We start from the raw sequence: 142,707 nt of genomic DNA, 5'->3' as shown, positions 1-142,707 counted from the left end.
CCGTCAGAATTTTAAACGTTTCTATGAGGTCCCCTCTCATTCTTCTGAACTCCAGTGAATACAAGCCCAGTTGATGCAGTCTTTCTTGATAGGTCAGTCCCGCCATCCCGGGAATCAGTCTGGTGAATCTTCGCTGCACTCCCTCAATAGCAAGAATGTCCTTCCTCAAGTTAGGAGACCAAAACTGAACACAATACTCCAGGTGTGGCCTCACCAAGGCCCTGTACAACTGTAGCAACACCTCCCTGCCCCTGTATTCAAAGCCTCTCGCTATGAAGGCCAACATGCCATTTGCTTTCTTAACCGCCTGCTGTACTTGCATGCTAACCTTCAATGACTGATGTACCATGACATCCAGGTCGAGTTGCACCTTCTCTTTTCCAAATCTGTCACCATTCAGATAATAGTCTGTCTCTCTGTTTTTAACTACCAAAGTGGATAACCTCACATTTACCCACATTATACTTCATCTGCCATGCATTTGCCCACTCACCTAACCTATCCAAGTTACTCTGCAGCCTAATAGCATCCTCCTCGCAGCTCACACTGCCACCCAACTTCGTGTCATCCGCAAATTTGGAGATACTGCATTTAATCCCCTCGTCTAAATCATTAATGTACAATGTAAACAGCTGGGGCCCCAACACAGAATCTTGCGGTACCCCACTAGTCACTGCCTGCCATTCTGAAAAGTACCCGTTTACTCCTACTCTTTGCTTCCTGTCTGACAACCAGTCTCAATCCACGTCAGCACACTACCCCCAATCCCATGTGCTTTAAATTTTCACATTAATCTCTTGTGTGGGACCTTGTCGAAAGCCTTCTGAAAGTCCAAATATACCACATCAACTGGTTCTCCTTTGTCCACGTTACTGGAAACATCCTCAAAAAATTCCAGAAGATTTGTCAAGCATGATTTCACTTTCACAAATCCATGCTGACTTGGACTTATCATGTCACCATTTTCAAGATGCACTGCTATGACATCCTTAATAATTGATTCCATCATTTAACCCACTACTGAGGTCAGGCTGACCGGTCTATAATTCCCTGTTTTCTCTCTCACTCCTTTTTTAAAAAGTGGGGTTACATTGGCTAACCTCCACTCCTAAGGAACTGATCCAGAGTCAATGGAATGTTGGAAAATGACTGTCAATGCATCCGCTATTTCCAAGGCCATCTCCTTAAGTACTCTGTGATGCAGTCCATCAGGCCCTGTGGATTTATCGGCCTTCAATCCCATCAATTTCCCCAACACAATTTCCCGACTAATAAAGATTTCCCTCAGTTCCCTCTCCTTACTAGACCCTCTAACCACTTTTATATCCGGAAGGTTGTTTGTATCCTCCTTAGTGAATACCGAATCAAAGTACTTGTGCAATTGGTCTGCCATTTCTTTGTTCCCTGTTATGACTTCCCCTGATTCTGACTGCAGGGGACCTACGTTTGTCTTTACTAACCTTTTTCTCTTTACATACCTATAGAAACTTTTGCAATCCGCCTTAATGTTCCCTGCAAGCTTCTTCTCGTATTCCATTTTCCCTGCCCTAATCAAACCGTTTGTCCTCCTCTGCTGAGTTCTAAATTTCTCCCAGTCCCCGGGTTCGCTGCTATTTCTGGTCAATTTGTATGCCACTTCCTTGGCTTTAATACTATCCCTGATTTCCCTAGATAGCCACGGTTGAGCCACCTGCCTTTTTTTATTTTTACGCCAGACAGGAATGTACAATTGTTGTAATTCATCCATGCGGTCTCTAAATGTCTGCAATTGCCCATCCACAGTCAACCCCCTGAGTATTATTCGCCAATCGATCCTAGCCAATTCATGCCTCATACCTTCAAAGTTACCCTTCTTTAAGTTCTGGACCATGGTCTTTAAATTTACTGTTTCATTCTCCATCCTAATGCAGAATTCCACCATATTATGGTCACTCTTCCCCAAGGGGCCTCGCACAATGAGATTGCTAATTAATCCTCTCTCATTACACAACACCCAGTTTAAGATGGCCTCCCCCCTAGTTGGTTCCTCAACATATTGGTATAGAAAACCATCCCTTATGCACTCCAGGAAATCCTCCTCCACCGTATTGCTTCCAGTTTGGCTAGCCCAATCTATGTGCATATTAAAGTCACCCATTATAACTGCTACACCTTTATTGCATGCACCCCTAATTTCCTGTTTCCTGCCCTCTCCAACATCCCTATTACTGTTTGGAGGTCTGTACACAACTCCTACTAACGTTTTTTGCCTTTTGGTGTTCTGCAGCTCTACCCATATAGATTCCACATCATCCAAGCTTATGTCTTTCCTAACTATTGCATTAATCTCCTCTTTAACCAACAATGCTACCCCACCTCCTTTTCCTTTTATTCTATCCTTCCTGAATGTTGAATACCCCTGAATGTTGAGTTCCCAGCCCTGATCATCCTGGAGCCACGTCTCCGTAATCCCAATCACATCATATTTGTTAACATCTATTTGCACAATTAATTCATCCACTTAATTGCGGATACTCCTTGATTAAGACACAAAGCGTTCAGGCTTGTGTTTTTTAACACCCTTTGTCCTTTTAGAATTTTACTGTACAGTGGCCCTTTTTATTTTTTGCCTTGGGTTTCTCTGCCCTCCACTTTTCCTCATCTCCTTTCTGTCTTTTGCCTTTGTCTCCTTTTTGTTTCTCTCTGTCTCCCTGCATTGGTTCCCATTCCCCTGCCATATTAGTTTAACTCCTCACCAACAGCACTATCAAACACTCCCCCGAGGACATTGGCTCCGGTCCTGCCCAGGTGCAGACCGTCTGGTTTGTACTGGTCCCACCTCCCCCAGAACCAGTTCCAATGCCCCAGGAATTTGAATCCCTCCCTGCTGCACCACTGCTCAAGCCACGTATTCATCTGCGCTATACTGCGATTCCTACTCTGACTAGCACTTGGCACTGGTAGCAATCCCGAGATTACTACTTTTGAGGTCCTACTTTTTAATTTAGCTCCTAGCTCCTTAAATTCGTTTCGTAGGACCTCATCCCTTTTTTTACCTATGTCGTTGGAACCAATGTGCACCACGACAACTGGCTGTTCTCACTCCCTTTTTAGAATGTCTTGATTGTTTTGGAGTATCCAATAAATCACAATTCTCCACGTTTTGTTCGCTCCACATTCAGTCAGTTAGTGTAGTTTCTTTTTCCAGCCACTTATACCATTTTGGCCAGTGAAGCAAGTTTAGACAGCGAAAAGTTACTCCAAACTAACTAAGGCCTGAGTCAGTTCCCACTTTTGTGCGCCCAGAAAAACCTTGTGGACACTTTAGAAATCAGGCGCCGGTAGCCAGAGATGGCGGGTGGGGGATGGGTTGTGGAGGGAAGGAAAGTTAGAGGATTTTCCAAAACATTAAACAGTGCGCTTTTAAAAAATAAAGAACCATCATCAATAATAAATGATCAATAACTCAATCAATAAATAAAATTTAAAAAGTTATTAAAAATCAATCAATAAATAAAAAAATAAATATTGCTACCTCACCTACTGCAACACCTATCCGTTCCGGAGCACTGCGAGTCCTCCAGCAGCACACAAAGCCCTGCCTGCCTCATTACATTTTCAAGGTTGAAGAGGCGAGGCGAGTCCCGAGTTTAGGCTGCGGCGAGGCGAGGCAGGCCGGCCTCTCGGCCCGGGCTTGTGGCAGTGAACATCGCGTCGTTCCTTCGGCCAGCGATAGGGTCGCCCAGAGCCACGACACGCTGGGAGGGCCAGGAGCTACTGTGTACACACGCAGACTCCACTGCACACACGGGCAGCTGCCGAAACTCTTTTTGGCGCATGGCTGTAGCTCCGACCCCCGCTGCTTCTCTTGTGCTCAGTCCAAAACACACCAGATCACCGTGGAGAATCCCGAGGTAAGTACAAGGCTCACTTTTCTTCTAGAAAGTCGGCGGACCTCTCGGAGGTGCACCGTTCTTTGGGTCAGTCGAAACGTGGCCTCCTAGTTTCCATGGAACATTCTTTCCTCTCTCGTTCTTCCAAAGCTGTAAATCCCTGTCCCACACATTGTCCCTCCTGTTGTGCTGAAATCCAAATCGACACACAATTCTAAACTGTTTCTCCTCCACTCCCAGTTTTCACCACCAATTCTGACTGGATTCAGAAATCCACTTACTGGTATACTTCCTTCTCCAATAGGAGTGGACTCTGGCTGGGTTCACTTGTACACTCACTGGTTCCCCTCCGCTGAAGGTACTGACTCTGGCTGGGTTCAGTTCTAGACTCACTGGTTCCCCTCCCCTGAAGGTACTGACTCTGGCTGGGTTCAGTTCTACACTCACTGGTTCCCCTCCACTGAAGGTATTGACTCTGGCTGGGTTCAGTTCTACACTCACTGCTTCCCCTCCCCTGAAGGTACTGACTCTGGCTGGGTTCAGTTCTACACTCACTGCTTCCCGTCCCCTGAAGGTACTGACTCTGGCTGCGTTCAGTTCTACACTCACTGGTTCCCCTCCCCTGAAGGTACTGACTCTGGCTGGGTTCAGTTCTACACTCTCTGGTTCCCCTCCCCTGAATGTACTGACTCTGGCTGGGTTCACTTGTACACTCACTGGTTCGCCTCCCCTGAAGGTACTGACTGTGGCTGGGTTCAGTTCTACACTCACTGGTTCACCTCCCCTGAAGGTGCTAACTCTGGCTGGGTTCAGTTCCACACTCACTGGCTCCCCTCTCTTCCCCTGAAGATGCTGACTCTGGCTGGTTTCAGTTCTGCACTCACTGGTTAACATAAGATATAGAAGCAGCAGTAGGCCATGCAGGCTCGAACCTGCTCTGCCATTTAATACGATCATGACTGATCCGATCATGGACTCAGTTCCCCTTCTCTGCCCGCTCCCCATAACCCCTTATTGTTTATGAAAGTGTCTATTTCTGATTTAATTTATACAATGTCCCAGCTTCCACAGCTCTCTGAGGCAGTGAATTCCACACATCCACAATCCTCAGAAAATAAATTTCTCCTCATCTCAGTTTTAAATGGGGCCCCTTATTCTAAGATTATGCCCTCTAGTTCTAGTCTCCCCCATCAGTGAAACATCCTCTCTGCATCCACATTGTCACGCCCCATCATTATCTTATATTATTTGATAAGATCACTTTTCTATCTTCTCAGTTCCAATGAGTAGAGGCCAAACATATTCAACCTTTTCTCATAATTCAACCCCGTCATCTCCGGAATCAACTTTGTGAACCTTCTCTGAACTGCCTCCAAAGCAAGTATATCATTTCGTAAATATACAAAACAAAACTGCTCGCAGTATTCCAAGAGTGGCCTCACCAATACCCTATACAACTGTAGCAAGACTCCCCAGCTTTTATACTCCATCCCCTTTGTAATAAAGGCCAAGATACCATTGGCCTTCCTGATCACTTATTGTACCTGCAAACTGATCTTTTGTGTTTCATGTACAAGTACCCCCAGGTCCTGCTATACAGTAGCACTTGGCAATCTTTCTCCATTTAATTAATAACTTGCTCTTTGATTTTTTTTCTGCCAAAGTGCATGACCTCACACTTTCCAACATTATACTCCATCTGACACATTTTGGCCAAATCAATTAGCCTGTCAATGTCGTTTTGCAGATTTTGTGTGTCCTCCTCACACATTGCATTTCCTCCCATCTTTATATCATCAACAAACTTGGCTACACTACACTCGGTCCCTTGTTCCAAGTTGTTAATATAGATTGTAAATAGTTGGGTACCCAGCACTGATCCCTGCAGCAACCCACTAGTTACTGATTGCCAAACTGAGAATGAACCATTTATCCCGACTCAATATTTCCTGATAAGTCAACCCTCTCATCTCCGGAATCAACCTTCTCTCAACTGCCCTCTCCTTTACTCCCCTGAAGATGCTGAATCTATCTGGTTTCAGTTCTGCACTCACTGGTTCCCCTCCCTCCCCTCTGTCCCCGCCCCTTAAGGTGCTGTCTCGGGCTGGAATCAGTTCGACACTCACTGGTTCCCCTCTCATCCTTTGAGGATGCTGACACTGGCTGGGTCCAGTTCTTCACTCACAGGTTCCCCTCTCATCCCTTGAGGATGTTGACACTGGCTGGGTTCAGTTCTACACTCACTGGTTACCCTCCCTCTCCTAAAGGACCTGACTCTGGCTGGGTTCAGTTCTACACTCATGGTTCCCCTCCCCTGAAGGTACTGACTCTGGCTGGGTTCAGTTCTACACTCACTGGTTCCCCTCCCCTTAAGGTACTGACTCTGGCTGGGATCAGTTCTACAGTCACTGGTTCCCCTTCCTCCCCTCTCCAGTAGGCAGAGTTTAGGGAGTTAGGAGAGAGTTTCAAAAGCAGGATCTCAAAGCTAGTAATCTCCAGATTCCTCCCGATGTCACGAACTAGTGACTTCAGAAACAGGACGATAGAGCAGATGAATACCTGGCTGGAGAGGTGGTGCAGGCGGGAGGGCGTTAGTTTCCTGAGGCATTGGGACCGCTTCTGGGGGAGGTGGGACATGGACAAACCAGACGGGTTACACTTCAACAGAGCCGGGACCAATATCCTCGCAGGGGGGCTTTGCTAGTGCTGTTGGGGAGCGTGTAAACTAGCTTGGCAGGGGGATGGGAACCTGAAAATAGATTCAGTAGGGAGGGGAGTAAAGCTGGAATTTGAAAGCAAAAATAAAGAAAGTGAGTTTGAAGGAGCGAGGAAACAAGCAGGAAAAAAGTGTAAAAAGACAAATATAAAGGCACTTTGTCTAAATGCACGTAGCATTTGTAACCAAATAGATGAGTTGACGGCACAAATAGATACAAATGGGTATGATCTGATAGGAATTACAGAGACGTGGTGCAAGGTGACCAGGACTGGGAATTAAATATTCAGCGGTACTGGACAATCCGGAAGGACAGACAGAAAGGAAAAGGAGGTTGAGTATCTCTATTGACAAATAATGGAATCACTGCAATAGTAAGAAACGATATTTGCTCAAATGATCATGATGTTGATAAAGTTTGGGTGGAGATAAGGAACAATAAGTGGAAAAAGTCACTGGTGGGCATAGTCTATAGGCCCCGTAACAATAGCTACTCTGTTGGTCAGCGCATAATCCAGGAAATAGTGGGGGCTTGTAAAAAGGGAACAGAAATAATCAAGGGTGATTTTAACCTCCGTATTGATTGGACAAATCAAATTGGTCAGGGTAGCCTTGAGGAGGAGTTCATAGAGTGCATAAGGGATGGATTCCTTCAGCAGTATGTAACGGAACCAACCAGGGGGCAGGCTATCTTAGATCTGGTCCTGTGTAATGAGACAGGATTAATAAACAATCTCCTCGTAAAGGATCCCTCGGAATGAGTGATCACAGCATGATCTGAATTTGAAATTCAGATGGAGGATGAGAAATTTGGATCTCTAACCAGCGTACTAAGCTTAAATAAAGGAGACTATGTCGGTATGAGGGTAGAGTTGGCTAAAGTGGACTGGGAAAATAGATTAAAGTGTAGGACGGTTGATGAACAGTGGTGTACATTTAAGGAGATATTGCACAACTCTCAAGAAAAATATATTCCAGTGAGGAGGAAAGGGTGTAAAAGAAAAGATAGCCATCCGTGGCTAACTAAAGAAATAAAGGACGGTATCCAATTAAAGACAAGGGCATACAAAGTGGCCAAAACTAGTGGGAGGATAGAAGACTTTGGAGCTTTTAAAAGCCAGCAAAGAAAGACAAAAAAAAATGATTAAGAAAAGGAAGATAGACTATGAAAGTAAACTCGCACAAAATATAAAAACAGATAGCAAGAGTTTCTATAGGTATATAAAGAAGATGAGAGTGGCTGAAGTAAATGTTGGTCCCTGAGTGGTCAAGATCAGGGAATTAGTAATGGAGAACATGGAGATGGTAGAAACACTGAACAAATATTTTCTATCAGTCTTTACGGTGGAGGACACTAACAATATCCCAACAGTGGATAGTCAAGGGGGTACAGGGGGGAGGAACTTAACACAATCACTAAGGAGGTGGTACTCAATAAGATAACATGACTAAAGATGGATACATCCTCTGGACCTGATGGCTTGCATCCTCGGGTCTTAAGAGAAGTAGCAGCAGGGACAGTGGATGCAATGGTTGTAATTTACCAAAATTCCCTGGATTCTGGGGAGGTCCCGGCGATTAGAAAACTGCAAAAGTAACGCCCTTATTTAAAAAAGGAGGCAGAAAAATAGCAGGAAACTATAGACCAGTTAGCCTAACTTCTGTGGTTGGGAAAATGTTGGAGTCCATTATTAAAGAAGCAATAGCAGGATATTTGGAAAAGCAAAATTCGGTCAGGCAGAGTCAGCATGGATTTATGAAGGGGAAGGCATGTTTGACAAATTTGCTAGAATTCTTTGAGGATGTAACAAACAGGGTGGATAAAGGGGAACCAGTGAGTGTGGTGTATTTGGACTTCCAGAAGGCATTTGACAAGATGCCACGTAAAAGGTTACTGCACAAGATAAATGTTCACTGGGTTGGGGGTAATATCTCAGCAAGGATAGAGAATTGGCTAACTAACAGAAAACAGAGAATCGGATAAATGGTTCATTCTCTGGTTGGCAACCAGTAACGAGTGGGCTGCTGCAGGGATCAGTGCTGGGACCCCAACTATTTACATTCTACATTAAAGGACTTGTAAGAAGGGACTGAGTGTAACATTGCCAAGTTTGCTGATGATACAAAGATGGGAGGAAAAGCAATGTGTGAGGACACATAAAATCTGCAAAAGGACAAAGACAGGCTAAGTGACTGGGAAAAAAATTGGCAGATGGAATATAATATTAGAAAGTGTGAGGTCATGCACTTTGGCAGAAAAAAATCCAAGAGCAAGTTATTATTTAAATGGAGAAAGATTGCAAAGTGCTGCAGTACAGCGGGACCTGGGGGTACTTGTGCATGAAACACAAAAGGACAGTATGCAGGTACAGCAAGTGATCAGGAAGGCGAACGGAATCTTGGCCTTCCTGATCCATGTTTATGAAAGGATAGACTTGCTTTGGAGGCAGGTCAGAGAAGGTTTCGGGGATGAGTGGGATGACTTATGAGGAAAGGTTGAGTAGTTTGGGCCTCTACCCATTGGAATTCAGAAGAATGAGAGGTGATCTTCTCGAAACATGTAAGATTATGAGGGGGTGGGACAAGGTGGATGCAGAGAAGATGTTTCCACTGATGGGGGAGACTCGAACGAGAGGGCATGATCTGAGAATAAGGGGCCACCCATTTAAAACTGAGATGAGGAGGAATGTCTTCTCTCAAAGGGTTGTAAATCTGTGGAATTTGCTGCCTCAGAGAGCTGTGGAAGTTGGGTCATCGAAACATAGAAAATAGTTGCAGGAGTAGGCCATTCGGTGTTTTTGTGACTGGAAGGCTGTTTCCAGTGGGGTTCTGCAGGGCTTAGTGCTGGGTCCTTGTTGTTTGTGGTACATCTCAATGACTTGGACTTCAATGTTAAGGCTATGATTTAGAAGTTTGCAGGTGACACTAAAATAGGCTGTGTGGTTGAGAATTAAGAAGAAAACTGCACACTGCAGGAAGCTATAAATGTGCTGGTCAGGGGGGCAGTAAAGTGGCAAATGGAATTTAATCCGGATAAGTGTGAGCTAATGTATTTGGGGAGGTCTAACAAGGCAACGGATGACACATTGAATGCTACAACACTGTAGAGGATCAAAGGGACCTTGGAGTGTAGGTCCACAGATCCCTGAAGGTGGCAGGCCAGGTCGATAAGGTGGTTAAGAAGGAATACTTGCCTTCATTAGTCAAGGCATGGAATACAAGAGCTGGGAGGTTATGCCTGAACTGGTTAGGCCGCAGTTGGAATACTGTGTGCAGTTCTGGTCACCACATTACAGGAAAGATGTGATTGTACTGGAAAGGGTACAGAGGAGATTTAAAAGAATGTTGCCTGAACTGGAGAATTTTGGCTATGAGGAAAGATTGAAGATGCTGGGTCTGTTTTCTTTAGAATAGAGGACAATGAGGGGAGACCTGATGGAAATGTATTAAATTATGAGGGGCCTTGCCAGAGTGGTTAGGAAGGACCTGCTTCCCTTGGCAGAGGGGTCAACTACAAGGGGGCACAGATTTAAAATAATTTGTTTAGAAGAGATACGAAGGAAAATTCCTTCACCCAGAGGTTTGTGGGGGTCTGGAACTCACTGTCTGAAAGGGTGGTCGAGGCTGAAACCCTCACCACATTTGAAAAATACTTGGATGTGCACTTAAAGTGACATCACCTACAGGGCTACGGACCAAGAGCTGGAGAGTGGGGTTCGGCTGGATAGCTGTTTGTCACCCGCTTCGGACACGGCGCGCTGAAATGGTCTCCTGCCATGCTGTAAATTCCGATGATTTTATGATTAATGTCCTAGATGAAGGGACCGAGTGTAATGTATCCAAATTTGCTGATGATACAAAACTCGGTGGGACAGTAAGCTGTGAGAACACAAGAGTCTGCAAGATATATATAGAAACATAGAAACATAGAAAATAGGTGCAGGAGCAGGCCATTCAGCCCTTCTAGCCTGCACCACCATTCAATGAGTTCATGGCTGAACATGAATCTTCAGTACCCCCTTCCTGCTTTCTCGCCATAACCCTTGATCCCCCGAGTAGTAAGGACTTCATCTAACTCCCTTTTGAATATATTTAGTGAATTGGCCTCAACTACTTTCTGTGGTAGAGAATTCCACAGGTTCACCACTCTCTAGGTGAAGAAGTTTCTCCTCATCTCGGTCCTAAATGGCTTACCCCTTATCCTCAGACTGTGACCTCTGGTTCTGGACTTCCCCAACATTGGGAACATTCTTCCTGCATCTAACCTATCTAAACCCGTCAGAATTTTAAACGTTTCTATGAGGTCCCCTCTCATTCTTCTGAATTCCAGTGAATACAAGCCCAGTTGATGCAGTCTTTCTTGATAGGTCAGTCCCGCCATCCCGGGAATCAGTCTGGTGAATCTTCGCTGCACTCCCTCAATAGCAAGAATGTCCTTCCTCAAGTTAGGAGACCAAAACTGAACACAATACTCCAGGTGTGGCCTCACCAAGGCCCTGTACAACTGTAGCAACACCTCCCTGCCCCTGTATTCAAAGCCTCTCGCTATGAAGGCCAACATGCCATTTTCTTTCTTAACCGCCTGCTGTACTTGCATGCTAACCTTCAATGACTGATGTACCATGACACCCAGGTCTAGTTGCACCTTCCCTTTTCCAAATCTGTCACCATTCAGATAATAGTCTGTCTCTCTGTTTTTTAACCACCAAAGTGGATAACCTCACATTTACCCACATTATACTTCATCTGCCATGCATTTGCCCACTCACCTAACCTATCCAAGTCACTCTGCAGCCTAATAGTATCCTCCTCGCAGTTCATACTGCCACCCAAGTTAGTGTCATCCGCAAATTTGGAGATACTGCATTTAATCCCCTCGTCTAAATCATTAATGTACAATGTAAACAGCTGGGGCCCCAGCACAGAATCTTGCGGTACCCCACTAATCACTGCCTGCCATTCTGAAAAGTACCCGTTTACTCCTGCTCTTTGCTTCCTGTCTGACAACCAGTCTCAATCCACGTCAGCACACTACCCCCAATTCCATGTGCTTTAACTTTTCACATTAATCTCTTGTGTGGGACCTTGTCGAAAGCCTTCTAAAAGTCCAAATATACCACATCAACTGGTTCTCCTTTGTCCACGTTACTGGAAACATCCTCAAAAAATTCCAGAAGATTTGTCAAGCATGATTTCCCTTTCACAAATCCATGCTGACTTGGACCTATCATGTCACCATTTTCCAGATGCACTGCTATGACATCCTTAATAATTGATTCCATCATTTAACCCACTACTGAGGTCAGGCTGACCGGTTTATAATTCCCTGTTTTCTCTCTCCCTCCTTTTTTAAAAAGTGGGGTTACATTGGCTACCCTCCACTCCATAGGAAATGATCCAGAGTCAATGGAATGTTGGAAAATGACTGTCAATGCATCCGCTATTTCCAAGGCCATCTCCTTAAGTACTCTGGGATGCAGTCCATCAGGCCCTGGGGATTTATCAGCCTTCAATCCCATCAATTTCCCCAACACATTTTCCCGACTAATAAAGATTTCCCTCAGTTCCCTCTCCTTACTAGACCCTCTGACCCCTTTTATATCCGGAAGGTTGTTTGTATCCTCCTTAGTGAATACCGAACAAAAGTACTTGTTCAATTGGTCTGCCATTTCTTTGTTCCCTGTTATGACTTCCCCTGATTCTGACTGCAGGGGACCTACGTTTGTCTTTACTCAACTTTTTCTCTTTACATACCTATAGAAACTTTTGCAATCCGCCTTAATGTTCCCTGCAAGCTTCTTCTCGTACTCCATTTTCCCTGCCCTAATCAAACCGTTTGTCCTCCTCTGCTGAGTTCTAAATTTCTCCCAGTCCCCGGGTTCGCTGCTATTTCTGGCCAATTTGTATGCCACTTCCTTGGCTTTAATACTACCCCTGATTTCCCTAGATAGCCACGGTTGAGCCACCTGCCTTTTTTTATTTTTACGCCAGACAGGAATGTACAATTGTTGTAATTCATCCATGCGGTCTCTAAATGTCTGCAATTGCCCATCCACAGTCAACCCCCTGAGTATTATTCGCCAATCGGTCCTAGCCAATTCACGCCTCATACCTTCAAAGTTACCCTTCTTTAAGTTCTGGACCATGGTCTCTAAATTTACTGTTTCATTCTCCATCCTAATGCAGAATTCCACCATATTATGGTCACTCTTCCCCAAGGGGCCTCGCACAATGAGATTGCTAATTAATCCTCTCTCATCACACTACACCCAGTTTAAGATGGCCTCCTCCCCAGTTGGTTCCTCAACATATTGGTTAAAAAAACCATCCCTTATGCACTCCAGGAAATCCTCCTCCACCGTATTGCTTCCAGTTTGGCTAGCCCAATCTATGTGCATATTAAAGTCACCCATTATAACTGCTACACCTTTATAGCATGCACCCCTAATTTCCTGTTTCATGCCCTCCCGTACATCCCTATTACTGTTTGGAGGTCTGTACACAACTCCTACTAACGTTTTTTGTCTTTTGGTGTTCTGCAGCTCTACCCATATAGATTCCACATCATCCAAGCTTACTATTGCATTAATCTCCTCTTTAACCAACAATGCTACCCCACCTCCTTTTCCTTTTATTCTATCCTTCCTGAATGTTGAATACCCCTGAATGTTGAGTTCCCAGCCCTGATCATCCTGGAGCCACGTCTCCATAATCCCAATCACATCATATTTGTTAACATCTATTTGCACAATTAATTCATCCACCTTATTGCGGATACTCCTTGTTTAAGACACAAAGCCTTCAGGCTTGTGTTTTTGAACACCCTTTGTCCTTTTAGAATTTTTCTGTACAGTGGCCCTTTTTGTTCTTTGCCTTGGGTTTCTCTGCGCTCCACTTTTCCTCATCTCCTTTCTGTCTTTTGCTTTTGCCTCCTTTTTGTTTCCCTCTGTCTCCCTGCATTGGTTCCAATCCCCCTGCCATATTAGTTTAAATCCTCCCCAACAGCACTATCAAACACTCCCCCTAGGACATTGGTTCCGGTCCTGCCCAGGTGCAGACCGTCCAGTTTGTACTGGTCCCACCTCCCCCAGAACCGGTCCCAATGCCGCAGGAATTTGAATCCTTCCCTGCTGCACCACTGCTCAAGCCACGTATTCATCTGCGTTATCCTGCGATTCCTACTCTGACTATCACGTGGCACTGGTAGCAATCCCGAGATTACTACTTTTGAGGTCCTACTTTTTAATTTCGCTCCTAGCTCCTTAAATTCGTTTCGTAGGACCTCATCCCTTTTTTTACCTATGTCGTTGGTACCAATGTGCACCACGACAACTGGCTGTTCTCCCTCCCATTTCAGAATGTCCTGCACCCACTCCGAGACATCCTTGACCCTTGCACCAGGGAGGCAACATACCATCCTGGAGTCTCGTTCGCGGCCGCAGAAACGCCTATCTATTCCCCTCACCATTGAATCCCCTATCACTATTGCTGTCCCACTCTTTTTCTTGCCCTCCTGTGCAGCAGAGCCAGCCACGGTGCCATGAACTTGGCTGCTGCTGCCCTCCCCTGATGAGTCATTCCCCTCAACAGTACTCAAAACGGTGTATCTGTTTTGCAGGGGGATGACCGCAGGGGACTTCTGAACTACCTTCCTTGCACTACTCTTCCTGTTGGTCTTCCATTCCCTATCTGGCTGTGGACCCTTTCCCTGCGGTAAGACCAACTCACTACACTTGATACTCACGTCATTCTCAGCATCGTGGATGCTCCAGAGTAAATCCACCCTCAGCTCCAACTCCGTAACGCGGACCGTCAGGAGCCAGAGGTGGACACACTTCCCACACACGTAGTCGTCAGGGACACCGGAAGTGTCCCTGAGTTCCCACATGGTACAGGAGGAGCAAAACACCCAACCGAGCTCTCCTGCCATGACTGAACCTTTAGATACACTTAAATACGCAACAACAATGTTAAAAGTTACTGACTAATATAAGAAGAAAAAGAAAAACTACTCACCAATCACCAGCCAATCACTTACCCCCTAGGCTTTGACGTCACCTTTGTTTCTTTGCCTTCTCCCTGTAGCTGCACCGGTACGCCTCTCGCCGACCCCGGACTCGCGCTGCTCCGAGCACCCGCCTCCTCGACTGACTGCTCGAACTGCTCGACTCCCGCTGGCCTTTTTTGGCCTCTCACCGACCCCGGACTCGCGCTGCTCCGAGCTCCCGCCTCCTCGACTGACTGCTCTATATAGATAGCGTATGAGTGGGCAGGAAGGTGGCATCTGGAGTATAATGTCGGGAAATGTGAGGTTATTCACTTTGGACGGAACAACAGAAAAACAGAATATCTTTTAAATGATGAGAAACTTTTAAACGTCGGTGTTTAGAGGGATTTGGAGTGTCCTTGTGCAAGACACACAGAAAGTGAGCATGCAGGTACGCAAGCAATAAGGCAGGCAAATGGTTTGTCCTTTATTGCAAGGGTTTGGTGTATAAGAGTAAGGAGGTCTTGCTAGAATTGTACAGGGCCTTGGTGAGACCACACCTGGAGTACTGGGCACAGTTTTGTTCTCCTTATTTAAGGAAGGAAACACTTTCCTTGGAGACGGTGCAACAAAGGTTCACAAAATTGATTCCTGGGATGAGAGGGCTGTCTGATGATGAGATAGTGTGTAGAATGGGTCTATACACTCTCGAGTTTAGAATAATGAGGTGTGATCTCATTGAAACATAAAAGGTTCTGAAGGGGACTGACAGGTTAGATGCTGAGAGATTGATTCCCCTGGCTGGACTGTCTAGAACTAGGGGGCACAGTCTCAGGATAATGGGTTGCCTATTTATGACAGAGATGAGGCGGAATTTCTTCACTCAGAGGGTTATGAATCTTTGGCATTCTCTTACCCAGAGGGCTGTGGATGCTCAGTCTATTCAAGGTTGAGATGCATAGATTTTTGTATGTTAAGGGAATCAAGGGAAACGGAGATCAGGCAGGGAAGTGGAGTTGAGGGCGATGATCAGCCATGATCTAATTGAATGGTGGAGCAGGCTCGAGGGATCATATGGCCTACTTCTGCTCCTATTTCTTATGTTGATATCCAGGGGGCTCTAGATTTATTAGTCCCACCCTTTTTCTTGAAGGTAACATACTTCCTCTGTCCCCTCATTATCTCCTCCTTGAATACATCCCACTGTTCTGAGACATGTTTTAACTTCAACATAAGAACATAAGATTTCAGAGCAGGAGTATGCCAGTCGACCCCTCGAGCCTGCTCTGCCATTCAATGAGATCATGGCTGATCTTCTACCTCAACTCCACTTTCCTGCACTACTCCATATCCCTTCATTCCCTTAATATACAAAAATCTGTCGATCTCAGTCTTGAATACACTCAGAGACAGAGCCTCCACAGCTCTCTGGGGTAGAGAATTACAAAGATTAATGAGTGAATATGTTTCTGCTAATCTCAGTCCTAAATGGCCATCCCCTTATTTTGAGACTGTGACCCCTGGTTCTAGACTCCTCAGCCAGAGGAAACATCCTCCCTGAATCTATCCGGTCACACCTTGAAAGAATTTTGTATGTTTCAATGAGATCACCTCTCATTCTTCTAAACTCGAGAGAATACATGCCTCTTCTACTCAATCTCTCCTCATAGGACAATCCTCCCATCCCAGGAATTCAGTTTGGTGAACCTTCGTTGCCATCTTCAATAGCAAGTACATCCTTCCTTAGGTAAGCAATCAAAACTGTACACAATACTCCAGGTGTAGTCTCAGTAGGGCCCTATATAATTGCAGTAAGACGTCTTTACTCTTGGACTCAACTTCTCTTGTTATTAAGGCCAATATACCATTTGCTTTCTTCGTTGCTGCTGTGCCTGCATATTAACTTTCAGTGATTGGTGTACAAGGACACCAAGGTCCATCTGAACATAAGCAAACTCAATCTCTTACCATTTCTAGTAGCTGTTTCCAGTCCACTTTGGCTCAACCATATCTCAGGTTAGTAAAATTGGCTTTTCCCCAATTGAGAACTTTTATTCCTGGTCTATCTTTGTCCTTTTCCATAACTACCCTAATTCTAACTGAATTATGATCAGTAGCACCAAAGTGCTGTCCCACTGATAACCCTCCCACCTGCACAGCATGAGTCCCTAATACTAAGTCCAGAACTTACCCCTCTCTTGTTGGGCTTGCTATGTACTGGCTAAAAGGTTCTGCTGGTTGCTGACCCCTCTGCGAAGGGAAATAGGTCCTTCCTCTCCACTCTATCTAGGCCCCTCATAATTGTATACACCTCATTAAGGTCTCCCCTCAGCCTCCTCTGTTCCAAAGAAAATAAACTATTAAGAGGGTTGGTGGGCTGGAGGAGGTTACAGAGGTAGAGAGTGGTGAGACCCTGGAGAGATTGGACAATAGGATGCGTATTTTAAAGGCTGATACCACCAGCCATCTCGCCCAGCACAGAATGTCACTCACTACCAACAGGAAGGATGTTACTTTAACTACTACAAATGCATAATGCGGGGAAATCAATCTCTGTCCCTTTAACTAACAGCGACATGGAAAGAGGGAAATGAATGACCTTTGAAGACCTGGTCCACTTGGCACTGAAGGGTCTGAGACTGAAAATAGGAACTCCAGGAAAACAAAATACTGACAAATGTTAAACTGTTTTGTTGACAAAAGAAATCTCGATTTAACTTGAAAAGATGAATAGTTTAACAGGGGTTCACACAGACTCACCTGAGAGGCCGACTCAGGATCCATCCCTCAAGCACCGCGATTGGTTGCAGAACACGCTGCACCCTGGGCCCTCCGGCCTCTGACCTCTCTTCCTGTTGGTTCCCAGGGCAATAAATCACCACTCACCAAATTACACTGCCACATTAAGTTGAGGGGCTCGGAGGATGAAATAACATGAGGCCGTGAATCTGAGTTAAGAAACAAAATTAGAAAAGCATGATTAATTGAACGAGGAGAGGCAATGTAAACTATAGGGTACAATCCTAAAGTGGGTACATGAACAGTGAGACCTGCGGGTATATGTGCAAAAATCACTGAAGGTGGCAGGACAGGTTGAGAAAGCAATTAAAAAAACTCACAGGATCCTGGGCATCACAGAGTACAAAAGCAAGGAGGTTATGATGAACCTTTGTAAAACACTGGTTCGGTCTCAACTGGAGCATTGTGTCAAATTCTGGGCACCGCACATTAGGATGTGATGGCCTGAGAGAGGGTGTAGAAAAGATTGACAAGAATGATTCACGAGATGCGGGACTTCAGTTCCGTGGATTGACTGGAGAAGCTGGGGTTGTTCTCCTTGGAGCAGAGAAGGTTGAGAGGAGAATTGGTCGAGGTGTTCAAAATTATGAGGGGTCCGGACAGAGTAGATAGAGAGATACTGTTCCCATTGGTGGAAGGCTCAAGAACCAGAGGAGACGGATTAAAGGTGATTGAAAGAAGAACCAAAGACGATGTAAGAAAAATCTATTTTACGCAGAGTGGTTAGGATCCGGAAAGCATGGCCTGAAAGGATGGTGGAGGGAGACTCAATCTCAGCTTTCTAAAGGGAGTTGGATAAGTATCTGAAAGAAAACATTTGCAGGGCCGGAGGAAAGGGTGGGGCAGTGGGACTAGCTGGGAGCCGGCAAGGGCTCGACGGGCCGAATGGCCTTCCGTGCTGTAACCATTCTCTGATTGTGTGAGCAGAACCACTCTGTTCCCTGACTCAATCTAAAGCCTTCCTTATTGTGAGCACCTCTGTTAAACCTGTCTACCTCAGCCTTAAATATATTAAATGACCCAACTTCCACAGCTCTCTGGGACAGAGAATTCCGCAGATTTATAAACCTCAAAGAGAGGCAATTCCTCCTCATCGCAGTTTTAAATGAACGGCCCCTTCTTTTCAGACTATAACCCTAGTTTTAGTTTCCTCTATAAGTTGAAATATCCTCTCTGCATCCACCTTGTTCACCCCCCTCATTATCTTATTAGTTTCAATAAGATCAGCACTCATTCTTCTAAACTCCAAAGTGTACAGGCCTAAACTACTCAACCGATCCTCACAAGTCAACCCCGTCATCTCCGGAATCAACCTGCATTCACGAGTTACCTCCCTCTCCTCCTCTGAATGTACTGACTCTGGCTGGGTTCAGTTCTACACTCACTGGTTCCCTCCCCTGAAGATACTGGCTCTGGCTGGGATCAGTTCTACACTCTCTGGTTCCCCTCCCCTGAAGGTACTGACTCTGGCTGGGTTCAGTTCTACACTCACTGGTTCCCCTCCGCTGAAGGTGCTGACTCTGGCTGGGTTCAGTTCTACACTCACTGGTTCCCCTTCAATGAAGGTACTGACTCTGGCTGGGTTCAGTTCTACACTCACTGCTTCCCCTCCCCTGAAGGTACTGACTCTGGCTTGGTTCAGTTCTACACTCACTTGTTCCCCTCTCCTGAAGGTGCTGACTCTGGCTGGGTTCAGTTCTACACTCACTGGTTCCCCCCCGTGAAGGTACTGACTCTGGCTTGGTTCAGTTCTACACTCACTGGTTCCACTCCCCTGAAGGTGCGGACTCTGGCTGGGTTCAGTTCTACACTCACTGGTTCCCCTCCCCTGAAGGTGCTGACTCTGGCTGGGTTCAGTTCTACACTCACTGGTTCCCCTCCAATGAAGGTGTACTGACTCTGGCTGGGTTCAGTTCTACACTCACTGGTTCCCCTCCCCTGAAGGTGCTGACTCTGGCTGGGTTCAGTTCTACACTCACTGGTTTCCTCTCGCTCTGATTGTGCTGGCTATCTTAGGTCTGGTCCTGTTTTATGAGACAGGATTAATAAACAATCTCCTGGTAAAGGATCCCCCTGGAATGAGTGATCATAGCATGGTTGCATTTCAAATTCAGAAGGAGGCCGAGAAAATTGGATCTCTAACCAGCGTACTGAGCTTAAATAAAGGAGACCACAAAGGTATGAGGACAGATTTGGCTAAAGTGGACTGGGAAAATAGAATAAAGTGCAGGATGGTTGATGAACAGAGTCGTATATTTAAGGAGATATTTCACAACTCTCAAGAAAAATATATTCCAGTGAGGAGGAAAGGGTGTCAAAGAAAAGATAGCCATCCGTGTCTAACTAAAGAAATAAAGGATGGTATCCAATTAAAAACAAGGGCATACAAAGTGGCCAAAACTACTGAGAGGACAGAAGATTGGGAAGCTTTTAAAAGCCAGCAAAGAATGACTGTGGATGGTCAAGTGTCGACAGGGGGAGAAGGAACTTACCACAATCATTCAGGAGGTGGTACTCAGTAAGATAATGGGACTAAAGGGGCATAAATCCCCTGGACCTGATGTCTTGCATTCTCGGGTCTGGTGAAATAGCGTCAGGGATCGTGGATGCATTGGTTGTAATTTACCAAAATTCCATGGATTCTGGGGAGGTCCCAGCAGATTGGAAAACCGCAAATGTAATGCCCTTATTGAAAAAAGGAGGTAGACAAAAAGCAGGAAACTATAGACCAGTTAGCCTAACATCTGTGGATGGGAAAATGTTGGATTTCATTATTAAAGAAGCAGTAGCAGGATATTTGGAAAAGCAAAATTCAATCAGGCAGAGTCAGCATGGATTTATGAAGAGGAAGGCATGTTTGACAAATTTGCTGGAGTTCTTTGAGGATGCAACAAACAGGGTGGATAAAGGGGAACCATGGATGTGGTGTATTTGGACTTCCAGAAGGCATTTGACAAGGTGCCACATAAAAGGTTACCGCGTAAGATAAAAGCTCACGGGGTTGGGGTAATATATTAGCATGGATAGAGGATTGGCTGACTAACAGAGAGTAGGGATAAATGGCTCATTCTCGGGTTGGCAACTAGTAGGGTGCCACAGGGATCAGTGCTTGGACCCCAAATATTTACAATCTATATTGACGACTTGGATGAAGGGACCGAGTGCAACATAACTAAGTTTGATAGTACAAAGATCGGAGGAAAATCAACGTGTGAGGAGGACACAAGAAACCTGCAAAAGGACATCGACAAGTTAAGTGAGTGGGCAAAAAATTAGCAGATGGAGTATAATGTTGGAGAGTGCGCCATTATACACTTTGGCAGAAAAAAATGAAAGAACAATTTATTATTTAAAAGGAGAAAAATTGCATACTGCTGCACTACAGCGGGACCTGGCGGCCCTACCGCATGAAACGTAAAAGGTTAGTCTGGAGGTACAGCAAGTGATCAGAAAGGCCATTGAAATCTTGGCCATTATTGCAAAGACGATGGAGTATAAAAGCAGGGAAGTCCTGCTACAGTTATACAGGGCATTGGTGAGGCCAGACCTGGAATACTGCGTGCAGTTTTGGTTTCCATATTAAAGAAAGGATATACTTGCTTTGGAGGCAGTTCAGAGAAGGATCACATGGTTGATTCCGGAGATGAGGGGGATGACTTATGAGAAAAGGTTGAGCAGGTTGGGCTTCTGGAATTCACTGGAATTCAGAAGAATGAGAAGTGAACTTAACGAATCATAAAAGATTACGAGGGGGAAGGCAAGGTGGATGGAGAGAGGATGTTTCCACTGATGGGGGAGACTAGAACTAGAGGGCATAATCTTAGAATAAGGGGCCGCCCATTTAAAACTGAGCTGCGGAAGAATTTCTTCTCAGAGGGTTGTAAATCTGGAATTCGCTGCCTCAAAGAGCTGTGGAAGCTGGGACATTGAATAAATTTAACAGATAGACAGTTTCTTAACCAATAAGGGAATTAGGGGTTATGGGGAGAGGGCAGGGAAACGGTGCTGAGTCCATGATCGGATCAGCCATGATCGTATTAAATGGCGGAGCAGGAGTGAGGGGTACGAGGGCGTCCTCCTGCACGTATATCTTATGATATTATACTGAGTCTGGCCGGGTTCAGTTCTACACTCACTGGTCCCCCTCCCCTGAAGGTACTGACTCTATCTGCGTTCAGTTCTACACTCACTGGTCCCACTCCCCTGAAGGTACTGACTCTATCTGGGTTCAGTTCTACACTACTGGGAACCCTCCCCTGAAGATGCTGACTCTGGCTGGGTTCAATTCTACACTCACTTGTTCCCCTCCCCTGAAGCTACTGACTCTGGCTGGGTTCAGTTCTACACTCACTGGCTCCCCTCCCCTGAAGGTACTGACTCTGGCATTGTTCAGTTCTACACTCACTGGTTCCCCTCCCCTGAAGGTACTGACTCTGGCTGGGTTCAGTTCTACACTCACTGATTCCCATCCCCTGAAGGTACTGACTCTGGCTGGGTTCAGTTCTACACTCACTGGTTCCCCTCACCTGAAGGTACTGACTCTGGCTGGGTTCAGTTCTACACTCACTGATTCCCATCCCCTGAAGGTTCTGATTCTGGCTGGGATCAGTTCTACACTCATTGGTTCCCCTCCCCTGAAGGTGCTGATTCTGGCTGGGTTCAGTTCTACACTCACTGGTTCCCCTCCCCTGAAGATCCTGACTCTGGCTGGGTTCAGTTCTACACTCACTGGTTCCCCTCCCCTGAAGGTGCTGAATCTGGCTAGGTTCAGTTCTACATTCAATGGTTCCCCTCCCCTGAAAGTACTAACTCTGGCTGTATTCAGTTCTACACTCACTGGTTCCCCTCCCCTGAAGGTGCTGACTCTGGCTGGGTTCAGTTCTACACTCACTGGTACCCCTCCCCTGAAGGTGCTGACTCTGGCTGGGTTCAGTTCTACACTCACTTGTTCCCCTCTCCTGAAGGTACTGACTCTGGCTGGGTTCAGTTCTACATTCACTGGTTCCCCTCCCCTGAAGGTACTGACTCTGGCTGGGTTCAGTTCTACACTCACTGGTTCTCCTCCCCTGAAGGTACTGACTCTGGCTGGGATCAGTTCTACACTCACTGGTTCCCCTCCCCTGAAGGTGCTGAATCTGGCTTTGTTCAGTTCTACACTCACTGGTTCCGCTCCCCTGAAGGTACTGACTCTGGCTGGGTTCAGTTCTACACTCACTGGTTCCCCTCTACTGAAGATACTGACTCTGGCTGGGTTCAGTTCTACACTCACTGGTTCCCCTCCCCTGAAGGTACTGACTCTGGCTGGGTTCAGTTCTACACTCACTGGTTCCCCGCCCCTGAAGGTACTGACTCTGGCTGGGTTCAGTTCTACACTCACTGGTTCCCCTCCCCTGAAGGTACTGACTCTAGCTGGATTCAGTTCTACACTCACTGGTTCCCCACCCCTGGAGGTACTGACTCTGGCTGGATTCAGTTCTACACTCACTGGTTCCCCTCCCCTGAAGGTGCTAACTCTGGCTGTGTTCAGTTCTACATTCAATGGTTACCCTCCCCTGAAGGTAATGACTCTGGCTGGATTCAGTTCTACACTCAGTGGCTCCCCTCCCCTGAAGGTGATGAATCTGGCTGGGTTCAGTTCTACATTCACTGGTTCCCCTCCCCTGAAGGTACTGACTCTGGCTGGGTTCAGTTCTACACTCACTGGTTCCCCTCCCCTGAAGGTATTGACTCTGGCTGGGTTCAGTTCTACACTTACTGGTTCCCCTCCCCTGAAGGTACTGACTCTGGCTTTGTTCAGTTCTACACACACTGGTTCCCCTCACCTGAAGGTACCGACTCTGGCTGGGTTCAGTTCTACACTCACTGGTTCCCATCCCCTGAAGGTTCTGATTCTGGCTGGGATCAGTTCTACACTCACTGGTTCCCCTCCCTGAAGGTGCTGATTCTGGCTGGATTAAGTTCTACACTCAATGGTTCCGCTCCCCTGAAGGTACTGACTATGGCTGGGTTCAATTCTACCCTCCACTGGTTCCGCTCCACTGAAGGTACTGACTCTGGCTGGGTTCAGTTCTACACTCACTGGTTCCCCTCCCCTGAAGGTGCTGACTCTGGCTGGGTTCAGTTCTACACTCACTGGTTCCCTTCCCCTGAAGGTACTGACGCTGGCTGGGTTCAGTTCTACACTCACTGGTTCCCCTCCCCTGGAGATCCTGACTCTGGCTGGGTTCAGTTCTACACTCACTGGTTCCCCTACCCTGAAGGTGCTGAATATGGCTATGTTCAGTTCTACATTCAATGGTTCCCCTCCCCTGAAAGTACTAACTCTGGCTGTATTCAGTTCTACACTCACTGGTTCACCTTCCCTGAAGGTGCTGACTCTGGCTGGGTTCACTTCTACACTCACTGGTACCCCTCCCCTGAAGGTGCTGACTCTAGCTGGGTTCAGTTCTACACTCACTTGTTCCCCTCTCCTGAAGGTACTGACTCTGGCTGGGTTCAGTTCTACACTCACTGGTTCCCCTCCCCTGAAGGTACTGACTCTGGCTGGGTTCAGTTCTACACTCACTGGTTCCCCTCCCCTGAAGGCACTGACTCTGGCTGGGTTCAGTTCTACACTCACTGGTTCCCCTCCACTGAAGATACTGACTCTGGCTGGGTTCAGTTCTACACTCACTGGTTCCCCTCCACTGAAGTTACTGACTCTGGCTGGGTTCAGTTCTACACTCACTGGTTCCCCGCCCCTGAAGGTACTGACTCTGGCTGGGTTCAGTTCTACACTCACTGGTTCCACTCCCCTGAAGTACTGACTCTAGCTGGGTTCACTTCTACATTCACTGGTTCCCCACCCCTGGAGGTACTGACTCTGGCTGGATTCAGTTCTACACTCACTGGTTCCCCTCCCCTGAAGGTGCTAACTCTGGCTGGGTTCAGTTCTACATTCAATGGTTACCCTCCCCTGAAGTTACTGACTCTGGCTGGATTCAGTTCTACACTCACTGGTTCCCCTCCCCTGAAGGTGCTGAACCTGGCTGGGTTCAGTTCTACACTCACTGGTTCCCCTCCCCTGAAGGTACTGACTCTGGCTGGGTTCAGTTCTACACTCACTGGTTCCCCTCCCCTGAAGGTACTGTCTCTGGCTGGGTTCAGTTCTACACTCACTGGTTCCCCTCCCCTGAAAGTACTGACTCTGGCTGGGTTCTGTTCGACACTCACTGGTTGCCCTCCCCTGAAGGTACTGACTCTGGCTGGGTTCAGTTCTACACTCACTGGTTCCACTCCCCTGAAGTTGCTGACTCTGGCTGGTTCAGTTCTACACTCACTGGTTCCCCTCCCCTGAAGGTACTGACTCTGGCTGGGTTCAGTTCTACACTCACTGGTTCCCCTCCCCTGAAGGTGCTGACTCTGGCTGGGTTCAGTTCTACACTCACTGGTTCCCCTACCCTGAAGGGACTAACTCTGGCTGGGTTCAGTTCTACACTCACTGGTTCCCCTCCCCTGAAATTACTGACTCCGGCTTGGTTCAGTTTGACACGCACTGGTTCCCCTCACCTGAAGGTACTGACTCTGGCTGTGTTCAGTTCTCCACTCACTGGTTCCCCTCCCCTGAAGGGACTGACTCTGGCTGGGTTCAGTTCTACACTCACTGGTTCCCCTCCCCTGAAGGTACTGACTCTGGCTGGGTTCAGTTCTAAACTCACTGGTTCCCCTCCCCTGAAGGGACTGACTCTGGCTGGGTTCAATTCTAAACTCACTGGTTCCCCTCCCCTGAAGGTACTGACTCTGGCTGGGTTCAGTTCTACACTCACTGGCCCCCCTCCCCTGAAGGTACTGTCTCTGGCTGGGTTCAGTTCTACACTCACCGGTACCCCTCACCTAAAGGGACTGACTCTGGCTGGGTTCAGTTCTACACTCACTGGTTCCCCTCCCCTGAAGGTATTGACTCTGGCTGGGTTCAGTTCTACACTTACTGGTTCCCCTCCCCTGAAGGTACTGACTCTGGCTGGGTTGAATTCTACACTCACTGGTGCCCCTCCACTGAAGGTACTGACTCTGGCTGGGTTCAGTTCTACACTCACTGGTTCCCTCCCCTGAAGGTACTGACTCTGGCTGGGTTCAGTTCTACACTCACTGGTTCCCCTCCCCTGAAGGTACTGACTCTGGCTGGGTTCAGTTCTACACTCACTGGTTCCCCTCCCCTGAAAGTACTGACTCTGGCTGGGTTCTGTTCGACACTCACTGGTTCCCCTCCCCTGAAGGTACTGACTCTGGCTGGGTTCAGTTCTGCACTCACTGGTTCCACTACCCTGAAGGTGCTGACTCTGACTGGTTCAGTTCTACACTCACTGGTTCCCCTCCCCTGAAGGTACTGACTCTGGCTGGGTTCAGTTCTACACTCACTGGTTCCCCTCCCCTGAAGGTGCTGACTCTGGCTGGGTTCAGTTCTACACTCACTGGTTCCCCTCCCCTGAAATTACTGACTCCGGCTTGGTTCAGTTCGACACGCACTGGTTCCCCTCCCCTGAATTGCTGACTCTGGCATTGTTCAGTTCTACACACACTGGTTCCCCTCACCTGAAGGTACTGACTCTGGCTGGGTTCAGTTCTACACTCACTGGTTCCCATCCCCTGAAGGTTCTGATTCTGGCTGGGATCAGTTCTACACTCACTGGTTCCCCTCCCCTGAAGGTGCTGATTCTGGCCGGGTTCAGTTCTACACTCACTGGTTCCCCTCCCCTGAAGATCCTGACTCTGGCTGGGTTCAGTTCTACACTCACTGGTTCCCCTCCCCTGAAGGTGCTGAATCTGGCTAGGTTCAGTTCTACATTCAATGGTTCCCCTCCCCTGAAAGTACTAACTCTGGCTGTATTCAGTTCTACACTCACTGGTTCCCCTCCCCTGGAGGTGCTGACTCTGGCTGGGTTCAGTTCTACACTCACTGGTACCCCTCCCCTGAAGGTGCTGACTCTGGCTGGGTTCAGTTCTAAACTCACTTGTTCCCCTCTCCTGAAGGTACTGACTCTGGCTGGGTTCAGTTCTACATTCACTGGTTCCCCTCCCCTGAAGGTACTGACTCTGGCTGGGTTCAGTTCTACACTCACTGGTTCCCCTCCCCTGAAGGTACTGACTCTGGCTGGGATCAGTTCTACACTCACTGGTTCCCCTCCCCTGAAGGTGCTGAATCTGGCTTTGTTCAGTTCTACACTCACTGGTTCCGCTCCCCTGAAGGTACTGACTCTGGCTGGGTTCAGTTCTACACTCACTGGTTCCCCTCTACTGAAGATACTGACTGTGGCTGTGTTCAGTTCTACACTCACTGGTTCCCCTCCCCTGAAGGTACTGACTCTGGCTGGGTTCAGTTCTACACTCACTGGTTCCCCACCCCTGAAGGTACTGACTCTGGCTGGGTTCAGTTCTACACTCACTGGTTCCCCTCCCCTGAAGGTACTGACTCTAGCTGGATTCAGTTCTACACTCACTGCTTCCCCACCCCTGGAGGTACTGACTCTGGCTGGATTCAGTTCTACACTCACTGGTTCCCCTCCCCTGAAGCTGCTAACTCTGGCTGTGTTCAGTTCTACATTCAATGGTTACCCTCCCCTGAAGGTAATGACTCTGGCTGGATTCAGTTCTACACTCACTGGCTCCCCTCCCCTGAAGGTGATGAATCTGGCTGGGTTCAGTTCTACATTCACTGGTTCCCCTCCCCTGAAGGTACTGACTCTGGCTGGGTTCAGTTCTACACTCACTGGTTCCCCTCCCCTGAAGGTATTGACTCTGGCTGGGTTCAGTTCTACATTTACTGGTTCCCCTCCCCTGAAGGTACTGACTCTGGCTTTGTTCAGTTCTACACACACTGGTTCCCCTCACCTGAAGGTACTGACTCTGGCTGGGTTCAGTTCTACACTCACTGGTTCCCATCCCCTGAAGGTTCTGATTCTGGCTGGGATCAGTTCTACACTCACTGGTTCCCCTCCCCTGAAGGTGCTGATTCTGGCTGGATTAGGTTCTACACTCAATGGTTCCGCTCCCCTGAAGGTACTGACTATGGCTGGGTTCAATTCTACCCTGCACTGGTTCTGCTCCACTGAAGGTACTGACTCTGGCTGGGTTCAGTTCTACACTCACTGGTTCCCCTCCCCTGAAGGTGCTGACTCTGGCTGGGTTGAATTCTACACTCACTGGTGCCCCTCCACTGAAGGTACTGACTCTGGCTGGGTTCAGTTCTACACTCACTGGTTCCCCTCCCCTGAAGGTACTGACTCTGGCTGTGTTCAGTTCTACACTCACTGGTTCCCCTCCCCTGAAGGTACTGACTCTGGCTGGGTTCAGTTCTACACTCACTGGTTCCCCTCCCCTGAAAGTACTGACTCTGGCTGGGTTCTGTTCGACACTCACTGGTTCCCCTCCCCTGAAGGTACTGACTCTGGCTGGGTTCAGTTCTACACTCACTGGTTCCACTACCCTGAAGGTGCTGACTCTGACTGGTTCAGTTCTACACTCACTGGTTCCCCTCCCCTGAAGGTACTGACTCTGGCTGGGTTCAGTTCTACACTCACTGGTTCCCCTCCCCTGAAGGTGCTGACTCTGGCTGGGTTCAGTTCTACACTCACTGGTTCCCCTCCCCTGAAGGGACTAACTCTGGCTGGGTTCAGTTCTACACTCACTGGTTCCCCTCCCCTGAAATTACAGACTCCGGCTTGGTTCAGTTCGACACGCACTGGTTCCCCTCCCCTGAATTACTGACTCTGGCATTGTTCAGTTCTACACACACTGGTTCCCCTCACCTGAAGGTACTGACTCTGGCTGGGTTCAGTTCTACACTCACTGGTTGCCATCCCCTGAAGGTTCTGATTTTGGCTGGGATCAGTTCTACACTCACTGGTTCCCCTCCCCTGAAGGTGCTGATTCTGGCTGGGTTCAGTTCTACACTCACTGGTTCCCCTCCCCTGAAGATCCTGACTCTGGCTGTATTCAGTTCTACACTCACTGGTTCCCCTCCCCTGAAGGTGCTGACTCTGGCTGGGTTCAGTTCTACACTCACTGGTACCCCTCCCCTGAAGGTGCTGACTCTGGCTGGGTTCAGTTCTAAACTCACTTGTTCCCCTCTCCTGAAGGTACTGACTCTGGCTGGGTTCAGTTCTACATTCACTGGTTCCCCTCCCCTGAAGGTACTGACTCTGGCTGGGTTCAGTTCTACACTCACTGGTTCCCCTCCCCTGAAGGTACTGACTCTGGCTGGGATCAGTTCTACACTCACTGGTTCCCCTCCCCTGAAGGTGCTGAATCTGGCTTTGTTCAGTTCTACACTCACTGGTTCCGCTCCCCTGAAGGTACTGACTCTGGCTGGGTTCAGTTCTACACTCACTGGTTCCCCTCTACTGAAGATAATGACTCTGGCTGGGTTCAGTTCTACACTCACTGGTTCCCCTCCCCTGAAGGTACTGACTCTGGCTGGGTTCAGTTCTACACTCACTGGTTCCCCGCCCCTGAAGGTACTGACTCTGGCTGGGTTCAGTTCTACACTCACTGGTTCCCCTCCCCTGAAGGTACTGACTCTAGCTGGATTCAGTTCTACATTCAATGGTTACCCTCCCCTGAAGGTAATGACTCTGGCTGGATTCAGTTCTACACTCACTGGCTCCCCTCCCCTGAAGGTGATGAATCTGGCTGGGTTCAGTTCTACATTCACTGGTTCCCCTCCCCTGAAGGTACTGACTCTGGCTGGGTTCAGTTCTACACTCACTGGTTGCCCTCCTCTGAAGGTATTGACTCTGGCTGGGTTCAGTTCTGCACTTACTGGTTCCCCTCCCCTGAAGGTACTGACTCTGGCTTTGTTCAGTTCTACACACACTGGTTCCCCTCACATGAAGGTACTGACTCTGGCTGGGTTCAGTTCTACACTCACTGGTTCCCATCCTCTGAAGGTTCTGATTCTGGCTGGGATCAGTTCTACACTCACTGGTTCCCCTCCTCTGAAGGTGCTGATTCTGGCTGGATTAAGTTCTACACTCAATGGTTCCGCTCCCCTGAAGGTACTGACTATGGCTGGGTTCAATTCTACCCTCCACTGGTTCCGCTCCACTGAAGGTACTGACTCTGGCTGGGTTCAGTTCTACACTCACTGGTTCCCCTCCCCTGAAGGTGCTGACTCTGGCTGGGTTCAGTTCTACACTCACTGGTTCCCTTCCCCTGAAGGTACTGACGCTGGCTGGGTTCAGTTCTACACTCACTGGTTCCCCTCCCCTGAAGATCCTGACTCTGGCTGGGTTCAGTTCTACACTCACTGGTTCCCCTCCCCTGAAGGTGCTGAATCTGGCTATGTTCAGTTCTACATTCAATGGTTCCCCTCCCCTGAAAGTACTAACTCTGGCTGTATTCAGTTCTACACTCACTGGTTCACCTCCCCTGAAGGTGCTGACTCTGGCTGGGTTCAGTTCTACACTCACTGGTACCCCTCCCCTGAAGGTGCTGACTCTAGCTGGGTTCAGTTCTACACTCACTTGTTCCCCTCTCCTGAAGGTACTGACTCTGGCTGGGTTCAGTTCTACACTCACTGGTTCCCCTCCCCTGAAGGTATTGTCTCTGGCTGGGTTCAGTTCTACACTCACTGGTTCCCCTCCCCTGAAAGTACTGACTCTGGCTGGGTTCTGTTCGACACTCACTGGTTCCCCTCCCCTGAAGGTACTGACTCTGGCTGGGTTCAGTTCTACACTCACTGGTTCCACTCCACTGAAGGTGCTGACTCTGGCTGGTTCAGTTCTACACTCACTGGTTCCCCTCCCCTGAAGGTACTGACTCTGGCTGGGTTCAGTTCTACACTCACTGGTTCCCCTCCCCTGAAGGTGCTGACTCTGGCTGGGTTCAGTTCTACACTCACTGGTTCCCCTCCCCTGAAGGGACTAACTCTGGCTGGGTTCAGTTCTACACTCACTGGTTCCCCTCCCCTGAAATTACTGACTCCGGCTTGGTTCAGTTTGACACGCACTGGTTCCCCTCACCTGAAGGTACTGACTCTGGCTGTGTTCAGTTCTCCACTCACTGGTTCCCCTCACCTGAAGGGACTGACTCTGGCTGGGTTCAGTTCTACACTCACTGGTTCCCCTCCCCTGAAGGTACTGACTCTGGCTGGGTTCAGTTCTACACTCACTGGTTCCCCTCCCCTGAAGGGACTGACTCTGGCTGGGTTCAATTCTAAACTCACTGGTTCACCTCCCCTGAAGGTACTGACTCTGGCTGGGTTCAGTTCTACACTCACTGGCCCCCCTCCCCTGAAGGTACTGTCTCTGGCTGGGTTCAGTTCCACACTCACCGGTACCCCTCCCCTAAAGGGACTGACTCTGGCTGGGTTCAGTTCTACACTCACTGGTTCCCCTCCCCTGAAGGTATTGACTCTGGCTGGGTTCAGTTCTACACTTACTGGTTCCCCTCCCCTGAAGGTACTGACTCTGGCTGGGTTGAATTCTACACTCACTGGTGCCGCTCCACTGAAGGTACTGACTCTGGCTGGGTTCAGTTCTACACTCACTGGTTCCCCTCCCCTGAAGGTACTGACTCTGGCTGGGTTCAGTTCTACACTCACTGGTTCCCCTCCCCTGAAGGAACTGACTCTGGCTGGGTTCAGTTCTACACTCACTGGTTCCCCTCCCCTGAAAGTACTGACTCTGGCTGGGTTCTGTTCGACACTCACTGGTTCCCCTCCCCTGAAGGTACTGACTCTGGCTGGGTTCAGTTCTACACTCACTGGTTCCACTACCCTGAAGGTGCTGACTCTGACTGGTTCAGTTCTACACTCACTGGTTCCCCTCCCCTGAAGGTACTGACTCTGGCTGGGTTCAGTTCTACACTCACTGGTTCCCCTCCCCTGAAGGTGCTGACTCTGGCTGGGTTCAGTTCTACACTCACTGGTTCCCCTCCCCTGAAGGGACTAACTCTGGCTGGGTTCAGTTCTACACTCACTGGTTCCCCTCCCCTGAAATTACTGACTCCTGCTTGGTTCAGTTCGACACGCACTGGTTCCCCTCCCCCGAATTACTGACTCTGGCTGGGTTCAGTTCTACACTCACTGGTTCCCCTCCCCTGAAGGGACTGACTCTGGCTGGGTTCAGTTCTACACTCACTGGTTCCCCTCCCCTGAAGGTACTGACTCTGGCTGGCTTCAGTTCTACACTCACTGGTTCCCCTCCCCTGAAGGGACTGACTCTGGCTGGGTTCAATTCTAAACTCACTGGTTCCCCTCCCCTGAAGGTACTGACTCTGGCTGGGTTCAGTTCTGCACTCACTGGTACCCCTCCCCTGAAGGGACTGAATCTGGCTGGGTTCAGTTCTACACTCACTGGCCCCCCTCCCCTGAAGGTACTGTCTCTGGCTGGGTTCAGTTCTACACTCACCGGTACCCCTCCCCTAAAGGGACTGACTCTGGCTGGGTTCAGTTCTAAACTCACTGGTTCCCCTCCCCTGAAGGTACTGACTCTGGCTGGGTTCAGTTCTACACTCACTGGTACCCCTCCCCTGAAGGGACTGACTCTGGCTGTGTTCAGTTCTACACTCACTGGTTCCCCTCCCCTGAAGGTACTGACTCTGGCTGGGTTCAGTTCTACACTCACTGGTACCCTCCCCTGAAGAGACTGACTTTGGTTGGGTTCAGTTCCAGATACTGACATCATTCACATTGTGTCTGCCGCAAGATGGCCGCGCATGCGCTGTGATCATCACTGAATCAAGATGGCTCCGTCCTGCTGAAAACGACAGTTCCGTGGAGCCTGTCCAAAACATGTCTCCTCCGCCATTACATGTACCGCGCCTGCGCACTGAGCTCCTTGAATCGAGGTTGACCCACTTCCAAACCAAAAAGTGATGAGTTCACAGATATTTCAATGTGAGACCTGATATTTAGGTCCCGAACTATATATTGAAGGGTGGTAGATGCCTGTGCGTGGATTCTTTTAACGTGTGTGTCCGTTGCACACCAACCACCACACGGGCGATACAGAACGAGGGCTTGGTCCAGTTGCAAGGGTTAAACAAGACGACTGGAGACCAGGCTCTGCTGCACAGACCTGGTGCACATTCTCCTACTGCCCAAAGATCGCAGTGTGGTCTGGTCCATTCTGTCCCTGGGCCCTTGCCTCTTCTGGGCCCGAAACCCTCAGCCCCGATCTCTCACCGCTACTCCACCCCGACCTCAACACTCCTCTGCTGCTTACCGCATCGCCTGCTGTACCTGGGCCGTTGCGATGGTCCTGCTGATGCTCCAATCCCCGACCTGGATTCTGGTACAAAGCAAAATCTCGACACTCCAATCTCCAAATCTGGGGCAATTTATTGCAGATCGCCTCTCAACTATGCTGCAAATGTTAGAAAGATGCTTTGGATACCTGGCCTCCTGTGTAGATATGTTTGTTACACCAGTTTGAGCTGGAATGGAGATGGAGGAGAAGCTGCTGGGTTTCACCCCCAGTAATTCCGGGCACAGTGTGACCAACAATTCCCCATGTGGGGCTGTCAATGGACGTGGGTTCCCTTCCCTGAAGGACATTAATGAACCAGTTGGGTTTTACCACAAACTGACTCCTTTCATGGTTACTTTTTCTAGTGCTGTCCCCACAAATAACCAAGTTAATTCAGCTCAATTTCTCAACATGCCTTTGTGTTTTTGTGGATTCTCTCTCACCCACCCTTTTTCCTGTCTGAAATTCACTTTACAGGGTATTAAAAGGGGAGAATTTGTCGACTGGAGACTCAAACCAAATATCACATTAAAATCTGACAGAGTCACTCGATTCATCGGGAACAGAATATCATCAGCCTTTGACCATGGAAGCAAAAAGCACCGATCACACCAGGGAGAAACTGTACACGTGCTCTGTGTGTGGACAATGCTTCAGCCTATCATCCAACCTGGAGAGACACAAGTGCAGTCACACTGGGGAGAAATTGTGTAAATGTGGGAACTGTGGGAAACGTTTCAACTACCCATCCCAGCTGGAAACACATCGGTGAGTTCACAGCGGGGAGAGGTCATTCACCTGCTCTGAGTGTGGAAGGGATTCGCTTGGTCATCCTATCTGTTGAGGCACCAGAGAGTTCACAAGTGACTGCAGGGGTTGGGATCTGCTGTTATTGCTGCTGTTAATCACATCCCGACTGAACCATGTTCATTCTGACAGTTGGGGTTTGTTTCCGCTGATGTTAATAACTCCTGTAACTGGACTGGAGTTTCATATTTGGAATATAGACAAATAAATTCGTGTTGCTTTCAACACATTGCTGTAGATTATTGTCTTTCCCGAGTGTTTATCATCACCTGGCTGGAGCTCAGTGAGGAAAATCTGGGGGAAATCGTATGGGGGGAAAACTTCAGCCTGGACACAGTCCTTCAGGGTCACACTAAGAGGGGCAAACGGCACTCTGGTCTTTCTAATCACTCTTCACTGACAGCAAAGTCACCGTGCGGGTTAACCTTGATGTGTCAGGTGCAGATGATATCCACCCAAGGATGTTTAAAGTGTTGGGACGGCTGCTCTGTCAGCCCCTTGCCCATATCTCCAACAGTTCAGTCGAGTCATGGGTTGTTCCCTGAGATTGGAAGGTAGCACACGTAGTTCCCATTTTCCAAATTGGGCACAAGTCAGAGCTCGGGAACTGAAGGCCCATCAACGTTACCTCGATCACTGGGAAGGTGCTTGAAGGGATCCTGAGAGATGCTGTTTTCGATCATGGGGAAAGGGAAGGGGCCATTACAGATACTGAACACGGATTCCGGTAAACAAGGTCACATCTTACAAATTAGCTTGAGTTTGTAAAGAAGATGTTAGGTTGATGGATGGGGGAATCCGGGTGACATTGTCTACCTTAAGGTGTCAAACTAATTTTCTATGGTGGGCCTGATCCAATATCCTGGCACTTGGCATGGGCCACATTCAGCAAAAGCTATTAAAATAGGAATAAATGAAGATAAACTACATCAGAATTTACATTTAGATTTTATTTACTGCCTCAGCTCCCGATTCCTCTTCGCTTGAGCATTCATGAACTGACCCTGCTCAAACCATAAGCACAAGCATATCTGTGCATGGTTCTGCCTGTGACCAAAGGGCTGTGTCACTGTCACACACAGATACCGTTTCCTTGTTTCACATCTCCATACAAACACCATCACTTCACACATCCTCTTTCTACACAATTGCAGCAGACATGAGCAAGGACGTGAGGCTTATTAAAAGACACATTTCATTACAGTGAATGTTACACTGGGAGAAATGTTCAGTTATTTTCCATTACAGGCAAAATGCCGGACAAACCAGCAGCACACTGGCACCTGAAAAGTGTCTTATCGGCCGACAGGCTTTTCTTAAATAGATGTGCTGCCTGGTTATAAACTTAAACCAGCTTTGCAGGCGTGATGCTCTATTCACACATTGAAGGTGAGAGAGATGCTGTGGGGCACACGCTAAGTCCAGTTGCTGAAAGTGATTAACAGACTGGGTTTTGTGTTTACTGATCCCGGGCGTGTTACCAATACCAGAAAAGATGAAGCCCATGAAATAAAAGGGACAGTGGATACTGTCTCACTGTGAGCGAGTCAGAATGAGAAGCTTTAACAACAGCCGATGTTTCACAAAGGGAGACCTCACCAGACCAAAGGACATTGGTGGCGTTTAATGGGCTGTTTGTGTCACTGGGCTACAGGAGACTTTTTTTGTGACAGAAGGAAAGCTGGTCACAGCAAAAAACAGTTTATCGGCCTGTCCAGGGCCCACTCTGACCTCACCTTCTCTCTCTCACTATTGATGGACACTGCTGCAGTAATTGCTCCTCTGACCTTTCCTCTCTTGTCCCTCCTACATCCCTAATATCTGGCCCGACACAATCTCCCTCCCCCTACATCCTCATTGTGCAGGAATCCATAACAGTCTCCCCATCTACTCCTTGTTCTTTCCCTGGATCCTGAAACTACAGAACTCGCTGATCCGTCCTGAAGTCTCCAGGCTCTAAAACTGAAGCTTGGTGGCCCTCAGTCCCCACTCCTTCATTTACCTCCCCTTCTCTCCTCCTCTTTTCCCCCTTGGATGTGTTCCACACTCTGCCCTTGGGCCTTCCCCGGGGATTCTCAGTATGAACAGGGGGATGTGCGTTGAGACAGGATGTCCCAGCTCTCCTCCTTTAAAGGGACAAGGAGAGGACCAGCTGGGCAGAATGGCCCTGCTTTATGACATCACTGCAGTGCCGAGCAACCAAAATCCCTGAGCCCTGCTCATTATGGGCTGGGTTGAGCTCAGTGCTGTGACAGGAAGGGAAACAGTAGCAGGATTCGAGCCGTGTGGAGCCCAGGATTAATTGGGAGAGGTACATTATCAATTTCTACCTTGTTGAGTGAGAATTGTCAGTGTCTCGGACACTCCCTGTCCCTCTGTATCTGTGACGGGGAGCGACTGATGGGTTCACTCTGTATCTAACCCGTGCTGTACCCGACTGGAGAGTGTTTGATGCTGGCACGAGGTGCTCAGCTCGATGAACACAACATTTAACCCAAATTTGATCAGATTAACCATCAACTTTTCCCCTGGACACTGCCCTGAAGGGCAGGGAGTGTCTCTACTAATTTGGTTGGTGTCCTTGATCAAATTTAAACATTTCACATCTTTTTTAAAAATTTGTTCATGGGATATGTGTGTCGCCTGTCGCCTCTCACCTTTCATTCTTCTAACATCTAGAGAATATAAGCCTAGTATACTCAATCTCTGATCGGATAATCCCCCCTTCCCAGGAATCAGTCTGGTGAATCTTCACTGCACTCCCTCTATAGCAAGTTTATCTTTCCTTAGGTAAGGAGACCAAAACTGTACACAATACTCCAGCTGTGGTCTCACCAGGGCCCTGTATAATTGCAGTAAATATAAATACTCAAATCTTTTTGTAATAAAGGCCAATATATCATTTGCTTTCTTAATTGCTTGCTGTACCTGCATATTAACTTTTAGCGATTTGTGTACAATAACAACCAGGTCCCTCTGAACAAAATGTTTCCCAATCTCTCACCATTTAAAATAAATACTCTGCCTTTCTATTTTTACTGTCAGTGTCTAACTTAACATTTCTTCATATTATATTCCATTTACCATGTTCTTGCCCACTCACTGAGCCTGCATATATCCCCTTGAAACCTCTTTTCATCCTCCTCACACTAACATTCCCAACTAGTTTGTAGCCTCAGCAAACTTCGATATATTACGTTTGGTCCCCTCATCCAAATTAATGATCTAGATTGTGAATAGCTGGGGCCCAAGCACCGATCCTTGCAGCACCCCACCAGTTACAGCCTGCCAACCCGAAAATCACCCGTTTGTTTCTACTTTCTCTGTTTCTGTCCGTTAACCAATCCCTAATCCTTGCAAGTATATTACCTTCAATCCCATGAGCCCTAATTTTATTGTATAACCTCTTATGCGGCACATCATCGAATGCCTTCTGTAAATCTAAATGCACCACATCCAGTGGTCCCCCCTTATCTATCCTGCTAGTTACAACTTCAAAAATCACTAACAGATTTGTCAAGTACAATTTCCCTTTCATTAATCTGTGTTGATTCTGTCCATTCCTGTTATTACTTGCTACGAGCTTAATATTAGATTCTAGCATTTTCCCGACTACTGATGTCAGGACTACCAGTAAAGCAGGGGTTAGATACAGAGTAAATCTCACTCCATCCTGTCCCAAATACTACCAGGGTTGATGCAGAGTAAATCTCAGTCTATAATATCCCAAACACTCCCAGGGCAGGTATAACATGCGTTAGATAGAGTAAAGCTCCCTCTACATTGTGCATCAAATATTCCCAGGGCAGGTACAGTACACGTTCGACAGGGAGTATATCTTCTTCTACCATGCCTCAAACACTCCTAGGGCAGGTACAGCACGGGTCAGATACAGAGTAAAGCTCGCTCTGCACTATCCCATCAAACACTTTCAGGGCAGGTACAACACGGGGTTAGATATAGAGTAAAGCTCGCTCTGCACTGTCCAATCAAACACTCTCAGGGCAGGTACAGCACAGGTTAGATACAGAGTAAATATCCTGTACATTGTTTCGTGAAACACTCCCAGAGCAGGTACTGCATTGGTTAGACATTAAGGAAAGCTCCCACTACACAGTCAAATAAACACGCATAGGACAGCTACAGCACAATTTAGACACAGTGTAATTCTCACTCTAATCTCTCTCACAATTGTGCACAGTTTTGGTCGCCTTATCTAAGGAAGGACATATCTGCCTTGCTTAGATACAGAGTAAAGCTCCCTCAACACTGTCCCACCAGACATTCCAAGGGCCTCAATAACACAGGTTAGATACGGAGTATATCTCCCTCTACCCTGTCCCAAGATTCCAGGGTAGATACTGCAGTGGTTAGATACAGAATAAAGCTTCCTGTACACTGTTGCATCAAATCACAGGACAGGTACAGCTTGGGGTAGATACAGAGTAAAACTCACTCTACACTGTCCCATCAAACACTCCCAGGGCAGGTACGGCAGGCGTAGATACAGAATAAAGTTCCCTCTACACTGTCCCATCAAACACTTCCAGGACAGGTACAGCACGGGTTAGATACAGAGTAAATCTCCCTCTACACTGTCCCAACAAACACTCCCAGGAAAGGTACAGCACGGGTTAGGTACAGAGTAAAGCTCCCTCTACACTGTCCCAACAAATACCCCCAGGGCAGGTACAGGGGGTTAGATACAGAGTAAAGCTCCCTCTACACTGTCCCATCAAACACTCCCAGGGCAGGTACAGGGGGTTAGATACAGAGTAAAGCTCCCTCTACACTGTCCCATGAAACACTCCCAGGGCAGGTAAAGGGGGTTAGATACAGAGTAAAGTTCCCCCGATAATGCCCCAACAAATGTTATTGAATGGGGCCAGGCTCGGGGGTCCGGGTGGCCCACTCCTGCACCGATTTCTCATGGACTTTTGTACCCAGCATGCCCCGCGGGGGAGAAAGTGCCTCACAGAATACAGGAGCTCAGTGCGCAGGCGCGGTGAGTGTAATGGCGGAGGAGACATGTTTTGGACAGGCTCCACGGAAGTGTCGTTTTCGGCGACACGGAGCGGAGTAAGGGACCAGCGGTGAGCCGGGGAGGCTTCATAAACAACCCGTGCCGCCGCAAGCCCGGAATAATAACCGGAATATCGGCGGTTGCAGCTTCGGGGCTTTCTCCCGGTCACAGGCCCAGGCTAAAGGCGGCCATCTTAGTGCAGGAAGGAATGTTCAGCGCCCCGCCATCTTGATTCAGTGAGTAGTACAGCGCATGCGCGGCCATCTTGGTGCAGGAAAAAAGTGAATGATGTCAGTATCTGCAACTGAACCCAACCACAGTCAGTCCGTTCAGGGGAGGGGAACCAGTGAGTGTAGAACTGTACCCAGCCAGAGTCAGTACCTTCAGGGGAGGGGAACCAGTGAGTGTAGAACTGAACCCAGCCAGAGTCAGTACCTCCAGGGGAGGGGAACCAGTGAGTGTAGAACTGAACCCAGCCAGAGTCAGTACCTCCAGGGGAGGGGAACCAGTGAGTGTAGAACTGAACCCAGCCAGAGTCAGTACCTCCAGGGGAGGGGAACCAGTGAGTGTAGAACTGAACCCAGCCAGAGTCAGTACCTTCAGGGGAGGGGAACCAGTGAGTGTAGAACTGAACCCAGCCAGAGTCAGTACCTTCAGGGGAGGGGAACCAGTGAGTGTAGAACTGAACCCAGCCAGAGTCAGTACCTTCAGGGGAGGGGAACCAGTGAGTGCAGAACTGAACCCAGCCAGAGTCAGCACCTTCAGGGGAGGGGAACCAGTGAGTGTAGAACTGAACCCAGCCAGAGTCAGCACCTTCAGGGGAGGGGAACCAGTGAGTGTAGAACTGAACCCAGCCAGAGTCAGTCCGTTCAGGGGAGGGGAACCAGTGAGTGTAGAACTGAACCCAGCCAGAGTCAGTCCGTTCAGGGGAGGGGAACCAGTGAGTGTAGAACTGAACCCAGCCAGAGTCAGTACCTTCAGGGGAGGGGAACCAGAGAGTATAGAACTGAACCCAGCCAGAGTCAGTACCTTCAGGGGAGGGGAACCAGTGAGTGCAGAACTGAACCCAGCCAAAGTCAGCACCTTCAGGGGAGGGGAACCAGTGAGTGTAGAACTGAACCCAGCCAGAGTCAGCACCTTCAGGGGAGGGGAACCAGTGAGTGTAGAACTGAACCCAGCCAGAGTCAGTACCTTCAGGGGAGGGGAACCAGTGAGTGTAGAATTGAACCCAGCCAGAGTCAGTACCTTCAGGGGAGGGGAACCAGTCAGTGTAGAACTGTACCCAGCCAGAGTCAGTACCTTCAGGGGAGGGGAACCAGTGAGTGTAGAACTGAACCCAGCCAGAGTCAGTACCTTCAGGGGAGGGGAACCAGTCAGTGTAGAACTGTACCCAGCCAGAGTCAGTACCTTCAGGGGAGGGGAACCAGTGAGTGTAGAACTGTACCCAGCCAGAGTCAGTACCTTCAGGGGTGGGGAACCTTTGAGTGTAGAACTGAACCCAGCCAGAGTCAGTACCTTCAGGGGAGGGGAACCAGTGAGTGTAGAACTGAACCCAGCCAGAGTCAGCACCTTCAGGGGAGGGGAACCAGTGAGTGTAGAACTGAACCCAGCCAGAGTCAGTACCTTCAGGGGAGGGGAACCAGTCAGTGTAGAACTGTACCCAGCCAGAGTCAGTACCTTCAGGGGAGGGGAACCAGTGAGTGTAGAACTGAACCCAGCCAGAGTCAGCACCTTCAGGGGAGGGGAACCAGTCAGTGTAGAACTGTACCCAGCCAGAGTCAGTACCTTCAGGGGAGGGGAACCAGTGAGTGTCGAACTGTACCCAGCCAGAGTCAGTACCTTCAGGGGAGGGGAACCAGTAAGTGTAGAACTGAACCCAGCCAGAGTCAGTCCCTTCAGGGGAGGGGAACCAGTGAGTGTAGAACTGAACCCAGCCAGAGTCAGTACCTTCAGGGGAGGGGAACCAGTGAGTGTAGAACTGAACCCAGCCAGAGTCAGTCCCTTCAGGGGAGGGGAACCAGTGAGTGTAGAACTGAACCCAGCCAGAGTCAGCACCTTCAGGGAAGGGGAACCAGTGAGTGTAGAACTGAACCCAGCCAGAGTCAGTACCTTCAGGGGAGGGGAACCAGTGAGTGTAGAACTGTACCCAGCCAGAGTCAGTACCTTCAGGGGAGGGGAACCAGTGAGTGTAGAACTGAAACCAGCCAGAGTCAGTACCTTCAGGGGAGGGGAACCAGTGAGTGTAGAACTGAACCCAGCCAGAGTCAGTACCTTCAGGGGAGGGGAACCAGTGAGTGTAGAACTGTACCCAGCCAGAGTCAGTACCTTCAGGGGAGGGGAACCAGTAAGTGTAGAACTGAACCCAGCCAGAGTCAGTACCTTCAGCGGAGGGGAACCCGTGAGTGTAGAACTGAACACAGCCAGAGTCAGTAACTTCAGGGGAGGGGAACCAGTGAGTGCAGAACTGAACCCAGCCAGAGTCAGCACCTTCAGGGGAGGGGAACCAGTGAGTGTAGAACTGAACCCAGCCAGAGTCAGCACCTTCATTGGAGGGGATCCAGTGAGTGTAGAACTGAACACAGCCAGAGTCAGCATCTTCAGGGGAGGGGAACCAGTGAGTGTAGAACTGAACCCAGCCAGAGTCAGCACCTTCATTGGAGGGGAACCAGTGAGTGTAGAACTGAACCCAGCCAGAGTCAGCACCTTCAGGGCAGGGGAACCAGTGAGTGTTGAACTGAACCCAGCCAGAGTCAGTACCTTCAGTGGAGGGTAACCAGTGAGAGTACAAGTGAACCCAGCCAGAGTCAGTACCTCCAGGGGAGGGGAACCAATGAGTGTAGAACTGTACCCAGCCAGAGTCAGTACCTTCAGGGGAGGGGAACCAGTGAGTGTCGAACTGTACCCAGCCAGAGTCAGTACCTTCAGGGGAGGGGAACCAGTAAGTGTAGAACTGAACCCAGCCAGAGTCAGTCCCTTCAGGGGAGGGGAACCAGTGAGTGTAGAACTGAACCCAGCCAGAGTCAGTACCTTCAGGGGAGGGGAACCAGTAAGTGTAGAACTGTACCCAGCCAGAGTCAGTACCTTCAGGGGAGGGGAACCAGTGAGTGTCGAACTGTACCCAGCCAGAGTCAGTACCTTCAGGGGAGGGGAACCAGTAAGTGTAGAACTGAACCCAGCCAGAGTCAGTCCCTTCAGGGGAGGGGAACCAGTGAGTGTAGAACTGAACCCAGCCAGAGTCAGTACCTTCAGGGGAGGGGAACCAGTGAGTGTAGAACTGAACCCAGCCAGAGTCAGTCCCTTCAGGGGAGGGGAACCAGTGAGTGTAGAACTGAACCCAGCCAGAGTCAGTACCTTCAGGGGAGGGGAACCAGTGAGTGTAGAACTGTACCCAGCCAGAGTCAGTACCTTCAGGGGAGGGGAACCAGTAAGTGTAGAACTGAACCCAGCCAGAGTCAGTACCTTCAGCGGAGGGGAACCCGTGAGTGTAGAACTGAACACAGCCAGAGTCAGTAACTTCAGGGGAGGGGAACCAGTGAGTGCAGAACTGAACCCAGCCAGAGTCAGCACCTTCAGGGGACGGGAACCAGTGAGTGTAGAACTGAACCCAGCCAGAGTCAGCACCTTCATTGGAGGGGATCCAGTGAGTGTAGAACTGAACACAGCCAGAGTCAGCATCTTCAGGGGAGGGGAACCAGTGAGTGTAGAACTGAACCCAGCCAGAGTCAGCACCTTCATTGGAGGGGAACCAGTGAGTGTAGATCTGAACCCAGCCAGAGTCAGCACCTTCAGGGCAGGGGAACCAGTGAGTGTTGAACTGAACCCAGCCAGAGTCAGTACCTTCAGTGGAGGGTAACCAGTGAGAGTACAAGTGAACCCAGCCAGAGTCAGTACCTCCAGGGGAGGGGAACCAGTGAGTGTAGAACTGTACCCAGCCAGAGTCAGTAACTTCAGTGGAGGGGAACCAGTGAGTGTACAAGTGAACCCAGCCAGAGTCAGTACCTCCAGGGGAGGGGAACCAGTGAGTGTACAAGTGAACCCAGCCAGAGTCAGTACCTTCAGGGGAGGGGAACCAGTGAGTGTAGAATTGAACCCAGCCAGAGTCAGTACCTTCAGTGGAGGGGAACCAGTGAGTGTAGAACAGTACCCAGCCAGAGTCAGTACCTTCAGGGGAGGGGAACCAGTAAGTGTAGAACTGAACCCAGCCAGAGTCAGTACCTTCAGCGGAGGGGAACCCGTGAGTGTAGAACTGAACACAGCCAGAGTCAGTAACTTCAGGGGAGGGGAACCAGTGAGTGCAGAACTGAACCCAGCCAGAGTCAGCACCTTCAGGGGAGGGGAACCAGTGAGTGCAGAACTGAACCCAGCCAGAGTCAGCACCTTCATTGGAGGGGATCCAGTGAGTGTAGAACTGAACACAGCCAGAGTCAGCATCTTCAGGGGAGGGGAACCAGTGAGTGTAGAACTGAACCCAGCCAGAGTCAGTATCTTCAGGGGAGGGGAACCAGTGAGTGTAGAACTGAACCCAGCCAGAGTCAGCACCTTCAGGGGAGGGGAACCAGTGAATGTAGAAGTGAACCCAGGCAGAGTCAGTACCTTCTGCGGAGGGGAAGCAGTGAGTGTAGAACTGAACCCAGCCAGAGTCAGCACCTTCAGGGGAAGAGAACTAGTGAGTGTAGAACTGAACCCAGCCAGAGTCAGTACCTTCAGCGGAGGGGAACCAGTGAGTGTAGCACTGAACCAAGCCAGAGTCAGCACCTTCAGGGGAGTGGAACTAGTGAGTGTAGAACTGTACCCAGCCAGAGTCAGTATCTTCAGTGGAGGGGAACCAGTGAGTGTAGAACTGTATCCAGCCAGTGTCAGTCCCTTCAGGGGAGGGGAACCAGTGAGTTTACAACTGAACCCAGCCAGAGTCAGTACCTTCAGGGGAGGGGAACCAGTTAGTGTAGAACTGAACCCAGCCAGAGTCAGTCCCTTCAGGGGAGGGGAACCAGTGAGTGTAGAATTGAACCCAGCCAGAGTCAGTATCTTCAGGGGAGGGGAACCAGTGAGTGTATAATTGAACCCCGCCAGAGTCAGTACCTTCAGGGGAGGGTAACCAGTGAGTGTACAACTGAACCCAGCCAGAGTCAACACCTTCATGGGAGGGGAACCAGTGAGTGTCGAACTGAACCCAGCCAGAGTCAGTACCTTCAGGGGAGGGGAACCAGTGAGTTTAGAACTAAACCCAGCCAGAGTCAGTACCTTCAGGGGAGGGGAACCAGTGAGTGTAGAACTGAACCCAGCCAGAGTCAGCACCTTCAGGGGAGGGGAACCAGTGAGTGTAGAACTGAACCCAGCCAGAGTCAGTACATTCAGGGGAGGGGAACCAGTGAGTGTAGAACTGAACCGAGCCAGAGTCAGTACCTTCAGGGGAGGGGAACCAGTGAGTGTAGAACTGAACCCAGCCAGAGTCAGCACCTTCAGCGGAGTGGAACCAGTGAATGTAGAAGTGAACCCAGACAGAGTCAGTACCTTCTGCGGAGGGGAACCAGTGAGTGTAGAACTGAACCCAACCAGAGTCAGCACCTTCAGGGGAAGAGATCTAGTGAGTGTAGAACTGAACCCAGCCAGAGTCAGTACCTTCAGGGGAGGGGAACCAGTGAGTGTAGCACTGAACCCAGCCAGAGTCAGCACCTTCAGGGGAGCGGAACTAGTGAGTGTAGAACTGTACCCAGCCAGAGTCAGTATCTTCAGTGGAGGGGAACCAGTGAGTGTCGAACTGTATCCAGCCAGTGTCAGTCCCTTCAGGGGAGGGGAACCAGTGAGTGTACAACTGAACCCAGCCAGAGTCAGTACCTTCACGGGAGGGGAACCAGAGAGTGTGGAACTGAAACCAGCCATACTCAGTACCTTTAGGGGAGGGGAACCAGTGAGTGTAGAACTGAACACAGCCAGAGTCAGTGCCTTCATTAGAGAGGAACCAGTGAGTGTAGAACTGAACCCAGCCATAGTTAGTACCTCCAGGGGAGGGGAACCAGTGAGTGTAGAACTGAACACAGCCAGAGGCAGCACCTTCAGGTGAGGGGAACCAGTGAGTGTAGAAATGAACACAGCCAGAGTCAGTACCTTCAGGTGAGGGGAACCAGTGAGTGTAGAACTGAACCGAGCCAGAGTCAGTACCTCCAGGGGAGGGGAATCAGTGAGTGTAGAACTGAACCCAGCCAGAGTCAGCACCTTCATTGGAGCGAACCAGTGAGTGTTGAACTGAACCCAGCCAAATTCAGTACCTTCAGGGTAGGGGAATCAGTGAGTGTACAAGTGAACCCAGCCATAGTCAGTACCTCCAGGGGAGGGGAACCAGTGAGTGTAGAACTGTACCCAGCCAGAGTCAGTACCTTGAGTGGAGGGGAACCAGTGAGTGACCAAGTGAACCCAGCCAGAGTCAGTACCTCCAGGGGAGGGGAACCAGTGAGTGTACAAGTGAACCCAGCCAGAGTCAGTACCTTCAGGGGAGGGGAACCAGTGAGTGTAGAACTGAACCCAGCAAGAGTCAGTACCTTCAGGGGAGGGGAACCAGTGAGTGTAGAACTGAACCCAGCCAGAATCAGTATCTTCAGGGGAGGGGAACCAGTGAGTGTAGAACTGAACCCAGCCAGAGTCAGGACATTCAGGGGAGGGGAACCAGTGATTGTACAACTGAACCCAGCCAGATTCAGTACCTTCAGTTGAGGGGAACCAGTGAGTGTAGAACTGAAACCAGCCATAGTCAGTACCTTCAGGGGAGGGGAACCAGTGAGTGTAGAACTGAACACAGCCAGAGTCAGTACCTTCATTGGAGAGGAACCAGTGAGTGTAGAACTGAACCCAGCCAGAGTCAGCACCTTCAGTGGAGGGGAACCAGTGAGTGTAGAACTGAACCCAGCCAGAGTCAGCACCTTCAGGGGTGGGGAACCAGTGAGTGTAGAACTGAACACAGCCAGAGGCAGCACCTTCAGGTGAGGGGAACCAGTGAGTGTAGAAATGAACACAGCAGAGTCAGTACCTTCAGGTGAGGGGAACCAGTGAGTGCAGAACTGAACCGAGCCAGAGTCAGTACCTCCAGGGGAGGGGAACCAGTGAGTGTAGAACTGAACCCAGCCAGAGTCAGCACCTTCTTTGGAGCGAACCAGTGAGTGTTGAACTGAACCCAGCCAGAGTCAGTACCTTCAGGGGAGGGGAACCAGTGAGTGTACAAGTGAACCCAGCCAGAGTCAGTACCTCCAGGGGAGGGGAACCAGTGAGTGTAGAACTGTACCCAGCCAGAGTCAGTACCTTGAGTGGAGGGGAACCAGTGAGTGTAGAACTGAACCCAGCCAGAGTCAGTACCTTCAGTGGAGGGGAACCAGTGAGTGTACAAGTGAACCCAGCCAGAGGCAGTACCTCCAGGGGAGGGGAACCAGTGAGTGTAGAACTGTACCCAGCCAGAGTCAGTACCTTCACGGGAGGGGAACCAGTGAGTGTAGAACTGAACCCAGCCAGAGTCAGTGCCTTCAGGGGAGGGGAACCAGTGAGTGCAGAACTGAACCCAGCTAGAGTCAGCACCTTCAGGGGAGGGGAACCAGTGAGTGTACAACTGAACCCAGCCAGAGTCAGTCCCTTCAGGGGAGGGGAAGCAGTGAGTGTAGAACTGAACCCAGCCAGAGTCAGTCCCTTCAGGGGAGGGGAACCAGTGAGTGTAGAACTGTACCCAGCCAGAGTCAGTTCCTTCAGGGGAGGGGAACCAGTGAGTGTAGAACTGCACCCAGCCAGAGTCAGTACCTTCAGGGGAGGGGAATCAGTGAGTGTAGAACTGAACCCAGCCAGAGTCAGCACCTTCAGAGGAGGGGAACCAGTGAGTGTAGAACTGTACCCAGCCAGATTCAGTACCTTCAGGGGAGTGGAACCAGTGAGTGTAGAACTAAACCCATCCAGAGTCAGTACCTTCAGGGGAGGGGAACCAGTGAGTGTGGAACTGAACCCAGCCAGAGTCAGTACCTTCAGGGGAGGGGAACCAGTGAGTGTAGAACTGAACCCAGCCTGAGTCAGTACCTTCAGGGGAGGGGAACCAGTGAGTGTAGAACTGAACCCAGCCAGAGTCAGTAACTTCAGTGGAGGGGAACCAGTGAGTGTAGAACTGAACCCAGCCGGAGTCAGTACCTTCAGGGGAAGGGAACCAGTGAGTGCAGAACTGAACCCAGCCAGAATCAGTACCTTCAGGGGAGGGGAACCAGTGAGTGTAGAACTGAACCCAGCCAGAGTCAGCACCTTCACGGGAGTGGAACCAGTGAGTGTAGAACTGAACCCAGCCAGAGTCAGCACCTTCACGGGAGTGGAACCAGTGAGTGTAGAACTGTACCCAGCCAGAGTCAGTACCTTCAGGGGAAGGGAACCCGTGAGTGTAGAATTGTACCCAGCCAGAGGCAGTACCTTCAGGGGAAGGGAACCAGTGAGTGTAGAACTGAACCCAGCCAGAGTCAGTACCTTCAGGGGAGGGGAACCAGTGAGTGTAGAACTGAACCCAGCCAGAGTCAGCACCTTCACGGGAGTGGAACCAGTGAGTGTAGAACTGTACCCAGCCAGAGTCAGTACCTTCAGGGGAAGGGAACCCGTGAGTGTAGAATTGTACCCAGCCAGAGTCAGTACCTTCAGGGGAAGGGAACCAGTGAGTGTAGAACTGAACCCAGCCAGAGTCAGTACCTTCAGGGGAGGGGAACCAGTGAGTGTAGAACTGAACCCAGCCAGAGTCAGCACCTTCAGGGGAGGGGAACCAGTGAGTGTAGAACTGAACCCAGCCAGAGTCAGTACCTTCAGGGGAGGGGAACCAGTGAGTGTAGAACTGAACCCAGCCAGAGTCAGTCCCTTCAGGGGAGGGGAACCAGTGAGTGTAGAATTGAACCCAGCCAGAGTCAGTACATTCAGGGGAGGGGAACCAGTGAGTGTAGAACTGAACCCAGCCAGTGTCAGAACCTTCAGGGGAGGGGAACCTGTGAGTGTAGAATTGTACCCAGCCAGAGTCAGTACATTCAGTGGAGGGGAACCAGTGAGTGTACAAGTGATCCCAGCCAGAGTCAGTACCTCCAGGGGAGGGGAACCAGTGAGTGCAGAACTGTACCCAGCCAGAGTCACCACCTTCAGGGGAGGGGAACCAGTGAGTGTACAAGTGAACCCAGCCAGAGTCAGTACCTCCAGGGGAGGGGAACCAGTGAGTGTACAAGTGAACCCAGCCAGAGTCAGTACCTTCAGGGGAGGGGAACCAGTGAGTGTAGAACTGAACCCAGCCAGAGTCAGTACCTTCAGTGGAGGGGAACCAGTGAGTGTACAAGTGAACCCAGCCAGAGTCAGTACTTCCAGGGGAGGGGAACCAGAGAGTGTAGAACTGTACCCAGCCAGAGTCAGTTCCTTCACGGGAGGGGAACCAGTGAGTGTAGAACTGTACCCAGCCAGAGTCAGTACCTTCAGGGGAGGGGAACCAGTAAGTGTAGAACTGAACCCAGCCAGAGTCAGTGCCTTCAGGGGAGGGGAACCAGTGAGTGTAGAACTGAACCCAGCCAGAGTCAGTACCTTGAGTGGAGGGGAACCAGTGAGTGACCAAGTGAACCCAGCCAGAGTCAGTACCTCCAGGGGAGGGGAACCAGTGAGTGTACAAGTGAACCCAGCCAGAGTCAGTACCTTCAGGGGAGGGGAACCAGTGAGTGTAGAACTGTACCCAGCCAGAGTCAGTACCTTCACGGGAGGGGAACCAGTGAGTGCAGAACTGAACCCAGCCAGAGTCAGTGCCTTCAGGGGAGGGGAACCAGTGAGTGCAGAACTGAACCCAGCCAGAGTCAGCACCTTCAGGGGAGGGGAACCAGTGAGTGTACAACTGAACCCAGCCAGAGTGAGTCCCTTCAGGGGAGGGGAACCTTTGAGTGTAGAACTGAACCCAGCCAGAGTCAGTACCTTCAGGGGAGTGGACCCAGTGAGTGTAGAACTGAACCCAGCCAGAGTCAGTACCTTCAGGGGAGGGGAACCAGTGAGTGTAGAACTGAACCCAGCCAGAATCAGTATCTTCAGGGGAGGGGAACCAGTGAGTGTAGAACTGAACCCAGCCAGAGTCAGGACATTCAGGGGAGGGGAACCAGTGAGTGCACAACTGAACCCAGCCAGAGTCAGTCCCTTCAGGGGAGGGGAACCTTTGAGTGTAGAACTGAACCCAGCCAGAGTCAGTACCTTCAGGGGAGTGGACCCAGTGAGTGTAGAACTGAACCCAGCCAGAGTCAGTACCTTCAGGGGAGGGGAACCAGTGAGTGTACAACTGAACCCAGCCAGAGTCAGTACCTTCAGTGGAGGGGAACCAGTGAGTGTAGAACTGAAACCAGCCATAGTCAGTACCTTCAGGGGAGGGGAACCAGTGAGTGTAGAACTGAACACAGCCAGAATCCGTACCTTCATTAGAGAGGAACCAGTGAGTGTAGAACTGAACCCAGCCAGAGTCAGCACCTTCAGTGGAGGGGAACCAGTGAGTGTAGAACTGAACCCAGCCAGAGTCAGCACCTTCAGGTGTGGGGAACCAGTGAGTGTAGAACTGAACACAGCCAGAAGCAGCACCTTCAGGTGAGGGGAACCAGTGAGTGTAGAAATGAACACAGCAGAGTCAGTACCTTCAGGTGAGGGGAACCAGTGAGTGTAGAACTGAACCGAGCCAGAGTCAGTACCTCCAGGGGAGGGGAACCAGTGAGTGTAGTACTGAACCCAGCCAGAGTCAGCACCTTCTTTGGAGCGAACCAGTGAGTGTTGAACTGAACCCAGCCAGAGTCAGTACCTTCAGGGGAGGGGAACCAGTGAGTGTACAAGTGAACCCAGCCAGAGTCAGTACCTCCAGGGGAGGGGAACCAGTGAGTGTAGAACTGAACCCAGCCAGAGTCAGTACCTTCAGGGGAGGGGAACCAGTGAGTGCAGAACTGAACCCAGCTAGAGCCAGCACCTTCAGGGGAGGGGAACCAGTGAGTGTACAACTGAACCCAGCCAGAGTCAGTCCCTTCAGGGGAGGGGAAGCAGTGAGTGTAGAACTGAACCCAGACAGAGTCAGTACCTTCAGGGGAGGGGAACCAGTGAGTGTAGAACTGTACCCAGCCAGAGTCAGTACCTTCAGGGGAGGGGACCTAGTGAGTGTAGAACTGAACCCAGCCAGAGTCCGTACCTTCAGGGGCGTGGAACCAGTGAGTGTAGAACTGAACCCAGCCAGAGTCAGTACCTTCAGGGGAGTGGAACCAGTGAGTGTAGAACTGAACCCAGCCAGAGTCAGTCCCTTCAGGGGAGGGGAACCAGTGAGTGTAGAACTGTACCCAGCCAGAGTCAGTTCCTTCAGGGGAGGGGAACCAGTGAGTGTAGAACTGCACCCAGCCAGAGTCAGTACCTTCAGGGGAGGGGAATCAGTGAGTGTAGAACTGAACCCAGCCAGAGTCAGCACCTTCAGAGGAGGGGAACCAGTGAGTGTAGAACTGTACCCAGCCAGATTCAGTACCTTCAGGGGAGCAGAACCAGTGCGTGTAGAAATAAACCCATCCAGAGTCAGTACCTTCAGGGGAGGGGAACCAGTGAGTGTGGAACTGAACCCAGCCAGAGTCAGTACCTTCAGGGGAGGGGAACCAGTGAGTGTAGAACTGAACCCAGCCTGAGTCAGTACCTTCAGGGGAGGGGAACCAGTGAGTGCAGAACTGAACCCAGCCAGAGTCAGTAACTTCAGTGGAGGGGAACCAGTGAGTGTAGAACTGAACCCAGCCGGAGTCAGTACCTTCAGGGGAAGGGAACCAGTGAGTGTAGAACTGAACCCAGCCAGAATCAGTACCTTCAGGGGAGGGGAACCAGTGAGTGTAGAACTGAACCCAGCCAGAGTCAGCACCTTCACGGGAGTGGAACCAGTGAGTGTAGAACTGTACCCAGCCAGAGTCAGTACCTTCAGGGGAAGGGAACCCGTGAGTGTAGAATTGTACCCAGCCAGAGTCAGTACCTTCAGGGGAAGGGAACCAGTGAGTGTAGAACTGAACCCAGCCAGAGTCAGTACCTTCAGGGGAGGGGAACCAGTGAGTGTAGAACTGAACCCAGCCAGAGTCAGCACCTTCAGGGGAGGGGAACCAGTGAGTGTAGAACTGAACCCAGCCAGAGTCAGTACCTTCAGGGGAGGGGAACCAGTGAGTGTAGAACTGAACCCAGCCAGAGTCAGTCCCTTCAGGGGAGGGGAACCAGTGAGTGTAGAATTGAACCCAGCCAGAGTCAGTACATTCAGGGGAGGGGAACCAGTGAGTGTAGAACTGAACCCAGCCAGTGTCAGAACCTTCAGGGGAGGGGAACCATTGAGTGTAGAACTGAACCCAGCCAGAGTCAGTACCTTCAGTGGAGGGGAACCAGTGAGTGTACAAGTGATCTCAGCCAGAGTCAGTACCTCCAGGGGAGGGGAACCAGTGAGTGTAGAACTGTACCCAGCCAGAGTCACGACCTTCAGGGGAGGGGAACCAGTGAGTGTACAAGTGAACCCAGCCAGAGTCAGTACCTCCAGGGGAGGGGAACCAGTGAGTGTACAAGTGAACCCAGCCAGAGTCAGTACCTTCAGGGGAGTGGACCCAGTGAGTGTAGAACTGAACCCAGCCAGAGTCAGTACCTTCAGGGGAGGGGAACCAGTGAGTGTAGAACTGAACCCAGCCAGAATCAGTATCTTCAGGGGAGGGGAACCAGTGAGTGTAGAACTGAACCCAGCCAGAGTCAGGACATTCAGGGGAGGGGAACCAGTGAGTGTACAACTGAACCCAGCCAGAGTCAGTCCCTTCAGGGGAGGGGAACCTTTGAGTGTAGAACTGAACCCAGCCAGAGTCAGTACCTTCAGGGGAGTGGACCCAGTGAGTGTAGAACTGAACCCAGCCAGAGTCAGTACCTTCAGGGGAGGGGAACCAGTGAGTGTACAACTGAACCCAGCCAGAGTCAGTACCTTCAGTGGAGGGGAACCAGTGAGTGTAGAACTGAAACCAGCCATAGTCAGTACCTTCAGGGGAGGGGAACCAGTGAGTGTAGAACTGAACACAGCCAGAGTCCGTACCTTCATTAGAGAGGAACCAGTGAGTGTAGAACTGAACCCAGCCAGAGTCAGCACCTTCAGTGGAGGGGAACCAGTGAGTGTAGAACTGAACCCAGCCAGAGTCAGCACCTTCAGGGGTGGGGAACCAGTGAGTGTAGAACTGAACACAGCCAGAAGCAGCACCTTCAGGTGAGGGGAACCAGTGAGTGTAGAAATGAACACAGCAGAGTCAGTACCTTCAGGTGAGGGGAACCAGTGAGTGTAGAACTGAACCGAGCCAGAGTCAGTACCTCCAGGGGAGGGGAACCAGTGAGTGTAGTACTGAACCCAGCCAGAGTCAGCACCTTCTTTGGAGCGAACCAGTGAGTGTTGAACTGAACCCAGCCAGAGTCAGTACCTTCAGGGGAGGGGAACCAGTGAGTGTACAAGTGAACCCAGCCAGAGTCAGTACCTCCAGGGGAGGGGAACCAGTGAGTGTAGAACTGAACCCAGCCAGAGTCAGTACCTTCAGGGGAGGGGAACCAGTGAGTGCAGAACTGAACCCAGCTAGAGTCAGCACCTTCAGGGGAGGGGAACCAGTGAGTGTACAACTGAACCCAGCCAGAGTCAGTCCCTTCAGTGGAGGGGAAGCAGTGAGTGTAGAACTGAACCCAGACAGAGTCAGTACCTTCAGGGGAGGGGAACCAGTGAGTGTAGAACTGTACCCAGCCAGAGTCAGTACCTTCAGGGGAGGGGACCTAGTGAGTGTAGAACTGAACCCAGCCAGAGTCCGTACCTTCAGGGGCGTGGAACCAGTGAGTGTAGAACTGAACCCAGCCAGAGTCAGTACCTTCAGGGGAGTGGAACCAGTGAGTGTAGAACTGAACCCAGCCAGAGTCAGTCCCTTCAGGGGAGGGGAACCAGTGAGTGTAGAACTGTACCCAGCCAGAGTCAGTTCCTTCAGGGGAGGGGAACCAGTGAGTGTAGAACTGCACCCAGCCAGAGTCAGTACCTTCAGGGGAGGGGAACCAGTGAGTGTAGAACTGAACCCAGCCAGAGTCAGTCCCTTCAGGGGAGGGGAACCAGTGAGTGTAGAACTGCACCCAGCCAGAGTCAGCACCTTCAGAGGAGGGGAACCAGTGAGTGTAGAACTGTACCCAGCCAGATTCAGTACCTTCAGGGGAGTAGAACCAGTGCGTGTAGAACTAAACCCATCCAGAGTCAGTACCTTCAGGGGAGGGGAACCAGTGAGTGTGGAACTGAACCCAGCCAGAGTCAGTACCTTCAGGGGAGGGGAACCAGTGAGTGTAGAACTGAACCCAGCCTGAGTCAGTACCTTCAGGGGAGGGGAACCAGTGAGTGCAGAACTGAACCCAGCCAGAGTCAGTAACTTCAGTGGAGGGGAACCAGTGAGTGTAGAACTGAACCCAGCCGGAGTCAGTACCTTCAGGGGAAGGGAACCAGTGAGTGTAGAACTGAACCCAGCCAGAATCAGTACCTTCAGGGGAGGGGAACCAGTGAGTGTAGAACTGAACCCAGCCAGAGTCAGCACCTTCACGGGAGTGGAACCAGTGAGTGCAGAACTGTACCCAGCCAGAGTCAGTACCTTCAGGGGAAGGGAACCCGTGAGTGTAGAATTGTACCCAGCCAGAGTCAGTACCTTCAGGGGAAGGGAACCAGTGAGTGTAGAACTGAACCCAGCCAGAGTCAGTACCTTCAGGGGAGGGGAACCAGTGAGTGTAGAACTGAACCCAGCCAGAGTCAGCACCTTCAGGGGAGGGGAACCAGTGAGTGTAGAACTGAACCCAGCCAGAGTCAGTACCTTCAGGGGAGGGGAACCAGTGAGTGTAGAACTGAACCCAGCCAGAGTCAGTCCCTTCAGGGGAGGGGAACCAGTGAGTGTAGAATTGAACCCAGCCAGAGTCAGTACATTCAGGGGAGGGGAACCAGTGAGTGTAGAACTGAACCCAGCCAGTGTCAGAACCTTCAGGGGAGGGGAACCATTGAGTGTAGAACTGAACCCAGCCAGAGTCAGTACCTTCAGTGGAGGGGAACCAGTGAGTGTACAAGTGATCTCAGCCAGAGTCAGTACCTCCAGGGGAGGGGAACCAGTGAGTGCAGAACTGAACCCAGCTAGAGTCAGCACCTTCAGGGGAGGGGAACCAGTGAGTGTACAACTGAACCCAGCCAGAGTCAGTCCCTTCAGCGGAGGGGAAGCAGTGAGTGTAGAACTGAACCCAGACAGAGTCAGTACCTTCAGGGGAGGGGAACCAGTGAGTGTAGAACTGTACCCAGCCAGAGTCAGTACCTTCAGGGGAGGGGACCTAGTGAGTGTAGAACTGTACCCAGCCAGATTCAGTACCTTCAGGGGAGTAGAACCAGTGCGTGTAGAACTAAACCCATCCAGAGTCAGTACCTTCAGGGGAGGGGAACCAGTGAGTGTGGAACTGAACCCAGCCAGAGTCAGTACCTTCAGGGGAGGGGAACCAGTGAGTGTAGAACTGAACCCAGCCTGAGTCAGTACCTTCAGGGGAGGGGAACCATTGAGTGCAGAACTGAACCCAGCCAGAGTCAGTAACTTCAGTGGAGGGGAACCAGTGAGTGTAGAACTGAACCCAGCCGGAGTCAGTACCTTCAGGGGAAGGGAACCAGTGAGTGTAGAACTGAACCCAGCCAGAATCAGTACCTTCAGGGGAGGGGAACCAGTGAGTGTAGAACTGAACCCAGCCAGAGTCAGCACCTTCACGGGAGTGGAACCAGTGAGTGCAGAACTGTACCCAGCAAGAGTCAGTACCTTCAGGGGAAGGGAACCCGTGAGTGTAGAATTGTACCCAGCCAGAGTCAGTACCTTCAGGGGAAGGGAACCAGTGAGTGTAGAACTGAACCCAGCCAGAGTCAGTACCTTCAGGGGAGGGGAACCAGTGAGTGTAGAACTGAACCCAGCCAGAGTCAGCACCTTCAGGGGAGGGGAACCAGTGAGTGTAGAACTGAACCCAGCCAGAGTCAGTACCTTCAGGGGAGGGGAACCAGTGAGTGTAGAACTGAACCCAGCCAGAGTCAGTCCCTTCAGGGGAGGGGAACCAGTGAGTGTAGAATTGAACCCAGCCAGAGTCAGTACATTCAGGGGAGGGGAACCAGTGAGTGTAGAACTGAACCCAGCCAGTGTCAGAACCTTCAGGGGAGGGGAACCATTGAGTGTAGAACTGAACCCAGCCAGAGTCAGTACCTTCAGTGGAGGGGAACCAGTGAGTGTACAAGTGATCTCAGCCAGAGTCAGTACCTCCAGGGGAGGGGAACCAGTGAGTGCAGAACTGAACCCAGCTAGAGTCAGCACCTTCAGGGGAGGGGAACCAGTGAGTGTACAACTGAACCCAGCCAGAGTCAGTCCCTTCAGGGGAGGGGAACCAGTGAGTGTAGAACTGAACCCAGCCTGAGTCAGTACCTTCAGGGGAGGGGAACCAGTGAGTGCAGAACTGAACCCAGCCAGAGTCAGTAACTTCAGTGGAGGGGAACCAGTGAGTGTAGAACTGAACCCAGCCGGAGTCAGTACCTTCAGGGGAAGGGAACCAGTGAGTGTAGAACTGAACCCAGCCAGAATCAGTACCTTCAGGGGAGGGGAACCAGTGAGTGTAGAACTGAACCCAGCCAGAGTCAGCACCTTCACGGGAGTGGAACCAGTGAGTGCAGAACTGTACCCAGCCAGAGTCAGTACCTTCAGGGGAAGGGAACCCGTGAGTGTAGAATTGTACCCAGCCAGAGTCAGTACCTTCAGGGGAAGGGAACCAGTGAGTGTAGAACTGAACCCAGCCAGAGTCAGTACCTTCAGGGGAGGGGAACCAGTGAGTGTAGAACTGAACCCAGCCAGAGTCAGCACCTTCAGGGGAGGGGAACCAGTGAGTGTAGAACTGAACCCAGCCAGAGTCAGTACCTTCAGGGGAGGGGAACCAGTGAGTGTAGAACTGAACCCAGCCAGAGTCAGTCCCTTCAGGGGAGGGGAACCAGTGAGTGTAGAATTGAACCCAGCCAGAGTCAGTACATTCAGGGGAGGGGAACCAGTGAGTGTAGAACTGAACCCAGCCAGTGTCAGAACCTTCAGGGGAGGGGAACCATTGAGTGTAGAACTGAACCCAGCCAGAGTCAGTACCTTCAGTGGAGGGGAACCAGTGAGTGTACAAGTGATCTCAGCCAGAGTCAGTACCTCCAGGGGAGGGGAACCAGTGAGTGCAGAACTGAACCCAGCTAGAGTCAGCACCTTCAGGGGAGGGGAACCAGTGAGTGTACAACTGAACCCAGCCAGAGTCAGTCCCTTCAGGGGAGGGGAAGCAGTGAGTGTAGAACTGAACCCAGACAGAGTCAGTACCTTCAGGGGAGGGGAACCAGTGAGTGTAGAACTGTACCCAGCCAGAGTCAGTACCTTCAGGGGAGGGGACCTAGTGAGTGTAGAACTGAACCCAGCCAGAGTCCGTACCTTCAGGGGCGTGGAACCAGTGAGTGTAGAACTGAACCCAGCCAGAGTCAGTACCTTCAGGGGAGTGGAACCAGTGAGTGTAGAACTGAACCCAGCCAGAGTCAGTCCCTTCAGGGGAGGGGAACCAGTGAGTGTAGAACTGTACCCAGCCAGAGTCAGTTCCTTCAGGGGAGGGGAACCAGTGAGTGTAGAACTGCACCCAGCCAGAGTCAGTACCTTCAGGGGAGGGGAATCAGTGAGTGTAGAACTGAACCCAGCCAGAGTCAGCACCTTCAGAGGAGGGGAACCAGTGAGTGTAGAACTGTACCCAGCCAGATTCAGTACCTTCAGGGGAGCAGAACCAGTGCGTGTAGAAATAAACCCATCCAGAGTCAGTACCTTCAGGGGAGGGGAACCAGTGAGTGTAGAACTGAACCCAGCCTGAGTCAGTACCTTCAGGGGAGGGGAACCAGTGAGTGCAGAACTGAACCCAGCCAGAGTCAGTAACTTCAGTGGAGGGGAACCAGTGAGTGTAGAACTGAACCCAGCCGGAGTCAGTACCTTCAGGGGAAGGGAACCAGTGAGTGTAGAACTGAACCCAGCCAGAATCAGTACCTTCAGGGGAGGGGAACCAGTGAGTGTAGAACTGAACCCAGCCAGAGTCAGCACCTTCACGGGAGTGGAACCAGTGAGTGTAGAACTGTACCCAGCCAGAGTCAGTACCTTCAGGGGAAGGGAACCCGTGAGTGTAGAATTGTACCCAGCCAGAGTCAGTACCTTCAGGGGAAGGGAACCAGTGAGTGTAGAACTGAACCCAGCCAGAGTCAGTACCTTCAGGGGAGGGGAACCAGTGAGTGTAGAACTGAACCCAGCCAGAGTCAGCACCTTCAGGGGAGGGGAACCAGTGAGTGTAGAACTGAACCCAGCCAGAGTCAGTACCTTCAGGGGAGGGGAACCAGTGAGTGTAGAACTGAACCCAGCCAGAGTCAGTCCCTTCAGGGGAGGGGAACCAGTGAGTGTAGAATTGAACCCAGCCAGAGTCAGTACATTCAGGGGAGGGGAACCAGTGAGTGTAGAACTGAACCCAGCCAGTGTCAGAACCTTCAGGGGAGGGGAACCATTGAGTGTAGAACTGAACCCAGCCAGAGTCAGTACCTTCAGTGGAGGGGAACCAGTGAGTGTACAAGTGATCTCAGCCAGAGTCAGTACCTCCAGGGGAGGGGAACCAGTGAGTGTAGAACTGTACCCAGCCAGAGTCACGACCTTCAGGGGAGGGGAACCAGTGAGTGTACAAGTGAACCCAGCCAGAGTCAGTACCTCCAGGGGAGGGGAACCAGTGAGTGTACAAGTGAACCCAGCCAGAGTCAGTACCTTCAGGGGAGTGGACCCAGTGAGTGTAGAACTGAACCCAGCCAGAGTCAGTACCTTCAGGGGAGGGGAACCAGTGAGTGTAGAACTGAACCCAGCCAGAATCAGTATCTTCAGGGGAGGGGAACCAGTGAGTGTAGAACTGAACCCAGCCAGAGTCAGGACATTCAGGGGAGGGGAACCAGTGAGTGTACAACTGAACCCAGCCAGAGTCAGTCCCTTCAGGGGAGGGGAACCTTTGAGTGTAGAACTGAACCCAGCCAGAGTCAGTACCTTCAGGGGAGTGGACCCAGTGAGTGTAGAACTGAACCCAGCCAGAGTCAGTACCTTCAGGGGAGGGGAACCAGTGAGTGTACAACTGAACCCAGCCAGAGTCAGTACCTTCAGTGGAGGGGAACCAGTGAGTGTAGAACTGAAACCAGCCATAGTCAGTACCTTCAGGGGAGGGGAACCAGTGAGTGTAGAACTGAACACAGCCAGAGTCCGTACCTTCATTAGAGAGGAACCAGTGAGTGTAGAACTGAACCCAGCCAGAGTCAGCACCTTCAGTGGAGGGGAACCAGTGAGTGTAGAACTGAACCCAGCCAGAGTCAGCACCTTCAGGGGTGGGGAACCAGTGAGTGTAGAACTGAACACAGCCAGAAGCAGCACCTTCAGGTGAGGGGAACCATTGAGTGTAGAAATGAACACAGCAGAGTCAGTACCTTCAGGTGAGGGGAACCAGTGAGTGTAGAACTGAACCGAGCCAGAGTCAGTACCTCCAGGGGAGGGGAACCAGTGAGTGTAGTACTGAACCCAGCCAGAGTCAGCACCTTCTTTGGAGCGAACCAGTGAGTGTTGAACTGAACCCAGCCAGAGTCAGTACCTTCAGGGGAGGGGAACCAGTGAGTGTACAAGTGAACCCAGCCAGAGTCAGTACCTCCAGGGGAGGGGAACCAGTGAGTGTAGAACTGAACCCAGCCAGAGTCAGTACCTTCAGGGGAGTGGAACCAGTGAGTGCAGAACTGAACCCAGCTAGAGTCAGCACCTTCAGGGGAGGGGAACCAGTGAGTGTACAACTGAACCCAGCCAGAGTCAGTCCCTTCAGTGGAGGGGAAGCAGTGAGTGTAGAACTGAACCCAGACAGAGTCAGTACCTTCAGGGGAGGGGAACCAGTGAGTGTAGAACTGTACCCAGCCAGAGTCAGTACCTTCAGGGGAGGGGACCTAGTGAGTGTAGAACTGAACCCAGCCAGAGTCCGTACCTTCAGGGGCGTGGAACCAGTGAGTGTAGAACTGAACCCAGCCAGAGTCAGTACCTTCAGGGGAGTGGAACCAGTGAGTGTAGAACTGAACCCAGCCAGAGTCAGTCCCTTCAGGGGAGGGGAACCAGTGAGTGTAGAACTGTACCCAGCCAGAGTCAGTTCCTTCAGGGGAGGGGAACCAGTGAGTGTAGAACTGCACCCAGCCAGAGTCAGTACCTTCAGGGGAGGGGAACCAGTGAGTGTAGAACTGAACCCAGCCAGAGTCAGTCCCTTCAGGGGAGGGGAACCAGTGAGTGTAGAACTGCACCCAGCCAGAGTCAGCACCTTCAGAGGAGGGGAACCAGTGAGTGTAGAACTGTACCCAGCCAGATTCAGTACCTTCAGGGGAGTAGAACCAGTGCGTGTAGAACTAAACCCATCCAGAGTCAGTACCTTCAGGGGAGGGGAACCAGTGAGTGTGGAACTGAACCCAGCCAGAGTCAGTACCTTCAGGGGAGGGGAACCAGTGAGTGTAGAACTGAACCCAGCCTGAGTCAGTACCTTCAGGGGAGGGGAACCAGTGAGTGCAGAACTGAACCCAGCCAGAGTCAGTAACTTCAGTGGAGGGGAACCAGTGAGTGTAGAACTGAACCCAGCCGGAGTCAGTACCTTCAGGGGAAGGGAACCAGTGAGTGTAGAACTGAACCCAGCCAGAATCAGTACCTTCAGGGGAGGGGAACCAGTGAGTGTAGAACTGAACCCAGCCAGAGTCAGCACCTTCACGGGAGTGGAACCAGTGAGTGCAGAACTGTACCCAGCCAGAGTCAGTACCTTCAGGGGAAGGGAACCCGTGAGTGTAGAATTGTACCCAGCCAGAGTCAGTACCTTCAGGGGAAGGGAACCAGTGAGTGTAGAACTGAACCCAGCCAGAGTCAGTACCTTCAGGGGAGGGGAACCAGTGAGTGTAGAACTGAACCCAGCCAGAGTCAGCACCTTCAGGGGAGGGGAACCAGTGAGTGTAGAACTGAACCCAGCCAGAGTCAGTACCTTCAGGGGAGGGGAACCAGTGAGTGTAGAACTGAACCCAGCCAGAGTCAGTCCCTTCAGGGGAGGGGAACCAGTGAGTGTAGAATTGAACCCAGCCAGAGTCAGTACATTCAGGGGAGGGGAACCAGTGAGTGTAGAACTGAACCCAGCCAGTGTCAGAACCTTCAGGGGAGGGGAACCATTGAGTGTAGAACTGAACCCAGCCAGAGTCAGTACCTTCAGTGGAGGGGAACCAGTGAGTGTACAAGTGATCTCAGCCAGAGTCAGTACCTCCAGGGGAGGGGAACCAGTGAGTGTAGAACTGTACCCAGCCAGAGTCACGACCTTCAGGGGAGGGGAACCAGTGAGTGTACAAGTGAACCCAGCCAGAGTCAGTACCTCCAGGGGAGGGGAACCAGTGAGTGTACAAGTGAACCCAGCCAGAGTCAGTACCTTCAGGGGAGTGGACCCAGTGAGTGTAGAACTGAACCCAGCCAGAGTCAGTACCTTCAGGGGAGGGGAACCAGTGAGTGCAGAACTGAACCCAGCCAGAATCAGTATCTTCAGGGGAGGGGAACCAGTGAGTGTAGAACTGAACCCAGCCAGAGTCAGGGCATTCAGGGGAGGGGAACCAGTGAGTGTACAACTGAACCCAGCCAGAGTCAGTCCCTTCAGGGGAGGGGAACCTTTGAGTGTAGAACTGAACCCAGCCAGAGTCAGTACCTTCAGGGGAGTGGACCCAGTGAGTGTAGAACTGAACCCAGCCAGAGTCAGTACCTTCAGGGGAGGGGAACCAGTGAGTGTACAACTGAACCCAGCCAGAGTCAGTACCTTCAGTGGAGGGGAACCAGTGAGTGTAGAACTGAAACCAGCCATAGTCAGTACCTTCAGGGGAGGGGAACCAGTGAGTGTAGAACTGAACACAGCCAGAGTCCGTACCTTCATTAGAGAGGAACCAGTGAGTGTAGAACTGAACCCAGCCAGAGTCAGCACCTTCAGTGGAGGGGAACCAGTGAGTGTAGAACTGAACCCAGCCAGAGTCAGCACCTTCAGGGGTGGGGAACCAGTGAGTGTAGAACTGAACACAGCCAGAAGCAGCACCTTCAGGTGAGGGGAACCATTGAGTGTAGAAATGAACACAGCAGAGTCAGTACCTTCAGGTGAGGGGAACCAGTGAGTGTAGAACTGAACCGAGCCAGAGTCAGTACCTCCAGGGGAGGGGAACCAGTGAGTGTAGTACTGAACCCAGCCAGAGTCAGCACCTTCAGTGGAGGGGAACCAGTGAGTGTTGAACTGAACCCAGCCAGAGTCAGTACCTTCAGGGGAGGGGAACCAGTGAGTGTACAAGTGAACCCAGCCAGAGTCAGTACCTCCAGGGGAGGGGAACCAGTGAGTGTAGAACTGAACCCAGCCAGAGTCAGTACCTTCAGGGGAGGGGAACCAGTGAGTGCAGAACTGAACCCAGCTAGAGTCAGCACCTTCAGGGGAGGGGAACCAGTGAGTGTACAACTGAACCCAGCCAGAGTCAGTCCCTTCAGTGGAGGGGAAGCAGTGAGTGTAGAACTGAACCCAGACAGAGTCAGTACCTTCAGGGGAGGGGAACCAGTGAGTGTAGAACTGTACCCAGCCAGAGTCAGTACCTTCAGGGGAGGGGACCTAGTGAGTGTAGAACTGAACCCAGCCAGAGTCCGTACCTTCAGGGGCGTGGAACCAGTGAGTGTAGAACTGAACCCAGCCAGAGTCAGTACCTTCAGGGGAGTGGAACCAGTGAGTGTAGAACTGAACCCAGCCAGAGTCAGTCCCTTCAGGGGAGGGGAACCAGTGAGTGTAGAACTGTACCCAGCCAGAGTCAGTTCCTTCAGGGGAGGGGAACCAGTGAGTGTAGAACTGCACCCAGCCAGAGTCAGTACCTTCAGGGGAGGGGAACCAGTGAGTGTAGAACTGAACCCAGCCAGAGTCAGTCCCTTCAGGGGAGGGGAACCAGTGAGTGTAGAACTGCACCCAGCCAGAGTCAGCACCTTCAGAGGAGGGGAACCAGTGAGTGTAGAACTGTACCCAGCCAGATTCAGTACCTTCAGGGGAGTAGAACCAGTGCGTGTAGAACTAAACCCATCCAGAGTCAGTACCTTCAGGGGAGGGGAACCAGTGAGTGTGGAACTGAACCCAGCCAGAGTCAGTACCTTCAGGGGAGGGGAACCAGTGAGTGTAGAACTGAACCCAGCCTGAGTCAGTACCTTCAGGGGAGGGGAACCAGTGAGTGCAGAACTGAACCCAGCCAGAGTCAGTAACTTCAGTGGAGGGGAACCAGTGAGTGTAGAACTGAACCCAGCCGGAGTCAGTACCTTCAGGGGAAGGGAACCAGTGAGTGTAGAACTGAACCCAGCCAGAATCAGTACCTTCAGGGGAGGGGAACCAGTGAGTGTAGAACTGAACCCAGCCAGAGTCAGCACCTTCACGGGAGTGGAACCAGTGAGTGCAGAACTGTACCCAGCCAGAGTCAGTACCTTCAGGGGAAGGGAACCCGTGAGTGTAGAATTGTACCCAGCCAGAGTCAGTACCTTCAGGGGAAGGGAACCAGTGAGTGTAGAACTGAACCCAGCCAGAGTCAGTACCTTCAGGGGAGGGGAACCAGTGAGTGTAGAACTGAACCCAGCCAGAGTCAGCACCTTCAGGGGAGGGGAACCAGTGAGTGTAGAACTGAACCCAGCCAGAGTCAGTACCTTCAGGGGAGGGGAACCAGTGAGTGTAGAACTGAACCCAGCCAGAGTCAGTCCCTTCAGGGGAGGGGAACCAGTGAGTGTAGAATTGAACCCAGCCAGAGTCAGTACATTCAGGGGAGGGGAACCAGTGAGTGTAGAACTGAACCCAGCCAGTGTCAGAACCTTCAGGGGAGGGGAACCATTGAGTGTAGAACTGAACCCAGCCAGAGTCAGTACCTTCAGTGGAGGGGAACCAGTGAGTGTACAAGTGATCTCAGCCAGAGTCAGTACCTCCAGGGGAGGGGAACCAGTGAGTGTAGAACTGTACCCAGCCAGAGTCACGACCTTCAGGGGAGGGGAACCAGTGAGTGTACAAGTGAACCCAGCCAGAGTCAGTACCTCCAGGGGAGGGGAACCAGTGAGTGTACAAGTGAACCCAGCCAGAGTCAGTACCTTCAGGGGAGTGGACCCAGTGAGTGTAGAACTGAACCCAGCCAGAGTCAGTACCTTCAGGGGAGGGGAACCAGTGAGTGCAGAACTGAACCCAGCCAGAATCAGTATCTTCAGGGGAGGGGAACCAGTGAGTGTAGAACTGAACCCAGCCAGAGTCAGGACATTCAGGGGAGGGGAACCAGTGAGTGTACAACTGAACCCAGCCAGAGTCAGTCCCTTCAGGGGAGGGGAACCTTTGAGTGTAGAACTGAACCCAGCCAGAGTCAGTACCTTCAGGGGAGTGGACCCAGTGAGTGTAGAACTGAACCCAGCCAGAGTCAGTACCTTCAGGGGAGGGGAACCAGTGAGTGTACAACTGAACCCAGCCAGAGTCAGTACCTTCAGTGGAGGGGAACCAGTGAGTGTAGAACTGAAACCAGCCATAGTCAGTACCTTCAGGGGAGGGGAACCAGTGAGTGTAGAACTGAACACAGCCAGAGTCCGTACCTTCATTAGAGAGGAACCAGTGAGTGTAGAACTGAACCCAGCCAGAGTCAGCACCTTCAGTGGAGGGGAACCAGTGAGTGTAGAACTGAACCCAGCCAGAGTCAGCACCTTCAGGGGTGGGGAACCAGTGAGTGTAGAACTGAACACAGCCAGAAGCAGCACCTTCAGGTGAGGGGAACCAGTGAGTGTAGAAATGAACACAGCAGAGTCAGTACCTTTTGGTGAGGGGAACCAGTGAGTGTAGAACTGAACCGAGCCAGAGTCAGTACCTCCAGGGGAGGGGAACCAGTGAGTGTAGTACTGAACCCAGCCAGAGTCAGCACCTTCTTTGGAGCGAACCAGTGAGTGTTGAACTGAACCCAGCCAGAGTCTGTACCTTCAGGGGAGGGAAACCAGTGAGTGTACAAGTGAACCCAGCCAGAGTCAGTACCTCCAGGGGAGGGGAACCAGTGAGTGTAGAACTGAACCCAGCCAGAGTCAGTACCTTCAGGGGAGGGGAACCAGTGAGTGCAGAACTGAACCCAGCTAGAGTCAGCACCTTCAGGGGAGGGGAACCAGTGAGTGTACAACTGAACCCAGCCAGAGTCAGTCCCTTCAGGGGAGGGGAAGCAGTGAGTGTAGAACTGAACCCAGCCAGAGTCAGTACCTTCAGGGGAGGGGAACCAGTGAGTGTAGAACTGAACCCAGCCTGAGTCAGTACCTTCAGGGGAGGGGAACCAGTGAGTGCAGAACTGAACCCAGCCAGAGTCAGTAACTTCAGTGGAGGGGAACCAGTGAGTGTAGAACTGAACCCAGCCGGAGTCAGTACCTTCAGGGGAAGGGAACCAGTGAGTGTAGAACTGAACCCAGCCAGAATCAGTACCTTCAGGGGAGGGGAACCAGTGAGTGTAGAACTGAACCCAGCCAGAGTCAGCACCTTCACGGGAGTGGAACCAGTGAGTGTAGAACTGTACCCAGCCAGAGTCAGTACCTTCAGGGGAAGGGAACCCGTGAGTGTAGAATTGTACCCAGCCAGAGTCAGTACCTTCAGGGGAAGGGAACCAGTGAGTGTAGAACTGAACCCAGCCAGAGTCAGTACCTTCAGGGGAGGGGAACCAGTGAGTGTAGAACTGAACCCAGCCAGAGTCAGCACCTTCAGGGGAGGGGAACCAGTGAGTGTAGAACTGAACCCAGCCAGAGTCAGTACCTTCAGGGGAGGGGAACCAGTGAGTGTAGAACTGAACACAGCCAGAGTCAGTCCCTTCAGGGGAGGGGAACCAGTGAGTGTAGAATTGAACCCAGCCAGAGTCAGTACATTCAGGGGAGGGGAACCAGTGAGTGTAGAACTGAACCCAGCCAGTGTCAGAACCTTCAGGGGAGGGGAACCATTGAGTGTAGAACTGAACCCAGCCAGAATCAGTACCTTCAGTGGAGGGGAACCAGTGAGTGTACAAGTGATCTCAGCCAGAGTCAGTACCTCCAGGGGAGGGGAACCAGTGAGTGTAGAACTGTACCCAGCCTGAGTCACGACCTTCAGGGGAGGGGAACCAGTGAGTGTAGAACTGAACCCAGCCAGAGTCAGTGCCTTCAGGGCAGGGGAACCAGTGAGTGTAGAACTGAACCCAGCCAGAGTCAGTACCTTTAGGGAAGGGGAACCAGTGAGTGTAGAACTGAACCCAGCCAGAGTCAGTGCCTTCAGGGGAGGGGAACCCGTGAGTGTAGAACTGAACCCAGCCAGAGTCAGCACCTTCAGGGGAGGGGAACCAGTGAGTGTACAACTGAACCCTGCCAGAGTCAGTCCCTTTACGGGAGGGGAACCAGTGAGTGTAGAACTGAACCCACACAGAGTCAGTACCTTCAGTGGAGGGGAACCAGTGAGTGTAGAACTGAACCCAGCCAGAGTCAGTCCCTTCAGGGGAGTGGAACCAGTGAGTGTAGAACTGAACCCAGCCAGAGTCAGTCCCTTCAGGGGAGGGGAACCAGTGAGTGGAGAACTGCACCCAGCCAGAGTCAGTTCCTTCAGGGGAGGGGAACCAGTGAGTGTAGAACTGCACCCAGCCAGAGTCAGTACCTTCAGGGGAGGGGAATCAGTGAGTGTAGAACTGAACCCAGCCAGAGTCAGCACCTTCAGGGGAGGGGAACCAGTGAGTGTAGAACTGTACCCAGCCAGATTCAGTACCTTCAGGGGAGGGGAAACAGTGAGTGTAGAACTAAACCCATCCAGAGACAGTACCTTCAGGGGAGGGGAACCAGTGAGTGTATAACTGAACCCAGCCAGAGTCAGTACCTTCAGGGGAGGGGAACCAGTGAGTGTAGATCTGAACCCAGCCAGAGTCAGTACCTTCAGGGGAGGGGAACCATTGAGTGTAGAACTGAACCCAGCCAGAGTCAGTACCTTCAGTGGAGGGGAACCAGTGAGTGTACAAGTGATCCCAGCCAGAGTCAGTACCTCCAGGGGAGGGGAACCAGTGCATGTAGAACTGTACCCAGCCAGAGTCAGTACCTTCAGGGGAGGGGAACCAGTGAGTGTACAAGTGAACCCAGCCTGAGTCAGTACCTCCAAGGGAGGGGAACCAGTGAGTGTACAAGTGAACCCAGCCAGAGTCAGTACCTTCAGGGGAGGGGAACCAGTGAGTGTAGAACTGAACCCAGCCAGAGTCAGTACCTTCAGTGGAAGGGAACCAGTGAGTGTACAAGTGAACCCAGCCAGAGTCAGTACCTTCACGGGATGGGAACCAGTGAGTGTAGAACTGAACCCAGCCAGAGTCAGTGCCTTCAGGGGAGGGGAACCAGTGAGTGTAGAACTGAGCCAGCCAGAGTCAGCACCTTCAGGGGAGGGGAACCAGTGAGTGTAGAACTGAATCCAGCCAGAGTCAGTACCTTCAGGGGAGGGGAACCAGTGAGTGTGGAACGAAACCCAGTCAGAGTCAGTAACCTTCAGGGGAGGGGAACCAGTGAGTGTAGAACTGAGATCAGCCAGAGTCAGTCCCTTCAGGGGAGGGGAACCTTTGAGTGTAGAACTGTACCCAGCCAGAGTCAGTACCTTCAGGGGAGGGGACACAGTGAGTGTAGAACTGAACCCAGCCAGAGTCAGTACCTTCAGGGGAGTGGAACCAGTGAGTGCAGAACTGAACCCAGCCAGAGTCAGTACCTTCAGGGGAGGGGAACCAGTGAGTGTAGAACTGAACCCAGCCTGAGTCAGTACCTTCTGGGGAGGGGAACCAGTGAGTGTAGAACTGTACCCAGCCAGAGTCAGTGCCTTCAGGGGAAGGGAACCCGTGAGTGTAGAACTGTACCCAGCCAGAGTCAGTACCTTCAGGGGAAGGGAACCAGTGAGTGTAGAACTGAACCCAGCCAGAGTCAGTACCTTCAGGGGAGGGGAACCAGTGAGTGTAGAACTGAACCCAGCCAGAGTCAGTCCCTTCAGGGGAGGGGAACCAGTGAGTGTAGAACTGAACACAGACAGAGTCAGTAGCTTCAGGGGAGGGGAAACAGTGAGTGTAGAACTGAACCCAGCCAGAGTCAGCACCTTCAGGGGAGGGGAACCAGTGAGTGTCGAACTGAACCCAGCCAGAGTCGGTACCTTAAGGGGAGGGGAACCAGTGAGTGTAGAACTGAACCCAGCCAGAGTCAGTAACTTCAGTGGAGGGGAAACAGTGAGTGTAGAACTGAACCCAGCCGGAGTCAGTACTTTCAGGGGAAGGGAACCAGTGAGTGTAGACCTGAACCCAGCCAGAATCAGCACCTTCACGGGAGTGGAACCAGTGAGTGTAGAACTGAACCCAGCCAGAGTCAGTACCTTCAGGGGAAGGGAACCCGTGACTGTAGAACTGTACCCAGCCAGAGTCAGTACCTTCAGTGGAAGGGAACCAGTGAGTGTAGAACTGAACCCGGCCAGAGTCAGTGCCTTCAGGGGAGGGGAACCAGTGAGTGTAGAACTGAACCCAGCCAGAGTCAGCACCTTCAGGGGAGGGGAACCAGTGAGTGTAGAACTGAATCCAGCCAGAGTCAGTACCTTAAGGGGAGGGGAACCTTTGAGAATAGAACTGTACCCAGCCAGAGTCAGTACCTTCAGGGGAAGGGAACCAGTGAGTGTAGAACTGAACCCAGCCAGAGTCAGTACCTTCAGGGGAGGGGAACCAGTGAGTGTAGAACTGAACCCAGCCAGAGTCAGCACCTTCAGGGGAGGGGAACCAGTGAGTGTAGAACTGAACCCAGCCAGAGTCAGTACCTTCAGGGGAGGGGAACCAGTGAGTGTAGAACTGAACCCAGCCAGAGTCAGTCCCTTCAGGGGAGGGGAACCAGTGAGTGTAGAATTGAACCCAGCCAGAGTCAGTACATTCAGGGGAGGGGAACCAGTGAGTGTAGAACTGAACCCAGCCAGTGTCAGAACCTTCAGGGGAGGGGAACCTGTGAGTGTAGAATTGTACCCAGCCAGAGTCAGTACATTCAGTGGAGGGGAACCAGTGAGTGTACAAGTGATCCCAGCCAGAGTCAGTACCTCCAGGGGAGGGGAACCAGTGAGTGCAGAACTGTACCCAGCCAGAGTCACCACCTTCAGGGGAGGGGAACCAGTGAGTGTACAAGTGAACCCAGCCAGAGTCAGTACCTCCAGGGGAGGGGAACCAGTGAGTGTACAAGTGAACCCAGCCAGAGTCAGTACCTTCAGGGGAGGGGAACCAGTGAGTGTAGAACTGAACCCAGCCAGAGTCAGTACCTTCAGTGGAGGGGAACCAGTGAGTGTACAAGTGAACCCAGCCAGAGTCAGTACTTCCAGGGGAGGGGAACCAGAGAGTGTAGAACTGTACCCAGCCAGAGTCAGTTCCTTCACGGGAGGGGAACCAGTGAGTGTAGAACTGTACCCAGCCAGAGTCAGTACCTTCAGGGGAGGGGAACCAGTAAGTGTAGAACTGAACCCAGCCAGAGTCAGTGCCTTCAGGGGAGGGGAACCAGTGAGTGTAGAACTGAACCCAGCCAGAGTCAGTACCTTGAGTGGAGGGGAACCAGTGAGTGACCAAGTGAACCCAGCCAGAGTCAGTACCTCCAGGGGAGGGGAACCAGTGAGTGTACAAGTGAACCCAGCCAGAGTCAGTACCTTCAGGGGAGGGGAACCAGTGAGTGTAGAACTGTACCCAGCCAGAGTCAGTACCTTCACGGGAGGGGAACCAGTGAGTGCAGAACTGAACCCAGCCAGAGTCAGTGCCTTCAGGGGAGGGGAACCAGTGAGTGCAGAACTGAACCCAGCCAGAGTCAGCACCTTCAGGGGAGGGGAACCAGTGAGTGTACAACTGAACCCAGCCAGAGTGAGTCCCTTCAGGGGAGGGGAACCTTTGAGTGTAGAACTGAACCCAGCCAGAGTCAGTACCTTCAGGGGAGTGGACCCAGTGAGTGTAGAACTGAACCCAGCCAGAGTCAGTACCTTCAGGGGAGGGGAACCAGTGAGTGTAGAACTGAACCCAGCCAGAATCAGTATCTTCAGGGGAGGGGAACCAGTGAGTGTAGAACTGAACCCAGCCAGAGTCAGGACATTCAGGGGAGGGGAACCAGTGAGTGCACAACTGAACCCAGCCAGAGTCAGTCCCTTCAGGGGAGGGGAACCTTTGAGTGTAGAACTGAACCCAGCCAGAGTCAGTACCTTCAGGGGAGTGGACCCAGTGAGTGTAGAACTGAACCCAGCCAGAGTCAGTACCTTCAGGGGAGGGGAACCAGTGAGTGTACAACTGAACCCAGCCAGAGTCAGTACCTTCAGTGGAGGGGAACCAGTGAGTGTAGAACTGAAACCAGCCATAGTCAGTACCTTCAGGGGAGGGGAACCAGTGAGTGTAGAACTGAACACAGCCAGAATCCGTACCTTCATTAGAGAGGAACCAGTGAGTGTAGAACTGAACCCAGCCAGAGTCAGCACCTTCAGTGGAGGGGAACCAGTGAGTGTAGAACTGAACCCAGCCAGAGTCAGCACCTTCAGGTGTGGGGAACCAGTGAGTGTAGAACTGAACACAGCCAGAAGCAGCACCTTCAGGTGAGGGGAACCAGTGAGTGTAGAAATGAACACAGCAGAGTCAGTACCTTCAGGTGAGGGGAACCAGTGAGTGTAGAACTGAACCGAGCCAGAGTCAGTACCTCCAGGGGAGGGGAACCAGTGAGTGTAGTACTGAACCCAGCCAGAGTCAGCACCTTCTTTGGAGCGAACCAGTGAGTGTTGAACTGAACCCAGCCAGAGTCAGTACCTTCAGGGGAGGGGAACCAGTGAGTGTACAAGTGAACCCAGCCAGAGTCAGTACCTCCAGGGGAGGGGAACCAGTGAGTGTAGAACTGAACCCAGCCAGAGTCAGTACCTTCAGGGGAGGGGAACCAGTGAGTGCAGAACTGAACCCAGCTAGAGCCAGCACCTTCAGGGGAGGGGAACCAGTGAGTGTACAACTGAACCCAGCCAGAGTCAGTCCCTTCAGGGGAGGGGAAGCAGTGAGTGTAGAACTGAACCCAGACAGAGTCAGTACCTTCAGGGGAGGGGAACCAGTGAGTGTAGAACTGTACCCAGCCAGAGTCAGTACCTTCAGGGGAGGGGACCTAGTGAGTGTAGAACTGAACCCAGCCAGAGTCCGTACCTTCAGGGGCGTGGAACCAGTGAGTGTAGAACTGAACCCAGCCAGAGTCAGTACCTTCAGGGGAGTGGAACCAGTGAGTGTAGAACTGAACCCAGCCAGAGTCAGTCCCTTCAGGGGAGGGGAACCAGTGAGTGTAGAACTGTACCCAGCCAGAGTCAGTTCCTTCAGGGGAGGGGAACCAGTGAGTGTAGAACTGCACCCAGCCAGAGTCAGTACCTTCAGGGGAGGGGAATCAGTGAGTGTAGAACTGAACCCAGCCAGAGTCAGCACCTTCAGAGGAGGGGAACCAGTGAGTGTAGAACTGTACCCAGCCAGATTCAGTACCTTCAGGGGAGCAGAACCAGTGCGTGTAGAAATAAACCCATCCAGAGTCAGTACCTTCAGGGGAGGGGAACCAGTGAGTGTGGAACTGAACCCAGCCAGAGTCAGTACCTTCAGGGGAGGGGAACCAGTGAGTGTAGAACTGAACCCAGCCTGAGTCAGTACCTTCAGGGGAGGGGAACCAGTGAGTGCAGAACTGAACCCAGCCAGAGTCAGTAACTTCAGTGGAGGGGAACCAGTGAGTGTAGAACTGAACCCAGCCGGAGTCAGTACCTTCAGGGGAAGGGAACCAGTGAGTGTAGAACTGAACCCAGCCAGAATCAGTACCTTCAGGGGAGGGGAACCAGTGAGTGTAGAACTGAACCCAGCCAGAGTCAGCACCTTCACGGGAGTGGAACCAGTGAGTGTAGAACTGTACCCAGCCAGAGTCAGTACCTTCAGGGGAAGGGAACCCGTGAGTGTAGAATTGTACCCAGCCAGAGTCAGTACCTTCAGGGGAAGGGAACCAGTGAGTGTAGAACTGAACCCAGCCAGAGTCAGTACCTTCAGGGGAGGGGAACCAGTGAGTGTAGAACTGAACCCAGCCAGAGTCAGCACCTTCAGGGGAGGGGAACCAGTGAGTGTAGAACTGAACCCAGCCAGAGTCAGTACCTTCAGGGGAGGGGAACCAGTGAGTGTAGAACTGAACCCAGCCAGAGTCAGTCCCTTCAGGGGAGGGGAACCAGTGAGTGTAGAATTGAACCCAGCCAGAGTCAGTACATTCAGGGGAGGGGAACCAGTGAGTGTAGAACTGAACCCAGCCAGTGTCAGAACCTTCAGGGGAGGGGAACCATTGAGTGTAGAACTGAACCCAGCCAGAGTCAGTACCTTCAGTGGAGGGGAACCAGTGAGTGTACAAGTGATCTCAGCCAGAGTCAGTACCTCCAGGGGAGGGGAACCAGTGAGTGTAGAACTGTACCCAGCCAGAGTCACGACCTTCAGGGGAGGGGAACCAGTGAGTGTACAAGTGAACCCAGCCAGAGTCAGTACCTCCAGGGGAGGGGAACCAGTGAGTGTACAAGTGAACCCAGCCAGAGTCAGTACCTTCAGGGGAGTGGACCCAGTGAGTGTAGAACTGAACCCAGCCAGAGTCAGTACCTTCAGGGGAGGGGAACCAGTGAGTGTAGAACTGAACCCAGCCAGAATCAGTATCTTCAGGGGAGGGGAACCAGTGAGTGTAGAACTGAACCCAGCCAGAGTCAGGACATTCAGGGGAGGGGAACCAGTGAGTGTACAACTGAACCCAGCCAGAGTCAGTCCCTTCAGGGGAGGGGAACCTTTGAGTGTAGAACTGAACCCAGCCAGAGTCAGTACCTTCAGGGGAGTGGACCCAGTGAGTGTAGAACTGAACCCAGCCAGAGTCAGTACCTTCAGGGGAGGGGAACCAGTGAGTGTACAACTGAACCCAGCCAGAGTCAGTACCTTCAGTGGAGGGGAACCAGTGAGTGTAGAACTGAAACCAGCCATAGTCAGTACCTTCAGGGGAGGGGAACCAGTGAGTGTAGAACTGAACACAGCCAGAGTCCGTACCTTCATTAGAGAGGAACCAGTGAGTGTAGAACTGAACCCAGCCAGAGTCAGCACCTTCAGTGGAGGGGAACCAGTGAGTGTAGAACTGAACCCAGCCAGAGTCAGCACCTTCAGGGGTGGGGAACCAGTGAGTGTAGAACTGAACACAGCCAGAAGCAGCACCTTCAGGTGAGGGGAACCAGTGAGTGTAGAAATGAACACAGCAGAGTCAGTACCTTCAGGTGAGGGGAACCAGTGAGTGTAGAACTGAACCGAGCCAGAGTCAGTACCTCCAGGGGAGGGGAACCAGTGAGTGTAGTACTGAACCCAGCCAGAGTCAGCACCTTCTTTGGAGCGAACCAGTGAGTGTTGAACTGAACCCAGCCAGAGTCAGTACCTTCAGGGGAGGGGAACCAGTGAGTGTACAAGTGAACCCAGCCAGAGTCAGTACCTCCAGGGGAGGGGAACCAGTGAGTGTAGAACTGAACCCAGCCAGAGTCAGTACCTTCAGGGGAGGGGAACCAGTGAGTGCAGAACTGAACCCAGCTAGAGTCAGCACCTTCAGGGGAGGGGAACCAGTGAGTGTACAACTGAACCCAGCCAGAGTCAGTCCCTTCAGTGGAGGGGAAGCAGTGAGTGTAGAACTGAACCCAGACAGAGTCAGTACCTTCAGGGGAGGGGAACCAGTGAGTGTAGAACTGTACCCAGCCAGAGTCAGTACCTTCAGGGGAGGGGACCTAGTGAGTGTAGAACTGAACCCAGCCAGAGTCCGTACCTTCAGGGGCGTGGAACCAGTGAGTGTAGAACTGAACCCAGCCAGAGTCAGTACCTTCAGGGGAGTGGAACCAGTGAGTGTAGAACTGAACCCAGCCAGAGTCAGTCCCTTCAGGGGAGGGGAACCAGTGAGTGTAGAACTGTACCCAGCCAGAGTCAGTTCCTTCAGGGGAGGGGAACCAGTGAGTGTAGAACTGCACCCAGCCAGAGTCAGTACCTTCAGGGGAGGGGAACCAGTGAGTGTAGAACTGAACCCAGCCAGAGTCAGTCCCTTCAGGGGAGGGGAACCAGTGAGTGTAGAACTGCACCCAGCCAGAGTCAGCACCTTCAGAGGAGGGGAACCAGTGAGTGTAGAACTGTACCCAGCCAGATTCAGTACCTTCAGGGGAGTAGAACCAGTGCGTGTAGAACTAAACCCATCCAGAGTCAGTACCTTCAGGGGAGGGGAACCAGTGAGTGTGGAACTGAACCCAGCCAGAGTCAGTACCTTCAGGGGAGGGGAACCAGTGAGTGTAGAACTGAACCCAGCCTGAGTCAGTACCTTCAGGGGAGGGGAACCAGTGAGTGCAGAACTGAACCCAGCCAGAGTCAGTAACTTCAGTGGAGGGGAACCAGTGAGTGTAGAACTGAACCCAGCCGGAGTCAGTACCTTCAGGGGAAGGGAACCAGTGAGTGTAGAACTGAACCCAGCCAGAATCAGTACCTTCAGGGGAGGGGAACCAGTGAGTGTAGAACTGAACCCAGCCAGAGTCAGCACCTTCACGGGAGTGGAACCAGTGAGTGCAGAACTGTACCCAGCCAGAGTCAGTACCTTCAGGGGAAGGGAACCCGTGAGTGTAGAATTGTACCCAGCCAGAGTCAGTACCTTCAGGGGAAGGGAACCAGTGAGTGTAGAACTGAACCCAGCCAGAGTCAGTACCTTCAGGGGAGGGGAACCAGTGAGTGTAGAACTGAACCCAGCCAGAGTCAGCACCTTCAGGGGAGGGGAACCAGTGAGTGTAGAACTGAACCCAGCCAGAGTCAGTACCTTCAGGGGAGGGGAACCAGTGAGTGTAGAACTGAACCCAGCCAGAGTCAGTCCCTTCAGGGGAGGGGAACCAGTGAGTGTAGAATTGAACCCAGCCAGAGTCAGTACATTCAGGGGAGGGGAACCAGTGAGTGTAGAACTGAACCCAGCCAGTGTCAGAACCTTCAGGGGAGGGGAACCATTGAGTGTAGAACTGAACCCAGCCAGAGTCAGTACCTTCAGTGGAGGGGAACCAGTGAGTGTACAAGTGATCTCAGCCAGAGTCAGTACCTCCAGGGGAGGGGAACCAGTGAGTGCAGAACTGAACCCAGCTAGAGTCAGCACCTTCAGGGGAGGGGAACCAGTGAGTGTACAACTGAACCCAGCCAGAGTCAGTCCCTTCAGGGGAGGGGAAGCAGTGAGTGTAGAACTGAACCCAGACAGAGTCAGTACCTTCAGGGGAGGGGAACCAGTGAGTGTAGAACTGTACCCAGCCAGAGTCAGTACCTTCAGGGGAGGGGACCTAGTGAGTGTAGAACTGTACCCAGCCAGATTCAGTACCTTCAGGGGAGTAGAACCAGTGCGTGTAGAACTAAACCCATCCAGAGTCAGTACCTTCAGGGGAGGGGAACCAGTGAGTGTGGAACTGAACCCAGCCAGAGTCAGTACCTTCAGGGGAGGGGAACCAGTGAGTGTAGAACTGAACCCAGCCTGAGTCAGTACCTTCAGGGGAGGGGAACCAGTGAGTGCAGAACTGAACCCAGCCAGAGTCAGTAACTTCAGTGGAGGGGAACCAGTGAGTGTAGAACTGAACCCAGCCGGAGTCAGTACCTTCAGGGGAAGGGAACCAGTGAGTGTAGAACTGAACCCAGCCAGAATCAGTACCTTCAGGGGAGGGGAACCAGTGAGTGTAGAACTGAACCCAGCCAGAGTCAGCACCTTCACGGGAGTGGAACCAGTGAGTGCAGAACTGTACCCAGCAAGAGTCAGTACCTTCAGGGGAAGGGAACCCGTGAGTGTAGAATTGTACCCAGCCAGAGTCAGTACCTTCAGGGGAAGGGAACCAGTGAGTGTAGAACTGAACCCAGCCAGAGTCAGTACCTTCAGGGGAGGGGAACCAGTGAGTGTAGAACTGAACCCAGCCAGAGTCAGCACCTTCAGGGGAGGGGAACCAGTGAGTGTAGAACTGAACCCAGCCAGAGTCAGTACCTTCAGGGGAGGGGAACCAGTGAGTGTAGAACTGAACCCAGCCAGAGTCAGTCCCTTCAGGGGAGGGGAACCAGTGAGTGTAGAATTGAACCCAGCCAGAGTCAGTACATTCAGGGGAGGGGAACCAGTGAGTGTAGAACTGAACCCAGCCAGTGTCAGAACCTTCAGGGGAGGGGAACCATTGAGTGTAGAACTGAACCCAGCCAGAGTCAGTACCTTCAGTGGAGGGGAACCAGTGAGTGTACAAGTGATCTCAGCCAGAGTCAGTACCTCCAGGGGAGGGGAACCAGTGAGTGCAGAACTGAACCCAGCTAGAGTCAGCACCTTCAGGGGAGGGGAACCAGTGAGTGTACAACTGAACCCAGCCAGAGTCAGTCCCTTCAGGGGAGGGGAACCAGTGAGTGTAGAACTGAACCCAGCCTGAGTCAGTACCTTCAGGGGAGGGGAACCAGTGAGTGCAGAACTGAACCCAGCCAGAGTCAGTAACTTCAGTGGAGGGGAACCAGTGAGTGTAGAACTGAACCCAGCCGGAGTCAGTACCTTCAGGGGAAGGGAACCAGTGAGTGTAGAACTGAACCCAGCCAGAATCAGTACCTTCAGGGGAGGGGAACCAGTGAGTGTAGAACTGAACCCAGCCAGAGTCAGCACCTTCACGGGAGTGGAACCAGTGAGTGCAGAACTGTACCCAGCCAGAGTCAGTACCTTCAGGGGAAGGGAACCCGTGAGTGTAGAATTGTACCCAGCCAGAGTCAGTACCTTCAGGGGAAGGGAACCAGTGAGTGTAGAACTGAACCCAGCCAGAGTCAGTACCTTCAGGGGAGGGGAACCAGTGAGTGTAGAACTGAACCCAGCCAGAGTCAGCACCTTCAGGGGAGGGGAACCAGTGAGTGTAGAACTGAACCCAGCCAGAGTCAGTACCTTCAGGGGAGGGGAACCAGTGAGTGTAGAACTGAACCCAGCCAGAGTCAGTCCCTTCAGGGGAGGGGAACCAGTGAGTGTAGAATTGAACCCAGCCAGAGTCAGTACATTCAGGGGAGGGGAACCAGTGAGTGTAGAACTGAACCCAGCCAGTGTCAGAACCTTCAGGGGAGGGGAACCATTGAGTGTAGAACTGAACCCAGCCAGAGTCAGTACCTTCAGTGGAGGGGAACCAGTGAGTGTACAAGTGATCTCAGCCAGAGTCAGTACCTCCAGGGGAGGGGAACCAGTGAGTGCAGAACTGAACCCAGCTAGAGTCAGCACCTTCAGGGGAGGGGAACCAGTGAGTGTACAACTGAACCCAGCCAGAGTCAGTCCCTTCAGGGGAGGGGAAGCAGTGAGTGTAGAACTGAACCCAGACAGAGTCAGTACCTTCAGGGGAGGGGAACCAGTGAGTGTAGAACTGTACCCAGCCAGAGTCAGTACCTTCAGGGGAGGGGACCTAGTGAGTGTAGAACTGAACCCAGCCAGAGTCCGTACCTTCAGGGGCGTGGAACCAGTGAGTGTAGAACTGAACCCAGCCAGAGTCAGTACCTTCAGGGGAGTGGAACCAGTGAGTGTAGAACTGAACCCAGCCAGAGTCAGTCCCTTCAGGGGAGGGGAACCAGTGAGTGTAGAACTGTACCCAGCCAGAGTCAGTTCCTTCAGGGGAGGGGAACCAGTGAGTGTAGAACTGCACCCAGCCAGAGTCAGTACCTTCAGGGGAGGGGAATCAGTGAGTGTAGAACTGAACCCAGCCAGAGTCAGCACCTTCAGAGGAGGGGAACCAGTGAGTGTAGAACTGTACCCAGCCAGATTCAGTACCTTCAGGGGAGCAGAACCAGTGCGTGTAGAAATAAACCCATCCAGAGTCAGTACCTTCAGGGGAGGGGAACCAGTGAGTGTAGAACTGAACCCAGCCTGAGTCAGTACCTTCAGGGGAGGGGAACCAGTGAGTGCAGAACTGAACCCAGCCAGAGTCAGTAACTTCAGTGGAGGGGAACCAGTGAGTGTAGAACTGAACCCAGCCGGAGTCAGTACCTTCAGGGGAAGGGAACCAGTGAGTGTAGAACTGAACCCAGCCAGAATCAGTACCTTCAGGGGAGGGGAACCAGTGAGTGTAGAACTGAACCCAGCCAGAGTCAGCACCTTCACGGGAGTGGAACCAGTGAGTGTAGAACTGTACCCAGCCAGAGTCAGTACCTTCAGGGGAAGGGAACCCGTGAGTGTAGAATTGTACCCAGCCAGAGTCAGTACCTTCAGGGGAAGGGAACCAGTGAGTGTAGAACTGAACCCAGCCAGAGTCAGTACCTTCAGGGGAGGGGAACCAGTGAGTGTAGAACTGAACCCAGCCAGAGTCAGCACCTTCAGGGGAGGGGAACCAGTGAGTGTAGAACTGAACCCAGCCAGAGTCAGTACCTTCAGGGGAGGGGAACCAGTGAGTGTAGAACTGAACCCAGCCAGAGTCAGTCCCTTCAGGGGAGGGGAACCAGTGAGTGTAGAATTGAACCCAGCCAGAGTCAGTACATTCAGGGGAGGGGAACCAGTGAGTGTAGAACTGAACCCAGCCAGTGTCAGAACCTTCAGGGGAGGGGAACCATTGAGTGTAGAACTGAACCCAGCCAGAGTCAGTACCTTCAGTGGAGGGGAACCAGTGAGTGTACAAGTGATCTCAGCCAGAGTCAGTACCTCCAGGGGAGGGGAACCAGTGAGTGTAGAACTGTACCCAGCCAGAGTCACGACCTTCAGGGGAGGGGAACCAGTGAGTGTACAAGTGAACCCAGCCAGAGTCAGTACCTCCAGGGGAGGGGAACCAGTGAGTGTACAAGTGAACCCAGCCAGAGTCAGTACCTTCAGGGGAGTGGACCCAGTGAGTGTAGAACTGAACCCAGCCAGAGTCAGTACCTTCAGGGGAGGGGAACCAGTGAGTGTAGAACTGAACCCAGCCAGAATCAGTATCTTCAGGGGAGGGGAACCAGTGAGTGTAGAACTGAACCCAGCCAGAGTCAGGACATTCAGGGGAGGGGAACCAGTGAGTGTACAACTGAACCCAGCCAGAGTCAGTCCCTTCAGGGGAGGGGAACCTTTGAGTGTAGAACTGAACCCAGCCAGAGTCAGTACCTTCAGGGGAGTGGACCCAGTGAGTGTAGAACTGAACCCAGCCAGAGTCAGTACCTTCAGGGGAGGGGAACCAGTGAGTGTACAACTGAACCCAGCCAGAGTCAGTACCTTCAGTGGAGGGGAACCAGTGAGTGTAGAACTGAAACCAGCCATAGTCAGTACCTTCAGGGGAGGGGAACCAGTGAGTGTAGAACTGAACACAGCCAGAGTCCGTACCTTCATTAGAGAGGAACCAGTGAGTGTAGAACTGAACCCAGCCAGAGTCAGCACCTTCAGTGGAGGGGAACCAGTGAGTGTAGAACTGAACCCAGCCAGAGTCAGCACCTTCAGGGGTGGGGAACCAGTGAGTGTAGAACTGAACACAGCCAGAAGCAGCACCTTCAGGTGAGGGGAACCATTGAGTGTAGAAATGAACACAGCAGAGTCAGTACCTTCAGGTGAGGGGAACCAGTGAGTGTAGAACTGAACCGAGCCAGAGTCAGTACCTCCAGGGGAGGGGAACCAGTGAGTGTAGTACTGAACCCAGCCAGAGTCAGCACCTTCTTTGGAGCGAACCAGTGAGTGTTGAACTGAACCCAGCCAGAGTCAGTACCTTCAGGGGAGGGGAACCAGTGAGTGTACAAGTGAACCCAGCCAGAGTCAGTACCTCCAGGGGAGGGGAACCAGTGAGTGTAGAACTGAACCCAGCCAGAGTCAGTACCTTCAGGGGAGTGGAACCAGTGAGTGCAGAACTGAACCCAGCTAGAGTCAGCACCTTCAGGGGAGGGGAACCAGTGAGTGTACAACTGAACCCAGCCAGAGTCAGTCCCTTCAGTGGAGGGGAAGCAGTGAGTGTAGAACTGAACCCAGACAGAGTCAGTACCTTCAGGGGAGGGGAACCAGTGAGTGTAGAACTGTACCCAGCCAGAGTCAGTACCTTCAGGGGAGGGGACCTAGTGAGTGTAGAACTGAACCCAGCCAGAGTCCGTACCTTCAGGGGCGTGGAACCAGTGAGTGTAGAACTGAACCCAGCCAGAGTCAGTACCTTCAGGGGAGTGGAACCAGTGAGTGTAGAACTGAACCCAGCCAGAGTCAGTCCCTTCAGGGGAGGGGAACCAGTGAGTGTAGAACTGTACCCAGCCAGAGTCAGTTCCTTCAGGGGAGGGGAACCAGTGAGTGTAGAACTGCACCCAGCCAGAGTCAGTACCTTCAGGGGAGGGGAACCAGTGAGTGTAGAACTGAACCCAGCCAGAGTCAGTCCCTTCAGGGGAGGGGAACCAGTGAGTGTAGAACTGCACCCAGCCAGAGTCAGCACCTTCAGAGGAGGGGAACCAGTGAGTGTAGAACTGTACCCAGCCAGATTCAGTACCTTCAGGGGAGTAGAACCAGTGCGTGTAGAACTAAACCCATCCAGAGTCAGTACCTTCAGGGGAGGGGAACCAGTGAGTGTGGAACTGAACCCAGCCAGAGTCAGTACCTTCAGGGGAGGGGAACCAGTGAGTGTAGAACTGAACCCAGCCTGAGTCAGTACCTTCAGGGGAGGGGAACCAGTGAGTGCAGAACTGAACCCAGCCAGAGTCAGTAACTTCAGTGGAGGGGAACCAGTGAGTGTAGAACTGAACCCAGCCGGAGTCAGTACCTTCAGGGGAAGGGAACCAGTGAGTGTAGAACTGAACCCAGCCAGAATCAGTACCTTCAGGGGAGGGGAACCAGTGAGTGTAGAACTGAACCCAGCCAGAGTCAGCACCTTCACGGGAGTGGAACCAGTGAGTGCAGAACTGTACCCAGCCAGAGTCAGTACCTTCAGGGGAAGGGAACCCGTGAGTGTAGAATTGTACCCAGCCAGAGTCAGTACCTTCAGGGGAAGGGAACCAGTGAGTGTAGAACTGAACCCAGCCAGAGTCAGTACCTTCAGGGGAGGGGAACCAGTGAGTGTAGAACTGAACCCAGCCAGAGTCAGCACCTTCAGGGGAGGGGAACCAGTGAGTGTAGAACTGAACCCAGCCAGAGTCAGTACCTTCAGGGGAGGGGAACCAGTGAGTGTAGAACTGAACCCAGCCAGAGTCAGTCCCTTCAGGGGAGGGGAACCAGTGAGTGTAGAATTGAACCCAGCCAGAGTCAGTACATTCAGGGGAGGGGAACCAGTGAGTGTAGAACTGAACCCAGCCAGTGTCAGAACCTTCAGGGGAGGGGAACCATTGAGTGTAGAACTGAACCCAGCCAGAGTCAGTACCTTCAGTGGAGGGGAACCAGTGAGTGTACAAGTGATCTCAGCCAGAGTCAGTACCTCCAGGGGAGGGGAACCAGTGAGTGTAGAACTGTACCCAGCCAGAGTCACGACCTTCAGGGGAGGGGAACCAGTGAGTGTACAAGTGAACCCAGCCAGAGTCAGTACCTCCAGGGGAGGGGAACCAGTGAGTGTACAAGTGAACCCAGCCAGAGTCAGTACCTTCAGGGGAGTGGACCCAGTGAGTGTAGAACTGAACCCAGCCAGAGTCAGTACCTTCAGGGGAGGGGAACCAGTGAGTGCAGAACTGAACCCAGCCAGAATCAGTATCTTCAGGGGAGGGGAACCAGTGAGTGTAGAACTGAACCCAGCCAGAGTCAGGGCATTCAGGGGAGGGGAACCAGTGAGTGTACAACTGAACCCAGCCAGAGTCAGTCCCTTCAGGGGAGGGGAACCTTTGAGTGTAGAACTGAACCCAGCCAGAGTCAGTACCTTCAGGGGAGTGGACCCAGTGAGTGTAGAACTGAACCCAGCCAGAGTCAGTACCTTCAGGGGAGGGGAACCAGTGAGTGTACAACTGAACCCAGCCAGAGTCAGTACCTTCAGTGGAGGGGAACCAGTGAGTGTAGAACTGAAACCAGCCATAGTCAGTACCTTCAGGGGAGGGGAACCAGTGAGTGTAGAACTGAACACAGCCAGAGTCCGTACCTTCATTAGAGAGGAACCAGTGAGTGTAGAACTGAACCCAGCCAGAGTCAGCACCTTCAGTGGAGGGGAACCAGTGAGTGTAGAACTGAACCCAGCCAGAGTCAGCACCTTCAGGGGTGGGGAACCAGTGAGTGTAGAACTGAACACAGCCAGAAGCAGCACCTTCAGGTGAGGGGAACCATTGAGTGTAGAAATGAACACAGCAGAGTCAGTACCTTCAGGTGAGGGGAACCAGTGAGTGTAGAACTGAACCGAGCCAGAGTCAGTACCTCCAGGGGAGGGGAACCAGTGAGTGTAGTACTGAACCCAGCCAGAGTCAGCACCTTCAGTGGAGGGGAACCAGTGAGTGTTGAACTGAACCCAGCCAGAGTCAGTACCTTCAGGGGAGGGGAACCAGTGAGTGTACAAGTGAACCCAGCCAGAGTCAGTACCTCCAGGGGAGGGGAACCAGTGAGTGTAGAACTGAACCCAGCCAGAGTCAGTACCTTCAGGGGAGGGGAACCAGTGAGTGCAGAACTGAACCCAGCTAGAGTCAGCACCTTCAGGGGAGGGGAACCAGTGAGTGTACAACTGAACCCAGCCAGAGTCAGTCCCTTCAGTGGAGGGGAAGCAGTGAGTGTAGAACTGAACCCAGACAGAGTCAGTACCTTCAGGGGAGGGGAACCAGTGAGTGTAGAACTGTACCCAGCCAGAGTCAGTACCTTCAGGGGAGGGGACCTAGTGAGTGTAGAACTGAACCCAGCCAGAGTCCGTACCTTCAGGGGCGTGGAACCAGTGAGTGTAGAACTGAACCCAGCCAGAGTCAGTACCTTCAGGGGAGTGGAACCAGTGAGTGTAGAACTGAACCCAGCCAGAGTCAGTCCCTTCAGGGGAGGGGAACCAGTGAGTGTAGAACTGTACCCAGCCAGAGTCAGTTCCTTCAGGGGAGGGGAACCAGTGAGTGTAGAACTGCACCCAGCCAGAGTCAGTACCTTCAGGGGAGGGGAACCAGTGAGTGTAGAACTGAACCCAGCCAGAGTCAGTCCCTTCAGGGGAGGGGAACCAGTGAGTGTAGAACTGCACCCAGCCAGAGTCAGCACCTTCAGAGGAGGGGAACCAGTGAGTGTAGAACTGTACCCAGCCAGATTCAGTACCTTCAGGGGAGTAGAACCAGTGCGTGTAGAACTAAACCCATCCAGAGTCAGTACCTTCAGGGGAGGGGAACCAGTGAGTGTGGAACTGAACCCAGCCAGAGTCAGTACCTTCAGGGGAGGGGAACCAGTGAGTGTAGAACTGAACCCAGCCTGAGTCAGTACCTTCAGGGGAGGGGAACCAGTGAGTGCAGAACTGAACCCAGCCAGAGTCAGTAACTTCAGTGGAGGGGAACCAGTGAGTGTAGAACTGAACCCAGCCGGAGTCAGTACCTTCAGGGGAAGGGAACCAGTGAGTGTAGAACTGAACCCAGCCAGAATCAGTACCTTCAGGGGAGGGGAACCAGTGAGTGTAGAACTGAACCCAGCCAGAGTCAGCACCTTCACGGGAGTGGAACCAGTGAGTGCAGAACTGTACCCAGCCAGAGTCAGTACCTTCAGGGGAAGGGAACCCGTGAGTGTAGAATTGTACCCAGCCAGAGTCAGTACCTTCAGGGGAAGGGAACCAGTGAGTGTAGAACTGAACCCAGCCAGAGTCAGTACCTTCAGGGGAGGGGAACCAGTGAGTGTAGAACTGAACCCAGCCAGAGTCAGCACCTTCAGGGGAGGGGAACCAGTGAGTGTAGAACTGAACCCAGCCAGAGTCAGTACCTTCAGGGGAGGGGAACCAGTGAGTGTAGAACTGAACCCAGCCAGAGTCAGTCCCTTCAGGGGAGGGGAACCAGTGAGTGTAGAATTGAACCCAGCCAGAGTCAGTACATTCAGGGGAGGGGAACCAGTGAGTGTAGAACTGAACCCAGCCAGTGTCAGAACCTTCAGGGGAGGGGAACCATTGAGTGTAGAACTGAACCCAGCCAGAGTCAGTACCTTCAGTGGAGGGGAACCAGTGAGTGTACAAGTGATCTCAGCCAGAGTCAGTACCTCCAGGGGAGGGGAACCAGTGAGTGTAGAACTGTACCCAGCCAGAGTCACGACCTTCAGGGGAGGGGAACCAGTGAGTGTACAAGTGAACCCAGCCAGAGTCAGTACCTCCAGGGGAGGGGAACCAGTGAGTGTACAAGTGAACCCAGCCAGAGTCAGTACCTTCAGGGGAGTGGACCCAGTGAGTGTAGAACTGAACCCAGCCAGAGTCAGTACCTTCAGGGGAGGGGAACCAGTGAGTGCAGAACTGAACCCAGCCAGAATCAGTATCTTCAGGGGAGGGGAACCAGTGAGTGTAGAACTGAACCCAGCCAGAGTCAGGACATTCAGGGGAGGGGAACCAGTGAGTGTACAACTGAACCCAGCCAGAGTCAGTCCCTTCAGGGGAGGGGAACCTTTGAGTGTAGAACTGAACCCAGCCAGAGTCAGTACCTTCAGGGGAGTGGACCCAGTGAGTGTAGAACTGAACCCAGCCAGAGTCAGTACCTTCAGGGGAGGGGAACCAGTGAGTGTACAACTGAACCCAGCCAGAGTCAGTACCTTCAGTGGAGGGGAACCAGTGAGTGTAGAACTGAAACCAGCCATAGTCAGTACCTTCAGGGGAGGGGAACCAGTGAGTGTAGAACTGAACACAGCCAGAGTCCGTACCTTCATTAGAGAGGAACCAGTGAGTGTAGAACTGAACCCAGCCAGAGTCAGCACCTTCAGTGGAGGGGAACCAGTGAGTGTAGAACTGAACCCAGCCAGAGTCAGCACCTTCAGGGGTGGGGAACCAGTGAGTGTAGAACTGAACACAGCCAGAAGCAGCACCTTCAGGTGAGGGGAACCAGTGAGTGTAGAAATGAACACAGCAGAGTCAGTACCTTTTGGTGAGGGGAACCAGTGAGTGTAGAACTGAACCGAGCCAGAGTCAGTACCTCCAGGGGAGGGGAACCAGTGAGTGTAGTACTGAACCCAGCCAGAGTCAGCACCTTCTTTGGAGCGAACCAGTGAGTGTTGAACTGAACCCAGCCAGAGTCTGTACCTTCAGGGGAGGGAAACCAGTGAGTGTACAAGTGAACCCAGCCAGAGTCAGTACCTCCAGGGGAGGGGAACCAGTGAGTGTAGAACTGAACCCAGCCAGAGTCAGTACCTTCAGGGGAGGGGAACCAGTGAGTGCAGAACTGAACCCAGCTAGAGTCAGCACCTTCAGGGGAGGGGAACCAGTGAGTGTACAAGTGAACCCAGCCAGAGTCAGTCCCTTCAGGGGAGGGGAAGCAGTGAGTGTAGAACTGAACCCAGCCAGAGTCAGTACCTTCAGGGGAGGGGAACCAGTGAGTGTAGAACTGAACCCAGCCTGAGTCAGTACCTTCAGGGGAGGGGAACCAGTGAGTGCAGAACTGAACCCAGCCAGAGTCAGTAACTTCAGTGGAGGGGAACCAGTGAGTGTAGAACTGAACCCAGCCGGAGTCAGTACCTTCAGGGGAAGGGAACCAGTGAGTGTAGAACTGAACCCAGCCAGAATCAGTACCTTCAGGGGAGGGGAACCAGTGAGTGTAGAACTGAACCCAGCCAGAGTCAGCACCTTCACGGGAGTGGAACCAGTGAGTGTAGAACTGTACCCAGCCAGAGTCAGTACCTTCAGGGGAAGGGAACCCGTGAGTGTAGAATTGTACCCAGCCAGAGTCAGTACCTTCAGGGGAAGGGAACCAGTGAGTGTAGAACTGAACCCAGCCAGAGTCAGTACCTTCAGGGGAGGGGAACCAGTGAGTGTAGAACTGAACCCAGCCAGAGTCAGCACCTTCAGGGGAGGGGAACCAGTGAGTGTAGAACTGAACCCAGCCAGAGTCAGTACCTTCAGGGGAGGGGAACCAGTGAGTGTAGAACTGAACACAGCCAGAGTCAGTCCCTTCAGGGGAGGGGAACCAGTGAGTGTAGAATTGAACCCAGCCAGAGTCAGTACATTCAGGGGAGGGGAACCAGTGAGTGTAGAACTGAACCCAGCCAGTGTCAGAACCTTCAGGGGAGGGGAACCATTGAGTGTAGAACTGAACCCAGCCAGAATCAGTACCTTCAGTGGAGGGGAACCAGTGAGTGTACAAGTGATCTCAGCCAGAGTCAGTACCTCCAGGGGAGGGGAACCAGTGAGTGTAGAACTGTACCCAGCCTGAGTCACGACCTTCAGGGGAGGGGAACCAGTGAGTGTAGAACTGAACCCAGCCAGAGTCAGTGCCTTCAGGGCAGGGGAACCAGTGAGTGTAGAACTGAACCCAGCCAGAGTCAGTACCTTTAGGGAAGGGGAACCAGTGAGTGTAGAACTGAACCCAGCCAGAGTCAGTGCCTTCAGGGGAGGGGAACCCGTGAGTGTAGAACTGAACCCAGCCAGAGTCAGCACCTTCAGGGGAGGGGAACCAGTGAGTGTACAACTGAACCCTGCCAGAGTCAGTCCCTTTACGGGAGGGGAACCAGTGAGTGTAGAACTGAACCCACACAGAGTCAGTACCTTCAGTGGAGGGGAACCAGTGAGTGTAGAACTGAACCCAGCCAGAGTCAGTCCCTTCAGGGGAGTGGAACCAGTGAGTGTAGAACTGAACCCAGCCAGAGTCAGTCCCTTCAGGGGAGGGGAACCAGTGAGTGGAGAACTGCACCCAGCCAGAGTCAGTTCCTTCAGGGGAGGGGAACCAGTGAGTGTAGAACTGCACCCAGCCAGAGTCAGTACCTTCAGGGGAGGGGAATCAGTGAGTGTAGAACTGAACCCAGCCAGAGTCAGCACCTTCAGGGGAGGGGAACCAGTGAGTGTAGAACTGTACCCAGCCAGATTCAGTACCTTCAGGGGAGGGGAAACAGTGAGTGTAGAACTAAACCCATCCAGAGACAGTACCTTCAGGGGAGGGGAACCAGTGAGTGTATAACTGAACCCAGCCAGAGTCAGTACCTTCAGGGGAGGGGAACCAGTGAGTGTAGATCTGAACCCAGCCAGAGTCAGTACCTTCAGGGGAGGGGAACCATTGAGTGTAGAACTGAACCCAGCCAGAGTCAGTACCTTCAGTGGAGGGGAACCAGTGAGTGTACAAGTGATCCCAGCCAGAGTCAGTACCTCCAGGGGAGGGGAACCAGTGCATGTAGAACTGTACCCAGCCAGAGTCAGTACCTTCAGGGGAGGGGAACCAGTGAGTGTACAAGTGAACCCAGCCTGAGTCAGTACCTCCAAGGGAGGGGAACCAGTGAGTGTACAAGTGAACCCAGCCAGAGTCAGTACCTTCAGGGGAGGGGAACCAGTGAGTGTAGAACTGAACCCAGCCAGAGTCAGTACCTTCAGTGGAAGGGAACCAGTGAGTGTACAAGTGAACCCAGCCAGAGTCAGTACCTTCACGGGATGGGAACCAGTGAGTGTAGAACTGAACCCAGCCAGAGTCAGTGCCTTCAGGGGAGGGGAACCAGTGAGTGTAGAACTGAGCCAGCCAGAGTCAGCACCTTCAGGGGAGGGGAACCAGTGAGTGTAGAACTGAATCCAGCCAGAGTCAGTACCTTCAGGGGAGGGGAACCAGTGAGTGTGGAACGAAACCCAGTCAGAGTCAGTAACCTTCAGGGGAGGGGAACCAGTGAGTGTAGAACTGAGATCAGCCAGAGTCAGTCCCTTCAGGGGAGGGGAACCTTTGAGTGTAGAACTGTACCCAGCCAGAGTCAGTACCTTCAGGGGAGGGGACACAGTGAGTGTAGAACTGAACCCAGCCAGAGTCAGTACCTTCAGGGGAGTGGAACCAGTGAGTGCAGAACTGAACCCAGCCAGAGTCAGTACCTTCAGGGGAGGGGAACCAGTGAGTGTAGAACTGAACCCAGCCTGAGTCAGTACCTTCTGGGGAGGGGAACCAGTGAGTGTAGAACTGTACCCAGCCAGAGTCAGTGCCTTCAGGGGAAGGGAACCCGTGAGTGTAGAACTGTACCCAGCCAGAGTCAGTACCTTCAGGGGAAGGGAACCAGTGAGTGTAGAACTGAACCCAGCCAGAGTCAGTACCTTCAGGGGAGGGGAACCAGTGAGTGTAGAACTGAACCCAGCCAGAGTCAGTCCCTTCAGGGGAGGGGAACCAGTGAGTGTAGAACTGAACACAGACAGAGTCAGTAGCTTCAGGGGAGGGGAAACAGTGAGTGTAGAACTGAACCCAGCCAGAGTCAGCACCTTCAGGGGAGGGGAACCAGTGAGTGTCGAACTGAACCCAGCCAGAGTCGGTACCTTAAGGGGAGGGGAACCAGTGAGTGTAGAACTGAACCCAGCCAGAGTCAGTAACTTCAGTGGAGGGGAAACAGTGAGTGTAGAACTGAACCCAGCCGGAGTCAGTACTTTCAGGGGAAGGGAACCAGTGAGTGTAGACCTGAACCCAGCCAGAATCAGCACCTTCACGGGAGTGGAACCAGTGAGTGTAGAACTGAACCCAGCCAGAGTCAGTACCTTCAGGGGAAGGGAACCCGTGACTGTAGAACTGTACCCAGCCAGAGTCAGTACCTTCAGTGGAAGGGAACCAGTGAGTGTAGAACTGAACCCGGCCAGAGTCAGTGCCTTCAGGGGAGGGGAACCAGTGAGTGTAGAACTGAACCCAGCCAGAGTCAGCACCTTCAGGGGAGGGGAACCAGTGAGTGTTGAACTGAATCCAGCCAGAGTCAGTACCTTAAGGGGAGGGGAACCTTTGAGAATAGAACTGTACCCAGCCAGAGTCAGTACCTTCAGGGGAGGGGACACAGTGAGTGTAGAACTGAACCCAGCCAGAGTCAGTACCTTCAGGGGAGTGGAACCAGTGAGTGTAGAACTGAACCCAGCCAGAGTCAGTCCCTTCAGGGGAGGGGAACCAGTGAGTGTAGAACTGTACCCAGCCAGGGTCAGTTCCTTCAGGGGAGGGGAACCAGTGAGTGTAGAACTGCACCCAGCCAGAGTCAGTACCTTCAGGGGAGGGGAACCAGTGAGTGTAGAACTAAACCCATCCAGAGTCAGTACCTTCAGGGGAGGGGAACCAGTGAGTGCAGAACTGAACCCAGCCAGAGTCAGGACCTTCAGGGGAGGGGAAGCAGTGAGTGTAGAACTGAACCCAGCCGGAGTCAGTACCTTCAGGGGAAGGGAACCAGTGAGTGTAGAACTGAACCCAGCCAGAATCAGTACCTTCAGGGGAGGGGAACCAGTGAGTGTAGAACTGAACCCAGCCAGAGTCAGCACCTTCACGGGAGTGGAACCAGTGAGTGTAGAACTGTACCCAGCCAGAGTCAGTGCCTTCAGGGGAAGGGAACCCGTGAGTGTAGAACTGTACCCAGCCAGAGTCAGTACCTTCAGGGGAAGGGAACCAGTGAGTGTAGAACTGAACCCAGCCAGAGTCAGTACCTTCAGGGGAGGGGAACCAGTGAGTGTAGAACTGAACCCAGCCAGAGTCAGTCCCTTCAGGGGAGGGGAACCAGTGAGTGTAGAACTGAACACAGACAGAGTCAGTAGATTCAGGGGAGGGGAACCAGTGAGTGTAGAACTGAACCCAGCCAGAGTCAGTACATTCACGGGAGGGGAACCAGTGAGTGTCGAACTGAACCCAGCCAGAGTCGGTACCTTCAGAGGAGGGGAACCAGTGAGTTTAGGACTAAACCCAGCCACAGTCAGTACCTTCAGTGGTGGGGAACCAGTGAGTGTCGAACTGAACCCAGCCAGAGTCAGTACCTTCAGGGGAGGGGAACCAGTGAGTGTAGAACTGAACCCAGCCAGAGTCAGTCCCTTCAGGGGAGGGGTACCAGTGAGTGTAGAACTGTACCCAGCCAGAGTCAGTACCTTCAGGGGAGGGGAACCAGTGAGTGTAGAACTAAACCCAGCCAGAGTCAGTACCTTCAGAGGAGGGGAACCAGTGAGTGTGGAACTGAACCCAGCCAGAGTCAGTCCCTTCAGGGGACGGGAACCAGTCAGTGTAGAACTGACCCAGCCAGAGTCAGTCCCTTCAGGGGAGGGGATCCTTTGAGTGTAGAACTGTACCCAGCCAGAGTCACTATCTTAAGGGGAGGGGAACCAGTGAGTGTAGAACTGAACCCAGCCAGAGTCAGTACATTCAGGGGAGGGGAACCAGTGAGTGTAGAACTAAACCCAGCCAGAGTCAGTACCTTAAGTGGAGGGGAACCAGTGAGTGTACAACTGAACCCAGACAGAGTCAGTATCTTCAGGGGAGGGGAACCAGTGAGTGTAGAACTGAACCCAGCCTGAGTCAGTACCTTCAGGGGAAGGGAACCAGTGAGTGCAGAACTGAACCCAGCCAGAATCAGTAACTTCAGGGGAGGGGAACCAGTGAGTGTAGAACTGAACCCAGCCAGAGTCAGTACCTTCAGGGGAGGGGAACCAGTGAGTGTAGAACTGAACCCAGCCAGAGTCAGTACCTTCAGTGGAGGGGAACCAGTGAGTGTACAAGGGAACCCAGCCAGAGTCAGTACCTCCAGGGGAGGGGAACCAGTGAGTGTAGAACTGTACTCAGCCAGAGTCAGTACCTTCAGGGGAGGGGAACCAGTGAGTGTACAAGTGAACCCAGCCAGAGTCAGTACCTCCAGGGGAGGGGAACCAGTGAGTGTACAAGTGAACCCAGCCAGAGTCAGTACCTTCAGGGGAGGGGAACCAGTGAGTGTAGAACTGAACCCAGACAGAGTCAGTACCTTCAGGGGAGGGGAACCAGTGAGTGTAGAACTGAACCCAGCCAGAGTCAGCACCTTCAGGGGAGGGGAACTAGTGAGTGTAGAACTGTACCCAGCCAGAGTCAGTACCTTCAGGGGAGGGGAATCAGTGAGTGTAGAACTGAACTCAGCCAGAGTCAACACCTTCAGGGGAGGGGAACCAGTGAGTGCAGAACTGAACCCAGCCAGAGTCAGTACCTTCAGGGGAAGGGAACCAGTGAGTGCAGAACTGAACCCAGCCAGAGTCAGTCCCTTCAGGGGAGGGGAACCAGTGAGTGTCGAACTGAACCCAGCCAGAGTCAGTCCCTTCAGGGGAGGGGAACCAGTCAGTGTAGAACTGAACCCAGCCAGAGTCAGTCCCTTCAGGGGAGGGGAACCAGTGAGTGTAGAACTGTACCCAGCCAGAGTCAGTACCTTCAGAGGAGGGGAACCAGTGAGTGTAGAACTGAACCCAGCCAGAGTCAGTACCTTCAGCTGAGTGGAACCAGTGAGTGTAGAACTGAACCCAGCCAGAGTCAGTCCCTTCTGGGGAGGGGAACCAATCAGTGTAGAACTGTACCCAGCCAGAGTCAGTTCCTTCAGAAGAGGGGAACCAGTGAATGTAGAACTGAACCCAGCCAGAGTCAGTAACTTCAGTGGAGGGAAACCAGTGAGTGTAGAACTGAACCCAGCCGGAGTCAGTACCTTCAGGGGAAGGGAACCAGTGAGTGCAGAACTGAACCCAGCCAGAATCAGTAACTTCAGGGGAGGGGAACAAGTGAGTGTAGAACTGAACCCAGCCAGAGTCAGCACCTTCAGGGGAGGCGAACCAGTGAGTGTAGAACTGTACCCAGCCAGAGTCAGTACCTTCAGCGCAAGGGAACCCGTGAGTGTAGAACTGTACCCAGCCAGAGTCAGTACCTTCAGGGGAAGGGAACCAGTGAGTGTAGAATTGAACCCAGCCAGAGTCAGTACCTTCAGAGGAGGGGAACCAGTGAGTGTAGAACTGAACCCAGCCAGAGTCAGTCCCTTCAGGGGAGGGGAACCAGTGAGTGTAGAACTGAACCCAGCCAGAGTCAGTACCTTCAGGGGAGGGGAACCAGTGAGTTTAGAACTGAACCCAGCCAGAGTCAGCACCTTCAGGGGAGGGGAACCAGTGAGTGTAGAACTGTACCCAACCAGAGTCAGTACCTTCAGGTGAAGGGAACCCGTGATTGTAGAACTGTACCCAGCCAGAGTCAGTACCTTCAGGGGAAGGGAACCAGTGAGTGCAGAACTGAACCCAGCCAGAGTCAGTACCTTCAGGGGAGGTGAACCTGTGACTGTGGAACTGAACCCAGCCAGTCAGCACCTTCAGGGGAGGGGAACCAGTGAGTGTAGAACTGTACCCAGCCAGAGTCAGTACCTTCAGGGGAACGGAACCAGTGAGTGTAGAACTGAACCCAGCCAGAGTCAGTACCTTCAGGGGAGGGGAACCAGTGAGTGCAGAACTGAACCCAGCCAGAGTCAGTACCTTCAGGGGAGGGGAACCAGTGAATGTAGAACTGAACCCAGCCAGAGTCAGTACCTTCAGTGGAGGGGAACCAGTGAGTGTACAAGTGAACCCAGCCAGAGTCAGTACCTCCAGGGGAGGGGAACCAGTTAGTGTAGAACTGTACCCAGCCAGAGTCAGTACCTTCAGGGGAGGGGAACCAGTGAGTGTCGAACTGAACCCAGCCAGAGTCAGTACCTTCAGGGGAGGGGAACCAGTGAGTGTAGAACTGAACCCAGCCAGAGTCAGTACCTTCAGTAGAGGGGAACCAGTGAATGTACAAGTGAACCCAGCCAGAGTCAGTACCTCCAGGGGAGGGGAACCAGTGAGTGTAGAACTGTACCCAGCCAGAGTCAGTCCCTTCAGGGAAGTGGAACCAGTGAGTGTAGAACTGAACCCAGCCAGAGTCAGTACCTTCAGGGGAGGGGAACCAGTGAGTGTAGAACTGCACCCAGCCTGTGTCAGTACCTTCAGGGGAGGGGAACCAGTGAATGTAGAACTGAACCCAGCCAGAGTCAGTAACTTCAGTGGAGGGAAACCAGTGAGTGTAGAACTGAACCCAGCCGGAGTCAGTACCTTCAGGGGAAGGGAACCAGTGAGTGTGGAACTGAACACAGCCAGAATCAGTAACTTCAGGGGAGGGGAACCAGTGAGTGTAGAACTGAACCCAGCCAGAGTCAGCACCTTCAGGGGAGGGGAACCAGTGAGTGTAGAACTGTACCCAGCCAGAGTCAGTACCTTCAGCGGAAGGGAACCCGTGAGTGTAGAACTGTACCCAGCCAGAGTCAGTACCTTCAGGGGAAGGGAACCAGTGAGTGTAGAATTGAACCCAGCCAGAGTCAGTACCTCTTGGGGAGGGGAACCAGTGAGTGTACAAGTGAACCCAGCCAGAGTCAGTACCTTCAGGGGAGGGGAACCAGAGAGTGTAGAACTGAACCGAGCCAGAGTCTGTACCTTCAGGGGAGGGAAACCGGTCAGTGTAGAACTGAACCCAGCCAGAGTCAGTCCCTTCAGGGGAGGGGAACCAGTGAGTGTAGAACTGAACCCAGCCAGAGTCAGTACCTTCAGCGGAGTGGAACCAGTGAGTGTAGAACTGAACCCAGCCAGAGTCAGTCCCTTCTGGGGAGGGGAACCAATGAGTGTAGAACTGTCCCCAGCCAGAGTCAGTTCCTTCAGGGGAGGGGAACCAGTGAGTGTAGAACTGAACCCAGCCAGAGTCAGTAACTTCAGTGGAGGGGAACCAGTGAGTGTAGAACTGAACCCAGCCAGAATCAGTAACTTCAGGGGAGGGGAACCAGTGAGTGTAGAACTGAACCCAGCCAGAGTCAGCAACCTTCAGAGGAGGGGAACCCAGAGAGTGTAGAACTGACCCCAGCCAGAGTCAGTCCCTTCAGGGGAGGGGAACAAGTGAGTGTAGAACTGTACCCAGCCAGAGTCAGTACCTTCAGGGGAGGGGAACCAGTGAGTGTAGAACTGAACCCAGTCGGAGTCAGTACCTGCAGGGGAAGGGAACCAGTGAGTGTAGAACTGAACCCAGCCAGAATCAGTACCTTCAGGGGAGGGGAACCAGTGAGTGTAGAACTGAACCCAGCCAGAGTCAGCACCTTCAGGGGAAGGGAACCAGTGAGTGTAGAATTGAACCCAGCCAGAGTCAGTACCTTCAGCGGAGTGGAACCAGTGAGTGTAGAACTGAACCCAGCCAGAGTCAGTCCCTTCTGGGGAGGGGAACCAATCAGTGTAGAACTGTACCCAGCCAGAGTCAGTTCCTTCAGGGGAAGGGAACCCGTGAGTGTAGAACTGTACCCAGCCAGAGTCAGTACCTTCAGGGGAAGGGAACCAGTGAGTGTAGAACTGAACCCAGCCAGAGTCAGTACCTTCAGGGGAGGGGAACCAGTGAGTGTAGAACTGAACCCAGCCAGAGTCAGTCCCTTCAGGGGAGGGGAACCAGTGAGTGTAGAACTGAACACAGACAGAGTCAGTAGATTCAGGGGAGGGGAACCAGTGAGTGTAGAACTGAACCCAGCCAGAGTCAGTACATTCACGGGAGGGGAACCAGTGAGTGTCGAACTGAACCCAGCCAGAGTCGGTACCTTCAGAGGAGGGGAACCAGTGAGTTTAGGACTAAACCCAGCCACAGTCAGTACCTTCAGTGGTGGGGAACCAGTGAGTGTAGAACTGAACCCAGCCAGAGTCAGTACCTTCAGGGGAGGGGAACCAGTGAGTGTAGAACTGAACCCAGCCAGAGTCAGTCCCTTCAGGGGAGGGGAAACAGTGAGTGTAGAACTGTACCCAGCCAGAGTCAGTACCTTCAGGGGAGGGGAACCAGTGAGTGTAGAACTAAACCCAGCCAGAGTCAGTACCTTCAGAGAAGGGGAATCAGTGAGTGTCCAACTGAACCCAGCCAGAGTCAACACCTTCAGAGGAGGGGAACCAGTGAGTGTAGAACTGAACCCAGCCAGGGTCAGTACCTTCAGGGGAGGGGAACCAGTGAGTGTGGAACTGAACCCAGCCAGAGTCAGTCCCTTCAGGGGACGGGAACCAGTCAGTGTAGAACTGACCCAGCCAGAGTCAGTCCCTTCAGGGGAGGGGATCCTTTGAGTGTAGAACTGTACCCAGCCAGAGTCACTATCTTAAGGGGAGGGGAACCAGTGAGTGTAGAACTGAACCCAGCCAGAGTCAGTACATTCAGGGGAGGGGAACCAGTGAGTGTAGAACTAAACCCAGCCAGAGTCAGTACCTTAAGTGGAGGGGAACCAGTGAGTGTACAACTGAACCCAGACAGAGTCAGTATCTTCAGGGGAGGGGAACCAGTGAGTGTAGAACTGAACCCAGCCTGAGTCAGTACCTTCAGGGGAAGGGAACCAGTGAGTGCAGAACTGAACCCAGCCAGAATCAGTAACTTCAGGGGAGGGGAACCAGTGAGTGTAGAACTGAACCCAGCCAGAGTCAGTACCTTCAGGGGAGGGGAACCAGTGAGTGTAGAACTGAACCCAGCCAGAGTCAGTACCTTCAGTGGAGGGGAACCAGTGAGTGTACAAGGGAACCCAGCCAGAGTCAGTACCTCCAGGGGAGGGGAACCAGTGAGTGTAGAACTGAACCCAGCCAGAGTCAGTCCCTTCAGGGGAGGGGAACCAGTGAGTGTAGAACTGAACCCAGCCAGAGTCAGTCCCTTCAGGGGAGGGGAACCAGTCAGTGCAGAACTGAACCCAGCCAGAGTCAGTCCCTTCAGGGGAGGGGAACCAGTGAGTGTAGAACTGTACCCAGCCAGAGTCAGTACCTTCAGAGGAGGGGAACCAGTGAGTGCAGAACTGAACCCAGCCAGAGTCAGTACCTTCAGCTGAGTGGAACCAGTGAGTGTAGAACTGAACCCAGCCAGAGTCAGTAACTTCAGTGGAGGGAAACCAGTGAGTGTAGAACTGAACCCAGCCGGAGTCAGTACCTTCAGGGGAAGGGAACCAGTGAGTGCAGAACTGAACCCAGCCAGAATCAGTACCTTCAGGGGAGGCGAACCAGTGAGTGTAGAACTGTACCCAGCCAGAGTCAGTACCTTCAGCGCAAGGGAACCCGTGAGTTTAGAACTGAACCCAGCCAGAGTCAGCACCTTCAGGGGAGGGGAACCAGTGAGTGTAGAACTGTACCCAACCAGAGTCAGTCCCTTCAGGTGAAGGGAACCCATGATTGTAGAACTGTACCCAGCCAGAGTCAGTACCTTCAGGGGAAGGGAACCAGTGAGTGCAGAACTGAACCCAGCCAGAGTCAGTACCTTCAGGGGAGGTGAACCTGTGACTGTGGAACTGAACCCAGCCAGTCAGCACCTTCAGGGGAGGGGAACCAGTGAGTGTAGAACTGTACCCAGCCAGAGTCAGTACCTTCAGGGGAACGGAACCAGTGAGTGTAGAACTGAACCCAGCCAGAGTCAGTACCTTCAGGGGAGGGGAACCAGTGAGTGCAGAACTGAACCCAGCCAGAGTCAGTACCTTCAGGGGAGGGGAACCAGTGAATGTAGAACTGAACCCAGCCAGAGTCAGTACCTTCAGTGGAGGGGAACCAGTGAGTGTACAAGTGAACCCAGCCAGAGTCAGTACCTCCAGGGGAGGGGAACCAGTTAGTGTAGAACTGTACCCAGCCAGAGTCAGTACCTTCAGGGGAGGGGAACCAGTGAGTGTCGAACTGAACCCAGCCAGAGTCAGTACCTTCAGGGGAGGGGAACCAGTGAGTGTAGAACTGAACCCAGCCAGAGTCAGTACCTTCAGTAGAGGGGAACCAGTGAATGTACAAGTGAACCCAGCCAGAGTCAGTACCTCCAGGGGAGGGGAACCAGTGAGTGTAGAACTGTACCCAGCCAGAGTCAGTCCCTTCAGGGAAGTGGAACCAGTGAGTGTAGAACTGAACCCAGCCAGAGTCAGTACCTTCAGGGGAGGGGAACCAGTGAGTGTAGAACTGCACCCAGCCTGTGTCAGTACCTTCAGGGGAGGGGAACCAGTGAATGTAGAACTGAACCCAGCCAGAGTCAGTAACTTCAGTGGAGGGAAACCAGTGAGTGTAGAACTGAACCCAGCCGGAGTCAGTACCTTCAGGGGAAGGGAACCAGTGAGTGTGGAACTGAACACAGCCAGAATCAGTAACTTCAGGGGAGGGGAACCAGTGAGTGTAGAACTGAACCCAGCCAGAGTCAGCACCTTCAGGGGAGGGGAACCAGTGAGTGTAGAACTGTACCCAGCCAGAGTCAGTACCTTCAGCGGAAGGGAACCCGTGAGTGTAGAACTGTACCCAGCCAGAGTCAGTACCTTCAGGGGAAGGGAACCAGTGAGTGTAGAATTGAACCCAGCCAGAGTCAGTACCTCTTGGGGAGGGGAACCAGTGAGTGTACAAGTGAACCCAGCCAGAGTCAGTACCTTCAGGGGAGGGGAACCAGTGAGTGTAGAACTGAACCGAGCCAGAGTCTGTACCTTCAGGGGAGGGAAACCGGTCAGTGTAGAACTGAACCCAGCCAGAGTCAGTCCCTTCAGGGGAGGGGAACCAGTGAGTGTAGAACTGAACCCAGCCAGAGTCAGTACCTTCAGCGGAGTGGAACCAGTGAGTGTAGAACTGAACCCAGCCAGAGTCAGTCCCTTCTGGGGAGGGGAACCAATGAGTGTAGAACTGTCCCCAGCCAGAGTCAGTTCCTTCAGGGGAGGGGAACCAGTGAGTGTAGAACTGAACCCAGCCAGAGTCAGTAACTTCAGTGGAGGGGAACCAGTGAGTGTAGAACTGAACCCAGCCAGAATCAGTAACTTCAGGGGAGGGGAACCAGTGAGTGTAGAACTGAACCCAGCCAGAGTCAGCAACCTTCAGAGGAGGGGAACCCAGAGAGTGTAGAACTGACCCCAGCCAGAGTCAGTCCCTTCAGGGGAGGGGAACAAGTGAGTGTAGAACTGTACCCAGCCAGAGTCAGTACCTTCAGGGGAGGGGAACCAGTGAGTGTAGAACTGAACCCAGTCGGAGTCAGTACCTGCAGGGGAAGGGAACCAGTGAGTGTAGAACTGAACCCAGCCAGAATCAGTACCTTCAGGGGAGGGGAACCAGTGAGTGTAGAACTGAACCCAGCCAGAGTCAGCACCTTCAGGGGAAGGGAACCAGTGAGTGTAGAATTGAACCCAGCCAGAGTCAGTACCTTCAGCGGAGTGGAACCAGTGAGTGTAGAACTGAACCCAGCCAGAGTCAGTCCCTTCTGGGGAGGGGAACCAATCAGTGTAGAACTGTACCCAGCCAGAGTCAGTTCCTTCAGGGGAAGGGAACCCGTGAGTGTAGAACTGTACCCAGCCAGAGTCAGTACCTTCAGGGGAAGGGAACCAGTGAGTGTAGAACTGAACCCAGCCAGAGTCAGTACCTTCAGGGGAGGGGAACCAGTGAGTGTAGAACTGAACCCAGCCAGAGTCAGTCCCTTCAGGGGAGGGGAACCAGTGAGTGTAGAACTGAACACAGACAGAGTCAGTAGATTCAGGGGAGGGGAACCAGTGAGTGTAGAACTGAACCCAGCCAGAGTCAGTACATTCACGGGAGGGGAACCAGTGAGTGTCGAACTGAACCCAGCCAGAGTCGGTACCTTCAGAGGAGGGGAACCAGTGAGTTTAGGACTAAACCCAGCCACAGTCAGTACCTTCAGTGGTGGGGAACCAGTGAGTGTAGAACTGAACCCAGCCAGAGTCAGTACCTTCAGGGGAGGGGAACCAGTGAGTGTAGAACTGAACCCAGCCAGAGTCAGTCCCTTCAGGGGAGGGGAAACAGTGAGTGTAGAACTGTACCCAGCCAGAGTCAGTACCTTCAGGGGAGGGGAACCAGTGAGTGTAGAACTAAACCCAGCCAGAGTCAGTACCTTCAGAGAAGGGGAATCAGTGAGTGTCCAACTGAACCCAGCCAGAGTCAACACCTTCAGAGGAGGGGAACCAGTGAGTGTAGAACTGAACCCAGCCAGAGTCAGTACCTTCAGGGGAGGGGAACCAGTGAGTGTGGAACTGAACCCAGCCAGAGTCAGTCCCTTCAGGGGACGGGAACCAGTCAGTGTAGAACTGACCCAGCCAGAGTCAGTCCCTTCAGGGGAGGGGATCCTTTGAGTGTAGAACTGTACCCAGCCAGAGTCACTATCTTAAGGGGAGGGGAACCAGTGAGTGTAGAACTGAACCCAGCCAGAGTCAGTACATTCAGGGGAGGGGAACCAGTGAGTGTAGAACTAAACCCAGCCAGAGTCAGTACCTTAAGTGGAGGGGAACCAGTGAGTGTACAACTGAACCCAGACAGAGTCAGTATCTTCAGGGGAGGGGAACCAGTGAGTGTAGAACTGAACCCAGCCTGAGTCAGTACCTTCAGGGGAAGGGAACCAGTGAGTGCAGAACTGAACCCAGCCAGAATCAGTAACTTCAGGGGAGGGGAACCAGTGAGTGTAGAACTGAACCCAGCCAGAGTCAGTACCTTCAGGGGAGGGGAACCGGTGAGTGTAGAACTGAACCCAGCCAGAGTCAGTACCTTCAGTGGAGGGGAACCAGTGAGTGTACAAGGGAACCCAGCCAGAGTCAGTACCTCCAGGGGAGGGGAACCAGTGAGTGTAGAACTGAACCCAGCCAGAGTCAGTCCCTTCAGGGGAGGGGAACCAGTGAGTGTAGAACTGAACCCAGCCAGAGTCAGTCCCTTCAGGGGAGGGGAACCAGTCAGTGCAGAACTGAACCCAGCCAGAGTCAGTCCCTTCAGGGGAGGGGAACCAGTGAGTGTAGAACTGTACCCAGCCAGAGTCAGTACCTTCAGAGGAGGGGAACCAGTGAGTGCAGAACTGAACCCAGCCAGAGTCAGTACCTTCAGCTGAGTGGAACCAGTGAGTGTAGAACTGAACCCAGCCAGAGTCAGTCCCTTCTGGGGAGGGGAACCAATCAGTGTAGAACTGTACCCAGCCAGAGTCAGTTCCTTCAGAAGAGGGGAACCAGTGAATGTAGAACTGAACCCAGCCAGAGTCAGTAACTTCAGTGGAGGGAAACCAGTGAGTGTAGAACTGAACCCAGCCGGAGTCAGTACCTTCAGGGGAAGGGAACCAGTGAGTGCAGAACTGAACCCAGCCAGAATCAGTACCTTCAGGGGAGGCGAACCAGTGAGTGTAGAACTGTACCCAGCCAGAGTCAGTACCTTCAGCGCAAGGGAACCCGTGAGTTTAGAACTGAACCCAGCGAGAGTCAGCACCTTCAGGGGAGGGGAACCAGTGAGTGTAGAACTGTACCCAACCAGAGTCAGTCCCTTCAGGTGAAGGGAACCCATGATTGTAGAACTGTACCCAGCCAGAGTCAGTACCTTCAGGGGAAGGGAACCAGTGAGTGCAGAACTGAACCCAGCCAGAGTCAGTACCTTCAGGGGAGGTGAACCTGTGACTGTGGAACTGAACCCAGCCAGTCAGCACCTTCAGGGGAGGGGAACCAGTGAGTGTAGAACTGTACCCAGCCAGAGTCAGTACCTTCAGGGGAACGGAACCAGTGAGTGTAGAACTGAACCCAGCCAGAGTCAGTACCTTCAGGGGAGGGGAACCAGTGAGTGCAGAACTGAACCCAGCCAGAGTCAGTACCTTCAGGGGAGGGGAACCAGTGAATGTAGAACTGAACCCAGCCAGAGTCAGTACCTTCAGTGGAGGGGAACCAGTGAGTGTACAAGTGAACCCAGCCAGAGTCAGTACCTCCAGGGGAGGGGAACCAGTTAGTGTAGAACTGTACCCAGCCAGAGTCAGTACCTTCAGGGGAGGGGAACCAGTGAGTGTCGAACTGAACCCAGCCAGAGTCAGTACCTTCAGGGGAGGGGAACCAGTGAGTGTAGAACTGAACCCAGCCAGAGTCAGTACCTTCAGTAGAGGGGAACCAGTGAATGTACAAGTGAACCCAGCCAGAGTCAGTACCTCCAGGGGAGGGGAACCAGTGAGTGTAGAACTGTACCCAGCCAGAGTCAGTCCCTTCAGGGAAGTGGAACCAGTGAGTGTAGAACTGAACCCAGCCAGAGTCAGTACCTTCAGGGGAGGGGAACCAGTGAGTGTAGAACTGCACCCAGCCTGTGTCAGTACCTTCAGGGGAGGGGAACCAGTGAATGTAGAACTGAACCCAGCCAGAGTCAGTAACTTCAGTGGAGGGAAACCAGTGAGTGTAGAACTGAACCCAGCCGGAGTTAGTACCTTCAGGGGAAGGGAACCAGTGAGTGTGGAACTGAACACAGCCAGAATCAGTAACTTCAGGGGAGGGGAACCAGTGAGTGTAGAACTGAACCCAGCCAGAGTCAGCACCTTCAGGGGAGGGGAACCAGTGAGTGTAGAACTGTACCCAGCCAGAGTCAGTACCTTCAGCGGAAGGGAACCCGTGAGTGTAGAACTGTACCCAGCCAGAGTCAGTACCTTCAGGGGAAGGGAACCAGTGAGTGTAGAATTGAACCCAGCCAGAGTCAGTACCTCTTGGGGAGGGGAACCAGTGAGTGTACAAGTGAACCCAGCCAGAGTCAGTACCTTCAGGGGAGGGGAACCAGTGAGTGTAGAACTGAACCGAGCCAGAGTCTGTACCTTCAGGGGAGGGAAACCGGTCAGTGTAGAACTGAACCCAGCCAGAGTCAGTCCCTTCAGGGGAGGGGAACCAGTGAGTGTAGAACTGAACCCAGCCAGAGTCAGTACCTTCAGCGGAGTGGAACCAGTGAGTGTAGAACTGAACCCAGCCAGAGTCAGTCCCTTCTGGGGAGGGGAACCAATGAGTGTAGAACTGTCCCCAGCCAGAGTCAGTTCCTTCAGGGGAGGGGAACCAGTGAGTGTAGAACTGAACCCAGCCAGAGTCAGTAACTTCAGTGGAGGGGAACCAGTGAGTGTAGAACTGAACCCAGCCGGAGTCAGTACCTGCAGGGGAAGGGAACCAGTGAGTGTAGAACTGAACCCAGCCAGAATCAGTAACTTCAGGGGAGGGGAACCAGTGAGTGTAGAACTGAACCCAGCCAGAGTCAGCAACCTTCAGAGGAGGGGAACCCAGAGAGTGTAGAACTGACCCCAGCCAGAGTCAGTCCCTTCAGGGGAGGGGAACAAGTGAGTGTAGAACTGTACCCAGCCAGAGTCAGTACCTTCAGGGGAGGGGAACCAGTGAGTGTAGAACTGAACCCAGTCGGAGTCAGTAACTGCAGGGGAAGGGAACCAGTGAGTGTAGAACTGAACCCAGCCAGAATCAGTACCTTCAGGGGAGGGGAACCAGTGAGTGTAGAACTGAACCCAGCCAGAGTCAGCACCTTCAGGGGAAGGGAACCAGTGAGTGTAGAATTGAAACCAGCCAGAGTCAGTACCTTCAGAGGAGGGGAACCAGTGAGTGTAGAACTGAACCCAGCCAGAGTCAGTACCTTCAGCGGAGTGGAACCAGTGAGTGTAGAACTGAACCCAGCCAGAGTCAGTCCCTTCTGGGGAGGGGAACCAATCAGTGTAGAACTGTACCCAGCCAGAGTCAGTTCCTTCAGGGGAGGGGAACCAGTGAGTGTAGAACTGTACCCAGCCAGAGTCAGTCCCTTCTGGGGAGGGGAACCAATCAGTGTAGAACTGTACCCAGCCAGAGTCAGTACCTTCAGGGGAGGGGAACCAGTGAGTGTAGAACTGTACCCAGCCAGAGTCAGTACCTTCAGGGGAGGGAAACCAGTGAGTGTAGAACTGAACCCAGCCGGAGTCAGTACCTTCAGGGGAAGGGAACCAGTGAGTGTAGAACTGAACCCAGCCAGAATCAGTAACTTCAGGGGAGGGGAACAAGTGAGTGTAGAACTGAACCCAGCCAGAGTCAGCACCTTCAGGGGAGGCGAACCAGTGAGTGTAGAACTGTACCCAGCCAGAGTCAGTACCTTCAGCGCAAGGGAACCCGTGAGTGTAGAACTGTACCCAGCCAGAGTCAGTACTTTCAGGGGAAGGGAACCAGTGAGTGTAGAATTGAACCCAGCCAGAGTCAGTACCTTCAGAGGAGGGGAACCAGTGAGTGTAGAACTGAACCCAGCCAGAGTCAGTCCCTTGAGGGGAGGGGAACCAGTGAGTGTAGAACTGAACCCAGCCAGAGTCAGTACCTTCAGCGGAGTGGAACCAGTGAGTGTAGAACTGAATCCAGCCAGAGTCAGTCCCTTCTGGGGAGGGGAACCAATGAGTGTAGAACTGTCCCCAGCCAGAGTCAGTTCCTTCAGGGGAGGGGAACCAGTGAGTGTAGAACTGAACCCAGCCAGAGTCAGTAACTTCAGTGGAGGGGAACCAGTGAGTGTAGAACTGAACCCAGCCGGAGTCAGTACCTGCAGGGGAAGGGAACCAGTGAGTGTAGAACTGAACCCAGCCAGAATCAGTAACTTCAGGGGAGGGGAACCAGTGAGTGTAGAACTGAACCCAGCCAGAGTCAGCAACCTTCAGAGGAGGGGAACCCAGAGAGTGTAGAACTGACCCCAGCCAGAGTCAGTCCCTTCAGGGGAGGGGAACAAGTGAGTGTAGAACTGTACCCAGCCAGAGTCAGTACCTTCAGGGGAGGGGAACCAGTGAGTGTAGAACTGAACCCAGTCGGAGTCAGTACCTGCAGGGGAAGGGAACCAGTGAGTGTAGAACTGAACCCAGCCAGAATCAGTACCTTCAGGGGAGGGGAACCAGTGAGTGTAGAACTGAACCCAGCCAGAGTCAGCACCTTCAGGGGAAGGGAACCAGTGAGTGTAGAATTGAAACCAGCCAGAGTCAGTACCTTCAGAGGAGGGGAACCAGTGAGTGTAGAACTGAACCCAGCCAGAGTCAGTACCTTCAGCGGAGTGGAACCAGTGAGTGTAGAACTGAATCCAGCCAGAGTCAGTCCCTTCTGGGGAGGGGAACCAATCAGTGTAGAACTGTACCCAGCCAGAGTCAGTTCCTTCAGGGGAGGGGAACCAGTGAGTGTAGAACTGTACCCAGCCAGAGTCAGTCCCTTCTGGGGAGGGGAACCAATCAGTGTAGAACTGTACCCAGCCTGCGTCAGTACCTTCAGAAGAGGGGAACCAGTGAATGTAGAACTGAACCCAGCCAGAGTCAGTAACTTCAGTGGAGGGAAACCAGTGAGTGTAGAACTGAACCCAGCCGGAGTCAGTACCTTCAGGGGAAGGGAACCAGTGAGTGTAGAACTGAACCCAGCCAGAATCAGTAACTTCAGGGGAAGGGAACAAGTGAGTGTAGAACTGAACCCAGCCAGAGTCAGCACCTTCAGGGGAGGCGAACCAGTGAGTGTAGAACTGTACCCAGCCAGAGTCAGTACCTTCAGCGCAAGGGAACCCGTGAGTGTAGAACTGTACCCAGCCAGAGTCAGTACCTTCAGGGGAAGGGAACCAGTGAGTGTAGAATTGAACCCAGCCAGAGTCAGTACCTTCAGAGGAGGGGAACCAGTGAGTGTAGAACTGAACCCAGCCAGAGTCAGTCCCTTGAGGGGAGGGGAACCAGTGAGTGTAGAACTGAACCCAGCCAGAGTCAGTACCTTCAGGGGAGGGGAACCAGTGAGTGTAGAACTGAACCCAGCCAGAGTCAGCACCTTCAGGGGAGGGGAACCAGTGAGTGTAGAACTGTACCCAACCAGAGTCAGTACCTTCAGGTGAAGGGAACCCGTGATTGTAGAACTGTACCCAGCCAGAGTCAGTACCTTCAGGGGAAGGGAACCAGTGAGTGCAGAACTGAACCCAGCCAGAGTCAGTACCTTCAGGGGAGGTGAACCTGTGACTGTGGAACTGAACCCAGCCAGTCAGCACCTTCAGGGGAGGGGAACCAGTGAGTGTAGAACTGTACCCAGCCAGAGTCAGTACCTTCAGGGGAACGGAACCAGTGAGTGTAGAACTGAACCCAGCCAGAGTCAGTACCTTCAGGGGAGGGGAACCAGTGAGTGCAGAACTGAACCCAGCCAGAGTCAGTACCTTCAGGGGAGGGGAACCAGTGAATGTAGAACTGAACCCAGCCAGAGTCAGTACCTTCAGTGGAGGGGAACCAGTGAGTGTGCAAGTGAACCCAGCCAGAGTCAGTACCTCCAGGGGAGGGGAACCAGTGAGTGTAGAACTGTACCCAGCCAGAGTCAGTCCCTTCAGGGAAGTGGAACCAGTGAGTGTAGAACTGAACCCAGCCAGAGTCAGTACCTTCAGGGGAGGGGAACCAGTGAGTGTAGAACTGCACCCAGCCTGTGTCAGTACCTTCAGGGGAGGGGAACCAGTGAATGTAGAACTGAACCCAGCCAGAGTCAGTAACTTCAGTGGAGGGAAACCAGTGAGTGTAGAACTGAACCCAGCCGGAGTCAGTACCTTCAGGGGAAGGGAACCAGTGAGTGTGGAACTGAACCCAGCCAGAATCAGTAACTTCAGCGGAGGGGAACCAGTGAGTGTAGAACTGAACCCAGCCAGAGTCAGCACCTTCAGGAGAGGGGAACCAGTGAGTGTAGAACTGTACCCAGCCAGAGTCAGTACCTTCAGCGGAAGGGAACCCGTGAGTGTAGAACTGTACCCAGCCAGAGTCAGTACCTTCAGGGGAAGGGAACCAGTGAGTGTAGAATTGAACCCAGCCAGAGTCAGTACCTCTTGGGGAGGGGAACCAGTGAGTGTACAAGTGAACCCAGCCAGAGTCAGTATTTTCAGGGGAGGGGAACCAGTGAGTGTAGAACTGAACCGAGCCAGAGTCTGTACCTTCAGGGGAGGGAAACCGGTCAGTGTAGAACTGAACCCAGCCAGAGTCAGTCCCTTCAGGGGAGGGGAACCAGTGAGTGTAGAACTGAACCCAGCCAGAGTCAGTACCTTCAGCGGAGTGGAACCATTGAGTGTAGAACTGAACCCAGCCAGAGTCAGTCCCTTCTGGGGAGGGGAACCAATGAGTGTAGAACTGTACCCAGCCAGAGTCAGTTCCTTCAGGGGAGGGGAACCAGTGAGTGTAGAACTGAACCCAGCCAGAGTCAGTAACTTCAGTGGAGGGGAACCAGTGAGTGTAGAACTGAACCCAGCCGGAGTCAGTACCTGCAGGGGAAGGGAACCAGTGAGTGTAGAACTGAACCCAGCCAGAATCAGTAACTTCAGGGGAGGGGAACCAGTGAGTGTAGAACTGAACCCAGCCAGAGTCAGCAACCTTCAGAGGAGGGGAACCCAGAGAGTGTAGAACTGACCCCAGCCAGAGTCAGTACCTTCAGTGGAGGGGAACCAGTGAGTGTAGAACTTAACCCAGTCGGAGTCAGTACCTGCAGGGGAAGGGAACCAGTGAGTGTAGAACTGAACCCAGCCAGAATCAGTACCTTCAGGGGAGGGGAACCAGTGAGTGTAGAACTGAACCCAGCCAGAGTCAGCACCTTCAGGGGAGGGGAACCAGTAAGTGTAGAACTGTACCCAACCAGAGTCAGTACCTTCAGGGGAAGGGAACTCGTGATTGTAGAACTGAACCCAGCCAGAGTCAGTACCTTCAGGGGAGGGGAACCAGTGAGTGTAGAACTGAACCCAGCCAGAGTCAGTACCTTCAGTGGAGGGAAACCAGTGAATGTACAAGTGAACCCAGCCAGAGTCAGTACCTCCAGGGGAGGGGAACCAGTGAGTGTAGAACTGAACCCAGCCAGAGTCAGTACCTTCAGTGGAGGGGAACCAGTGAATGTACAAGTGAACCCAGCCAGAGTCAGTACCTCCAGGGGAGGGGAACCAGTGAGTGTAGAACTGTACCCAGCCAGAGTCAGTACCTTCAGGGAAGGGGAACCAGTGAGTGCAGAACTGAACCCAGCCAGATTCAGTACCTTCAGGGGAGTGGAACCAGTGAGTGTAGAACTGAACCCAGCCAGAGTCAGTACCTTCAGTGGAGGGGAACCAGTGAGTGTACAAGTGATCCCAGCCAGAGTCAGTACCTCCATGGGAGGGGAACCAGTGAGTGTAGAACTGTACCCAGCTAGAGTGAGTACCTTCAGGGGAGGGGAACCAGTGAGTGTACAAGTGTACCCAGCCAGAGTCAGTACCTCCAGGGGAGGGGAACCAGTGAGTGTACAAGTGAACCCAGTCAGAGTCAGTACCTTCAGTGGAGGGGAACCAGTGAATGTACAAGTGAACCCAGCCAGAGTCAGTACCTCCAGGGGAGGGGAACCAGTGAGTGTAGAACTGTACCCAGCCAGAGTCAGTACCTTCAGGGAAGGGGAACCAGTGAGTGTAGAACTGAACCCAGCCAGAGTCAGTCCCTTCTGGGGAGGGGAACCAATGAGTGTAGAACTGAACCCAGCCAGAGTCAGTACCTTCAGATGAGGGGAACCAGTGAGTGTCGAACTGAACCCAGCCAGAGTCAGCACCTTCAGGGGAGGGGAACTAGTGAGTGTAGAACTGTAGCCAGCGATTGTCAGTACCTTCAGATGAGGGGAACCAGTGAGTGTAGAACTGAACTCAGCCAGAGTCAGTACCTTCAGATGAGGGGAACCAGTGAGTGTAGAACTGAACTCAGCCAGAGTCAACACCTTCAGGGGAGGGGAACCAGTGAGTGTAGAACTGAACCCAGCCAGAGTCAGTACCTTCAGGGGAGGGGAACCAGTGAGTGTAGAACTGAACCCAGCCAGAGTCAGTCCCTTCAGGGGAGGGGAACCAGTCAGTGTAGAACTGAACCCCGCCAGAGTCAGTCCCTTCAGGGGAGGGGAACTAGTGAGTGTAGAACTGTAGCCAGCGAGAGTCAGTACTTTCAGGGGAGGGGAATTAGTGAGTGTAGAACTGCACGCAGCCAGAGTCAGTACCTTCAGGGGAGGGGAACCAGTGAGTGTAGAACTGAACCCAGCCAGAGTCAGTACCTTCAGGGGAGGGGAAACAGTGAGTGTAGAACTAAACCCAGCCAGAGTCATTACCTTCAGGGGAGGGGAACCAGTGAGTGTAGAACTAAACCCAGCCAGAGTCAACACCTTCAGGGGAGGGGAAACAGTGAGTGTGGAACTGAACCCAGACAGAGTCAGTACCTTCAGGGGAGGGGAACCAATCAGTGCAGAACTGAACCCAGCCAAAGTCAGTACCTTCAGGGGTGTGGAATCAGTGAGTGTAGAACTGAACCCAGCCAGAGTCAGTCCCTTCAGGGGAGGGGAACCAATGAATATAGAACTGTACCCAGCCAGAGTCAGTCGCTTCAGGGGAGGGGAACCAGTGAGTGTAGAATTGAACCCAGACAGAGTCAGTACCTTCAGATGAGGGGAACCAGTGAGTGTCGAACTGAACCCAGCCAGAGTCAGTACCTTCAGGGGAGGGGAATCAGTGAGTGTAGACCTGAACCCAGCCAGAATCAGCACCTTCAGGGGAGGGGAACTAGTGAGTGTAGAACTGTACCCAGCCAGAGTCAGTACCTTCAGGGGAGGGGAATCAGTGGGTATAGAACTGAACTCAGCCAGAGTCAACACCTTCAGGGGAGGGGAACCAGTGAGTGTAGAACTGCACGCAGCCAGAGTCAGTACCTTCAGGGGAGGGGAACCAGTGAGTGTCGAACTGAACCCAGCCAGAGTCAGTACCTTCAGGGGAGGGGAAACAGTGAGTGTCGAACTAAACCCAGCCAGAGTCAGCACCTTCAGGGGAGAGGAACCAGTGAGTGTAGAACTGAACCCAGCCAGAGTCAGCACCTTCAGGGGAGAGGAACCAGTGAGTGTAGAACTGAACCCAGCCAGAGTCAGCACCTTCAGGGGAGGTGAACCAATGAGTGTAGAACTGAACCCAGCCAGAGTCAGTCCCTTCAGGGGAGGGGAACCAATGAGTCTCGAACTGTACCCAGCCAGAGTCAGTCGCTTCAGGGGAGGGGAACCAGTGAGTGTAGAACTGTACCCAGCCAGAGTCAGTACTTTCAGCGGAGTGGAACCAGTGAGTGTAGAATTGAACGCAGACAGAGTCAGTACCTTCAGATGAGCGGAACCAGTGAGTGTAGAACTGTACCCAGCAAGAGTCAGTACCTTCAGGGGAGGGGAATCAGTGAGTGTAGAACTGAACTCAGCCAGAGTCAACACCTTCAGGGGAGGGGAACCAGTGAGTGTCGAACTGAACCCAGCCAGAGTCAGTACCTTCAGGGGAGGGGAACCAGTGAGTGTAGAACTGAACCCAGCCAGAGTCAGCACCTTCAGGGGAGCGGAACTAGTGAGTGTAGAACTGTACCCAGCAAGAGTCAGTACCTTCAGTGGAGGGGAATCAGTGAGTGTAGAACTGAACTCAGCCAGAGTCAACACCTTCAGGGGAGGGGAACCAGTGATTGTAGAACTGAACCCAGCCAGAGTCAGCAACTTCAGGGGAGGGGAACCAGTGAGTGTAGAACTGAACCCAGCCAGAGTCAGCACCTTCAGGGGAGGGGAACCAGTGAGTGTAGAACTGAACCCAGCCAGAGTCAGCACCTTCAGGGGAGGGGAACCAGTGAGTGTAGAACTAAACCCAGCCAGAGTCAGTACCTTCAGGGGAGGGGAACCAGTGAGTGTAGAACTGAACCCAGCCAGAGTCAGCACCTTCACAGGAGGGGAACCGGTGAGTGTAGAACTCAACCCAGCCAGAGTCAGCACCTTCAGTGGAGGGAAACCAGTGAGTGTAGAACTGAACCCAGCCGGAGTCAGTACCTTCAGGGGAAGGGAACCAGTGAGTGTGGAACTGAACCCAGCCAGAATCAGTAACTTCAGCGGAGGGGAACCAGTGAGTGTAGAACTGAACCCAGCCAGAGTCAGCACCTTCAGGAGAGGGGAACCAGTGAGTGTAGAACTGTACCCAGCCAGAGTCAGTACCTTCAGCGGAAGGGAACCCGTGAGTGTAGAACTGTACCCAGCCAGAGTCAGTACCTTCAGGGGAAGGGAACCAGTGAGTGTAGAATTGAACCCAGCCAGAGTCAGTACCTCTTGGGGAGGGGAACCAGTGAGTGTACAAGTGAACCCAGCCAGAGTCAGTATTTTCAGGGGAGGGGAACCAGTGAGTGTAGAACTGAACCGAGCCAGAGTCTGTACCTTCAGGGGAGGGAAACCGGTCAGTGTAGAACTGAACCCAGCCAGAGTCAGTCCCTTCAGGGGAGGGGAACCAGTGAGTGTAGAACTGAACCCAGCCAGAGTCAGTACCTTCAGCGGAGTGGAACCATTGAGTGTAGAACTGAACCCAGCCAGAGTCAGTCCCTTCTGGGGAGGGGAACCAATGAGTGTAGAACTGTACCCAGCCAGAGTCAGTTCCTTCAGGGGAGGGGAACCAGTGAGTGTAGAACTGAACCCAGCCAGAGTCAGTAACTTCAGTGGAGGGGAACCAGTGAGTGTAGAACTGAACCCAGCCGGAGTCAGTACCTGCAGGGGAAGGGAACCAGTGAGTGTAGAACTGAACCCAGCCAGAATCAGTAACTTCAGGGGAGGGGAACCAGTGAGTGTAGAACTGAACCCAGCCAGAGTCAGCAACCTTCAGAGGAGGGGAACCCAGAGAGTGTAGAACTGACCCCAGCCAGAGTCAGTACCTTCAGTGGAGGGGAACCAGTGAGTGTAGAACTTAACCCAGTCGGAGTCAGTACCTGCAGGGGAAGGGAACCAGTGAGTGTAGAACTGAACCCAGCCAGAATCAGTACCTTCAGGGGAGGGGAACCAGTGAGTGTAGAACTGAACCCAGCCAGAGTCAGCACCTTCAGGGGAGGGGAACCAGTAAGTGTAGAACTGTACCCAACCAGAGTCAGTACCTTCAGGGGAAGGGAACTCGTGATTGTAGAACTGAACCCAGCCAGAGTCAGTACCTTCAGGGGAGGGGAACCAGTGAGTGTAGAACTGAACCCAGCCAGAGTCAGTACCTTCAGTGGAGGGAAACCAGTGAATGTACAAGTGAACCCAGCCAGAGTCAGTACCTCCAGGGGAGGGGAACCAGTGAGTGTAGAACTGAACCCAGCCAGAGTCAGTACCTTCAGTGGAGGGGAACCAGTGAATGTACAAGTGAACCCAGCCAGAGTCAGTACCTCCAGGGGAGGGGAACCAGTGAGTGTAGAACTGTACCCAGCCAGAGTCAGTACCTTCAGGGAAGGGGAACCAGTGAGTGCAGAACTGAACCCAGCCAGATTCAGTACCTTCAGGGGAGTGGAACCAGTGAGTGTAGAACTGAACCCAGCCAGAGTCAGTACCTTCAGTGGAGGGGAACCAGTGAGTGTACAAGTGATCCCAGCCAGAGTCAGTACCTCCATGGGAGGGGAACCAGTGAGTGTAGAACTGTACCCAGCTAGAGTGAGTACCTTCAGGGGAGGGGAACCAGTGAGTGTACAAGTGTACCCAGCCAGAGTCAGTACCTCCAGGGGAGGGGAACCAGTGAGTGTACAAGTGAACCCAGTCAGAGTCAGTACCTTCAGTGGAGGGGAACCAGTGAATGTACAAGTGAACCCAGCCAGAGTCAGTACCTCCAGGGGAGGGGAACCAGTGAGTGTAGAACTGTACCCAGCCAGAGTCAGTACCTTCAGGGAAGGGGAACCAGTGAGTGTAGAACTGAACCCAGCCAGAGTCAGTCCCTTCTGGGGAGGGGAACCAATGAGTGTAGAACTGAACCCAGCCAGAGTCAGTACCTTCAGATGAGGGGAACCAGTGAGTGTCGAACTGAACCCAGCCAGAGTCAGCACCTTCAGGGGAGGGGAACTAGTGAGTGTAGAACTGTAGCCAGCGATTGTCAGTACCTTCAGATGAGGGGAACCAGTGAGTGTAGAACTGAACTCAGCCAGAGTCAGTACCTTCAGATGAGGGGAACCAGTGAGTGTAGAACTGAACTCAGCCAGAGTCAACACCTTCAGGGGAGGGGAACCAGTGAGTGTAGAACTGAACCCAGCCAGAGTCAGTACCTTCAGGGGAGGGGAACCAGTGAGTGTAGAACTGAACCCAGCCAGAGTCAGTCCCTTCAGGGGAGGGGAACCAGTCAGTGTAGAACTGAACCCCGCCAGAGTCAGTCCCTTCAGGGGAGGGGAACTAGTGAGTGTAGAACTGTAGCCAGCGAGAGTCAGTACTTTCAGGGGAGGGGAATTAGTGAGTGTAGAACTGCACGCAGCCAGAGTCAGTACCTTCAGGGGAGGGGAACCAGTGAGTGTAGAACTGAACCCAGCCAGAGTCAGTACCTTCAGGGGAGGGGAAACAGTGAGTGTAGAACTAAACCCAGCCAGAGTCATTACCTTCAGGGGAGGGGAACCAGTGAGTGTAGAACTAAACCCAGCCAGAGTCAACACCTTCAGGGGAGGGGAAACAGTGAGTGTGGAACTGAACCCAGACAGAGTCAGTACCTTCAGGGGAGGGGAACCAATCAGTGCAGAACTGAACCCAGCCAAAGTCAGTACCTTCAGGGGTGTGGAATCAGTGAGTGTAGAACTGAACCCAGCCAGAGTCAGTCCCTTCAGGGGAGGGGAACCAATGAATATAGAACTGTACCCAGCCAGAGTCAGTCGCTTCAGGGGAGGGGAACCAGTGAGTGTAGAATTGAACCCAGACAGAGTCAGTACCTTCAGATGAGGGGAACCAGTGAGTGTCGAACTGAACCCAGCCAGAGTCAGTACCTTCAGGGGAGGGGAATCAGTGAGTGTAGACCTGAACCCAGCCAGAATCAGCACCTTCAGGGGAGGGGAACTAGTGAGTGTAGAACTGTACCCAGCCAGAGTCAGTACCTTCAGGGGAGGGGAATCAGTGGGTATAGAACTGAACTCAGCCAGAGTCAACACCTTCAGGGGAGGGGAACCAGTGAGTGTAGAACTGCACGCAGCCAGAGTCAGTACCTTCAGGGGAGGGGAACCAGTGAGTGTCGAACTGAACCCAGCCAGAGTCAGTACCTTCAGGGGAGGGGAAACAGTGAGTGTCGAACTAAACCCAGCCAGAGTCAGCACCTTCAGGGGAGAGGAACCAGTGAGTGTAGAACTGAACCCAGCCAGAGTCAGCACCTTCAGGGGAGAGGAACCAGTGAGTGTAGAACTGAACCCAGCCAGAGTCAGCACCTTCAGGGGAGGTGAACCAATGAGTGTAGAACTGAACCCAGCCAGAGTCAGTCCCTTCAGGGGAGGGGAACCAATGAGTCTCGAACTGTACCCAGCCAGAGTCAGTCGCTTCAGGGGAGGGGAACCAGTGAGTGTAGAACTGTACCCAGCCAGAGTCAGTACTTTCAGCGGAGTGGAACCAGTGAGTGTAGAATTGAACGCAGACAGAGTCAGTACCTTCAGATGAGCGGAACCAGTGAGTGTAGAACTGTACCCAGCAAGAGTCAGTACCTTCAGGGGAGGGGAATCAGTGAGTGTAGAACTGAACTCAGCCAGAGTCAACACCTTCAGGGGAGGGGAACCAGTGAGTGTCGAACTGAACCCAGCCAGAGTCAGTACCTTCAGGGGAGGGGAACCAGTGAGTGTAGAACTGAACCCAGCCAGAGTCAGCACCTTCAGGGGAGCGGAACTAGTGAGTGTAGAACTGTACCCAGCAAGAGTCAGTACCTTCAGTGGAGGGGAATCAGTGAGTGTAGAACTGAACTCAGCCAGAGTCAACACCTTCAGGGGAGGGGAACCAGTGATTGTAGAACTGAACCCAGCCAGAGTCAGCAACTTCAGGGGAGGGGAACCAGTGAGTGTAGAACTGAACCCAGCCAGAGTCAGCACCTTCAGGGGAGGGGAACCAGTGAGTGTAGAACTGAACCCAGCCAGAGTCAGCACCTTCAGGGGAGGGGAACCAGTGAGTGTAGAACTAAACCCAGCCAGAGTCAGTACCTTCAGGGGAGGGGAACCAGTGAGTGTAGAACTGAACCCAGCCAGAGTCAGCACCTTCACAGGAGGGGAACCGGTGAGTGTAGAACTCAACCCAGCCAGAGTCAGCACCTTCAGGGGAGGGGAACCAGTGAGTGTAGAACTGAACCCAGACAGAGTCAGTACCTTCAGGGGAGGGGAACCAATGAGTGTAGAACTGAACCCAGCCAGAGTCAGCACCTTCAGGGGAGGGGAACCAGTGAGTGTAGAACTGTACCCAGCCAGAGTCAGTACCTTCAGGGGAGGGGAACCAGTGAGTGTAGAACTGAACCCAGCCAGAGTCAGTACCTTCAGCGGAGGGGGACCAGTGAGTGTAGAACTGAACCCAGCCAGAGTCAGCACCTTCCTAGGAGGGGAACCAGTGAGTGTAGAACTGAACCCAGCCAGAGTCAGCACCTTCAGGGGAGGGGAACCAGTGAGTGTAGAACTGTACCCAGCCAGAGTCAGTACCTTCAGGGGAGGGGAACCAGTGAGTGTAGAACTGAACCCAGCCAGAGTCAGTACCTTCAGCGGAGGGGGACCAGTGAGTGTAGAACTGAACCCAGCCGGAGTCAGTATAATAACATAAGATATACGAGCAGGAGTTGGCCATACTGCCCCTCACTCCTGCTCCGCCATTTAATACGATCATGGCTGATCCGATCATGGACTCAGGATCCGTTTCCCTGCCCTCTCCCCATAACCCCTTGTTCCCTTATTGGTTAAGAAACTGTCTATCTGTTAAATTTATTCAATGACTCAGCTTCCACAGCTCTTTGAGGCTGCGAATTCCAGATTTACAACCCTCAGAAGAAATTCTTCCGCATCTCAGTCTTAAATGGGCGGCCCCTTATTCTAAGATTATGCCCTCTAGTTCTAGTCTCCCCCATCATTGGAAACATCCTCTCTGCATCCACCTTGTCAAGCCCCCTCGTAATCTTTTATGATTCGTTAAGTTCACTTCTCATTCTTCTGAATTCCAGTGAATTCCAGAAGCCCAACCTGCTCAACCTTTCCTCATAAGTCATCCCCCTTATCTCCGGAATCAACCATGTGATCCTTCTCTGAACTGCCTCCAAAGCAAGTATATCCTTTCTTTAATATGGAAACCAAAACTGCACGCAGTATTTCAGGTCTGGCCTCACCAATGCCCTGTATAACTGGAGCAAGACTTCCCTGCTTTTATTTTCCATCCTCTTTGCAATAATGGCCAAGATTTCAATGGCCTTTCTGATCACTTGCTGTACCTCCAGACTAACCTTTTATGTTTCATGCGGTAGGACCCCCAGGTCCCGCTGTGCTGCAGCACTATGCAATTTTTCTCCTTTTAAATAATAAATTGTTCTTTCATTTTTTTCTGCCAAAGTGTATAACGGTGCACTCTCCAACATTATACTCCATCTGCTAATTTTTTGCCCACTCACTTAACTTGTCTATGTCCTTTTGCAGGTTTTTTGTGTCCTCCTCGCACGTTGCTTTTCCTCCGATCTTTGTACTATCAAACTTAGTTATGTTGCACTCGGTCCCTTCATCCAAGTCGTCAATATAGATTGTAAATATTTGGGGTCCAAGCACTGATCCCTGTGGCACCCCACTAGTTGCCAACCCGAGAATGAGCCATTTATCCCTACTCTCTGTTAGTCAGCCAATCCTCTATCCATGCTAATATATTACCCCAACCCCGTGAGCTTTTATCTTACGCGGTAACCTTTTATGTGGCACCTTGTCAAATGCCTTCTGGAAGTCCAAAGACACCACATCCACTGGTTCCCCTTTATCCACCCTGTTTGTTACATCCTCAAAGAACTCCAGCAAATTTGTCAAACATGACTTCCTCTTCATAAATCCATGCTGACTCTGCTTGATTGAATTTTGTAGAACTTGTTAGCGTTAGTGTTTTCTCTGAAGAATCACTCAACACTCAGAGTCGGTTCCAACGCCTGGCGGCATTTAATAACGCTCAGCGGGGAGGAAAAACTCAGGACCGTATCCAGGTTTCTCTCCACAGAACAAAGGGTTACATGTACCTTTATATGTTTCACAACAGTTACAAAACAGTTTACTACAGTTACACAGCCCATCACGGCTGGACACAAGCCAATCACAACGATTATAGATTACATATAGGTTCTTTTAACCCAATAGAATTCTCCTAGTATCCAGGGAACCATATATTCGGTTATTGTCAGCTTGGGCTGATCGATGACTTTATAGGTTCTCTCCCTAGTTCTTTCATCTGGGAGAAATAATTGGTTTTGTAGCCTTGTTTACAGCAAATGGTTTCCCTCTTATCTTTCTTCCTGGGGAATTAATTGGTTTATGACCTTGTTCACAGGAGATGGTTTCCTTCTTAGCTCTGTCTTCCCAGGCATTCCTACAGTGGGCCTCACAGGGTTATTGCTCGGTCAGTGAACGTTCAACAGTTCACAGCTTGACTACCTGATTTCCCATCATGCCTGGGCAGCCATTTTATGTGTGTGTCCATTGAAGCTTATGTGAGTTTTAAATATCCAGCAGGTGCCTAATGCCTAATTCTATATATATATTTCTACTCTCTACAACAGAACTGAACCCAGCCAGAGTCAGTACCTTCATTGGAGGGGAACCAGTGAGTGTAGAACTGAACCCAGCCAGAGTCAGCACCTTCAGGGGAGGGGAACCAGTGAGTGTAGAACTGTACCCAGCCAGAGTCAGTACCTTCAGAGGAGGAGAGGGAGGGTAACTCGTGAATGCAGGTTGATTCCGGAGATGAAGGGGTTGACTTGTGAGAGTAGGTTGGGCCTGTACACATTGGAGTTTAGAAGAATGAGGGCTGATCTTATTTAAACTACTAAGATAATGAGGGGGCTGAACAAGGTGGATGCAGAGAGGATATTTCCACTTATAGAGGAAACTAAAACTAGGGTTATAGACTAAAAAGAAGGGGCCGCTCATTTAAAACTGCGATGAGGAGGAATTGCTTCTCTCTGAGGTTTATAAATCTGCGGAATTCTCTGTCCCAGAGAGCTGTGGAGGTTGGGTCATTTAATATATTTAAGGCTGAGGTAGACAGGTTTAACAGAGGTGCTCACAATAAGGAAGGCTTTAGATTGAGTCAGGGAACAGAGTGGTTCTGCTCACACAATCAGAGAATGGTTACAGCACGGAAGGCCATTCGGCCCGTCGAGCCCTTGCCGGCTCCCAGCTAGTCCCACTGTCCCGCCCTTTGCCACGGCCCTGCAAATGTTTTCTTTCAGATACTTATCCAACTCCCTTTAGAAAGCTGTGATTGAGTCTGCCTCCACCACCCTTTCAGGCCGTGCTTTCTGGATCCTAACCACTCTGCGTAAAATAGATTTTTCTTACGTCGCCTTTGGTTCTTCTTTCAATCACCTTTAATCCGTCTCCTCTGGTTATTGAGCCTTCCACCAATGGGAAATGTATCTCTCGATCTACTCTGTCCGGACCCCTCATAATTTTGAACACCTCGACCAATTCTCCTCTCAACCTTCTCTGCTCCAAGGAGAACAACCCCAGTTTCTCCAGTCAATCCACGGAACTGAAGTCCCTCATCTCGTGAATCATTGTTGTCAATCTTTTCTGCATCCCCTAGAAGGCCATCACATCCTAATGTGCGGTGCCCAGAATTTGACACAATGCTCCAGTTGAGACCGAACCAGTGTTTTATAAAGGTTCATCATAACCTCCTTGCTTTTGTACTCTGTGATGCCCAGGATCCTGTGAGTTTTTTTAACTGCTTTCTCAACCTGTCCTGCCACCTTCAGCAATTTGTGCACATATACCCGCAGGTCTCACTGTTCATGTACCCCCTTTAGGATTGTACCCTTTAGCTTACATTGGCTCTCCTCGTTCACTTAATCATGCTTTTCTAATTTTGTTTCTTAACTCAGATTCACGGCCTCATTTTATTTCATCCTCCGAGCCCCTCAATTTAATGTGCCAGTGTAATGTTGGTGAGTGGTGATTGATTGCCCTGGGAACCAACAGGAAGAGAGGTCAGAGGCCGGAGGGCCCAGGGTGCAGCGTGTTCTGCAACCAATCGCGGTGCTTGAGGGGTGGATCCTGAGTCGGCCTATCAGGTGAGTCTGTGTGAACCCCTGTTAAAATATTCATCTTTTCAAGTTAAATCGAGATTTCTTTTGTCAACAAAACAGTTTAACATCTGTCAGTATTTTGTTTTCCTGGAGTTCCTATTTTCAGTCTCAGACCCTTCAGTACCAAGTGGACCAGGTCTTCAAAGGTCATTCATTTCCCTCTTTCCATGTCGCTGTTAGTTAAAGGGACAGAGATTGATTTCCCCGCATTATGCATTTGTAGTAGTTAAAGTAACATCCTTCCTGTTGGTAGTGAGTGACATTCTGTGCTGGGCGAGATGGCTGGTGGTATCAGCCTTTAAAATACGCATCCTCTTGTTCAAATCACTCCAGGGTCTCACCCTTCCCTATCTCTGAAACCTCCTCCAGCCCACCAACACTCTTAATAGTATATTTTCTTTGGAACAGAGGAAGCTGAGGGGAGACCTTAATGAGGTGTATAAAATTATGAGGGGCCTAGATAGAGTGGAGAGGAAGTACCTATTTCCCTTCACAGAGGGGTCAGCAACCAGCAGAACCTTTTAGCCTGTACGTAGCAAGCCCAACAAGAGAGGGGTAAGTTCTGGACTTAGTATTAGGAACTGATGCTGGGCAGGTGGAAGGGGTATCAGTGGGACAGCATTTTGGTGCTAGTGATGATAATTCAGTTAGAATTACGGTAGTTATGGAAAAGGACTAAGATAGACCAGGAATAAAAGTTCTCAATTGGGGAAAAGCCAATTTTACTAACCTGAGATATGGTTTCGCCAAAGTGGACTGGAAACAGATACTGGAAATGGTAAGAGATTGGGAAATGCTTGTGTTCAGATGGACCTTGGTGTCCTTGTACACCAATCACTGAAAGTTAATATGCAGGCACAGCAAGCAACGAAGAAAGCAAATGGATTAATAACAAGAGAATTTGAGTACAAGAGTAAAGACGTCTTACTGCAATTAAATAGGGCCCTGCTGAGACTACACCTGGAGTATTGTGTACAGTTTTGATTGCTTACCTAAGGAAGGATGTACTTGCTATTGAAGATGGCAATGAAGGTTCACCAAACTGAATTCCTGGGATGGGAGGATTGTCCTATGAGGAGAGATTGAGTAGACTAGGCATGTATACTCTCGAGTTTAGAAGAATGAGAGGTGATCTCATTGAAACATACAAAATTCTTTCAAGGTGTGACCGGATAGATTCAGGGAGAATGTTTCCTCTGGCTGAGGAGTCTAGAATCAGGGGTCAGAGTCTCAAAATAAGGGGATGGCCATTTAGGACTGAGATCAGCAGAAACATATTCACTCATTAACCTTTGTAATTCTCTACCCCAGAGGGCTGTGGAGGCTCTGTCTCTGAGTCTATTCAAGACAGAGATCGACAGATTTTTGTATATTAAGGGAATGAAGGGATATGGAATAGTGCAGGAAAGTGGAGTTGAGGTAGAAGATCAGCCATGATCTCATTGAATGGCAGAGCAGGCTCGAGGGGTCGACTGGCATACTCCTGCTCTGAAATCTTATGTTCTTATGTTGAAGTTAAAACACGTCTCAGAGCAGTGGGAGGTATTCAAGGATGAGATAATGAGGGTTCAGAGGAATTATGTTACCTTCAAGAAAAAGGGTGGGACTAATAAATCTAGAGCCCCCTGGATATCAACATAAGAAATAGGAGCAAGAGTAGGCCATAAGATCCCTCGAGTCTGCTCCGCCATTCAATGAGATCATGGCTGATCATCGCCCTCAACTCCACTTTCCCGCCTGATCTCTGTTTCTCTTGATTCCCTTAACATACAAAAATCTATCTATCTCAACCTTGAATAGACTGAGCGTCCACAGCCCTCTGGGGAAGAGAATGACAAAGATTCACAACCCTCTGAGTGAAGAAATTCCTCCTCATCTCTGTCTTAAATGGCCGACCCCTTATCCTGAGACTGTGCCCCCTAGTTCTAGACAGTCCAGCCAGGGGAATCAACCTCTCAGCATCGAACCTGTCAGTCACCTTCAGAACCTTGTATTTGTAATGAGATCACACCTCATTATTCTAAACTCGAGTGTGTATAGGCCCATTCTACACAATATCTCATCATCAGACAGCCCTCTCATCCCAGGAATCAATCTTGTGAACCTTTGTTGCACCGTCTCCAAGGAAAGTGTTTCCTTCCTTAGATAAGGAGAACAAAACTGTGCCCAGTCCTCCAGGTGTGGTCTCACCAAGGCCCTGTACAATTGTAGCAAGACCTCCTTACTCTTATACTCCAAATCCTTGCAATAAAGGACAAACCATGTGCCTGCCTTATTGCTTGCGTACCTGCATGGTCACTTTCTGTGTGTCTTGCACAAGGACACCCCAAATCTCTCTCAACACCGACGTTTAAAAGTTTCTCATCATTTAAAAGATATTCTGTTTTTCTGTTGTTCCGTCCAAAGTGAATAACCTCACATTTCCCTACATTATACTCCAGACGCCACCTTCCTGCCCACTCATAGTCTATCTATATATATCTTGCAGACTCTTGTGTTCTCACGGCTTACCGTCCCACCGAGTTTTGTATCATCAGCAAATTTGGATACATTACACTCGGTCCCTTCATCTAGGTCATTAATCATAAAATCATCGGAATTTACAGCATGGCAGGAGACCATTTCAGCGCACCGTGTCCGAAGCGGGTGACAAACAGCTATCCAGCCGAACCCCACTCTCCAGCTCTCAGTCCGTAGCCCTGTAGGTGATGTCACTTTAAGTGCACATCCAAGTATTTTTCAAATGTGGTGAGGGTTTCAGCCTCGACCACCCTTTCAGACAGTGAGTTCCAGACCCCCACAAACCTCTGGGTGAAGCAATTTCCCTTCGTATCTCCTCTGAACAAATTACTTTAAATCTGTGCCCCCTTGTTGACCCCTCTGCCAAGGGAAACAGGTCCTTCCTAACCACTCTATCCAGCCCCCTCATAATTTAATATATTTCCATCAAGTCTCCCCTCAGTGTCCTCTGTTCCAAAGAAAACAGACCCAGTATCTCCAATCTTTCCTCACAGTCAAAATTCTCCAGTTCTTGTAAATCTCCTCTGTACCCTTTCCAGTACAATCACATATTTCCTGTAATGTGGTGACCAGAACTGCACACAGTATTCCAACTGCGGCCTAACCAGTTCAGGCATAACCTCAACTCTTGTATTCCATGCCTCGACTAATAAAGGTAAGTATTCCATGTGCCTTCTTAACCACCTTATCGACCTGGCCTGCCACCTTCAGGGATCTGTGGACCTACACTCCAAGGTCCCTTTGATCCTCTACAATTTTCAGTGTTGTAGCATTCAATGTGTAATCCCTTGCCTTGTTAGACCTCCCCAAATACATTACCTCACACTTATCCGGATTAAATTCCATTTGCCACTTTACTGCCCCCCTGACCAGTACATTGATAGCTTCCTGCAGTGTGCAGCTTTCTTCTTAATTCTCAAACACACAGCCTATTTTAGTGTCACCTGCAAACTTCTTAATCATACCAAACATTGAAGTCGAAGTCATTGATATATACCACAAAAAACAAGGGAACCAGCACTGAGCCCTGCAGAACCCCACTGGAAACAGCCTTCCAGTCACAAAAACACCGAATGGCCTACTCCAGCAACTATTTTCTATGTTTCTATGACCCAACTTCCACAGCTTTCTGAGGCAGCAAATTCCACAGATTTACAACCCTTTGAGAGAAGACATTCCTCCTCATCTCAGTTTTAAATGGGTGGCCCCTTATTCTAAGATCATGCCCTCTAGTTCGAGTCTCCCCCATCAGTGGAAACATCCTCTCTGCATCCACCTTGTCCCACCCCCTCATAATCTTATACGTTTCGATTAGATCACCTCTCATTCTTCTGAATTCCAATGGGTAGAGGCCCAAACTACTCAACCTTTCCTCATAAGTCATCCCCCTCATCCCCGAAACCTTCTCTGACCTGCCTCCAAAGCAAGTCTATCCTTTCATAAACATGGATCAGGAAGGCCAAGATTCCGTTCGCCTTCCTGATCACTTGCTCTACCTGCATATACTGTCCTTTTGTGTTTCATGCACAAGTACCCCCAGGTCCCGCTGCACTGCAGCACTTTGCGATCTTTCTCCATTTAAATAATAACTTGCTCTTTGATTTTTTTCTGCCAAAGTGCATGACCTCACACTTTCTAATATTATATTCCATCTGCCAATTTTTTTCCCATTCACTTTGCCTGTCTATGTCCTTTTGCAGATTTTATGTGTCCTCACACATTGCTTTTCCTCCCATCTTTTTATCGTCAGCAAACTTGGCAACATTACACTCAGTCCCTTCTTACAAGTCCTTAAATGTAGAATGTAAATAGTTGGGGTCCCAGCACTGATCCCTGCAGCAGCCCACTCGTTACTGGTTGCCAACCAAAGAATGCATCATTTATCCGACTCTCTGTTTTCTGTTAGTTAGCCAATCCTCTATCCTTGCTGAGATATTACCCCCAACCCCGTGAACTTTTATCTTGTGCAGTAACCTTTTACATAGCACCTTGTCAAATGCCTTCTGGAAGTCCAAATACAACACACTCACTGGTTCCCCTTTATCCACCCTGTTTGTTGCATCCTCAAAGAATTCTAGCAAATTTGTCAAACATGCCTTCCCCTTCATAAATCTATGCTGACTCTGCCTGACCGAATTTTGCTTTTCCAAATATCCTGCTACTGCTCCTTTAATAATGGACTCCAACATTTTCCCAACAACAGAAGTTAGGCTAACTGGTCTGTAGTTTCCTGCTATTTTTCTGCCTCCTTTTTTAAATAAGGGTGTTACATTTGCAGTTTTCCAATCGCCGGGACCTCCCCAGAATCCAGGGAACTTTGGTAAATTACAACCATTGCATCCACTGTCCCTGCTGCTACTTCTCTTAAGACCCGAGGATGCAAGCCATCAGGTCCAGGGGATTTATCCGCCTTTAGTCCCATTACCTTACTGAGTACCATCTTCTTGTTGATTGTGTTAAGTTCCTCCCCGCTGTCGCCCCTTGACTATCCACTGTTGGGATATTTTTAGTGTCCTCCACCGTAAAGACTGATAGAAAATATTTGTTCAGTGTTTCTACCATCTCCATATTCCCCATTACTAATTCCCTGATCTCGTCCTCTCAGGGTGCAACACTTACTTCAGCCACTCTTTTCCTTTTTATATACCCATAGAAACTCTTGCTATCTGATTTTATATTTTGTGCTAGTTTCCTTTCATAGTCTATCTTCCCTTTCTTAATCATTTTTTTTTGTCATTCTTTGCTGGCTTTTAAAAGCTTCCCAGTCTTCTGTCCTCCCACTAGTTTTGGCCACTTTGTATACCCTTGTTTTTAATTGGATACCGTCCTTTATTTCTTTAGTTAGCCACGGATGGCTATCTTTTCTTTTACACCCTTTCCTCCTCACTGGAATATATTTTTCTTGAGAGTTGTGCAATATCTCCTTAAATGTACACCACTGTTCATCAACCGTCCTACACTTTAATCTATTTTCCCAGTCCACTTTAGCCAACTCTTCCCTCATACCTACATAGTCTCCTTTCTTTAAGCTCAGTACGCTGGTTGGAGATCCAACTTTCTCACCCTCCATCTGAATTTCAAATTCAGATCATGCTATGATCACTCATTCCAAGGGATCCTTTACGAGGAGATTGTTTATTAATCCTGTCTCATTACACAGGACCAGATCTAAGATAGCCTGCCCCCTGGTTGGTTCCGTTACATACTGCTGAAGGAATCCATCCCTTATGCTCTCTATGAACTCCTCCTCAAGACTACCCTGACCAATTTGATTTGTCCAATCAATATGGAGGTTAAAATCACCCATGATTATTGCTGTTCCCTTTTTACAAGCCCCCACTATTTCCTGGATTATGCGCTGACCAACAGAGTAACTATTGTTACGGGGCCTATAGACTATGCCCACCAGTGACTTTTTCCGCTTATTGTTCCTTATCTCCACCCAAACTGTATCAACATCCTGATCATTTGAACCAATATCGTTTCTTACTATTGCAGTGATTCCATTATTTGTCAATAGAGCTACTCCACCTCCTTTTCCTTTCTGTCTGTCCTTCCGGATTGTCCAGTACCGCTGAATATTTAATTCCCAGTCCTGGTCACCTTGCAACCACGTCTCTGTAATGGCTATCAGATCATACCCATTTGTATCTATTTGTGCCGTCAACTCATCTATTTTGTTACAAATGCGACGTGCATTTAGACAAAGTGCCATTATATTTGTCTTTTTACACTTTTTTCCTGCTTGTTTCCTCTCTCCTTCAAACTCACTTTCTTTATTTTTGCTTTCAAATTCCAGCTTTACTCCCCTCCCCACTGAATCTATTTTCAGGTTCCCATCCCCCTGCCAAGCTAGTTTACACGCTCCCCAACAGCACGAGCAAACCCCCACTGCGAGGATATTGGTCCCGGCTCTGTTGAGGTGTAACCCGTCTGGTTTGTCCATGTCCCACCTCCCCCAGAATTGGTCCCAATACCTCAGGAAACTAACGCCCTCCCGCCTGCACCATCTCTCCAGCCAGGTATTCATCTGCTCTATCGTCCTGTTTCTGAAGTCACTAGCTCGTGACATCGGGAGGAATATGGAGATTACTAGCTTTGAGATCCTGCTTTTTAATCTCTCTCCTAACTCCCTCAACTCTCCCTGCTGGAGAGGGGAGGAAGGGGAACCAGTGAGTGTAGAACTGAACCCAGCCAGAGTCAGTACCTTCAGGGGAGGGGAACCAGTGATTGTAGAACTGAACCCAGCCAGAGTCAGTACCTTCAGGGGAGGGGAACCAGTGAGTGCAGAACTGAACCCAGCCAGAGTTAGCACCTTCAGGGGAGGGGAACCAGTGAGTGTAGAACTGAAACCAGCCAGAGTCAGTACCTTCAGGGGAGGGGAATCAGTGAGTGTAGAACTGAACCCAGCCAGAGTCCGTACCTTCAGGGGGGAGGAGATGGAGCGGAACCAGTGAGTGTAGAACTGACCCCAGCCAGAGTCAGCTACTTTAGGAGAGGGAGGGTAACCAGTGAGTGTAGAACTGAACCCAGCCAGTGTCAGCATCCTCAAGGGATGAGAGGGGAACCAGTGAGTGTAGAACTGGACCCAGCCAGTGTCAGCATCCTCAAGGGATGAGAGGGGAACCAGTGAGTGTAGAACTGATTCCAGCCCGAGACAGCACCTTACGGGGCGGGGACAGAGGGGAGGGAGGGGAACCAGTGAGTGCAGAACTGAAACCAGATAGATTCAGCATCTTCAGGGGAGGAAAGGAGAGGGCAGTTGAGAGAAGGTTGATTCCGGAGATGAGAGGGTTGACTTATCAGGAAATATTGACTTGGGATAAATGGTTCATTCTCAGTTTGGCAATCAGTAACTAGTGGGTTGCTGCAGGGATCAGTGCTGGGTCCCCAACTATTTACAATCTATATTAACGACTTGGAAGAAGGGACCGAGTGTAGTGTAGCCAAGTTTGTTGATGATATAAAGATGGGAGGAAATGCAATGTGTGAGGAGGACACACAAAATCTGCAAAGCGACATTGACAGGCTAAGTGATTTGGCAAAAATTTGTCAGATGGAGTATAATGTTGGAAAGTGTGAGGTCATGCACTTTGGCGGAAAAAAAATCAAAGAGCAAGTTATTATTTAAATGGAGAAAGATAGCCAAGTGCTACTGTATAGCAGGACCTGAGGGTACTTGTACATGAAGCACAAAAGATCAGTATGCAGGTACAGCAAGTGATCAGGAAGGCCAATGGTATCTTGGCCTTTATTACAAAGGGGATGGAGTATAAAAGCTGGGAAGTCTTGCTACAGTTGTACAGGGTATTGGTGAGGCCACACTTGGAATATTGCGAGCAGTTTTGTTTTCCATATTTACGAAATGATATACTTGCTTTGGAGGCAGATCAGAGAAGGTTCACAAAGTTGATTCCGGAGATGAGGGGGTTGACTTATGAGGAAAGGTTGAATATGTTTGGCCTCTACTCATTGGAATTGAGAAGATAGAAAAGTGATCTTATCAAATAATATAAGGTTATGATGGGGCGTGACAATGTGGATGCAGAGAGGATGTTTCACTGATGGGGGAGACTAGAACTAGAGGGCATAATCTTAGAATAAGGGGCCCCATTTAAAACTGAGATGAGGAGAAATTTATTTTCTGAGGATTGTGGATGTGTGGAATTTACTGCTACAAAGAGCTGTGGAAGCTGGGACATTTTATAAATTAAATCAGAAATAGACACTTTCTTAAACAATAAGGGGTTATAGGAAGCGGGCAGGGAAGGGGACCTGAGTCCATGATCGGATCAGCCATGATCGTACTAAATGGCAGAGCAGGTTCGAGCCTGCATGGCCTACTGCTGCTTCTATATCTTATGTTAACCAGTGAGTGCAGAACTGAAACCAGCCAGAGTCAGCATCTTCAGGGGAGGAGAGGAGAGCCAGTGAGTGTGGAACTGAACCCAGCCAGAGTCAGTCCCTTCAGGGGAGGGGAACCAGTGAGTGTAGAACTGAACCCAGCCACAGTCAGTACCTTCAGGGGAGGGGAACCAGTGAGTGTACAAGTGAACCCAGCCAGAGTCAGTACTTTCAGCGGAGGGGAACCAGTGAGTGTAGAACTGAACCCAGCCAGAGTCAGTACTTTCAGGGGAGGGGAACCAGTGAGTGTAGAACTGAACCCAGCCAGAGTCAGAACCTTCAGCGGAGGGGAACCAGTGAGTGTAAAAATGAACCCAGCCAGAGTCAGTACCTTCAGTGGAGGGGAAGCAGTGAGTGTAGAACTGAACCCAGCCAGAGTCAGTACCTTCAGGGGAGGGGAACCAGTGAGTGTACAAGTGAACCCAGCCAGAGTCCACTCCTATTGGAGAAGGAAGTGTGCCAGTGAGTGTATTTCTGAACCCAGTCAGAATTGGTGGTGAAAACGGGGAGTGGAGGAGAAACAGTTTAGAATTGTGTGTTGATTTGGATTTCAGCACAACAGGAGGGACAATGTGTGGGACAGGGATTTACAGCTTTGCAAGAACGAGAGAGGAAAGAATGTTCCATGGAAACTAGGAGGCCACGTTTCGACTGACCCATAGAACGGTGCACCTCCGAGAGGTCCGCCGACTTTCTAGAAGGAAAAGTGAGCCTTATACTTACCTCGGGATTCTCCACGGTGATCTAGCCTGCTTTGGACTGAGCACAAGAGAAGCAGCGGGGTTCGGAGCTACAGCCATGCGCCAAAAAGAGTGTCGGCAGCTGCCCATGTGTGCAGTGGAGTCTGCGTGTGTACACAGTAGCTCCTGGCCCTCCCAGCGTGTCGTGGCTCTGGGCGACCCTATCCCTGGCCGAAGGAACGACGCGATGTTCACTGCCCCTAGCCCGGGCCGAGTGGCCAGCCTGCCTCGCCTCGCCGCAGCCTAAACTCGGGCCTCGCCTCGCCTCTTCAACCTTGAAAATGTAATGAGGCAGGCAGGGCTGTGTGTGCTGCTGGAGGGCTCGCAGTGCTCCGGAACGGATAGGTGCCGCAGTAGGTGAGGTAGCAATATTTAATTTTTTATTTATTGATTGATTTTTAATAACTTTTTAAATTTTATTTATTGATTGAGTTATTGATCATTTATTATTGATGATGGTTCTTTATTTTTAAAAGCAAAGTGTTTAATGTTTTGGAAAATCCTCTAACTTCCCTTCCCTCCACAACCCATCCCCCGCCCGCCATCTCTGGCTACCGGCGCCTGATTTCTAAAGTGTCCACAAGGTTTTTCTGAGCGTACAAAAGTGTGAACTGACTCAGGCCTAAGTTAGGTTGGAGTAACTTTTCGCTGTCTAAACTTGCCTATCTGGCCAAAATGGTGTGAGTGGCTAGAAAAAGAAACTGCACTAACTGACTGAAAGTGGAGCAAACTAAACATGGAGAATTGTGATTTGTTGGATACTCCAAAACAATCAGGACATTCTAAAAAGGGAGTGAGAACAGCCAGTTGTCATGGTGCACATTGGTACCAACGACATAGGTAAAAAAAGGGATGAGGTCCTACGAAACGAATTTAAGAAGCTAGGAGCTAAATTAAAAAGTAGGACCTCAAAAGTAGTAATCTCGGGATTGCTACCAGTGCCAAGTGCTAGTCAGAGTAGGAATCGCAGGATAGCGCAGATGAATACGTGGCTTGAGCAGTGGTGCAGCAGGGAGGGATTCAAATTCCTGGGGCATTGGAACTGGTTCTGGGGAGGTGGGACCAGTACAAACCGGACGGTCTGCACCTGGGCAGGACCGGAGCCAATGTCCTCGGGGAGTGTTTGCTAGTGCTGTTGGGGAGGAGTTAACCTAATATGGCAGGGGGATGGGAACCAATGCAGGGAGACAGAGGGAAACAAAAAGGAGACAAAGGCAAAAGACAGAAAGGAGATGAGGAAAAGTGGAGGGCAGAGAAACCCAAAGCAAAAAATAAAAAGGGTCACTGTACAGCAAAATTCTAAAAGGACAAAGGGTGTTAAAAAGACAAGCCTGAAGGCTTTGTGTCTTAATGCAAGGAGTATCCGTAATAAAGTGGATGAATTAACTGTGCAAATAGATGTTAACAAATATGATGTGATTGGGATTACAGAGATGTGGCTCCAGGATGATCAGGGCTGGGAACTCAACATCCAGGGGTATTCAACATTCAGGAAGGATAGAATTAATGGAAAAGGAGGTGGGGTAGCATTGCTGGTTAAGGAGGAGATTAATGCAATAGTTAGGAAGGACATTAGCTTGGATGATGTGGAATCTATATGGGTAGAGCTGCAGAACACCAAAGGGCATAAAATGTTCGTGGGAGTTGTGTACAGACCTCCAAACAGTAGTAGTGATGTTGGGGAGGGCATCAAACAGGAAATTAGGGTTTCATGCAATAAAGGTGCAGCAGTTATAATGGGTGACTTTAATATGCACATAGATTGGGCTAACCAAACTGGAAGCAATACGGTGGAGGAGGATTTCCTGGAGTGCATAAGGGATGGTTTTCTGGACCAATATGTCGAGGAACCAACTCGGGGGGAGGCCATCTTAGACTGGGTGTTGTGTAATGAGAGAGGACTAATTAGCAATCTCGTTGTGCGAGGCCCCTTGGGGAAGAGTGACCATAATATAGTGGAATTCTACATTAGGATGGAGAATGAAACAGTTAATTCAGAGACCATGGTACAGAACTTAAAGAAGGCTAACTTTGAAGGTATGAGGTGCGAATTGGCTAGGATAGATTGGCGAATGATACTTAAGGGGTTGACTGTGGATGGGCAATGGCAGACATTTAGAGACCGCATGGATGAACTACAACAATTGTACATTCCTGTCTGGCGTAAAAATAAAAAAGGGAAGGTGGCTCAACCGTGACTATCACGGGGAATCAAGCATAGTATTAAAGCCAAGGAAGTGGCATGCAAATTGGCCACAAAAAGCAGCGAACCCGGGGACTGGGAGAAATTTAGAACTCAGCAGAGGAGGACAAAGGGTTTGATTAGGGCAGGGAAAATGGAGTACGAGAAGAAGCTTCCAGGGAACATTAAGACGGATTGCAAAAGTTTCTATAGATATGTAAAGAGAAAAAGGTTAGTAAAGACAAATGTAGGTCCCCTGCAGTGAGAATCAGGGGAAGTCATAACGGGGAACAAAGAAATGGCTGAACATTGAACAAGTACTTTGGTTTGATATTCGCTAAGGAGGACACAAACAACCTTCCGGATATAAAAGGGGTCAGAGGGTCTAGTGAGTAGGAGGAACTGAGGGAAATCCTTATTAGTCGGGAAATTGTGTTGGGGAAATTGATGGGATTGAAGGCCGATAAATCCCCAGTACCTGATGGACTGCATCCCAGAGTACTTAAGGAGGTGGCCTTGGAAATAGCGGATGCATTGACAGTCATTTTCCAACATTCCATTGACTCTGGATCAGTTCCTATCGAGTGGAGGATAGCCAATGTAACCCCACTTTTTAAAAAAGGAGGGAGAGAAAACAGGGAATTATAGACCGGTCAGCCTGACATCGGTAGTGGGTAAGATGATGGAATCGATTATTAAGGATGTCATAGCAGTGCATTTGGAAAGAGGTGACATGACAGGTCAAAGTCAACATGCAATTGTGAAAGGGAAATCATGCTTGACAAATCTTCTGGAATTTTTTGAGGATTATTCCAGTAGAGTGGACAAGGGAGAACCAGTTGATGTGGTATATTTTGACTCTCAGAAGGCATTCGACAAGGTCCCACACAAGAGATTAATGTGCAAAGTTAAAGCACATGGGATTGGGGGTAGTGTGCTGACATGGATTGAGAACTGGTTGTCAGACAGGAAGCAAAGAGTAGGAGGAAATGGGGACTTTTCAGAATGGCAGGCAGTGACTAGTGGGGTACCGCAAGGTTCTGTGCTGGGGCCCCAACTGTTTACACTGTACATTAATGAATTAGACGAGGGCATTAAATGTAGTAACTCCAAATTTGCGGATGACACTAAGTTGGGTGGCAGTGTGAGCTGCGAGGTGGATGCTATGAGGCTGCAGAATGGCTTGGATAGTTCCGGTGAATGGGCAAATGCATGGCAGATGAAGTATAATGTGGATAAATGAGAGGTTATCCACTTTGGTGGTAAAAAGTGAGAGACAGTCTATTATCTGAATGGTGACAGATGAGGAAAAGGGGAGGTGCAAAGCGACCTGGGTGTCATGGTACATCAGTCATTGAAGGTTGGCATGCAGGTACAGCAGGCGGTTAAGAAAGCAAATGGCATGTTGGCCTTCATAGCGAGGGAATTTGAGTACAGGGGCAGGGAGGTGTTGCTACAGTTGTACAGGGCCTTGGTGAGGCCACACCTGGAGTCTTGTGTACAGTTTTGGTCTCCTAACCTGAGGAAGGACATTCTTGCTATTGAGGGAGTGCAGCGAAGGTTCACCAGACTGATTCCCGGGATGGCGGGACTGACCTATCAATAAAGACTGGATCAACTGGGCTTGTATTCACTGGAATTCAGAAGAATGTGAGGGGACCTCATAGAAACGTTTAAAATTCTGACGGGGTTAGACAGGTGAGATGCAGGAAGAATGTTTCCAATGTTGGGGAAGTCCAGAACCAGGGGACAGTCTAAGGATAAGGGGTAAGCCATTTAGGACTGAGATGAGGTGAAACTTCTTCACCCAGAGAGTTGTGAACCTGTGGAATTCTCTTCCACAGAAAGTTGTTGAGGCCAATTCACTAAATATATTCAAAAAGGAGTTAGATGAAGTCTTTACTACTCGGGGGAAACAAGGGGTATGGCGAGAAAGCAGGAATGGGGTACTGAAGTTGCATGTTCAGCCATGAACTCATTGAATGGCGGTGCAGGCTGGAAGGGCCGAATGGCCTAATCCTGCACCTATTTTCTATGTTTCTATGAGCAACTCCTGTCGAAACTTGGCCCCTCGATGTGTCTATCCTGAATTTCTGTCTTGCACTGACAGTGATGAGTTTTGTTGTCTCCTTTTACAGCGTCTTCGAAGGGCAGATTTTCAAACAGTAAGCACAAACCAAACATCGTGTCAAGATCTGACGGAGTCAATCGATTCATCAGGACCTGAATATCATCGGCCTTTGAAAGTGGAAGGAGAAATGTTTGTCTGTCCTGCCTGTGGGAAAAGATTTCAAATATCAGTGTGACTAGAAAAGCACCGAGACACACAACCCCCGAGTGAGTGTTCCAGTGCACTGCCTGTGGAAAGAGCTTTAATCAGTTACACAGCTTGAAGAAACATCGCAAAATTCACAGCGTGGAGAATCTGTAAACGTGTTGTGTGTGGGTGAGGCTTCAGCTGATCATCCAACCATGGAGAGTCACAAGGATAGCCGCACCATGGAGAAACCGTGGAAATGTGGGGACTGTGGGAAGGGATACAGATCACCATCTGAGCTGGAAATTCATCGACGCAGTCACACTGGGGAGAGGCCGTTCACCTGCTCTACGTGTGGGAAGGGATTCACTTCACCATCCACCCTGCTGAAACACCAGCGAGTTCACTCTGAGGAGAGGCCATTCACCTGCTCAGAGTGTGGGAAGGGATTCTTTCGGTCATCCGACCTGGTGGGACACCAGCGAGTTCACACGGGGGAGAGTCCGTTCACCTGCTCTGAGTGTGGGATGGGATTCACTGCACCATCTATCCTGCTGAGACACCAGCGAGTTCACACTGGGGAGAGGCCGTTCACCTGCTCTGAATGTGGGAAGGGATTCACTCAGTCATCCCACCTTGTAGTTCACCAGGGAATTCACACTGGGGAGAGGCCATTCACCTGCTCTGAGTGTGGGACGGGATTCTTTCGGTCATCCGACCTGCTGGGACACCAGCGAATTCACACGGGGGAGAGGCCGTTCACCTGCTCTACGTGTGGGAAGGGATACACTGCAGCATCCATACTGCTGAAACACCAGCGAATTCACTCTGAGGAGAGGCCATTCACCTGCTGTGAGTGTGGGAAGGGATTCATTCAGTCATCCCACCTTGTAGTTCACCAGCGAATTCACACTGGGGAGAGGCCATTCACCTGCTCTGAGTGTGGGAAGGGATTCCCTCGGTCATCCGACCTGCTGAGACACCAGCGAGCTCACACGGGGGAGAGTCTATTCACCTGCTCTGTGTGTAGTAAGGGATTCACTCAGTTATCCACCCTGCTGACACACCAGCGAGTTCACAATTGACTGCAGGGGCTGGAATCTGCTGTTAATCACATCCTGACTCAACCATGTTCATTCTGACAATTGGGGTTTGCTTCTGCTGATAACTCCTGTAACTGGACTGGAGTTTAATATTTGGAATATAGACAAATAAATAAATAAATGGAGGGATGAAATCCCGCCTCTGGAGGGATGCAGGAGGTGGGAGGCTGATTTCCATGTCACCTGTTCGGAGGCACACCTGCTCTCCAGAAGTCGTCGTGTGTAAACCCGGTTTCAAATTACTGAAAATGATGCTAATAAAACACCATCTATTTTCTAGTTAGATTGGGGTACAGTATTCAATTCCTCAATAAAAAACATTTTAAAAGAAAATAATTTTTGGAAGTTCTTCTACGTTGGTTAAGTTTTTTCAGAAGTTTTAAATGTTTCTGCTGGAGTTTTAAAAAGGTTTTCCCAAGTTAATGATAAGTTTCCCAAGTTGATTTAAAGTTTAAAATGAAAGTCAGTACTTAGCTACCTCCCTTGATACTATTCCCTGGGCGCTGCCAGCCCTCTGCAGCAGCACAAAGCCCTGGCTGGACCACACCTGGAGCACTGCGAGGAAGTAGAGGCCTGGTCGTCTCCGAAGTGGGCCCGAACGCCTGGACACCATATACAGTTCCATGGTTAGAATCCCCGTGTACAGTTCCATGGTTAGAATCCCCACGTACTCTCCCCCAGGGTTAGAATCCCCACGTACTCTCCCCAGGGTTCGATTCCCCGTGTACAGTTCCATGGTTAGAATCCCCATGTACAGTCCCAGGGTTGTAATTGCAATGGACAGTCGCAGAGTTGGAATCCTGTGACTGTACACAGTCGAAGCGAAAAATTGAGGCATTGAATCTGAACCGGGGAAAAAAATCATAGAAACATAATTCAATTTCTATACTATTTCATATCAAATCAAATGAATTGTTGCAACAAACACGTTACCTTCATGCCAAATGGGAAACAAGTGATGTCGGGGGAGTTCAGGACTGTTTGCGCCCGGTTACACAGCATGTCCCTGGCTCTCCACTCCAAATGCACTTATTTAGGATCGCAGTCTCATTGACACATCCAACTGACTGGATGAACCTCGCCCTTTAAACCCCATCAGAGAAATATCAGCATTTGATGTTTAGTTTGCCAAACCTTTAGAAAAACTTGTTAGGCTTCAGCTGGAAAATTGTGTTCAAGTTTGGGCTCCAAACTTTGGGAATGGTGCCAAGCTTTTAGAGAAGGTGCAGAAGGATCGGTGCCAGGGATGTGGGACTTCCGTGATGTGGAGAGCCTGGTGAAGTTTTCTCCAGAGAGCAGGAAAGGGTAAAAGGAGATTTGACCTAGATGTACAAAGTTATGAATGATTTAGAAGAAAGAGTAAATATGGAAAATCTTTCCAGTGGCATTAGGGAAGGTAACCAGAGGGGTCAGACTTCCAATGATTGGCACAATGACGAGAGGTGAGATGTGGGACCATTTGTTACCCAGTGAACTGTTATGATCCAGAATGCACTGTCTGAAAGGATGGTGGAAGCAGACTCAATAGTAACTTTTAAAAGTGAATTGGGTAAATACTTGCCGGGAAAAATATACCAAGCTATGGGTAAAGAGCAGAGCAGCGAGATTCATTGAACAGCTCCACTAAAGAGCCGGCACAGACTCGATGGGCCGCATGGCCTTCTGTGCTGTACCACTCCCTGACAATGGTGAATGATTGTCCCTGGAGTGCTCCGCCCGGGGGAATACGCCCTATCTCCATCAGCGGGGAGGCAACGCGTGGGAAGGGCTGGTTCACAGAGAGCACCTCCCTGTGCGGAGAAGCTCCCGGGGACTGAGCGGAGTGAGCACGGCCCCAGGCAACACCGAGTGCGGCTCTCAGGCCCTGGGCAACACCGAGTGCAGCCCTCAGGCCCGGGCAACACCGAGTGTGGCTCTCAGGCCCCGGGCAACACCGAGTGTGGCTCTCGTGCCCCGGGCAACACCGAGTGCGGCTCTCGGGGCCCGGGCAGCACCGAGTGCGGCTCTCGGGCCCCGGGCAACACCGAGTGTGGCTCTCAGTCCCCGGGCAACACCGAGTGCGGCTCTCAGGCCCCGAGTCAGAAAGCCAGGCCCTGCACCAGCAAACCCCGGGGGCAGCGCCTCCCCAAACCATGAAAACAACTGGTTGCATTTATACAGCAGGCCCAGCAATTCCCAGCCGCTCTGTATCAGGGTGGGTGCTGGATGGGGAAGTCACTCCCTGTCCTCCTGTACAGTATGGTATTAGACAGTCCCTTGAATCGAGGATGACCCACTTCCACACCAAAAAGTGATGAGTTCACATGTTTCAATATGAGATCTGATATTTAGGTCCCGAACTGCATATTGAAGGGTGGGAGATGGCTGTGCGTGGATTCTTTTAATGTGTGTGTCCATTGTACACCAGCCACCACACGGGCTATACAGAGCGAGGGCTTGGTCCAGTGGCAAGGGTTAAACAAGACGACTGGAGACCAAGCTCTGCTGCACAGACCTCGTGCACATGTTGCTATTGCCCATAGATCGCATTGTGGTCTGGCCCATGCTGTCCCTGGGCCCTTGCCTCTCCCGGGCCCCAAATTCGTGCCTCTCGTGGGCCACAATCTCTCTGCCGCGAACTCTCACCTCTCGTGGGCCCCAAGCTCTCAGCCCCGATCTCTCGCCACTACTCCACCCCGACCTCACCACTCCTCTGCTGCTTGCTGCATCGCCTGCTGGACCTGGGCCGTTCCGATGCTCCAATCGCTGACCTGGATTCCGGTACAAAGCAAAATCTAGACTCTCAAATCCCCAAATCTGGGGCAATTTAGAGTAGATCGCCTCTCAACTATGCTGCAAATGTCAGAAAAATGCTTTGGATACCTAGCCTCCTGTGTGGATCTGCTTGTTGCATCAGTTTGAGATGGCCGAGAAGCTGCTGTGTTTCACCCCCAGTAATTCTGGGCCCAGTGGGACCAACAATTCCCCATGTGGGGCTATCAATGGAGGTGGGTTCCCTTCCCTGAAGGACATTAATGAACCAGTTGGTTTTACCACAAACTGGCAGCTTTCATGGTTACTATTTCTACTGCTGGCCCCACAAATGAACAAGTTCATTAAGCTCAATGTCTCAACATGCCTTTGTGTTTTTGTTGATTCTTCTCACCCACCACTTTTCCTGTCTGAAATTCACTTTACAGGGTATTAAAAGGGGAGGATTTATCGACTGGAGCATGAAACCAAACATCACATTAAGAGCTGACGGAGTCACTCGATACTACGGGAATGAAATATCATCAGCCTTTGACTATGGAAGCAAAAACCACCGTTCACAGCGGGGAGAAACACTTACACGTGCTCTGTAAATTCCGATGCAGTTTATCTTCATTTATTCCTATTTTAATAGCTTTTGCTGAATGTAGCCCATGCCAAGTGCCAGGATATTGGATCAGGCCCACCATAGAAAATGAGTTTGACACCTTGAGGTAGACAATGTCAACCGGATTCTCCAGTGTGGACAAGGCTTCAGCCGATCATCCAACCTGGAGAGACACAAGTGCAGTCACACTGGGGAGAAATTGTGTAAATGTGGGGACTGTGGGAAACGTTTCAACTACCCATCCCAGCTGGAAACACATCGGCGAGTTCACACTGGGGAGAGGTCATTCACCTGCTCTGAGTGTGGAAGGGATTCGCTTGGCCATCCTATCTGTTGAGGCACCAGAGAGTTCACAAGTGACTGCAGGGGTTGGGATCTGCTGTTATTGCTGCTGTTAATCAAATCCCAACTGAACCATGTTCATTCTGACAGTTGGGGTTTGTTTCCGCTGATGTTAATAACTCCTGTAACTGGACTGGAGTTTAATATTTGGGATTGAGACAAATAAATTCGTGTTGCTTTCAACACATTGCTGTAGATTTTTGTCTTTCCCACCCGTGTGTTTAGCATCACCTGGCTGGAGCTCAGTGAGGACCATCTGGGGGAGGATCGTATGGGGGGAGAACTTCAGTCTGGAGACAGTCCTTCAGGCTCACACTAAGAGGGGCAAACGGCACTTTGGTCTTTCTCATCACTCGTCACTGTCAGCAAAGTTGCCGTGTGGGTTAACCTTGACGTGTAAGGTGCAGATGATAGCCGCACAAGGGTGTTTAAAGTGTTGGAACGGTTGCTCTGTCAGCCCCTTGCCCAGATCTCCAACAGCTCAGTAGAGTCAGGGATTGGGTTGTTCCCTGAGATTGGAAGGTAACACACGTAGTTCCCTTTTTCCAAATTGGGCACAAGTCAGAGCTCGGGAACTGAAGGCCCATCAACGTGACCTCGGTCACTGGGAAGGTGCTTGAAGTGATCCTGAGAGATGCTGCTTTCGATCATGGGGAAAGGGAAGGGGCCATTACAGATACTGAACATGGATTCCGGTAAACATGGTCACGTCATACAAACTAGCTTCAGTTTGTAAAGAAGTTATCAGGTTGTGGATGGGAGAATCCAGTTGACATTGTCTACCTCAAGGTGTCAAACTCATTTTCTATGGTGGGCCTGATCCAATATCGTGGCACTTGGCATGGGCCATATTCAGCAAAAGCATTTAAAATAGGAATAAATGAAGATAAACTGCATCGGAATTTACATTTAGATTTTATTTACTGCCGCTGCTCCCGATCCCTGGCACCTCTTAGCTTGAGCATTCATGAACTGACCCTGCTCAAATAATAACCACAAGGATATAGATGCATGGTTCTGCATGTGTCCACAAAGCTGTGTCACTGCCACACACAGATACAGCTTCCTTGTCTCACATCTCCATACAAACACCATCACTTCACACATTCCCTTTCTACACAATTGCAGCAGACATGAGCAAGGACGTGAGGCTTATTAAAAGACACATTTCATTACAGCAAAGGTTACACTGGGAGAAATGTTCAGTTATTTTTCATTGCAGGCAAAAATGCCAGACAAACCAGCAGCACACTGGCACCTGAACAGAGTCTCATCGGCCGACAGGCTTTTCTGAAATAAATTTGCTACGTGGATACAAACTTAAACGAGCTTGGCAGGTGTGATGCCCTATTCACACATTGAAGGTGAGAGAGATGCTGTGGGGCACACGCTAAGTCCAGTAGCTGAAAGCGATTAACAGACTGGGTTTTGTGTTTACTGATCCCGGGCGTGTTACCAATACCACCAAAAATGAAGCCCATGGAATAAAAGGGACAGTGGATACTGTCTCACTGTAAGCGAGTCAGAATGAGAAGCTTTAACAACAGCCGATGTTTCACAAATGGAGACCTCACCAGACCAAATGACATTGGTGGTGTTTAATGGGCTGTTTGTGTCACTGGGCTACAGGAGGCTATTTGTGACACAGGGAAAGCTGGTCACAGCAAACAAACCGTTTGCTGGCCTGTCCAGGGCCCACTCTGACCCCCACCTTCTCTCTCTCACTATTGATGGACACTGCTGCAGTAATTTCTCCTCTGACCTTTCCTCTCTTGTCCCTCCTACACCCCTAATACACGGCCCGACACAATCTCCATCCCCCTACATCCTCACTGTGCTGGAATCCACGCCAGTCTCCCCATCTGCTCCTTGTTCACTCCCTGGATCCTGAAACTACAGAACTTACTGATCCCTCCTGAAGTCTGCAGGCTCTAAAACTGAAGCTTGGTGGCCCTCAGTCCCCACTCCTTGATTTACCTCCCCTTCTCTCCTCCTCTTTCCCCCTTGGTTGTGTTCCACACTCTGCGCCTTGGGCCTTCCCTGGGGATTCTCAGTATGAACAGGGGGATGTGAGTTGAGACAGGATGTCCCAGCCCTCCACCTTTAAAGGGACAAGGAGAGGACCAGCTGGGCTAAATGGCCCTGCTTTATGTCATCACTGCAGTGCCTAGCAACCACCCTCCCTGAGCCCTGCTCATTATGAGCTGGTTTGAGCTCAGTGCTGTTACAGGAAGGGATACAGGAGCAGGATTCCACCCGTGAGGAGAGGTACATTATCAATGTATACCTTATTGAGTGAGAAATGACAATGTCCCAGACAGTCCCTGTCCCTCAGTATCTGTGTCGGGTTCACTCTGTATCTAACTCGTGCTGTGCCCGACTGGAGAGTTTTTGATGCTGGTATGGCCTGCTCACCTCGATGAGCACAACATTTAACCCAAAGATGATCAGATAAACCCATCAGCTTCTGCCCTGGACACAGGTCCTGAAGGACAGGGAGTGTCTCTATTAATTTGGCTGCTGTCCTTGATCAAATTTAAACATCTCACATTTCTTTTTAAAAATTTGTTCATGGGATGTGGGCGTCGCCTCTCACCTGTCATTCTTCGAAACGCTTGAGATTATTGGCCTAGTCTACTCAATCTCTCATAGGACAATCCCCCCCATCCCAAGAATCAGTATGGTGATCCTTCATTGCACTCCCTCTACAGCAAGTTTATCTTTCCTTAGATAAGGAGACCAAAACTGTACACAATACTCCTGATGTGGTCTCACCAGGGCCCTGTATAATTGCAGTAAGACGTAAATACTCAAATGTTTTTGTAATAAAGGCCAATATACCATTTGCTTTCTTTTTTGCTTGCTGCACCTGCATATTAACTTTTAGCGATTTGTGTACAAGAACAGCCAGGTCCCTCTGAACACAATGTTTCCCAATCTCACCATTTAAAATAAATACTCTGCCTTTCTATTTTTACTGTCAATGTCTAACTTAACATTTCTTCACATTATATTCCATTTGCCATGTTCTTGCCCACTCACTGAGCCTTTATATATCCCTTGAAAACTATTTTCATCCTCCTCACACTTACATTCCCAACTAGCTTTGTAGCCTCAGCAAACTTTGATATATTACATTTGGTCCCCTCATCCAAATTATTGATATAGATTGTGAATAGCTGGGGCCCAAGCACCGATCCTTGCAGCACCCCACCAGTTACAGCCTGCCAACCCGAAAATCACCCGTTTATTCCTACTCTCTGTTTTCTGTCCGTTAACCAATCCTTAATCCTTGCGAGTATATTACCTTCAATCCCATGAGCCCAGATTTTATTTTATAACCTCTTTTGCGGCACCTCATCGAATGTCTTCTGTAAATCTAAATACACCACATCCAGTGGTCCCCCCTTATCTATCCTGCTAGTTACAACCTCAAAAAAACACGAAAAGATTTGTCAAGTAAATTTCCCTTTCATAAATCCGTGTTGATTCTGTCCAATCCTGTTATAACTTGCTACGAGCTGAATATTGTATTCTGCATTTTACCGACTACTGATGTCAGGACTACCAGTAAAGCAGGGGTTAGATACAGAGTAAATCCCACTCCATTCTGTCCCAAACACTACCATGGTTGATGCAGAGTAAATCTCAGTCTATAATATCCCAAACACTTCCAGGGCAGGTACAACACGTGTTAGATACAGAGTAAAGCTCCCTCGCCACTGTCCTAACAAACAATCCCATTGCAGGAACAACATGGGTTTAGATACAAAGTAAAGCTCCCTCTACACTGTGCCATCAAATATACCCAGGGCAGGTACAGTACAGGTTAGACACGGAGTATATCTTCCTCTACCCTGCCTCAAACAGTCTCAGGGCAGGTACAGCACGGGTCAGATACAGAGTGAAGCTCCCTCTACTTTTTTCCAACCAACACTCTCAGGGCAGGTACAGCACGGGTCAGATACAGAGTGAAGCTCCCTCTACTTTTTTCCAACCAACACTCTCAGGGCAAGTACAGCACGGGTTAGATACAGAGTAAAGCTCACTCTGCGCTGTCCCATCAAACACTCTCAGGGCAGGTACAGCACGGGTTAGATACAGAGTAAAGCTCCCACTACAGTGTCAAATAAACACTCCTAGGACAGCAACAGCACAATTTAGACACAGAGTATTTTCTCTCTAAGCTCTCGCACAATTGTGCACAGCTTTGGTCGCCTTATCTGAGGAAGGATATATCTGCCTTGCTTAGATACAGAGTAAAGATTCCTCAACACTGTCCCACCAGATATTCCAAGGGCCTGTACAACACAGGTTAGATACGGAGTATATCTCCGTCGACCCTGTCCCACGATTCCAGCATAGATACTGTATTGGTTAGATACAGAATAATGCTTCCTATACACTGTTGCATCAAATCACAGGGCAGGTACAGCACGGGGTAGATACAGAGTAAAACTCCCTCTGCACTGTCCCATCAAATCACAGGACAAGTGCAGCACAGAATATATACAGAGTAAAGCTCACTCTACAATATCCCATCAAACACTCCCAGTGCATGTACAACACGGGATAAATAAGTAATTTCTCCCTCTACACTATCCCATCAAACACTTCCAGGGCAGGTACAGAACGGGGTTAGATATCTCTCGTGTGCGGGAAGTGTATCCGCCTCCAGCTCCTGACGGTCACTGACCATTAATTGACAGGATTTTGGGAGAACGAGTGTAAAACATTGAAACATAGAAAATAGGTGCAGGAGTAGGCCATTCGGCCCTTCTAGCATGTTCATGACTGAAAATGCAACTTCAGTACCCCATTCCTGGTTTGTCGCCATACCCCTTGATCCCCCTTATCGTAAGTACTACATCTAACTCCTTTTTGAATATATTTTGTGAATTGGCCTCAACAACTTTCTGTGGTTGAGAATTCCACAGGTTCACCACTCTCTGGGTGAAGAAGTTTCTCCTCATCTCGGTCCTAAATGGCTGACCCCTTATCCTTAGACTGTGACCCCTGGTTCTGGACTTCCCCAACATGGAACATTCTTCCTGCATCTAACCTGTCTAAACCCATCAGAATTTTAAACGTTTCTATGAGGTCTTCTCTCATTCTTCTGAACTCCAGTGAATACAAGCCCAGTTGATCCAGTCTTTCTTGGTAGGTCAGTCCCGCCATCCCGGGAAGCAGTCTGGTGAACCTTCGCTGCACTCCCTCAATAGCAAGAATGTCCTTCCTCAGGTTAGGAGAGCAAAACTGTACACAATATCCAGGTGTGGCCTCACCAAGGCCCTGTACAACTGTAGCAACACCTCCCTGCCACTGTACACAAATCCCCTCACTATGAAGGCCAACATGCCATTTGCTTTCTTAACCGCCTGCTGTACCTGCATGCCAACCTTCAATGACTGATGTACCATGACACCCAGGTCTCGTTGCACCTCCCCAATTCCTAATCTGTCACCATTCAGATAATAGTCTGTCTCTCTGTTTTTACCAGCAAAGTGGAGAATCTCACATTTATCCACATTATACTTCATCTGCCATGCATTTTCACACTCACCTAACCTATACAAGTCACTCTGCAGCCTCATAGCATCCTTCTCGCAGTTCACACTGCCACTCAACTTAATGTCATCCGCAAATTTGGAGATACTACATTTAATCCCCTCGTCTAAACCATTAATGTACAGTGTAAACAGCTGGGGCCCGAGCACAGAACCTTGTGGTACCCCACTAGTCACCGCCTGCCATTCTGTAAAGTACCCATTTGCTCCTACTCTTTGCTTCCTGTCTGACAACCAGTTCTCAATCCATGTCAGCACACTACCCCCAATCCCAAGTGCTTTAACTTTGCACATTAATCTCTTGTGTGGGACCTTGTCGAAAGCCTTCTGAAATTCAAATATACCACATCAACTGGTTCTCCCTTGTCCACTCTACTGGAAACATCCTCAAAAAATTCCAGAAGATTTGTCAAGCATGATTTCCTTTTCACAAATCCATGCTGACTTGGACCTATCATGTCACCTCATACCAAATGCGCTGCTATGACATCCTTAATAATTGATTCCATCAAGTAAGATTAAGATTTCTACTAAACTTTGTGTGAGAAAGTGTTTAGTGATTTCACTCCTAAATGGTCGAGTTCCAATTAGGATAATGCCTTCTGGTTTAGATTCCACCGCCATTGGAAACAGTTTCTGTGCCTCTATACTATCGAACACCTTTATCAATTTAAATAGCTCGATTATATCACGGTTCACCCTTCTAACCACAATGGAATACAAGGCAAGGTTATGTAACCTTTCCTCATTTTTGAATCCTTTAAAACGTGGTATCAGTCTGGTGAACTTGCGCTGAAACCGTTCCAAGGCCAATTCATCTATCCTGCGATGAGCTGCCCAAAACTGAACGTACATATTCCAAATGGGATCTGACCAAATTTCTGTACAGCGGGAACAGCACTTCCCCAATTGTAAATATCTTCCCCTTGTAATATAAGTCATAATTCGCTTAACATTTATCCCTATTCTGTGCTTCCTTCCGTGCAACCAACTATCGATCCAAGTCGTAAGATTACCGCTAATTATGTGAGTTCCAATTTTAACGAATAATAACTGAGCAGCATTTTCAAAGCAGGGACTAAACTTACACTGTAATACAATTTTAGCCGATGGGAACAGATATTCTAATGCACCGAGTACTGATCATATTTATAGTTAAAATTACCGCAGCTGACACAATATTGAATGGAAATAACAATTTGGCGCTTTTGCTTCACAAACTAAGCACGTTACCGGGAACACCAATTACCACGCCGAGAACTAGAACACCGGAAATGGTAATAGAATAAATCAAAATGTATTGATCTCTGAGAAATGATGGGGACGCTCGGTGCGGCACATGGTACAACGGACCATGTGAGCTGATATAGTCAGATATACTCTTAGTAATACAGGGGTGAAACTTGCAGTAGGAGCATTGGGCTGCATTGATCCTGAGATTTGTGAGAGTCAGCGGGATAGTGAGACAACTCACTTCAATCTGTTTTCATTGAGTAACCTCTTCAAACGGACTCTGCAGAGTGTTAAAAACAACAGCCGTAATATTGGACTTTAATACTGATCATACTTCTTCAAACACAAACAATTTATTAGTACAGGGTGCTGGGAACTCAGGAGACATAATGTGAGATTTCAGTTTCCCAACTGAAGAGGGAAAGTTAGTCAGTGGTACAATGGGTGATAAGACACACTGGTTCGATACCCTGGGCTCTGCCACATAACCTGTAAATGTGAGTTAGAGGAATGTAATATAGACACAGATTACAGGGCGATATGACAGATGTGTTTAAAATTATTGACAGGATGGAAGAAGGTAGATAGAAGCAGACTGATTCCAGTAAATGTGTGTTGCAGAACGAGGCGCTGTAGAAAGTAGATGAAATAGAAGACAATGGAACAGAGAGAAGAGAGAGCGGGAGAAGATTTTTTTATACAGGGATTGGGGAGGCGGTGGAGTTCAGTCACATGGATAGAGGTTGAGGAAGAAACTGTCAGAATTGAAAGTAGATTGGGTCCGTTGCTGGAGGAAGAGGCGATAAAGGGATATGGATAAATGTGACTAGAAATTCCTCTATCTCTCAGTATCTGAAGCGAAATTAAAGTGAATGTGTGTGGATAACCGAGCGGATAGGCTTACTGAGGGTACAGTGTATATTCTATCACCCTGCAAGCGTTTGGTCTGAACAATAAATATGTCCGATTCGTATAAAGGGACCATGACCCGGCATGGAGACGGTGCTTAGGTTAAAATGCAGGTATTGAATCTAAAACGGGTTTTTAAATGTGGACAAACCCAGGACAGCTGCATAGAGCGCCGCTGCCTTGATTCAATCGCTCTCTCAAAGCACGGATTCCCGGTCTGACCTGTTCCGCTGCAGGAATGGATGTGACAGAAACCAGCTGCCTTCCACCAGCTGAAGGCAGAAAAATCTCCGCTGGGAGGGTGAAGGCGAGTCTGAGAACAGGCTGGTCACCGGTCAGTGGAGAAGATGAGGGAGAGGGTCTGTGTTCCTGCATGGAGCACAATCCCACACTCGGCATGGATTGTGATGACCAGGAATAATCTCCGGCACTTTGCTGGAACCAGACCGAGAACAGCGGGTAGATTCTGATTAACGGGACTGAACAAATCCCGGTCCTGACTGTCCGAATTCCCAGGTATA

General features: G+C 51.1%; 1 protein-coding gene across 2 annotated transcripts; it reads left to right on the top strand.

Moving 5' to 3' along the window:
* The first annotated feature begins 38,419 nt into the window (after positions 1–38,419).
* Positions 38,420–131,075, top strand: LOC139257294 (zinc finger protein 436-like). Of its 2 annotated transcripts, XM_070874430.1 has the most exons (3): positions 38,420–38,667; positions 115,868–116,056; positions 129,556–131,075. In XM_070874430.1, exon 3 carries the CDS (start codon positions 129,890–129,892, stop codon positions 130,757–130,759), a length of 870 nt encoding a protein of 289 aa, XP_070730531.1. In that variant the 5' UTR covers positions 38,420–38,667; positions 115,868–116,056; positions 129,556–129,889; the 3' UTR covers positions 130,760–131,075. The 2 variants fall into 2 exon arrangements, with proteins under 2 accessions (XP_070730531.1, XP_070730532.1); XM_070874431.1 differs by lacking the exon at positions 115,868–116,056.
* Positions 131,076–142,707: the final 11,632 nt, after the last annotated feature.

The sequence above is a fragment of the Pristiophorus japonicus genome, unplaced genomic scaffold (genome assembly GCF_044704955.1).
Source record: "Pristiophorus japonicus isolate sPriJap1 unplaced genomic scaffold, sPriJap1.hap1 HAP1_SCAFFOLD_82, whole genome shotgun sequence".
NCBI classification, from domain to species: Eukaryota; Metazoa; Chordata; class Chondrichthyes; family Pristiophoridae; genus Pristiophorus; species Pristiophorus japonicus.
The sequence above is the reverse complement of the archived record's forward strand: the minus strand, read 5'-3'. Positions and strand labels throughout refer to the sequence as shown.

Bases quoted from the DNA above. Each gene is read 5' to 3' on its own strand.
- LOC139257294 (XM_070874431.1), top strand. From the start codon at position 129,890: ATGGAGAGTCACAAGGATAGCCGCACCATGGAGAAACCGTGGAAATGT.